At 37.6% G+C, this 144,179-nt stretch overlaps 1 protein-coding gene across 12 annotated transcripts; it reads right to left on the bottom strand.

The window, feature by feature from the left end:
* Positions 1-34,981: 34,981 nt before the first annotated feature.
* On the bottom strand, positions 34,982-127,598 carry znf516.S (zinc finger protein 516 S homeolog). 12 transcript variants are annotated; one of them, XM_041567193.1, is made up of 8 exons: positions 127,308-127,598; positions 125,927-126,020; positions 121,015-121,146; positions 90,467-90,576; positions 72,457-74,384; positions 51,431-52,891; positions 49,283-49,387; positions 34,985-38,332 (listed from the first exon to the last, which is right to left on the bottom strand). In XM_041567193.1, the coding sequence occupies exons 5-8, from the start codon at positions 74,231-74,233 to the stop codon at positions 38,112-38,114; spliced, it is 3,564 nt and encodes a 1,187-aa protein (XP_041423127.1). In that variant the 5' UTR covers positions 74,234-74,384; positions 90,467-90,576; positions 121,015-121,146; positions 125,927-126,020; positions 127,308-127,598; the 3' UTR covers positions 34,985-38,111.
* Between the last annotated feature and the right edge of the window lie 16,581 nt (positions 127,599-144,179).

Genomic DNA, 144,179 nt, shown 5'->3' with positions numbered 1-144,179 from the left:
CTTTTATTAGATTCTACCAAAATGTTTGCAGCGGCAAGACAAGGGATTCTTGGGAATATCAAATCCAATAAGGGTCACTGTACAACCTCAAATGAAATCGGGAAGAAAAAACAGAAAAAAATATATAGTGTAGCGTTCTAATTCAAACAATAGAGTTGAACAATCACTCTAAACAGTGCTAAAAAAAAAACGTTTACCTTTTATATTACTTAAAAAGTTTCAGTGAAAAGTGAAATTACACTCAAATATATAGTGAATGGGTGCAAAAAAAAAAGAGAGAAATAGGGTATGGTTTTGGTAGTAGGTTATACTCACAAACTCATAGAGGTCCTCAAAATAATTCAAAGGGTTAGCAGTAACTTCCAATGTTCCTTTTCCCTTTGTGGACAATAAAGAGTGATATGTGCAGAAGTGTTTTCAATGCTTTAATAAATAGATAAAATTGCACTCAATCAATAAAAGTCCCTGCAGATATATCGCAAGTTCCCTGGCATCTTTGAGATTCCACTGCGCATGTCTTTGCTTTGTATCAGCACACTTGCGCAACTCCTCGTCACTGCTGATGCATTTCTCATACAAGGCTTCCTCCAAGAGTGAAGGTAGAAGAGAGCCCAACAGGTTGCTGGACTGGGTTTGGGATTCATTTTTGTAATTTATATTTAAGGAATCCTTAGGGCCATGAAACCATTCCCACTTAGTAAAATCATTTAATGAGGAAAGGCTAATACTGTAGGCAATAGGAAATTGTTATTGAAAACATGGAGCACACTTTAAACTAGCAAGTAGAAGTGGGAATTCTCAGGCACACTTAAAAGGTTCAAATTTTTGCAAAATGATAAATGATCATTTTAAAACGTTAGTACAGGTATAGGATCCCTTATCCGGAAACCCAATATCCAGAAAGCTCCGAATTACGGAATGGCTGTCTCCCATAGACTCCATTTTATCCAAATAATCCACATTTTTAAAAATTATTTCCTTTTTCTCTGTAATAATAAAACAGTAGCTTGTACTTGATCCAAACTAAGATATACCGTATATACTCGAGTATAAGCCGAGTTTTTCAGCCCCCAAAATATGATAAAAAACGCTACCTCGGCTTATACTCGGGTCAAGCGCAAAAACGGTCGCCGGCGTCTAAGAATAGTCGCCGGCGCCTAAGAATAGTCGCGGCGTCCAAGAATATTCGCCAGCGTCCAAGAATAGTCTCCAAGAATATTCGCCAGCGTCCAAGAATGGTCGCCGGCATGCAAAAACTAGACGCCGGCACCTCCAATGGGAGCAGAAACCCTCAATTTTTTGATTGAAACTTACCAGAAGCTGCTGCATTTCTCACCCTCGGCTTATACTCGAGTCAATAAGCTTTCCCAGTTTTTGTAGGTAAAATTAGGTACCTCGGCTTATACTAGGGACGGCTTATACTCGAGTATATACGGTAATTAATCTTTATTGGAAGCAAAACCGGCCTATTGAGTTTATTTAATGTTTAAATGAATTTCTAGTAGACTTAAGGTATTAAGACCAAATTACGGAAAGATCTGTTATCCGGAAAACCCCAGGTCCCGAGCATTCTGGATAACAGGTCCCATACCTGTACTAGTTTAAAATCTGCTGTCCTTTTCCTCATTAGGGCACAACTGAGGCACTCTAGGGCCACAGGTAAGCATTTTGTGGGACACATACATCACAGGCCACTTGGTACCTAAGTGAAAGTTTTTCCATACAACATTTTAAAACTATTATATTAGCATGAGCACCAAATTTTGAAAAACAGATCAAGTTAGAAATATATTTCCATTTCCAGATTTTCTCAAGGGAACGTGTCAGCAGTTTGCTCCCATAGTTAAATTGGTTTAAGTGATGGGTTCATTTAAAAATCAAACCATATTCATTCCCAGTTACGGTAACATAGGTGCAATTTCTTGTACTGCAAGAAAAATGATACAACATGAAAGATATTTTGCATGAAATGCCTTTATTTTAAAAGCTTTGAAGGTCCATGAAGTCACCAAGGATCTTAACTAAGCACCTTACACATTTTCTCTTACAGTATATCCTAAATGTTAGCAATCGAGGTAACCTAATTACAGGAAGAGCAATTAAAGGCAAGCAGCGTGGATTACAGTCATAGTATCGTATATCAAGTTGATAATGCACCAAAGAGAAATGGCAGAAATACCCCATAACTGCATCTACCATGGAAATCTTTCATAAAGCACTGTTGGAAGGTAGAATTAACACATTTTCCTGACAGCGCATTATACTTTTTTTTTTTCATTAAAAGCTTAAGATAATCTGTTACTTTTGGAGAAAAGGTGGACAAAATGGATTTTCCTACTTTAAAGTGTGAGACGGGGGAAAAGGGCAATTTATATATGGTTATTGCTCATTTTTAAGGGAGGCTAAGTAGGTTTTAATGGCAACCAAAGGGAAACCTAAGAATATGTTATTGTAGACTAAACACCTGTAGCAATTATTTAAACTAGAGATGCACCGAATCCACTATTTTGGATTCGGCCGAACCCCCGAATCCTTCGCGAAAGATTCAGCTGAATACTGAGCCGAATCCTGATTTGCATATGCAAATTAGGGGTGGAAAGGGGGAAACATTTTTTACTTCCATGCTTTGTGACAAAAAATCCCGCAATTTCCCTCCCCACCCCTAATTTGCATATGCAAATTAGGATTCAAACTTCCTGCTGAAAAAGGCTGAATCCTAAACTGAATCCTGGATTCGTTGCATCCCTAATTTAAACAGAATTAAATATATACATATAGGAAGTTCTAAAATGCATGGAATTGAGGGGTTCCATTAGTTGCTTGGCTTAATACAGCAACAGTTAAATGTTTCAAAATTAGACTTAAATTAGACTAATCTGAAACCAGCATGAAAATTGTGTCCAGAGGGAGATGGGGACCCAGCCTGCACCTGGGCTCCGGGATGCCTTGTTACATTATTGCCCTCTAGAGAAGAGCGACCCTCTACAATCTACACAAATACAGTTTTGTAATTATTTTGAACTAATATGTTTCTGTTTAGGCACCCAAGTGTCCCAACCCTTACCCCCACTTTCATTTTTATGGGGTCACTAATGAAGGTCCATGTGTAAGAGGAACACAGAAGGCAGGTTGGAGGAGCAGATATAGGTGCCATTTTATGGAGAAACTTACATTATTTGCCATTTATGCCCAATCCCGAACATATTTAAAATCTAGCACATATACCACTAATTGCAAACCATCCATCAATTTTCCAGTGTTTTCAAATAGTCAATTGCAACTCAAAGGAATACTCAAAGTTGTTTTGCAACACATTAAATGCTACAGGTTCAAACTAATATTTTGCTATAGTTGTCTAGTAAAATGGAATACTTGAATACTTGAACTTAGAATATTAAAAACCTTGAAATATCTTACAATAAGAACTTTCCCTTAGATGACCTACTTATATTTCTGACCCACAAACATTAGAAACATTAACAAGCAACATACATAGGATAATGATTCCTAGGGTATGTTTAAGCATTCTAGGAAATATCAGCACATTAGTCAGTCCTGTTATACAGTGTTTCCTGTTATACACTACAATGCCAAACATTCATTTAAAGACTTAGGGGCAGATTTATCAAAGGTCGCAAATTCGAATTTCAAGCTGTTTTTTGTGTACTTCGACTAGGGAATAGTCCAAATTCGATTGGAATTTGGAAAAAAATTAGAAAATTAGAATATCGAAATTTATCATGTACTGTCTCTTTAAAAATTTGACTTCGACTATTCGCCGTCTAAAACCTTCTGAAATGCTGTTGTACCCTATGGGGGACCTCCTAGAACCTATTTGGAGTCAATTGGTGGACTTTGAAAAATGTACGTTTTTTGGGGGGAAATTTGAATCGAATTCGATCAAATGCGCTATTCCTTTGATTCGTAGGATTTGAATTCGATCAAAAACTGACTTATTCACCCCAAAAAAAACTTAGACTTAGGGGCAGATTTATCAAGGGTCGAAGTGAGTTTTCGAAGTTAAAAACTTCGAATTTCGAGCTATTTTTTGTGTACTTCAACTAGGGAATAGTCCAACTTCGAAATTCGAATATCGAAATTAAGTACTGTCTCTCTAAAACTTCGAATTTGACCATTCGCCATCTAAAACCTGTTTTAGCCTATGGGGGACCTCCTAGAACCTATTTGGAGTCAATTGGTGGACTGGGGGAAACCTTCGAATTGAATTTGATCGAATGCGTTATTCCTTCGATTGTACGATTAGAATTCGGCATAATACGGACCTCTTCGACTTCGATTTCACTTCAGTTGGTCTTTCTGAAATCGAATTTCAAAGTTTTTTCAATTCGAAATTCGATCCTTAATAAATCTGCCCCTTAGGGGCATTTACACATAATGGGCAGACCCAAGTGCGGGAAGGCAAAAATGAGCACAACATTACATTCTTACGTCTGGCATTTTACTACATCTTATCTAAAAAATTGTGAACTACTTATAACTATAGCACAAAATTAATTTACGGCACCCCCCCCCCCCCCCATTACATTACAATGCAAAATATGGAGGCGTTTTAGCAACTGCAGAGCCACAGGTTGTTTTACTTTTAAAAGCAATAAAATGTGTTTCAATTATTTGCATTCACCTGTGTTTCAGTTTAATGGAAACCTTTGAAGGCTTTAAATAATACCGTTGCTCAGTGTGTAAATCTGTAGCTTATAGAATATATTTTGGTCCAAAAAATGTAACATTTGAAATTATTTATGATGAAGGGGGATTATTTCCTGGAATTAGCTGAATTAAATGAGGGGATCATGGCTCCAATTGAATATAGAAAAACTGCATGCTGTAAAAGAACTTCTGTCCAGCTTTTCATTAGTCTTTTTCTGAACTTCCCACCTTAAATTATGCCAGAGAACCTCTGAGACCCATTAAAAGCTTTAGCGCTTTTTATCATGCAGCTTTAATTAAGCTACCCATATTTTTTTAATTTTTACCACCCATCTAGAGAATAAAGTTATCACATTGTACTTCATATATTAATTGGACTTTAGAAATAACAGCCCGATTTAAATACCCACAAATTGAACTATTAAAACCAATATTTTTAACATATTTTAATTTATTCATATAGCTTTATTTAAAATGTTCCAGTCATGGATAATTAACTTCCCCAAACCAAACAGTGGCAGTGAGTAAAATGTAACATCCAAAGCCTTCTTTCAAAAATATAAATGCAATTATTTTTGCCTCAAATATACCAGTGGTGCTTGAAAGTTTGTGAACCCTTGAAAATGTTCTATATTTTTATTTGAATGTGACCTAAAACATCTTCTGATTGTCATCCCACTGACACCAGACTGCGATTTAACCTTCAAATTATATGATAATCATAAGAATTCACTTACTTTTGCCACACCCAGATATGTTATTGGATCATATTTTGCTCATGGCCAAATATAATATTTTTTGTTTCATTTGTTTAACTAGGTTTTCTTCATTTACTTTTAGGACTTGTTTTAAATCAGAAAATATTTTAGGTCCCATTCATTCATATATTCACTAGGAAGACAATAGTATTTTACTTGTCAATTAAATGTTAAAGGGCAGATTTATCAAAGGTCGAAAGTTTTTTTAAATTCGAATGACCTCAAAATATATAAATATCTAAAACTCGAACAAATATTACCGACCCGAAAACTCAAATCAAATTCGACTAAACTCAAATCGAGTTTTTTCTCTGAAAAAAACTTGAATGTCAGGAAGGCTATTCACATCTTCAAATGGGTCACTGGACCTCTCCCATTGACTTCTACATGAACTCGGCAGGTTTTAGGTGGCGGATGGTCAATTTAGTAATTCAATTGTTCCCATGGTCCAGGTATGATAAATCTCGAATTTGAATTCAAGTTTTGATTATTTACAACTCAAATTTGTGAGTTTTGACCAAAAAATCAAATCGAAAATTCGAATTTCCAATTCAAACCTTAATAAATCTGCCCCTAAATGTAAGGAAATACAAATTTATCAGTCTGTAGGCTCCATGTCCTCTTGGTTCAGGATCAAGTTTAGGATAAAGATCAGGTCAGGATTTATGGGAAGGGGCTAAAGCCAAGATAGCCAGAGCCAGACACAAAGGGGCCCATTTATTAAGGGTCGAATTGAAAAAACTTTGAAATTCGAATTAAGTTGAAGGTTTTTTGGGTCAAATAGGTCCGTATTCGGCTGAAGTCGAATCATTCGAATCAAAGGAATAGCGCTTTTGATTCAATTCGATTCAAAGTTTTTCCCAAAAGTAAACGTTGATTTTTCAAAGTCCACCAATTGACTCCAAATAGGTTCTAGGAGGTCCCCCATAGGCTAAACAGCAATTCGGCAGGTTTTAGATGGTGAATGGTTAAAGTTGAATTTTTAAAAACAGTACATGATAAATTTCGATATTCAGATTTTCAAATTTTTTTGCAAATTCGAATCAAATTTGGATTATTCCCTAGTCGAAGTACACAAAAAATAGCTCGAAATTTTTTTCATTCGAAAATTCACCTTGACCTTTGATAAATCTGCCCCAAAGTGCTCAGGTCAGTGTTTATCCAAGAGGTGGGAAGAAAGGGAAGAGTTAATACAGCCAGATATTAACTGTGATTTGTTGATGATAATCCTCCATTAAGGCTGATGGAATTCAACACACAATAGGAAGGGAAGTGGAATGACATATTGTCAGAAATCTCTTGACTAGCATTAAACCCCAGTTATTTTACCCTTTACATTAATACAATAACTTTACATAATACAATAACTATTGGAATCTGAAATTTAACTCTTAGGTGCCAATTCATTAACTTCGAGTGAAGGATTCGAAGTAAAAAAGCTTCGAATTTCGAAGTGTTTTTTTGGCTACTTCGACCATCGAATGGGCTACTTCGACCTCGACTTCGAATCGAATGATTATGATTATTCCTTCGATCGTTCCATCGCAGTATTTGCGCAAAATCCTTCGACTTCGATATTCGAAGTCAAAGGATTTACATTCCCAGTTGAATATCGAGGGTAAATTAACCCTCGATATTCGACCCTTGTTGAATTTGCCCCTTAATCGTTGACTTAATAATAATTAGATTACAGTTATGAAATATTCATATACTGTATGAGCTTTTTATATCATGTTTATTCATATTGTATGTGTGCTATGTATTAAAATTAACCGAATTACATTTAAAAAAAAACGAATTAAATAAAATCCCATATTACAGTGTAGTAATGTTTAGTAGACTGTTTATTACATTGCTTAGAGGTGACCTAATTTTTTCAGTACACAGTAACTACTTTTTGTGTTAGACATGTGATTACATACATGCTGCAAAAACCCCAGAGGTCTCCACACTCCCAGGCGTTAGGTTAAAAGCAAAAAATCTTTATTCCAAAATACGAAAAAGTGTACAGCAATATCATCACCTGGCATCTTATGATTAAGGGTGTTTACACCCAAAACATTTTTATACGAAAATTCACCTCAACCTTTGATAAATCTGCCCCCAATTGTTCGCTAAACATAAAAGCAAATGCAATAGTTCATACTATTTACAATAACAGTGTTTATTGCATTCCCCATAATAATACTTGTTGTGCTGGTGTCCCTTCACTTAGTGGCAGATTTATCAAGGCTCGAATTTCGAGTTTATGGGAGTTTCTAAAAACGCGAAATTCAGGGGGAAAAAACACCCCAAATTTTTTTTATTCAAATTTTTTTAATGCGGGTGAATAGGATCAACCTGCAAACTCAAATCGAATTTGATTCAAGTTATTCACACAAAAAATGTAAAAATTATAATTTTCAAAAGTCCACCAAACGACTCCAAATTGATTGTAGGAGGTCCCCCATAGCCTAAAACACCAATTCGGCAGGTTTTAGATGGCGACTAGTTGAACTTGAATTCTTACAGGGACAGTACATGATAAAATTTGAATCTAGAATTTTTTTCTAATGCAAATAGAATTTGGACTATTCCCTAGGCGAATTACACCAAAATAAAGTCAAAATTCGAATTTAAAAATTTCAATCTGCCCCTAAGTATTTCTTATTGCACTGTTAGTAGCAATCAGCACTGTGTTTAGAGGTTGCACCACATAAATAAAATAATCATACAGTCTAATCAATGAAGAATGTGCTAAAAAAAAGGTTTTAATGTTTCCTGCTTTTCTTATTGACACATTTCCATATGCTAAACGATTAGAAATAACACATTTTGGTATAGAGTGGTAAAAGAAATGGCTGACAAAACTCTACAATTATTATAACAAAGTATTTATTTTATATTTAAATCTATGCCATTTCTATGCACGAGGCATACTTAACAAAGGCTATGTTCCATACAGTACAAGGTAATTCCATATTCTCAAATAATCTCTTGTTTAGATGTAAATAACCCTCACTGTGGATAAAGCTGCTCATTTTACATTCATTAGTGTCACATATATGAGTAGATAAAAACATAGGTCATTTACAGGAGGTTATTTCTCATGCAAAATACCCGGTGGTAACTGTCATTCAGAGAGGTTTTGTGTACGCCTTCAGTCATCTATTAACAGGGCTTCAGGTCATAACCTTTTGTGGCATTTGAAATCCTGAAACCTCTTATTATCTCTATATTTACATATCTTTTTTTTTTCTACGGAAAAAAAAAATGTTCTTTGGTATAAATGCAGGATATGTTGTACATGTCCCATGGCCTTTTGACTGCAAAGCATAATTATAAATTCGGTGGCTGCGCTGAAGGAAGAGAAAATTAAAATATATTTGTTCGAGAAATTCTTGCCTAATGTGATGGTACTTAACCCACTGAAAGAAAATCTGTCCAACCGAACAAGGATGTCATTTGAGATCACACAAATGGCCATGGAAGTTTTTAGCCTTTTATTTATAAGTGCCAGTTACAAGGTCTACCTTTTAGAACCTTGAACTATTTTTATGTATTTTTTACCTTATCAGGGGAAAAATTGAACTCTATGCTAGACTTGATTTAATGGTCTCGGCAGGGTTCTAAATGGTGGAAATTTACTGGAAGTTGTAAGAACATTATTGAATTATTGCATCAGCACATGCTAGGAAGGTATCACCAATCATACACTTTCTCATTCCCAATAACACGGAAACATCCTTCACCCGTATTGCAGAATAAATAATGGTATTTTATTTTATTTTTTGGTCCAGATTTGGAAATGAAGTCACATCACAGCATCCCGCAAGCATAAACTGGATTATATCAGACATAATAGACTGATCTGTTGATTTATTTTGTTTTCTTTCCTTCAAGTGTGACAATATTAAGATGGTTTCTCGGCGGCATACATGTCAATTAGTGATGTGCGGGTCGAGTTTTTAAAGGGGTAAAACTTGAATTTTTAGAAGAAAACAGAATCAGATTTTTCAAGATTTATTATGCTCTGAAGCTGCTAAAAACGGAATCCGAAAATTAGGGATGCACCGAATCCACTATTTGGGATTCAGCAAATCCCCGAATCCTTGGTAAAAGATTCATCCAAATACCGAACCAAATATGAATCCTAATTTGCATATTCAAATTAGTGGCAGGAAAGGAAAAAGAGGAGAAACTTCTTCTTTTGTGATGAAAAGTCATGTGATTTCCTTACCCACCCCTAATTTACATATGCAAATTAGTATTCGGATTCAGTTCGGCCAGGCACAAGGATTCTGCCGAATCCGAATCCTGATGAAATAGGCCGAATCCTGGATTCGGTGCATTCCTACCGAAAATACTCCGGCTAAAACCTGTTAAAATCATGTAAAAGTCAATGGCAGGTCCCTTAAAGATGTTTTTTAGATTCTCAATAGTTTTGGACTGTTACCGTTCAATAATACGATACATACAAGTTTTTGGGGTGACAATTCGAAAAAGTTGCTTGATTGATGCTCGATTTTCGCACCAATTTTTCAAGAAATTTTATTGGTAAATTAAAGGGATTCAGGTTTGGGAGTTTTGTCAATTTTTTTTTTTTAAAAAAAAAAGAGTGAGAAAAGGTTAGGTTTTAGTAAATAGGCCTCCCCATAAAACCAATAGTATTGTTTTGCCACCAATATGTATTAATAATATCTTAAGAGGTACTTTTCATTATTACAGCGCCTAAGTAAAACATTTTAAAAAAATTTAATTATTTCATTAAAAAAGGCCTCTATGGGGAGATCGCCTTCTGCTTTCTGGATAATGGGTTTCCAGTAACAGAGTCACTACCTGTATATAAATCACTGTTTTGGGCTACCTAAAAATTACCATATGTCTTCCTGCGTGTTGATTTATAATAGAGTTTCAAAATATTAACTAAACTCAACAAAAAAATTACAGACTAGGATTTTTATTACCTATACTGATAGATGGGAAAATGCATTTTATATCCTCTGGCACAAATGGGTCTCTAAATGAATTTCTGTTTTAATGCAAATTACATAACCACTAATATACCCCAAGTAAAAATTCTCTACATTGTGAGTATTTCTATGCTAATTACTTTTATTTTTTTTAATGTTAGTTAGCAACACTATACACCAATAATGACAAAAAGATGGTAGGCATTTAAATACTTTATACTTTATACAGAATAGCAGAGAGGAATTCAATCAATTATAGGTGAATCAAGCACTTTGTACAGGCAAACCAGCCCAAAATCAAACCTTACTATTCATCGGTTTTATAAGTTATATCCATAATTTTTCCACCAACAAGTAATTTGTTCTGTTTAAATGTATAATGGCATCTGAATTGTGTACTCACATCTAACATGAAAGCAAATGTATTTATATTACGGCTTTTACTGAGGAACAGACATATAAGTTTAAGTGCAGGAAAGAACCTTCTCCAGTCAGAGAAAATCATGCGGTTATATAAAAGCACATAGAAGCAACTTTATTCAGCAGACATAACCATAAACTGTATCCATTAGGATTTCTAGTTTTTCTGCTTTTGATTTCAGTTCAGTGAACTGGACATGGGGTTTTTTTTTTTAGAAACATACTTCTCTCAAGCATATAATTTAATGGAAAAAGACATTACATGTGCATGTTGGTGGATATCCAGTGAACAGTGAGACAAATCTACAAAGCTGGTTATAATAAGGGCTCTCTTCTTTAAAATGTATTTTATGGCTGAATTATTTCACTTTCACAAACTAAACTGTATTTAAGCCAGGTAGCAAGTATAGGTATGGGATCTGTTATCTGGAAACCCATTATCCAGAAAGCTCTGAATTATGGAAAGGCTGTTTCCCATAGACTGCATTTTATCTAAATAACGCAAATTTTGAAAAATTATTTCCTTTTTCTCTGTAATAATAAAGTAGTACCTTGTACTTGAACCAAACTAAGATATAATTAATCCATAGGGGTTAATGTTTACATGATTTTCTAGTAGACTTAAGCTATGAAGATCCAAATTACAGAAAGATCCGTTATCCAGAAATCCCAGGTCCCATACCTGTATATATCAGTTAATGCCTCTGGAAATGATAGCTGTATGTCCCCTGAAATGTAGCTGAACGGATACCAGAATAAATCTGGCTTTCTGGTCATCTGGTTTTCCTAGATTACTATCACATTTCGATTCATTGTCCAAAATGAAGGATTTATCATAAAAAATGAATAACAAAGACCAGTTGAAGCGTTGTTTAAAATTGGCCATTCTATGCTATACTAACAGTAAAATGGTAAAGGTAAACCACCCATTTAAAGGTACTTGTGTCTAAAGCCACTCTGTGCACTTCTGTATAGTGTTGCTGGGTGTTTGTCTGTCATACCCCTTACAAAAAAGCCACACAAAGGCAATTCTGTTTTAGCCTACATCTACGGTAAGCTTAGTTTTTTTTTCTTTTTTGGGCTGACTGATTAACCAGTAGTTATCGAAGTCCGAAGATGCAGAAATGTTTGGTGGGAAATTAACCTAATGTTGTGAAAAAGTGCCTACACCAGTATTCACGTATAATTGGATATAATTCTTTGACATGTCAAAGCAATGGAGACGATTTCCTTTTAACAACTATGAAACTAAATGAAATCACTTACTAGAGCACCTGACCTTGTGTTTGAGTACATCACATGCGTTAACTCCAGTGCCAGGCAATAAACATCTATCCATTTGCTCAGAGCAACTGCCTTTTTGCAGATGCTAAGAATTACTTCTTCAAATGAAGCAGATACTGATCTTGCTAAATGTAGAAACTGGTTGGAAAAGTTTGACATGCTGAATTAGATGATACTACATAATGCATCACTAAGTAATTGATACATACATTATATGCAAAGAGATCCAGGTTAACTCAACTGTAAATGTTGCACATCATTGTCTAACTTAGCCTTTACTTCATTGCCAATTGATCCCATTCTTGAAGGAGCTTTCCCGGTTTATTAGCTGAATAAAAGCTCGGCTTGTTATAGCTTGGTGATTTTAGGAAACAAGGAAATGTACAAGCACTTTATGAGCCTCTGTAAATCATTTGGAGGAAAATATTTTTTGAGTTTTACTTTTATTCAAATTTGTTTTATGAGAGGCAATTGCTCATGCTTAAATACATTAAAACAATTGTAATAAGAAGGCCTGTGGCTTTTAAAGCACTTTTCCCAGTACTAATTTAGTAAGGATGTTTGCATGCGACTGTAATTTAAACGTGGATGTCACATTATCGGAGATAGTCACCATTTGTCTGAATGTCAGTCCTGGTGGGAATATAATTTTATCACAGAGTCTACAATTATTCTGTACATCAATCAAAATAATTGTAAATACTTGGGAGGGATGGGTACTGGGAGAAGTGGCTTACAACTACAGTTCCCAATATCCTCTCACATTCTCTGAAACTGGAAACTGACTTAAGTGACAGCTGACATGCTGAAAATGCACTGGATTAATAGAATAACAATGTTATTTTTAATTTTTTTTAAACACGGTTTTAGCTCCCACTGAAATGTTGCCTTTTTTTAAACATTTATGAGCTTCCTTTAGATGTAATATTGCATACAAAATGCCATTTTGAATTTTGATGTATACAGCACATACTACATCATAGACAATATGACAATGGTATCATAGGGAGGTAATTAAAGAAGAATTGGTTGCATTTTTCACTCCACATCCCACTTTTTTAATGTTTTCTACATAGTAAAGTGGGATCATAACCATTGTTTTTGTTCTAGAGAACTTGGTAAGCAATGGGTACTCATGAGTTGTAAATGAATGCACAGAAAAGAAATAAAGTTAAAGGTTTCCCCCTTTAGTTTTCAGTCCTTGTTGTTGGTAAGCACCTCTGTTTTGCACCATAGCAAGAGGAGAGACGTGTGCAAATCTTTAGTGCAAGTGAATAGATTCTCCAGTCCTATGAAGTGGCTCTTCATGATCACAGATCAGGTTGCCCACAAACCAAACTCACATCTATTGTTATAAATATATAGATATAATTCATCAGTAATAGAATTGGGAACCAATGTTCCTAAATGTTTCATCTGCTCTTTATGTTTGTGTACAATGTCACTATGACAAATATGTTTTAGAACTGTAAAGAAAAAAAATGTACACAGATCCAGAGTGGAGCCTTTAAAATGATCTGGGGGAAAACCTCCTGTCTTGCAATCATGTGAATCCCCACAGTGAGTGGAAGTGAAGAGTGGGATTCTGACTCCTCCCCAAAGGCTAAGGCTTATGCAATGGAAAGGACACTCAAGTTTTCCAGTGAAAGGAAAGAACTGTAGGATAAAAGGATCGAAGACAGCAGTTATCATTATCACTAACCTATGGTCATTAATATAAATCATTGGTCATGTATTGGCTGACCAGCTATAAGCAAGCAAAAATGTGCTAATATCTGCCTGTTCCAATGGGCACTTGAAGCTCAATGTTCAGGCACAACCATCAGATAATCTGATAATCTGCTGGAACATTAGAACATTCTGTCTGGGGATGGAAAAAGACCTGCAGGAGATGGATAATTACAAAAAGACCATAAATATTGTTAAGGATCTTGTCACATTGTTTATGAGTATCAAAAGTATCTATGAAACCAAGTTTGCCTTTCTTCTGAAAAGAAAGAATCTGAAGGGCCATGGCAGCATGGAGTTGCCTTTGTGGTACATGGTGTCAGTGGACCCTCCACCAAGTGGCTTATGCATCCTAGAAATCCACCTGGCATACATAAACGTTATTGAGTGTGGAATGTTGCCCTGTTGTAGCCCCTACTTTTGTGATCTTGTACAAGGGAGATCACAGTGGCTGCAATAATTAATGCTCTGGTTCTTTTTGGTCTGACTACAGACATTGGTGCCATGCCAATATATTATCTTACTGCCTGAGACATCTATCACTGACCATAAAATTATGTTAAATTTAAATCTTGAAAATAATTTTTTTTAAAATGCACTAAGCACTGAAAAACATATTTTACTGTAATGAAAATGGATAAACAATAAAATAAAAACAAGTTTTTGAATCATAGGAAAAGATACACACATTACCAGTTAGGATCTACTGAGAGCAGGTATACTGACTAGGAGTAGGGTGTCCCATTATTACTTTTGCTGCATCTGGGCTCATGCATTTGAGCAAACTTTAAGAAATGCTGAAATCTGATCGGACAGATAAGAAGGGGAACTCTCGCTTAAAAATTTTGCTGAATTCCGTTTCCATGTAAATAATGGGTGATAACATGAACGGTCATTGAAGGCGTGAGACGAATACACAAGGCCATTGCACAAAGGGCTCCATTTTTTTTTTAACCAAGAATAGGGCGTTGACTTCTTGTAGGATGATGGATGGTACCTGAAAAGTGTGTTTGCATAACCACGATCATACAGTGGTGTTCATTTATAATCATTGCACAAAATGATTCACAAAGTGAACACAGTACATATTTGCCCTGCAAGTGTTTATATTTTTAAAGTTGGACAAGATTTGTGTATTCAATGTGCAAACATAAATGACTTTTTATTCCCATTGCAATTATCCTCAAGAGCTTTTTAAATACGACATAGTCACAGTGCCCTACTATCATTCTCATAAAATCATAAGGTTATGGAAACCTAGAGAACCGGAGACTGCAACCACCAGAAAACTGATCTCAGTAAGCAGTGGCCTAACTAGAGTTTGTGGGGCCGCCCTGCAAAAAAAATTTCAGAAGGGCCTGCCACACTCGGATCCCCATTCTCCCAACCCACGTCCCACCTCCGCCTACTGCCCGCCATGTGCTGACTTGCAACCCCCTTCCCTGCCGCAGGTAAGAGAGAGGCTGGGGGAGGGGGGTTCTTGTTTGTTATAGAGGGGTCACCAGGGTCTTCTATATTTATGCCACAAATAACCCAAATACAAATAAAATGATCATGTGAATTGTAAACTGCTGCAGGGTAATAGACTTTCTTACTTTATACTGTATGAGTTTTGGTCAAATCCTACTTAATTCCAAACACTCTACCCAAAAATTCAAAGGTTCAAATGTAAACCCTAAAAATAAAGTAAATGATTGTACGCATGCTAGAAAAATGCTGCAGATGCAATGAAGATAACCAAAAGAACAAGACAACCCTTGCCATTTATCCGCTTTTGAAAAAAGTTTGTTCTGTTAAAATATAGGGTAGTAAATATATGGGGTATCTGTTTTTATAGGGATCTATATTGTTTCTATTTTCCAAATAATCTGCTTGTACTGCAGGAATTGCTAAATATATGCCCTAGTTTAAGTTTGTGTGCTTCACATTGCATTCGTGTGTCTTTGTGTGCTCCTATTCTGGAATGGATATATATGAACCTTGAAAAGAATGTATGCATTTTTGGTTCACTTATCTTTTCTTTTTTTAAATTGCTTATTTGAATAAGATGACATTTGGCTTAACTGCATCTCTAAACTATTTTCAGTCTGATTATTTACAGAAATAAGTACGTGAGTACTTACAGCTGAAATCAAACCTAGCAGTTTTCACATATCAGTGAATTTCTGCAGATTGGGGCAATTTGATTTCTTCCAAAGAATGCACCACTAATGACATACTATGCACAGGAATTATTTAATGCAATATTTATGATGTGATATATAAGAATTGGTATGTATCATGTGCCTTCTTATGGAAATGACCTATATTACTTCAGCACAAATCATTATTTATAGGGCTAGTTACTTACCACTGTATGTATCTACTTCAAAATTTAATTCACAGCCTATTGTTTTGTAGTCAAAACACATTTACTGGAGGTGGGCAAAATAAGGATAGGGTAATCAGTTATCTGGATTGCTACAACCGAACAGTTTGCATGGCAAACTGTTTTTGTTAAAGGGATACTGTCATGGGAAAGAATTTTTTTCAAAACACATCAGTTAATAGTGCTGCTCCAGCATAATTCAGCACTGAAATCCATTTCTCAAAAGAGCAAACAGATTTTTTATATTTAATTTTGAAATCTGACATGGAGCTAGACATATTGTCAGTTTCCCAGCTGCCCACAGTCATGTGACTTGTGCTCTGATAAACTTCAGTCACTCTTTACTGCTGTACTGCAAGTTGGAGTGATATCACCCCCCCCTCCAGAAGCCTGACAATAAAACAATGGGAAGGTAAACAGACAGCAGCTCCCTAACACAAGATAACAGCTGCCTGGAAGATCTAAGAAAAGCACTCAATAGCAAAAACCACGTCCCACTGCAACACATTGTTACATTGAGAAGGAGAAACCACATGACCAGACAAAATAACTTTGGTAGAAATAACATCAATGTGAGTTATTCACTAAATGACAGTGTGTTGGGAGCATCCTTAATAATTGAGAAGGATCTTGAAAATGTTGTAGCTAACAAGCAGTGTAATTCTAGGCAATTTCACACAGAGGTTGTAATAAATAGGTTGAAGTAAATAAAGTACTGGAAAAAGGGCATTAACTCAAGGGATGAAAACATAATTTTGCCAATTTATAGGTCCCTGGTAAGGCCTCATCTGGAGTCAGGGCTGGTCCTATCACATGTGGGGCCCAATTGGGACCATGTTGGCGGGGCCCCTAGACAAAGTGTTGCTGGCTACTGACACACCAAGTATTTAGGAAAATAAGGGCATACAGGCACAAAATAGAAAGGAAAGGGGCAGACAAGGTAACATAATAGGAGCACACAGGGTAAGAGAGAGAGGGAGGAAATAGGAGAGTGGACTGGGCCAATTAGTTTGGGGCTGGGCCGATTCAGCTTGGGAGCAGGCTTGGTTGGATTGGGGGCAGGCAGGGCCTAGCAAGGTTGGAGGAAAGCTGGGCCTATGAGAGTTGGGGGCAGGCTAGACCTATGGATTTGGGGATGGGCTGGACTCTCAAAGTTGGGGGCAGGCCAGGCAGCATCATGTGCTGAGGGAAATATTATCTGTGCTGCCCTGTGGTGCGGGGCCCCCCAGAGGTGCGGGGCCCAATTGGGCCCAATTGGTCCAATTGGCCTAAGGCCGGCCCTGTCTGGAGTATGCAGTGCAGTTTTGGACTCCAGTCCTTAAGAGGGATATAAATGAGCTGGAGAGAGTGCAGAGACGTGCAACTAAACTGGTTAAGTGTGGAAGATTTAAATTATGATGAGGGTAGACTGTCAATGTTGGGGTTGTTTTCACATATAACATTACACAACATTATAAACCAGTAGCGGGAGATCTTTTTTCATTTAGAAAAGATCAACAAATAAGGAGCCATCACATTAGACTTGGGAAATGAACTTTTATTTAAAGCAGCATAAGTTTTTCTTCACAGCGAGGGGAGTGAGGTTGCTGAACACTCTGCCGGGTGATTTTCTGATGGCACCTTCACCTCAGCATATGACGTTTTTATATATGTGCGTCTTTAAAAAAAATCTGTTTCTGTATGTGATACATGTGCAATGGGGTTTATTTGGAGGGGTTGAACTTGATGGACTTTTAACTATGTGTCAATTTTTCATTATACATGGTAGATGTTAAGAGCAAAATAGCTGAATAATTTTCATAATATTGCCATTTCCTTTGTGTCTTATCTTATTTGGGGGAAAATGCAATAAAAAGCATTAATGAGTAAAGATATGTATAAATATTTGTGTGCCTTATTGTTAAGCATACAAAGTAGAAACAGATGGAACGTAAGTGCAAAAACATTCACCAACTTTTTGTTCACTTTTTATTTGATTTATAATGTTCATTAATACATTTACCCTATGCTTTCTAATACAATGTCTGTTCTTGACATTTTTTAAAGGTAGAAACCTGGTATAGGCAAAATATTAGCCTTTATTTCAGATCACAAGCTATCTTCACAAATCTCTGTCCCAGAAAGACCCGCAGGAGGCAATACACAGACTGAAAGATAGTGTTTTGTATATAACAAAAAGTGCTACTTACAAAGAGCCTTTGAGTCTGTAACTTTTTAGATTATTTTCCATGGATATATACATACATTTGCAGGCAAGTCTATGCAGATTTTCAAATTTTAAGTACCATTGGGGAGAAGAGATTTACTCTACAACTTGAAAAAATAAGTGCAGGAACCTCGAAATAGGATTCCCTCTGGCAGAGTTTCTAATGCTTACAATTCTTAAAATGACTAGGTCTGTGCTCAAAATGTACTTAATTAATACTTAATTCTTTAGAACATGGTCATATGTCCTAAAAATGCACATTTTGGTGCACACTTTGTGCTTTGCAAGATTACTTTTATTCTATATATATATTAGTGCCCAGTTTGTGAAATAACAAACATAGTAACTATGGTCTATGCTCAGCAAAATCACTACAGGATCATACATGAGTAAGCAGCATATGTTTACAATTTTTTAACAATAAAAACATTCACAAAAGACGGCTAATTCACCTTTCTCTTTATACCAAACATCAACTGTTTGCTGTGAATGCACCCATGCTGCTATTACTGAGATTAAAGTGTTCAACTGTTTTACATATTTACAAGAACTTGATCCTACTGAGTTTCATCTATTCCCACATTGGAAAGATTAACCTCTTGGTACAAAACGTTAAACCAGCTACGAAGTCATGTGTGTGTGTGTGTAGCCGTTTTTATTTTCTGGCGTGGATGAAAACATTGCACTGTTTCATTAAATCTATGAGCTAAATGCATACTGTATATATATCTCCCTAATTCACATGAGTCAGTTATAGTCAGGAATCAGACTTATTAATGACTAGTTTTACATTACAATGGAACCCTGGTTTTTATCAGGATGATATGCCCTTTAATGTGCAGATATGTGTGTTTTGATTAAAAGCAACATCAGAACTGATGTCATTTTGTGGTTTGGCCCAATAACAGAATTGAGAAAGAAACTTTGCAGTTCTGCCCCTTATTAAAACTACAAAAAAATGAAATCGTTCAACATTCCAAGAAAAACTTTTTAAATATGAACATCTGTATTTAACACTAGCCACAGTTACATAAGGGGGTTGGAGAGAATCTGGAAGACTAGTTTCACAAATCTCAGAAACATAAACACCTTCATTTGGTCTCTCTGGAAGAAATCATTACATAGAATAGCAGGAATACTGTGATTCTAGATTCCCAAAAGAGCCCAATACACTAAGCAAGGCACAGATATTGTAGGCAAGGTTTATGGGGCTGATGTCAACTGGCTTCTAGATTTATTTCTTTGGCCAATCAAAAGCCCCATACAGGCACAACTGAAGCATTTCTCTCTGTTATTTATTTTCGTCCTCACTCAGATTTGTTTTTTTTTTTTTTTGACAGACAGTGAGTTTAATCACACCATTATCTAACCTGAAATCTTCTGCAGAAGAGCTGATTTATGAAAATATATTCTCAATGTGAGATCTTTCATTCAAATGTGCAGCAAGCTGGCACCAATTAGAAAGCAACCTTTTTTAAACACACTACACCGCTGAGCTAATTGAAGGGGCCATATTACATTATGACATCTCAGCGGCACAATCCAGAAGAGGCACTCGCAGATGTCAAAACAAACAAATTCTTTTGGCAAAATCACATTTAAAAATAAGCGAAACAAATTGCTGGTTACAAACTTCAATCTAGTAAACTACAGGCATTCAATACCTTCACACAAATGGAATGAGTTAAATCACTGTTAACGAAAGCTAACAGGAATTAAGCCCAGCAGGATCCACTTTAAAGACACGCTGTCGAGAAAAATATATTTGTACCTGTAAACATTGTGTACCATTGGGTAAAGAAGCTATAATATAAGCCACAGCACACCCAAAGGCCTAACAATAAAAATATATTATTGGTAAAAATAATCACACAACACAAGTGGGAAAAGTGTTATTAAATATATGCTACATCTTTTTTATTTTCATTAAATAAATCAACTGCACTTATAAAAGGTCTAAGGATGTCATAAATATTTCTATATACAGTATATATACTGTATATATATATAGAGAGAGAGAGAGAGAGAGAGAGAGAGTCCTAAGCAAAATATCAAGGTGCACTAGACTGCAGTACTCACCTATGAGAATGAAGAGAATTCTCAAATAAGAAGCCTGTCTATTAGAAGTCAGCCATCTTGCTCCTACCTTACCTTTCTCTTACGGTGCAGCTTGCTAATAGTACACTATAATAAATAGAATAAATAATTCTACATTGTAATAAACCAGCAAAAAAGTACCGTTGCCTACGGTAGGAGGCAGTTTCCTTGTGTTTCTTAGGAAAATGAATGGGTTTGTCGCAATAAAACGATACACCATGAAAGGTCCATTAGTAAGATTGATAAGGTCCACCTCTAATTCTATTATCGCATTACATCTCTATGGTAGCATGTTTTAAAAGGTGATGAAAACATAACTTTATTAGCACTTTAAAAAGTCAAACTGAGAATTTTGTATATTAAAAAATCACCCAGACCACAGACTCTTTAAAACCAAATGTATCATCTTTACAGATGAGCAACAATCACTCCGATTTTTGAGAGTGTCCCTATGCTCTTGGATAAAATTGACTTGTATTATCAATAATAGTGATACGTATAGGGTGTTCTTCCCCTGGTGTGTACTGTTTGTTCTGTACTAAGTGTATGTCTTATGTTTGTTAAAGGATCCCTTATCCAGAAACCCTCTATCCAGAAAGTTCAGAATTAAAGGAAGGCCATATCCCATAAAGTCCATTATAAGCAAACAATGCGAATTCTTAAATAATTATTTCCATTTTCTTTGTAATAATAAAACAGTGTCTTGTAATAATCCTAAATTGAATAAATCCATATTGGTCGTAAAACAATCCTATTGGGTTTACTTAAAGGACAGTAAGGACGAAAAAAACGAAAAAAAAAACACAGTCCATTGTGCGGCGATCGATTTCTCCTCCCTGCTTTCTATAGGATAGAGCCAGGGAGGAGAAATCGAGCGCCGCACAATGGATCGTCGCCCTGTCACCATTTCAGAACATGCAGAGAATCGGTAAGTCATTTCTTTGTAAAAGCTTTGTAAATTCAAAGTTTAAACTGTGTTGTTGTTTTTTTTTCGTTAAAAAAACACAGTATGCACTTGTAAATAATGGTATACTGGCTTCTATGAACAATTATCCTGGAGTAATTGAATATATATTACAGTATGTGATCCCTTTGTGGCCACCCCCCTGTGCTAAATATTATACATCACATATGTCTTACCCTTTACAGGTCCTGAGTCCCCTTTGCTAAGTGAAAGGGTATTGGGATTACCACTTATGGCAGTGCCTCCACCTAATTGGATCTGGGAATACACCCGTGGGTGGCTCCATACACAACAACAAACAATAAGCAAACACACCAAGTGCTGTTTAACAAATATAAACATTATATAAAAGCAGGAAAAAAAAATAAAGTAAATATGTATTCACATATTAATGACCCACTACCCTGGGGATATTTGCAGTCCTATCCTGGTATCTCCCTGCCAGGCAAAGTCCCACACTCCACTCTTGGTGGACAAAGAGTCTCAGTCCCTTTCCCCCAAAGAGCTTCTAACTTTCCCCAGTTAGCACTACCTGCCCAAATACCTCTCTGGCTGGACAGAGGTAATTTGCTCCCAAATGTACAGGGGCACATGCTGGATGCTTTCTTTCTCTACCCTCCCTTGGGCACAACCCACCCGGGGATTCACTTAGATGGGTAGGCTCCTCCAGAGCTGGAATGGGCATCCACAGCGATGAAATCCATTCAGCGAAGCACACAGCTTGCTTAATCCTCATGGCATTGTCTGCTGGTTTGACCCTGCTTGTTCCACGACTACACTGCCTGCTCTCCTGTCCCTTCCTCACACATTCGGTTTCTGTGTTAACCCAGACCTCTCTCCCTGGTTCTCTCACGTTAAGACCTTGCACCATCTGAGTCGCGGTTGTTATAGGCAGAAGAGTGAGCTGAGACTGGAACCTTAGAGTTAGTTCTGGGTTTGGGATACCCTACGTTACAATTGGACAGATAACTAAGAAGAAGCGTGGGACTGTACAGTGATGGACAGATTTGGTGCATCAGAAATTAAGTAATTTCTGGGACCTCATGGACAAGTTGATAATCATCAGTACTAAAATGTAAAATTTGTCTTTATGTCTCAAGTCAGTTGGGAATAGTTATCTTTAGTAAGCACTATCAGGTTATACTTTGGCAAGGAAATCAACAGAAATATAACATAGTTTGTTAACACATAGTACAAAATAGCAGGGTTGGACTGATGGATGCAGGCCCTACCGGGCTGCCATCCCAGGGACCCCCACACCCCCCCTACAGGGGCATTGTATCTGTGTGGGCCCCATGGCGGAGCAGTCACAACCCCCAAGAAAAATGAAATCATATTTTGGATTATTTAAACAACATGGAGTCTACAAGAGATGGCATTTCTGGAATATGGCGCTTTCTGGATAAGGGGTTTCCAGATAATGGATCCCATACTTGTACCTATTTTTGATTGATGTTATGGAGTGGCCAGCCCAATCCCCAGACCTTAATCCAATAGAAAACTTGTGGGTACGACATCAAAATGTGGTTTCTGAGGCAAAACCAAGAAATGCAGAAGAATTGTGGAATGTAACAGGTGCCAGAAGTTGGTGAGCCCATGCAACACAAATGTGCAGCAATTTTCAGAAACAGTGGTTATACAACAGAGATACAGAGTTTCTCTGATCCCCTACATCAGAAAATAATAAGTGACACAGAATAAAGGGCAACTATAAATAAAACTATAAGTATAAATTTAGGATTTAGAAGGCTTCATAGGGAATTACTGTTACACTTTGCAATCAACCACTTTCTCTAAAGCTAAAGAATAACGGTGATACTGGTACCCAAATCATAACCAAAGAAATGGATGTGGGGACGCAGGCTTTGAGTGATAAGTGGAGTGTTGGAGTAGGATAAGAACATTTTACATGTTTGAACCATTTTTAAAAAAAATAGTTTGTTTCATATTGTAATAAATAAGAAAACAAGTAGTCAAAAAATTACCATTCTAAATGGCCTTGGTCAATTAAAAGAAAAAGCAGTTTTGCTTTAAAAAAACAACTTTGTATCAAGTATGAAAGGAATAAGATTTCCTTCAGAAGCCAGATGTACTCTGTGCTATCTTCTGATGAGAGTACATAGTAATTAAACATGAAAAACTAGACATATTTAAAAAGGGAGGAAAAAAACCTTACAAATTACAATAGAAGGCAAGCTGTGAGGTGCACCTGTGTTACAGACAATTTTTCATATAATTACAATTACATTTTTATAACAGGAAAAGAAGAGGAATCAGAATCAAAAAGATCTTCACGCAGAAAGCTACACCATTTGTTTTTAGCGTTTCACATTTAAAACACAAAATCAACAAACTATGAAGGCATTTGTGTATTGTATTTAAAAAAAAAGGCAAAATCCGTTTTAGTTTTAATTAATGCTTTTCCAGGGCTACAATGGGCACAAATTTGTCATCAACAAACATGGCTACGTTGTACAGTATTCAGTTGGAAAGCTGAAGACTGACCCTCGAGACCACGTGAGGGTCAATGGTACATAATCTAAGGGATTTGTGGGAGGGCAAATGTCTGGAAAAAAGATGAAATGATTCTGTTATGCAATATTCAACCATGAATAAACCAGGAGATTAATGCACAAGAGTCATATGCAAATGGGAACTTTGACCTCAAGTGGCCATGTTTTTTTTACCTATACTACCGCATCCTTTCCCACAGTTCCAGCTTGATTGTAGCCATGTGTTCTCTACAATTGGGTCCAATATACTGTATGTCAAAATGAACACAAGTTGCATGAGAGTTTTTTTCATGAATTGAGTGCAAATTGCAGCATAAGTTAATACCATGAATACATATTAAAGGTCATCTGTCAACCACTTAAAATGTCCCCAGAGAAGCACAGCCCTTGCACTGGTTATGTAAAATTATTACTGGAATAGGCTACATTAAAAGCTCTTTCCAGTGTTCTGTATAAGAAATTGCTTTCAGTCTTTGACTATCCGTGTGCGTCAATCTGCCTTCTTGCATGTAAATTGGTGAACAAAGTATGCAAATATCTACTGAATACCCGATTTACCTTAAAAGGATTCTGTCATGGGAAAAAAAAATATTTTCAAAATGAATCAGTTAATAGTGCGGGTCCAGCAGAATTCTGCACTGAAATCCATTTCTCAAAAGAGCAAACAGATTTTTTTATATTCAATTTTGAAATCTGACATGGGGCTAGACATATTGTCAATTTCCCAGCTGCCACCAGTCATGTGACATGTCCTCTGATAAACTTCAATCACTCTTTACTGCTGTACTGCAAGTTGGAGTGATATCACCCCTCCCTTCCAGATAACAACTCCTCAACACAAGATAACAGCTGCCTGGCAGATCTAAGAACAACACTCAATAGTAAAAACCCATGTCTCACTGAGACACATTCAGTTACATTGAGAAGGAAAAACAGCAGCCTACCAGAAAGCATTTCTCTCCTAAAGTGCAGGCACAAGTCACATGACCAGGGGCAGCTGGGAAATTGACAAAATGTCTAGCCCCATGTCAGATTTCAAAATTGAATATAAAAAAATCTGTTTGCTCTTTTGAGAAATGGATTTCAGTGCAGAATTCTGCTGGAGTAGCACTATTAACTGATGCGTTTTGAAAAAAACATGTTTTACGATGACAGGATCCCTTTAAAGGAATAGTAACACCAAAAGATAAAAGTTTTTTAAAAGTTATAAATATATAATACACAAAAGCCATGAATATCCTGTAAATGATATCCTTATAAACAGTGAGTAGTGATGTCATTTGTCACATGACTCACTAAAACTTGTGTATTATAATAAATAAAGTCCCCCTTGTTGGAAAATATGAGGATATTAGAAGTAACCTCGGAGGCCTTCAGCCTTGTGCTTTTATATGGTCATGGAACTCCTCGGTGACTTATAATATCCTTATATTTTACAATAGGGGGTACTTTATTCACTATATAATTTATTGTTACCCTGCACTATTAAAAATGACCGATTTTCTTTGGTAATTCTACTATAGTTTATATAAACACACTGCTGTATAGCTACTGGGACTGCCATTCAAGCTGGAAAAAAAACGAGAAAACGCACAGATTACATAACAGATAACCCATAAATCCTGTAGAATACAAGGGTGTTTTATTTATCTGCCCTGAAACATAAACACAGAGACTGCATGCCCATGAACTACCTTATTCACCATGTGGTGTCATATGGATGGCTCCAGGGCACCCATAAGGAAGGGGCAATTCTGGAAGCCATGGCACCTTATGAACTGTGTTAAGAACGTTTTGTGGTTTTCCAGGAACTGCCTCATTTTAAGGAGGGAGAGGACAAGCATAAAGACTGCCGCAGACTGACTCACGGTCTGCTCCGTGACTGCAACATTCGCAACAGCCTTGAGGACTGAAGATACCCTCTCCTTCACATTGTGTGTTTTAAGTGGAAAATAAAGCTTTGGGATGGTCAACTCCACTATCCCTACCCCATTTGCATTATATTTATATAATAAAGTATATTTTTTTTCAATAAAAATCTGTTAGTTGCTATGTAACCTGTGCCGTTTCTCCATTATTCCAGCTTGAATGGTTGCCCTGTGGCTACACGGCAGCTTGTTTATATAAACTATAGTAGTCTTTCTGAGGCAAACACACAACTTGTGGGTATTCACTACATTATATTTTAATTACTTTGATACAACTTCAGTTTTTGGTGTTACTGTTTCTTTAAGCATTGTCCTACAGGTTCAAGGATAAAAAAACTGCAGCACAATAGAGAGAATTTACTGCTTTCAGTGAAGCAAATTATATTATGACACCCTCTTCTGCAACAATGGACGAAGTAACCGTGCAGAACTGCTGGCTTATTTTCATTGAGCTCTCTTTTTTTTTTTTACTGAAATAATTTTTGTTGAGATAAGTTTAACAAAATGAAAAGTGTATTGTTGCTCTTCGAAAATGGGAAAAAAAGGCTGCAGGTCATACCTCATTGAGCTGTTAATTTTCTTGGTTAAGAAGCACAATGACGTTAATCAAAACATCACATCTATTTCAATAGTAAATTAACCACATCTTTATTAAATTTAGACAAAGACAAGCTTCACTGAGCATTAGATAGCAAATGTTATACACTAAGTTTAATAAAAGCCCTAGGGCAATATGGTTACTGAACAATATAATCCACATGATAACAGTCAAAATGTGCCTTTAAAGGAAAGATGTATTTGAGCAAAGCTGCCTTTGCTCCACATTAATAAAGGAGTTCAAAGAAAATGGACCTACATTACTAAAGTAGGCCACGTCTGCCCTGATTTGTTTTGGCAGTTGGGCTTTGACGATGTATGGAATCATAAAGGGGCCATTTTAATGGACCATGCTACAATTCTTGTTTTATTTCAAACTAAAACGTAATCTCCAATGCTCCTTTTCAGAGTATAAGAAAGGCATCAGCAGATGTAGATGTTAGAGAAGCTGCAGGACCTCCTTACTTCTGCTCAGATCCCCTCATTTTAGCAATGAACACAAATAAAAACAACTCTGTTTGGCAACATGTGGATCAACAAAGTACAAAATATCTGACCGTACAGCTCAAAATGCAAGGTTGCAAAATATTGGGTACTTGTCAATATCAGCATGTATGGCATTGTCCATGCAAGCTTTTCTACATTCATTTTCTTCTATGATCCAAGTCAGTTCCACTTGGAAAACCCATACAAATCTAGGGGCACAGTGATAATGCACTGGCTGTGGTGTATCTCTGGTAGTGAAGTATGTGGGTAACAAATGCACTTGTCCACAAGCTTTATTCATACGCGTAATTTATTAACAATCAAAATTATTTTTTCCATGAATTTTGAAAAATTTGTGCTTTCCTAATTTTTTTTTTTTAAAAAAAAGCTCTAGAAATTTGAGATTCATCAAGTGATAAAACCACGAAAGCCATTCGTGCCAAACTTCACCAGGTAAAAGTTGTCGATGTGCTGTAGAAGTCAATGGGAGGAGCATTGATCCTATTGGACCTTTTTTTTATTTTTTTTTTAAAACCAATGAATTTTTTTTTTCAGATTTTTTTTTACTATTGTCCAAAAAACGAAAAATTTTTGAGAGGTTTTCGTGATATTTGAGGGGGGGGTTCCGCTCATTCAGTGCTTTTTTTCATTTGTACTATTTGTCAGAGCGTTTAATTAATTAGAGTTTGACGGTTTAGTCATGGTTTTAAAAACCTGTAAAACCACTAAAATCTAACATTTAGGGGCATATTTATCAAGGGTCGAATTTCAAATTGAAAAAAACTTCAAAATTCTAATTCAAAAAGACCAACGGAAAATTAAGTCAAAGTTTTTTTGGTCGAATAGGTCCGTATTCGGCCGAATTCGAATCTTACGACTCGAAGGAATAGCGCATTCGATCCAATTTGATTCAAAGTTTTTCCAAAAACAAACTTCGATTCTTCAAAATAGGTCATAGGAGGTCCCCCACAGGCTTTGACCACCCGCCATCTAAAACCTGGCAAATTCTTGTTTCCATTATAAACTATGAGATCAGAAATAACCAGATTTTAATTATTCAGAATGATCCTATAAGCAATCAAGCAAATCTACAGTGCGGCCCGATTAAGAGTGACAGGAGGAATCTGAGCTAGAAACAACTTTTAAGAGTAGGACTACACGGGGGATTTTCGGTGCACGTCCATCTGTTCCGACACAACGCAAGGAAGCGCAGGAGTCACGTCAGAAGCGCAGAATCTAATGTAAGTAATACAAATGTTGCACATAGAAGCTGATTTCGTCCGACACAACTGTCGGATGAAGACCCAACATGCAGCGTTCGCATTCGACAGTCATGTTGAATGAAATCAGCTTCTACGTGCGACATTTGTATTACTTACATTAGATTCTGCGCATCTGACGTGACGCCTGCGATTAGTGATGGGCGAATTTGCGAAATTCGCGAGACGCCGTTTTTGGCGCCGGCGCCCGTTTTTTCGTAAAAAATTTTTTTTGACGCCGGTGAATTTTCGCCGCCGATTTGCGAATTTATTCGCTGGCGAATTCGCGCCTGGCGAATAAATTCGCCCATCACTACCTGCGATTCCTCGTGTTGGAACGGATGGACGTGCACTGTAAAATGCCCGTGTAGTATTACCCAAAGAAGCTCTAGAAAGCCCTGCAACAGAAATATCACTGAGCATTTGTCTCTTAAACTTTCCATTAGACAAAGGGAAAATTAAAATGCCTTTAATGTTAGCAAAGTTTTACTAATGCACGGAACAAGACCATTACACTGAAAATGTTATACTGCATGGGATAAAACAGTTATATTGCCAAGTTTCTAATATATTTACAGATCAGTATGCAGCCAGCATGAATACCTAAACTACCTAGTTAGAAGTAATTAAGCAAACAACTCAAACCAGTAATGTCCTTGTCACTTGCGCTGGTCCCCAAACTTCTTTTTTGGCGACTGCTTTCTCTTACATTAATTGCTTTATGCAAATGATATCCCTAGCTAACACAAACTCAATAAAATATTTTACTTATGTTTGAGATATCCAACTCTATAAGCAGTGTGTCACGTATACCATTTTACAACAATGCTGTAGTTCAGTTATTCATAAACATCTTATACAACTTTCAGCATAATATTCAATTCTTGCAGTTAAACGAAAAAGAACACATTTTATTAAAGGAGAATTGCTAAAAGGGTCATGTTGTCTCAACATTGTGCTCTGTTTTTTGGACCAAGCTTAGAAATAGTCTCCCTTAGAAAGAGTTGCATAACCTACTGTAAAAAACTGAACAACTAAATCAGTCTATCACTTTTTAAAAAAAAAAAAAAAAAAAAAAAAAAGCTTAAGAAATGTACTTAACATACATATCTATCTTTTTTCAGGGGCTTTCTGACCCCAGTTATACATCTGTACAATTTAGTCTATATAGTAAATTTTACAATAAAACTGTAGCTTGTGCCTTTATGTAAAGATTAATTAATATCAAAGTGTCAGTTATCATCAATCTGTTTCATTGGTCCATTAAATAGATGCTTACATTTGTGGATATGGGTTATTAGTAAATCTTCAAGGAAAAACAAGCTGCAACCCATATACTCAGAAACCTATTTGTAAGTATATATATATATATATATATATATATATATATATATATATATATATATATATATATTTTTTTTTTTATATAGCACCACTTGCACATGCAGCGCTGTACATTTAATAGTACATGGTGGTAATGGTAATCACATTCTTTACAAAAAGGAAGCCATGTGGGTCCTGATTAGACAACTGGGCACAATTATGGGTTCACCAACTCTTTAAGTGCCACAGAATGTAGAGTCTGCATTGGGTCATGGGTTACTGCCCAGATGCAAATTTGCCCAGGGCTTATAAATAACCCTCACTGTGTTCTTATAAAAAAAATTATAAGTTCTTCAGCACATCTTTTTTTTCAACAATGGGACTTAAGGGGGGCTTCTTGCTGTCAGCTTGGCTCCACATAGGCGTCTTCTAATTGTAATAGTACTCACAGGTAACTTTACACCTTCTTTGATCTTCCTGGAGTCTATCATTGGCAGTCTTTGCCATTTTGGTTATTCTTCTATCCATTTAAATAGCAGTGTTCCGTTTTCTTCTACGTCTTTCAGATTTTAGCTGCCAATTTAAAGATCAAAAATTTGAGATCAGTTTAGCTGAGCAGCCTATCATTTTCTGTATTTCTTTATATTTTTCCCCCCTCCAATTTAATTTTTAATTAAAGTTTTTCTGAACAATGTCTGCATAACATTTGTTGCCTTCGTTCCTTAAGTAAGGGCCGTAATTGACACCTGTTTTTTCACAGAATGAATGACCTCACTAATTGAACTCAACATTGCTATTATTTGGAACAAGCTATTAGTATTTTGAACATTGTTATTATTTGGAACAAGCTATTAGTATTTTGAACATTGTTATTATTTGGAACAAACCTCAATTAATGATTCAATTACAAAGAATCAGCAGCATGCATGTCATGACTGTTGAGTCTGTTGGTTTTCTATTACTCTACTACACCTACTAGTAAATTATTTGCCATGTAGAAATATAATTTTAACCAAAAACAGTTGGCATAAAAAAAAAAACAATATCCATCTCAATTCACACTGCAGTAAAAGTCTGTGTTGATCATCCCCATGTCAAGGGGGTGGAATAAGATCTATCACCATGAAGGGTAGGCAAAGGATGAGTTAGTTTGGCAAAATGTCTTGCCACTGATTGCTCCTAGGTATGTTTTTTATTATCCTTCAAGGGTAGTGTTTTGATCCTTGTGAGCGATAGCCTTGTTAATTGCAGTCCTATGATTGCCGAGTCTGTCACACAGTGAGGTGAAGTTATGGTCTCGCCAACATACATAAGTCCACAGGGACATGTGAGAATATAAATTCAGAAGTACAGTACATGCTAATCTGTGAATCATCTTGATCCTTTTCCCAGTTTGGGGATGCACAAAACTCTCACCATTAAGAAGACAATTACAAAGTACACAATTGTTACGTTTAAAGCAACCATTTTTTTGCTTTAGGTAGCCAATTCTTAAGAGTTGGTGTCAGTAGATACAAAGTCAGTAGTGACCAATAAATCTCTTAAACTAGGGCCTCTTCAACCAATAATTGGTGTTTTAGTATTTTTAAAGCCACAATTTAACGGCTTTCTGAAGACAATAACTAGTTGTGTCATAATAAGGTGTATTGTATAATTTAAATTCTGGTCAGATCAGGTTTGAGATTTCGATTTAGGGGATTGGTTATTTTGTTGAGCATGCTTTATTTCTTGTTGTAGAAACCCCAAATTGTAGCCTCTAGAGTTACATCTGTTTGCCATCTCCTTGCATTGGGTAAGTTATTGTTATTTCTAAAAACTCTCAAAAACTGAAAATGTGGAATGTAGTGTAATTCACCAGATACCGGGGGGGGGGGGGGAGAACTAGATGCACATACAATTAACCAATGCCATGCTATAACTGAGTGACAGATTGGCATGTGGTTGTGATATATTAATAGTCTCAACAAATTCCACCAACAATTTCTCATTACCCTGCCAAATAAGAAACAGGTTGTCATAATATTTGTAGAATATTATGCTCGTCTTTGGAAAAAAACTCTCGCTCAAAGGCTTTCATAAACAAATTGGCATAGGATGGTGCCATGGAAGCACCCATAGTGGTCCCAGACTGATGTAGTCCGTGACGGCTTCTGTTGAACTATTAGGCATGGAGTGCCAAGACATTATCATGACAAAGCAGGTCTGCTTAGTGCAGAGTGTGACAGTAGATGGGTGTGTGTCCCCTGGTGCTGGTGTGTACATGTTCTATGATTGGCAAGAGTCCTCTGTACATTTATATAACAAGGGCCTCTGCAACTATAATATAACTTTTAACCATGCATGCACGTCTATTTGTTACTGTATCGGTGGGTTGGTTACTTTGTGGCAACACAATTTATTCAATTTATGTACATTCTATACATCTTTTTTTGCATCTCTAGCTTCTATGCATAACAGTTTGGCGCCAGAACCTACACTAGGGTATTTATTGTGGGGGTCTAATACTGTGTAGTATCTTGATAAGATAGTCTGTCAATCACACTGAAATGTTGATCATTTCCAATAAACATTTTTGCACTTTTGTGAAGACTTGCGAGTGCTGGGCTATCATTTTCTCATGTTGTTGCTGAATTACCATGTGGCACACAGGCAATATTATATTTTTTGGTGAGTGCCATACTATACTATGATATCGGGCAGGTGCAGGTCACTTCCTGCCTGAGACTCACATGGGAAGTTCTGCTGCTCTGTTCCTAACACCACCCCCCCTCTTGCTCTCCCTGATGCTGCCTTGACAGGAAACTCTTCGACCAGAGGCAGAGCTGCCAGAGAGCCAAGGGGGGTAGGGCAGGGCCTGCCAAAAGCAATGAAAATTGGTGCCACCTGTGACATCACATGCAGCGTGCCGCCAGAGGAGCGTGCCTGGTTGTGGGCCCCATTGGGGGTGCAGGGGCCTGGTGCTGCCACTGCTTTCCCTCACGTCCCTACAGGCAGCACTTACACATGAGAGTTCAAAAGCAGTACAAGAAGTGCTGGATATGTAGAGCATTAAGCATCAAAGACAGATTAAACAAAGGCTGCTTCTTGAAATACTGAAACATCCAATTAGTAGTGTTTCGCAAATGTGGACATTTTTGACCATGAAGCAGCTCTGCAAATTTGGTTCACCAAATCCCCTGCATACTCTGCCCAAGATATTGCCACTGAAATGGCGTTCAAATGAGCTCCCCAACCTCTTTTGCTGGCATCTGTTGTCAGGACTAAAGGTTGGCTGTGCATAAGAGGTGCACCACCAAAGAAGGGATTCTCTTACTATTGGAGGGCGACAAGATGTTTTGTCTAATGACCTTTCTTGTTTTTTTGTAATGGTTTCACATGACACTGCCCAAGGGACAGCCTCTATGGCAGCTGAAAATAGACCTAAGACTACTAGAATTTGTCTGAATGAAGGTCTTTTCGTTATATAAAGTCCTCTTACCTTTTGGCAAATTTTTTGATAAGTCAAAAATTTCAACATTTTGCCCAAATATATAAATATTTGGGCAAAATATTTTTTTTCCTGTATTTGTATCGAAGATGAATTCTAGAAATTTTCAAGATAGTCACCTGAATATCCCTCTGGATATGATCCACGGAACTTTAGAAGACAATCGTCCAAATAAGGAAGAATGGACACTCACAGAGACCTTAGGTGTTCTGCCACAACTAGAAAAAATTTTTGTGAACACCCTTGGAGCACCTGCCAAAGGAAAGGGCTGTAAACTGTATCACATTGCCTCTTCGAATGGCAATGCTCAGATACTTCTGATGAGAGTTTCTTGTGGGTACATGTAAATAAACATTTTTGAGATCTCGTGTGACCATATCATCTCCTGGAAGAAGAGTATTCATTGCTGATCGTATGGTCTCCATTTTTAACCTTTTATTGCTGATAAATCTGTAAAGGAATCTTAAATCTATAATAGTTCTGACCTTTCCATCTGACTTTTGGGACAAGGAAAATATGGGAATAACCCCCTTGAAATCCCTGAGCTTTTTGGCAAGGAGTACAACTCCTTGAATTTTGAATTCTTGGATAGCAGAAAAAGATTTTTTTTGCTTTCTGTTTGAAAAGGCATTTTTGTGACAATGAAACATGGATGCGATTTTAAGAGGAACTCTATTGTATACCCAGTTTTGTATGTGTATTTTGTCTGTAGTACCCATCGATCTGTGTTAATTAATTCCCAAGCAGAGTAGAAGCTTCTCAACCTGCCTCCCACGAAGTTGGCGTAATGCAGAAAAGAATTTGCTCCCAAAGGAAGGGCGCTCCCTACCTTTTGTTTGTTTATCTCTTTGAAGTGGCCTTTCTCTCTGGCCTTTGTTACATCTCCAATCCTGCCCCGCTTTAGGGATGAAGCTCTGTATAAACGAAAAAAATACTTCTTAGAATTACGCCTATTCTGAAAATGTAAAAGTTTGGTGATACCTTTTATTGGCTGAATAAGTAACAATTGCAAGCTTTAGGAGCACACAGGCCCCTTCTGCACATCATATATACTGTAAGATCATTGAAAAAGGGTTTATGGGCAATAAATTAGAAAGTTACAGATAGACAGAGATAACTTGTAGAGATAATAAAAGTAATTAGGGTGGGTTGTAAATAGTCCAGGGGTCTGGATTCAGTCAGGTCACATAGTTTGAACTAGACCAAGACAGAATAGGGTAAGGTTAACACAACTTGCAAATTAGGAATTGGACAAGATAGAGGTACATATAAATAGACTACAAATTGGAATTGTGACCTATAAAGATAATACAATATTTCAGCCCCGATATTAATAAGCCCCCTAGGGTAAGCACTTTAGCTTTAGTCAAGGAAGCAGACACTAGTACAGTCAGCACCTTGTTGTAAAGTGAGCCCAAGTTTAAGTTGTCGATTGTCCTTTGGGCACACCTTTCTTAATTCCTTTTTGAAGTTGAGCCAGCCACATTCTTAATGACCTTGCTACCGATGCAGCTACAATAGCCGGTTTATATCCCACTGATCACCTACTAAAGGTCTACTGGTAGATCCTAATCTACGATTTGGACACACCTGTTCTAGGCACTATTCATGTTAAACTACCTCCACTTTAAATACTGCTTCCACATAGTCTATAATAGATATTAAAGCAGTATATTAGAGCAGTGCTGTCCTACTGAAGGTCCATGGGCTGGATGTGGCTCCCAGTCAGCTCATCGGCTCCATAGCCTTTTATTATACGACTCATTTTAATCCAATCCAGCCCTTCAACATACAATGTGACATATAATTGGCCCACAACATGTAATAAGTTGGACAGCACTGAATAATTAGAGCATCTTTGCTCTAATTAGCTTTGCTAGATTTTCCCCCCTTGTTTATTAAAGCTAAAATGCCAAAGAGCAAAAATGAGACTTGTGCACCTGCAGTGTAAACAATCAAACCCTTTATTGTGTAAATTACATTAGCACGCTGTAAAAAATAACCTGTTAAAGAGTGAGAAACAGTAGATTGGTAGAGGTAGTAGGAAAAAATGATGTAACAGTCCATAGATGGTTAACAGGAGTGTGTCAGGCTAAAAGTCATTTATTTAAAAGCTGATCAAAAACAGGTCGACTAAATAAATAACAAACAAAAATCATTTTAAATACTAGCCTAGCTGATTTCTACATTAACAAATCAACACAATACTGATGATAAAAAATATCAAAGGAACATAGAGCTACACACTAAAAAAAAAAATGGGTGATAGAAAAAAAATGTTAGGATCCATGGAGATTTACTTTTTATGCTTGTTCAATTAAGTGAATATCTCATTTTTGAACTGTATACAGCATATAATTATCTGCAATAATTTCCCCCTACCGTTGTTCTCTATAAAGAGGCATCCGCATTGTGAATTTCTCTGATTAATACCCACGTACCCTCACTGACAGCCTTGCTTCCTGTCATTTGTCAGATGTTTTCAAAGACTATGCCAAATAAAATTAGGAGACCATTCATGATGGTTGTATTCTCGGCTTTAATAAAATGTGGTGAAGCAATGTCTGGAAGGGTCTGAAACAGGTTTCAGTAGACCACTGAGCTGCTGTGCTTGTTTTCACTGCGATCATTTTTTAAAAAAACAACAAAAAAAACAAAAGGACAATATGGTGGCTATTACAAAATATTCTTCATCTCAAAATACTTTAATTTATAAATATATCAGAGGGTGTCCGGCCTTTAGCTGTTGCCATACAGAATCTCTCAGAATCTCCTTGGGGTAGGGCTGGGATTTGCTCATTATCAGCAGGCTGTACAGCTTCAATATTTAAAATGAAACATTTAAGAGTAAAATTCTTCTCAAAATAAAGATAGTCTTTATCTTCATCCAGTGCTGCAGATGATGTATACCTAAAACCTGAAGAATGCAGAAATCGTCTGGCCAGCCATTTAGGTTTTTGGAGCTAATGCTCAAGTGCATGAGAGATGGTTATTTGTGATACTAGAAGTGGCTAAGGACATAGAATCTTAATTTGTCCCTTGTACTTCAATCTATAGTATGGCAATGAACAATGAAAATGATTAGTTTAAAATTAAGTAGATCCTCTAAGCTCCATGTTGAAAAGAGATTTGCAATTGCTTATATTTGGCTTGTCCAGATTGTGCTCCTCCAGCAGTTACTCCTAAAAAAAAGTCATATGGCTGCGGTGTATGAACTAGAATTTGGCTCTTCTGTTTTCTTGTTAGAATTTATTTAAGCCTGGTTGCTTTTCCTTTAAAAATAATGGAAGGCCACACAGATATATTTACTTTATATGTGGGTATAACTCAAAGACGATAAATCATTTTTCTATCATAAACCCAGAAAAGATTTCCAAAAGCTGTTCCAAGATCCCCGGCAAGCATCCTAGTTTCCAGGCCAGCACCATGAATCTTAATGCCTAACATAAAATGCTTTATATAGATGAAAGTACTAAGCTTAGTCTCTGGTATAATTAATAAAATCTAAATTTAATAGTAGGATCCAAAAAAAAAAAAAAAAAATATTAATAACTAAGTTAAAAATAAAAAATGTTAAAAACAAAATCCCCCACCCCCATCTTCTTTTAAACAAGTCTGTATCAGAAGCCCGTATAATACAAAACCCAAGCAGATTTTTTTTGTATAATACAAAGTAAACTGTCGCTCTCACCAGTATTAAAGGTTAGATTCATATCTGTACATGTAAAATTATTGCTTTTTTTGTTTTTAAAAATATATTTAGCATGCTAGGATTTATATAATCATTTCCTGCCTTTACAAAAGGTTACAATTAAAAAAAAACACTAGTAAAGCTTTTTTGCAATTTTTTTTTTCACAGAACATTTTTTCTTTCAAGGCAGCAGTAACTTGGGTTGATAATGCATAAAATCATATGTGCAAAATCTGAGACTCTCAGAGGCATTGCTGTTCCACACAGTGTCACCGCAATAAAGAAATATTTATATCTATGGAATACATGTGTATCCCCCCTGTCTGTGCAGCGCAGGTCAAGCCTACCCGCTACAGTGTATGGGGTTATAATGGAGTACACTGTGAGTACACTGCTTGATTTCTCATTTTATTACTCACCACCACCTTAGCATAAAAATATCCTGCAGAAGAGGTATATATTTAATTTTATAATATATATAGATTTATATATATATATATAGATTTTTAAAAATCTTTTTCCCCCCTCTCTCCCACAACCTGAATGCCACCAAAATATAAGAGATGAAGTAGTTCAGAAATTCTGTAACCATGCCATAACGTGGAAAATAAAAATATTAAGACCTCTCTCAAGGTACCGGCATTGAGAAGGGTGGTTCTGTAGCAGGGCAGGAAGATTCAGGGGTACCTGCTCCGTCATGCACAGCAACTACTTTGCGTCTGGTACAGTACGTCAAACCGGCAGCTGATGTGTGGTTAGGTTATTACAAAGGAAAACAAAATTGCATAATTTCTGTAAGCAGGTTTAAGAAAGTAGCCCTATTACAAAAAAGGTCCTGAGAGTAAAAAGGAGAAGCATTTTTAGATTTTTTTTGTTTTTTTTTTAGTGTTCCTGTAGCATAATGTAAGCAGTTTCATTGATTTTATCTCTCCCCGCAGCAATGTGTGAAGCATCATTTGATCATTAAAGAGACCGTTTCAAGCATGGAGCGGTCCCAAGAGCTGACCAATCCATATTACTATGTAACGTCACTGAGCAGTCTGACTTTAGGCAATCAGTGGCAGATTCATCCAGAGAGATCCGTAGGTTTCCTTAGTCTACTTTCTACTGCTACAGTTCATAGCGTAGATTCAATACCAGTGCTTTCACTTGTAAGCTTTTAACATTTATTATGCTTCAGTGTGTGTGTTGTTGTGTGTGATATAAGTATCTGCTTCACTATTGACCGTCTTTTGCCATAGTTCATTATCTGGCAACCACCGAACCATTGGGGAAGACCAGATGCATTTCCACTCACATCTTGTCCAATAAGAAAACGTTAAAAAGGTTAAGATCGACCACTGCTGAGGGGGAAGTTGATTGTGAATTTTATTTCTCCTTCGTCACTTTAACGCCACAGCTCCAGGGACCTGGTGATTTGAAGGCAAATTTTCCAGCTGATGGTCCATGTAACTGTTATCATCACTTTGAGGTTGAAGGAGTTGTTTGTCCGGGTACTCGCTATTGTCAAATGGTACCCGATGTACACACTGTACGTGTGTTTTTAGGTTCCCTTTTTGAGAGGCACTGTATGGACAATATCTGCACTGGAATGGTCTCTCCCCTAGGAAAATAGAGAACACATACAAATGAATAACTTGGATTTGGATGTGTGATTTAGTCTTACATTTGTAGCCTTAAATTTATGTTCTAAAGTTTGTATCAAATGCACGCATTAAGATTAAGGATCTATACCCTATGTTCATATAGGCCCAGTAAACAGGTAGCAAGAAAAAAAAAAACAACTTTCAGATTGTGAGCTCTATTCAGTTATTGCTGCCCCTGTTCTCCCACTTCCCATGTGTTTTTCCCATAAAGAGAGAGAATATGTAAGCCTAAGCAAGTTTCTAATAAACATTCATTATAAATCTGTTTAATTTAATTTGTATTTATGGTTATACTCTATGCATGGACTGGTAGTTATGACTCTTCAACCGTGGAACAGAAGGGAATTAGTATTGGCTGGAGGAGAGCTGGCTACTGCTTTCAATTGCAATAAAAACCAATGTATATTTCTAATGCATGTATATTTGTATATCAGAAAGCTGCATAGAATTACATTTTCTTTCATTATGCCAAAAAAATAAAAAAAAACTTGGGCAATGTACCCCAGCAAGATGACCTGTAAGAACTCAGACTTTATCCTTGTATGTTTAAAATGGTCATGGAACTCCACAGTGATTTATAACATTCCTATATTTTACAATAGGGGACATTATTCACTATATAACAATATACAGACACACATGAGAGAGGAAATATGCTTTCAACCCAGCCTGCTGAAAAACAGCAAACATAACTTCATAAATTAGACATTAGACATCTAAACATTAGAGTTCTTGCATCATTAAAGGACCACTAACATCAAATCATGCAAGTGTTTTAAAGTAATAAAAATATAACGCAGTGTTGCCCTGCACTGGTAAAACTGGTGTGTTTGCTTAATAAACACTGCTATTGTTTATACAAATAAGATGTTGTGTAACAATGGGGGCAGCCATTCAAAGGAGAAAAGGCTCAAGTTGTACAGCAGATAACAGATAAGCTCTGTAGTTCATAATGTTATCTGTTATCCACTATTTAGCCTGTGCCATATAGCCTTTTTTCAATTTCCACCATTGCTACACAGCAGCTTGTTTATTTGAACTATAGTAGTGTTTCTGAAGCAAACAGATCAGTTTTACCAGTGCAGGGCAACACTACATGATATTTTCATTACTTTAAAACACTTTCATTTTTTGATGTTACTGTTCCTTTAATTCTATTGTGAGTGTTGTGGAATATGCTGGTGCTTTATAAGCAATAGTTAATAACAATGTACATATTTCATGTTATCCCTTAAAAAGAGCTATTTGGCAAATGTGAAAATGATTAGCTAGAAAGGAAAGGTAAGTATGTTAAGAAATTGCTAGTGGGGAAAAGAAAAAGAGCAGCGGTAATTGTAGGGAAACGTGAGAGTAAAAGGAAGGAGCTCTAGTCCCCAAACACAGGGCACAAACTGCTCTACAGGTACATCTAGAGTAGTCACAGTGAGGCGTGTAGCAATGCCTATGAATAAACACAGTCATGAAGAAATGAAACAAAGAATTATACAAGAGTAAAGGGACTTGTAAGAATAAACGTGAGCCTGAAGCTTTCTTTGTATGTTCCATAATGACATTGTGAATGGCACAGTGCACTGCTGGTCAGACTACATAGCCTGATTTTATCATTTATTAATCTTAAGATTAGATACACAGAATCCAATATATCAATTCAATGAAGAAAGCAAACTAGTGTTGGGATGTGGTGCAGTTTCACTGATTCACAAATTCCAATTATACCAGTAAAGTTGGTTGTAAGAAATATGGCCACAAATGAGTATGCAAAATTTGTAATTCTATAACCAAATAGTCAGGATTCCAAAGAATGAGTTGTATATATACACATTATATTAATTTGCTCATCTCTGCTTAACTGCCCCTCAGTACCCTCTTTACTTTGGATGCCTCCTCGGAACTGGATATTTACGAACTCCACGCTGAAGCCATACCAATTACAAACATGACCGTTAAGGTCAGAAAGCTGTACAAGCACCTAACAAAGCAGGAGCCAGCCAACGTTTACAGAAAAATAAACATGCAAGCATGGTAGGAGCATTCTATTGAAGATATTTTAGTAAAATTTGATGGGTTATATTGTGATCTCGAATTTCACGAAGGAGATAAATTAGGCTGCCATTTATTTGTTTTGAGTGGATTATTTTGATTAATGAGAAGGCACATCCAGCAAAAAGGTTTGGAAATAACAATTAGAATTACAAGATAGACAATGTTCCATTAATCATAAAATGAGTTGAGAGACTGACATTCCTGCAAAAGAAAAAGTGCAGAGTGCTGTGGGCAAGATGGTTGAGTCGCTATAAATGTTAAAGGTTTACTATAAACGTTTTTCTGGTGCTTTAAAACAGTGTATAACATTGGAAGATACTCTAGTTCAGAGGTTAAGAAATATTTGGGCTTTATTTCAAAAATGGAGATGGTTGGATTTTAGCTTGTGTGGGGGTATGAATTTCATGGTACTTGTGACTCTGTCTGACACATAGAAAGACTTGAGAATCAGAGAGTATTACAAGGCATTAGACCCTTTACAAATACACATGTATAACATCTGAACCTCTTTCAATTATAAAATAGAAAGAGAGATTAAAGGGCAACATAAAAATGAGGGAAGCACCTCTCTTATAGCAAATACAGTTGCTAACCTTGGACCCTGGGCTGGAGTATATTCCGGTGAGCACTGCACCATCATATAATGGAAAACCTTGCATCAGTATTTTTTTTAGAATGATATGTATTCCCTAATTATTGCATCGCTGGGGTTCTAGGTTTAATTCCGACTATGGCACAATCTCTGGAGTATGTTTATTTTCTCTGTGAATGCATGGGTTTCATCACACACAGGCAGGTTCATTGGCACTGGATAAAACTGACCATAGTGTGTATGTATATTTATGACTTTGATTATAAGCTTAATTAGGGCAGGGACTGATGTATAATCTCTAAAGAGTCAAGGTACAGAGCAGTGCTATATACATTAAAGCAGAATACCACAATACAAGTTTTATTAATGCTGCAAGGCATTAGAAGGATTGTTGTGATATAAAAAGTTGTGATCCTGGATTTTGGAAGTGGGACACTGTGGGGTAGATTTATTATTTACAACTTCTCTTGTCGGAAATTCACCATTTATTTAATACAGCCGTTTATGCTGTTTTTCCAGAGACTTTAATTTTACTCAGCATAATAAATAGGGCCCTGTGTTTATAAGCGACTGCATGCCTCCACTACTGTACAATTATATGAAAGATGTTTAGTATAAAAATATGTCTATTGTGATATTTGGCTGGTTTAAGCACTTGGTTGTATTTGAGTTTTCTACGGAATACGGACAAGCTCAGCTAGTGTGCAAGTCTATGAAAAGGTCATACACCAGCATCTCTCCAGCTGTATACAGCCCGTAGTCATTTTAATTCAGGAACAGGGATGATGGGGAGATACATTGTTGATTATTCATTGATTGATCTGCCCTAGTTTTTGTTAAACAAGAAGCAAAAGTGGATTCAGAAAGTTGTTGGGAAAAGTGCAGTTGCCAATAACACCCAGCAAATAACTTGTAAGAGTCTACAAAAGTTAGAAAATGAAAGAAAATATCTGCCTGGTTGTTACGAGTAGCTGCACTGGAGCAATTTAGTGGTGTAAAAGACCACACTGGTTTGTAATGTGAAAATTAATAACAAAGAAAAGAGCCAAGTCATATTTTAAGTGAAAAATATCCAACACAGTTAATTTTAATGTTCCTTTTCCCTTGATCCTTTAAAAAAAGTTCTAAATCGTGTTGCTTAGAGCAGGACCATTACTGGACCATTGGGTTAGGGCACATCTGCTGTATATTGGAAACTGCACAGCCTTATGCTATACTGAGGGCAACACAATCTTGTGAAGCTTACATTTAGACTAAAAATAAATATTTTTTCTTTTGTTACTGATTTAACGAAATGCAAACAAAGTTGGAACATCTGCTAAAACATGAAAATATGCTTCCCCTCACAGATTTTGCACTGGATAGATATTTTGCAAAGGGGTTATTTTAAATGGGTTATTACTAGTAATCATCTAGTAATCTTTAGGAACAAGCATAGGAGAAGGGTGATTTTTGTGCTTGGGAAGGCTACTTAACCCATTCCTTGCCACAATATTTTGATTTTCCCTCTCTGATATGTCCTCTAAACAGAGGGCATGTCATAGAAGAAAGAGAAATTACTGTGCTGTACTGTGTTAAGTCTGTGATAGCTAACTCTCTAGAATTTAATATCTTTGGCATGTAGGGGAGTAAAAGAAGCTGGTCTGGTTTTTATAATAACCCTTTGTTTGTACCCCAGAAATAAATAAACACAATACCAAGACATTTCTTTATCTCTCACTAGTGGCAAGATGGGTGTGTGTGGTGCTTATTCCTACTGTATAATAGACTGCTGCTTTGAAAACAGTGAAAAAAGTAAAACTGGGAATTGAATTATCTACTGTGCAAGGACCAGGCACCAAGTAGCTTTAATTTCCTATTTTAACTATTTTATTCTCAGAAAACACCCACTTAATGCCTTTGCTTCTATAAGGATATTGAGAGGTGTAGTCTAACACCAGCTTGGGGCTGCAGGATGAACCCTGGATGTCAAAACAAACAAGAAAAAAGATCGCTGGCTACTAATCTCAGATGGACCAACTTGAAGATGGATCTATATGCAAGTTAACCCCAATCGCTTAAACCAATTTAAACAATTTAAGCAGATCAAACATAACGCTCTTTTAAAACGATTGAGGTAACTGGCAACCACACGGTAATCCTTACCGCATGGAACGGGATGGCCTGGGTGTCCAAACCCCAGGCCGTTCACTTGCAGTCAAACAGTTCTTATCCAAATCAAAAAGAACTCAGCTTTAGCTTGGCACTCACCGCGTCTATCTGATGGCCCGGGTGCTGTGCCCCGAACCCGTAGCTTGGGCGAATAAAATCTTCAGACAAGAGAATGCACGCACTCCTGCAGCAGTGATAGTTGAGGTAAAAGAGTAAATTTATTTCTTCATGTTAAAAGTAGCGTCCTTTTAACGGACGCTACTTTTAACATGAAGAAATAAATTTACTCTTTTACCTCAACTATCACGGCTGCAGGAGTGCGTGCATTCTCTTGTCTGAACCCTGGATGTAGCTGAATTGCAGCGTTTGGTTAGGATCTAGTGCTCTCCATTTTTTTAGGATGCACCCCCCCCCCCCCATTTCTGTGCTCTGACTGACTGCATGTTTCCATAGCCTTATATACATGCTCCAGAATTGTTTTTACGGTTTCCGGGCTGGTGGGGAAAGGGGCAAAAAATGAATTAAAACAAAGCCCAAGAGTAAAGAAAAGAAAAAACCTGGGTGCTGGCCCTGACACATATAACCCAGAAACAGTAACAGATAATCTTGGCAGCAGATAAGGACTATACTTCAGCTTTTTTTCCCTCAAAGTGCAAGCTCTGGTCCTGCTACTAGGGGATTGGCTTGGCTGCAGGAAGCTTCAAATTTCTTCCTCCAGCCTAACAAATCCTCTTGAGGCTGTACTTACATCTTGAGGGTGGACTTACATCTCAGGGAAGGCTTTGCCTTCCCCAGCCTTAATGAAAATCCACCCATGGGGACAAGAGGGACTTCCTTTAATGCAAAATGCAAGGACCACACATAAAGCATTTCCACTGCAGATAACCATGCCATGCAAGTGAACTATGACAGATGGGTAATTGATTGTGATATGTGATCGTTCATGAGGTTCAGAGAACCCCTTTTGATCAGGGGAGATGAGCAAATCAATTCAGATGAATAGCAAAGAAATCATAAAAATGAGTCTTTCTAAACGGGAAGGCACTGCCAAATATATGAATTTGTTCCAGCATAATTGTAGGAGAACTTGCATGAAAAATGTAAGGAAAGGCAGTCACTTATGTACCAGGAAATATACAGCCCCATCCAAGCACACACAGCCATATTACCGTATATACTCGAGTATAAGCCGTCCCGAGTATAAGCCGAGGTACCTAATTTTACCTCCAAAAACTGGGAAAGCTTATTGACTCGAGTATAAGCCGAGGGTGAGAAATGCAGCAGCTTCTGGTAAGTTTCAATTAAAAAATTGAGGGTTTCTGCTCCCATTGGAGGTGCCGGCGTCTCGTTTTTGGATGCCGGCGACCATTCTTGGACGCCGGCGAATATTCTTGGACGCCGGCGACCGTTTTTGCGCTTGACCCGAGTATAAGCCGAGGTAGAGTTTTTAAGCATATTTTGGGGGCTGAAAAACTCGGCTTATACTCGAGTATATACGGTACATATTTTTTTAATGGGTAAATGTAGAATGGTATCAAATAAATAAATGTGAATAGTATCACATAATGCAATAAGTGACCTGTCATGCAGATAATGTCATTTAATTAACAAGTGGGCTGATGGAGCATGCTCCAACAGTACATTGCTAAGTGAAAATTAGAGTTTTTTTTTTTCATTTATTAGTGATCATTAGTTCAAAATGACACTATTTTCTGTATAACAGAGACAGAATAAAAGTATATGGGAGGATGTATGTTACATAATGATCAACAAAAAATACATGTATATTTTAGTTAGGCAAAGGGCGAAGCCAGTCAGCGCAGGAGCTACAGGTTGTATTCTGATATCAGTGGCTTGTGTCAACTGAATGTGGGAAGGAGAATAACTACCAACCACATATAATGGCTATGAATTGGGAGTTCCTGAGCACCTTTTTTTATTGTAAACCAATTTATACTATCACCCTTGATAACCACCACGTTAAATGTATTGGCAAATTCAGCCACATAGATTCAGTTGTGCCTCTCTTTATAATTCATGCAGAAATTCTAGCTGTGACCAGGCAGGCAGTACCTTATATTTGTGTCATCTCCCAGCTCAAAAACATGGGGGTTCAATGCATTAGTAGGCAGCACCTCTGGCATACAGAGAGAGGTCTGGAGTGTTTCAAGTCGCACAAAATATGTACTTATCTTCTCACCCCCATGTGGAAGAATCTAATGGTTTAATTAAACTGAAATGTTATCTATTTACTTATTGCTCACTTCAAAAAAAGAAGTTCTTTTTCATTAAAAAGGAAAACATATGGGTTGAGAAGTCCTTATTAGTATTAGTGGAAAGGGCATTGGTAGAATTTCAGAAGGCCGGTTCATTCCAATATTTGTGTGCCATCACTATGGGTTTGGTGAAGACAACTAATTTGGGTATGCTAAGGTTCCTCTACGGTCTTGTGTAATTAATAAAATACATTTCCAGAAATTCATATTTTGAGGACAAGAAAATGCATGTAAGGTGCCTTCGAAGTAGCTGTGTCATCATTTCAAAACACAGCAGTATTAGTAAATAAAGAAGTGAAAATGATATTATGACCTTATTTTGATAAGGCTTCAGGTCAAATTTATTCAAAACTTTCCTCTTTTGTAGGTTAATAGGAAACAAAGAGATTGAAAGGGAGTTTGTTAATATAGTGAAGCTAGACATTAGAAACAGGAAAGCACACCACCACACAGAGTCCACAAGATCAGAATAAGGAGTTGCTAAAAGAAACACAGGACACATGTACTCTTCAGAAAAACACAGACAGGCTTGGTATACTCTCTGGCCTCAAAGGCAGCCAGCCAGCTCTAATAATGGTTTACATCAGAAATAGTAATACTTAAAGGGAAACTATCATGGATAAAATTACATGTGGTTACATTTTGCATCAAAAATAGATTTTATTCATTGAGGCCGTCTGAATTATTTTCAATGAGGAGGTACTTCTAGGAAGTTTACTTACCTTCTTGCTAAGTTGCTAATGAACGTTACATGTGTGGCCTTGCTAAATGAAAGGGCATCTAAAGGCGAGAAGATAGTGTTTACTATGGAATGATCATTTATTTTTCCCCTTACATAAACAGTTAAGCAAGATGATAACATATTTAAAGGATATTTGCATTTTAAAAGTTGCTTTTTGAAAGACTGGGGTGATCACACACAAGACACACAAAAATTAAAACCCTCACCTCCACAGTACTTAAAGGGAGATGCCCATTTCTTTTGTATAAAGCAGAGGTGGTTGGGCACCACAAACAGCTGCTATAAAAGGGGTAATCTAAAAAAGGCTGATTGCACGCTGAATGCTTTCGCCCCCATGATTACCAACTGAGACAGAAACCATGCAAAAAGTTCTGTTTGCCACTACTCTAAAAGTCAGCCATCATAAGGTTAGTTTTTTTTTTTTGTAATCAAGCAAGCAACTAGCAAATGCAATTGGTTGCTATGGTATACTAGATCCAATGCAAACTTTTATTAAATGAATTCCAAGTTTGCACGTCAAGCCTTTCAGTCTGACGGATATGCTGTACAGGTATGGGATCCGTTATCCAGAAACCTATTATCCAGAAAGCTTTGAATTACAAGGAAGGCCCTTTCTTAAACTCTATTAGAAGCAAATCATTCTTAAACTTTATAAAATTATTTCCTTGTATTGTGTATAAATAAAATGGTAATTTGTGCTGGATCCAAAATAAAATATAAATAATCCTTATTGGAGGCCAAATTATCCTATTAGGTTTAATGTCTAAATTATTTTTTAGGAGACAAAGTATGGAGATCCAAATTACTGAAAGATCCCTTATCCAGAAAACGCTCAGGTCCCATACCTGTATATCAAAAAATATTATTTCTACTGTAGAATAGTTTTATTGGAAGCGCTCAGTACCATTAACGCTGTAACAACAACACAGTTTGTGGTTAGACAGTTCAATAAAGACCAAAAACCTTGCAGGTCCATGATCTGGGCCCTTTTACTAAAAGAATGCATATAGGAAACCTTTCTAATAAATACACACTGCATACTGTACAGACACACACATGATTTGTGAGTTCTTGCTTTCCTGGAGGCTTTCTACTTTAACCCAATAGAACCCTTACTTTTCAGCCTTGCTGCTATTGAGAAGGTCTCAGATGAGGCGTGAAACATGGCACCACCCTCCCATGGAAAAAAATGCAAATATAAAAAGAGAAGGACTTTGTAGACATAGGTTGCATCATCTTAACTTTACTGTCAATTTAAGGGAAAATAAAATGACATTTTTAAAAGTGATGTTTGATTAGTACTCCGTAGCAGCAATCCAAAGGCAGTGACTGGAATATAAGATTGGATTTGCAGCCCAAATTTGCACAGATGTCTTTTTAGGAGAAAAATGCAGCTCAAAGGCTTATTAGTAGAGACAATGAAAAGCATGATGAGCCATAGGCCTTAAAATATACTCAAAGCACTGGGTGATAGAATAAGTCTAATATAAAAAAGGAAATCAAGCAAGAATATAATCATAAGAATAGTGAGCCTTATTTTGACTCAGACTTCTAAAATCTAAATGACAGTTATGTGTTGGCAAGTGTAGCGTGCATAATGACATTTTTCTCTACCGTCTTTCAGTACAAAAAGGGTCTGTTCTCCCCCCTATTTTATGGCAAATAGGATTACATAATGCAAAGTTAAATAAAAATGATAGCTTCCCTTTAAAAGGATTCACATAGGATTATTTTCAGAGTTTACTACAATAAACTAAACATACATAAGCGTATGTTGATCATCAGAAGCGTGGATCTAATATTCATTTAGGATAAAATTGTCAGTGTTTCACGGAGGAGTAATGCTGTGCAACTTCTCTCCCCAGAAACCAGAAGAAAACCCAAACACTCAGATCATTGATAACATACTTGTTTTGGGGCATCTGCGGAGGTGGTGTGAACTTCAGTACCTCGGAGTCCATTAGACTCAAATACCACTGTGGGAACAAGGGGTCTTGTTAAACAGAGGAGCATTCAAGCTTTTGTTCGTTAGTGTGTGTACAATACTGAGTCCATTACAGTTTAAATACATTAAAAAAGAAGAAAAAAAGGGAGCCACCAGCCAGTAGCCGGTGGCCAGAACACACCAATTTACTGTAACACGTACAGTGAGAGTGTGTGCTAATGGCAGCCTAGGGCTATTGGCCTTTTTAATTCAGATTTCAGTGCTGAAGAAAGCAATCACTGACAACATTAATTACCAGTCTGTGTGTAAAGGGACCCTCTTCTTGCATTACTTACCATTTGGCCTCTGTCAGTTCATATCAGACTGGCTTATGTATGCTTCATTCACACTTCTCAAGAGCAGACCCACAGGTCTAAAACTGCCATATAAATGCGCATATGACATTTGCTCATTAAATGGTTCACAATGCAATTTGTGCAACTAGAAAATGGTGTCATATTTAAGAGGCATAAAAATATATTATTTATATTACTACCTATAATAACCATTTTCCTTAACCAAAAAAAAAAGCATGGAATGGGTATGTATAAATAGAGTAAAATGGTATGCAGACATGCTAAACTTAATTATAGGGCAAACGGGTATACTATGTAGTGATATAGGATGAAGTCATTTGGAATCTCAGCCAGAAATACACACAAAAGTTTTTAAGAAAGCAACTTTCAAATGGTATTTCAAACAACAAACTACACAAGAAAACATTGCATATGTTGCCCAAAATAAACATTTTTATTCTATTAATTAAAAAATATTTATTCTAGGGCCTATATAGCATCAAAATTTAACCTTAAAGCCCAAGGGATCATGCACTAACATTGTACGATTGTAAATGCCAATTATAAATTAAGCAAGACTGAATGGCAATGAAGAGACTGATCAGTTCTACCCCAGCTGATATTTGGATCATGACTGTCTTTATTCATACTTAGTATTTATTCAGGCTGGGCCTTACTAAACTAGTGGATAGTCAACACTAATCTTATTCAAGCAGCTGAGAGGTTAAATTATGTTGCTGTGAACTGTTTTGCAATGCAAAGACATTCTGCAAATCTGATCAGAATATAAACAAAAATTGCTTCAAAACAGGAAAAAATATACCTGTATGGGACCTCATATGGGTTCTTAAGTGGCTTGGTTGGCTGAAACATTTTCCGCATTCACTGCAAACATAGTCGCCTTGTCGTGCTTGTGTCCTAAGCATTCCTGTGGTTGAGGGGGGGGGGAGACAGAAAAAGGGAGAAGTTGAGAGGAAAACATTATGCTAGAAGAAAATATCATTAGTATGTCTAATGTGTCATTATGTGAGGCTACCTTCAGGCCCTAGATGACAACTGTCAGCCTTCATCAAGGCTCGGGATGACAGGCTAGGCACACACAGGACTGCAAGAATGCATAAATTACATTGAATTAAAAATGTTCCCCGTGATGTGCCCGCACCAGGACTGGCATGTCAGGTGTGTGCTTTTCAGAGCAGCTGGATCCACTTTTCAGCCATCACCCAGCTTTGTCAAGCAGTGTATCAAGCAAATCAAAGTGACTTCAGGGTGCCAGAGACAAGTCAGATGGATAATGGAAAATGAGTAGTACCAGAGCCAGCCTGTCCCCCCAGGGGGGACGTACCTTGGAGACAAATTCAGAGTGAATGGAGCCATCACAGACTGATCAAACCTTTAGCCCCTACCTGCCTGCTGGTGCTGCTTTGACCTGGGAACTTGCAGGCACAGACGGGAGACATCCGAGCATGAGTTTGTCATTCGGGACATTTTGAGACAGTAGGAGCATAACAGCCCTCTTCCTGCCTTTAATAAACATGTTTTCCGTTCCATTAGCATTTGCAGAAAACTAATCAACCCTCACTTTTTTTTTTTTTAAAAGGTCAGTTTACAACATCTGACTTAAAGGGCTAGCTGTCTCTGCTACTGATCAAGAAAGACACAACTGGCTTTTAGTTTTGAATGTTTGTTTTGAATATCATTTGCTCTTTTCTGCAGAATCTTTCTAGAACAGTGATCCCCAACCAGTAGCTCGTGAGCAACATGTTGCTCCCCAACCCCTGGAATGTTGCTCCCAGTGGCCTCAAAGCAGGTTCTTATTTTTGAATTCCAAACTTGGAGGCAAGTTTTAGTTAGGTGCACTACAAAACAGAAGCTTCTGTAGGCTGCCAGTCCACATAGGGGCTACCAATAGTCAATCACAACCCTTACTTGGCACTAACCAGGACATTTTTAATGCTTATGTTGCTCCCTATCTCTTTTTACATCTGAATGTTGCTCACAGGTGGAAAAAGTTTGGGTACCCCTGTTCTAGAATGACATTTCTGATGCTAGTGTTTTTTCCGCCTTTTTCCAAAAGTAGTTTTAGATTTTTATCTTTTGTGCATCTTTATGCAGTTCACTGATTTTCAGTTTTACAAATGTTGCCATTTTGGGGTGTACATGGTATGGTGCATGCTGCCCAAGTAAAAAATGCACAAACAACGAGCTCACGTGAGAAACATGAGTTGCTATGTATTTCCAGATTCCAGAAATATCAGTTTCTGAGCCAGTAAGGAAGGAGGTTAGCTCTATATTTTAAATGCTTTTGTCTCTCAAACACAATATTCAAGCTGTGGCTCAATGGCTGATGCTAAGGGTGGTGGCACATGTGGCTACTGGGGGATATTAGTCTCTTCTTTGATCTCCCCTAAATGCCTTCCCGCCGGCTAGAATGTAAATCGATCAGAATGCCATCCCACCGGTGACTTACATTATAGAAAAGCAGAAAGGCATTAATGGGGAGATTAGTCGCCAAAGAAGAGGCGATTTGTCGCTGGGCGACTAATCTCCTCCAGTAACCACGTGTGCCACCACCCTTAGAGAGTGACAAAGTGCCATATTATATATATTAGGATTACAGTTATCACTTGCAGAAGATGCAACTGTGCTTCAGGGAACATTACCTCTATAGCATACAGTAGTGTGTGTGTGTATGTATATATACACACACACACACACTCCCACCCACCCACCCACCCACCCACAACCTAAACTTGCCTCCGAGCCTGGAATTCAAAAATAAGCACCTGCTTTGAGGCCACTGGGAGCAACATTCAAGGGGTTGATGAGCAACATGTTGCTCATGAGCCATTGGTTGTGGATCACAAAAACAAAACCTTATTAATATACAAACATTTAACAATTCTCAGGTAATGGAACACAATGGTTGTTTATAGCCATCTAGAATGTAAGTTTAGGAAAATTATATTACCTGCATCATCCAAAGTATTAGCGTTGGCGCCCCAGCTTTGGTAGAGAGTAGCAAGATCCTTTGGAATGTAGGTCTTAAAGATATTTAAAATGTCTAGTCGTTTTTCATGGCCTTCAAATACTGGTTCTTGCTTGACTGATTGAAAAGATTGGGGATCAGCTGCTGTACTTGGTTGTGTATGAAACAAAGGGCTTGTCTTTGTGCCCGTGCTACAGTTGGACACTGTTCCTAGTTCATTGACAATCTTGCCCTGAGATTCCCGTTGAGGCACTAAAGGACTCTCCTGTTTAACTTGTGGCTCCACTTTGTGAAATGGGTACTGTGGCTGCTGAAGAGGAAATTTGGTTTTAATTGTGTCAGATACAGATAGTTTATTTGGAGATGCAAAAGTACTAGGTCCACCTTGAGCCATCCCATATTTTTCTACTTGTTTGCTACTAGAAGGCTGAAGTATTTGCCTGGATACCGATGCTTGAGCAGTTGTAAGGTTTCTACTGAAACTTGCAGCTTGCATCAATTTAGGACTGGTTTCATATTTCGATTTTAACAGTGGCTGCTGTACTGCTGCACTATATTGGTCCCCTACCTTTTGGTGCTTCTGGACTTCAAAGTTTGCAGTTTTCGGCCCACTGAATCCATGAGAGCTGTCACGAACCTGAGAAACACATGTTGCCTTGGAAACACTGCCTAAATTGGAAGGGTTTCCTTTGGATGCTGCAGGCCGAATTGGCATCTGAGTGTGTGAAAACCTAGCTATTGGTAAAGGCTGGCATTCTTTACCACCAAGTGCTGGAGGTGGACCAGTACGCCCATTCCTAGTTAGGAAAAGCAAATTATTTTTCAAATTTTTTAAACCATTTTGCTGAATCCATTGAGGAGCCATTGAGTTACAACTAACTTTATGCCAAATTCTTTTGTGCATCCACAACACCTCAGGATAGTATGTATTGTGACTGCAATATGGACACTGATGAACAACCAAGGCTGCTTGCAAAGCAGAAATAGCACTTTTACTACAAAGTTCGTGTCTGGTGGATTTTTCACTAAGATCCAATGGAAGGTTCTGTTTTCCACCACTTGTTTTCTCCAAGCCACTGTGTTCTTTCAGAATATCAAGTGCAATTCCATTTGGGTGACCTTTCTCTGCTGATAACAGCTTTTTCGCATCCACAATTACTTCTGAACTATGTGCCACAGAAAATGATGAACTACTATTTGGGGTATGCTTTCCAGAAGCACTGGGATCTTGGTTGTACTTGAATGCTGGTATTTTCAAATCAGGGATAAAAGGAAAATCAGTATGCTTATTAGACATGAAGGCTGGAGGGGTCTGCACCTCTGGATTACATTTACTCCCTTCATATTTGCTGGTTTCATCGGAGCTGAAGTTTTGCTGATGATTTCCTATTGACATCTTCATGGGAATAGCCTCAGAAAATGAATGATGGTATGGCTTAACGCCTAAAAACCAAAAAAAACACACATTAGATTTCATCATTTAAAGTTAAGACTTATCATGCAATATTTCCAAACGTGTACAGTAAGACACATGATTTTAAGCGTTTCTAAATTTTGCATTAGACTCATAAAAAAATCCACCTTTTTATACTTCCTTTCAGGAAAGTGAAATGCATCTCCTCCATTTAGTAGTAACTACTGAAAAGAAACATTCATCCTTACACCTGCCAACCCAACCTCTGTTTCTGTGTTACATGTAAAGACATCTCATGTGCCTCAGACAGGAAATCAGTATTCTGTCTGTTTTGTCTATCTACACCTCTCACCTTGTGGTTCATGAATACATAAGTAATTAAACAAAGGATGATAAATGCCTTAATTAATCACTTGTTGATGGGTACCCACTGTCTAGGAATTGGCTCCTGCAAATTTCCCATCTTAATGGTATCTGCCGTGATTCATAACATTGGACACAGAGATGTCACAGGTGTTGTCACAGCAACCTATAAATGTCACCCGTTTGTAAGCATTTTACTTTCAAACACTATTTCTAGTGTTTGATATGATACTTTTAAAAATGAAAAAAATCTTTTTAAAACACACACAAGGATGTAGTCCTCAAGACCACATAAAGGTTGTCTATGATGTTAGATTTTTTCCTAACTGGCCATCCAAATTATTATTACCATCATCATGCAATTATAAAGTGTCAATACTTTCTGTTGTGCTGAAAAAGATGGTTTTCCTTTTAAAAGTATATCAAACACTAGAAATAATGTTTGAATGTAAACTATTTGACACCATGATTTATTCATATATGCAAAGAAATTAAATTTTTCTCTGTAATAATAAAAAAGTACATTGTATTTGGTCCAAACTGAGATATAATTAATCCTTATTGGAAGCAAAACCAGCCCAAGCATTCTGGATGGCAGGTCCCATACCTGTACCGGTTCATGTGCATTTATTGCACATATTTGATATCCATTTTTCTATTTTATTTGATAGCATAGTGATAACATGGTAACTAGACACTAATAAAACGAGACATCAGTTTGCTGGGACAACTTGTATGTTTTTAGTCCTTAATTTGGAGAGGTCCACTTAGTTGCACAGCACTGATAATAATTTGTCTGCAGCCACCATGCAGATACACAGCTTTAAACATATCTCAAATCAGAAAAATTGATGCCCTGGACAAAACATAAGCATTAAAATGCTATGCTTAGATCTTGGACAATACGTCAAGTCTAACTAGATACTAGCTACATTATATGCTAGCCTGTGCAGTAGTGCAATGGAAGCAACTAATATTGTTATTTTGTCCAGCAAGCTTGCCTCTACTCATAGTGCCAATGCATATGTAATGTCAAATGGCCTCTCTCTATACAATGCGTGGCACCTAACACAAAGCAAAGGCAAGCAATGTGGAGCTAAGCAAACCTGAATATATCGGTGACCCTGTTTTAAAAGCTCCAAACCTCTATCATCATTGTATTAAAAGTATATATATCACCAGTTGTAGCTTTGTTAATTGTAATTAATACAAAGGTTGCTACATTTGAAATTATAGACATTTATCCAGTACAAAATGGACAAATTTTGAAGAAATATTCAACAGGAGTCATGTTCATATAAAAAAAAGGCTGCAAAATAAAGGCTTCTATAATGCGATAATAATATCATCCCTGCTGTGCAACCATTACTGCTGCAGTTGTTTAAAGCATGAAGAAAAATAAACAAAACTACAGCAGATTTTGTTTTTTAAGACATTATTTAAACCAAATTAAAAAAGTTTCTTGGTTAACTTGAAAAAAAAAAAAAAATCTTCTTGATAAATATGTATATAATCAAATGCAAAGAATTGCTGCCTTCTAATTTGTCTTTTTAATATGGTCATCAATAAGCCATATTGAAATTTCCATTTTTGCCTTCTCAGATTCATCACTGCTTCAAGGACAAGAGATCACAGGCCTGGTATGTTGGTTGAGCTATAAATCATTTAATCTTTATTGTTGGAGACATTTGCAGACTAAAGATTACAGATCTTGTGTAGAGACTAGCTTTAAGTACCAGAAAAAGTTTTTTTAATGGAAAACGAAAATGTTATGCAATTTCATTTCATTTCAGCAGTTGTGTAACCACTCTTAGGTTGAGACGGCATCAGATTTATCTCCACAATTAATGATAAAATAATTATTAAAAGAAGTCATTATCAATGATGTCTTATTTACAACACGTGTTGCCTTAAACAGAACTTGGTTGCGCCCCATTCAGATGTTAATAAAAGCTACATGAAAAAAGAAGAGCTTAAGCTATAAAGGTTAAAGGAAAACTATACCCCCGAACAATGTAGGTCTCTATAAAAATATATCTCATAATACAGTTCATATTTAAAACCCTGCTTCATGTTAATAACCCATTTTCACAGTAATATACTTTTTAGTAGTATGTGCCATTGGGTAAACCTAAATAGAAAATTGCCATTTTAAAAAATAAGGGCTGCCGCCTGGGATCCTAAGATTCACGGTGCACACAAACAAACAAAACAAATCATACATGCTAAGTCACATGAGCCAATTAATAGAGTTCTGTCTTTTGCTTCCACCAGCTGCAATATTTCTAGTCAGGTGATCTCTGAGGCAGCACAGAGACCATCACAAAATGGTGGTTCAAGGCAAGAGATGTAAAAGGGCAATATTTACTTAAATGTGTGTGTGTGTATACACCAGTTTGGTAAGATTCTTTAATTATTTTGGGGGTATAGTTTTCCTTTAACAGATCCCTAGGAAATAAAGGGAATGTGTAATAAATGCATGTTACAGGCTGCACCAATGGCATATTTAAAGGGCAGCCCTTCTAACTGGATATTCTAGAAGTGTCCCATATTATTCACATGATCTGGAAACCTTAAGATACTTGCTCTATCATCATGTATGTTGATATGGCTAAACGCACATCACTGTGAAACCCCCCCCCCCCCCCCCCCGACTGAAAAAAAGTAAAAAGGCAAATTCCTACCAGTGTGAGCAGTGGTGTAACTAGATATTACGGGGCCCCACAACAAATTATTTTTCAGGCTCCCAAAAGGTCTAGAGGTTGACCTCTTTTACCAATATTTTTTGAAATTATATGTAAATTAGGACCTCATGGGGCTCCTGGGCCCCTCTGCAGCCGCAGGTTCTGCGTCCTCTATAGTTATGCCCCTGAGTGTGAGCTTTCAAATGAGAAAATATTTACTTGGTGTATTCAAGCCAGGGTAGTAAAAAAGGCAGTGTGAGGGAGTTTTGAGAAGTTTTCACAGCCTATGGTATATACAAGGGCTTTAGTATATTGGGATTTGTGGGAGATGCTATTTTTTTTTATCAATATCAGCTTCATCTGGAAGAGACAGGTAAATGGACTGAATCTGCACAGGACCTATACCAACCATGCTGGGATGTCAGATTCCGCTTTATCAATTTCAGGCTCAGTGCCTGAAATGTGCTGTGTGCCATCAATAGAGCAGCAACAGAGTTGACCTTGGCAGCTGTGTGGAAATAAAGACTGCGGCTGTAACCTACTTATCACAGTCATCTTCTCTGCTTTTATACACAGAATAACTGTCCATAGTGAGCAACGGTCACAGTGTCGCTTTGTGAGCAGCCTTGTTCCTCACCAGAAATTTCTTGCACATGTTGCCTATTTGACTGATGCTGCATTTTATAAATATGATTGTACTTGGAAAGAGACCACAGCCATGCAGAAAGCCTTCTGCTCTTAACCAGGGATGCACGGAATCCAGGATTTGGTCCGGGATTCAATCCAAGCCTTTTTCAGCAGGATTCTACCGAATCCAAGTTCCTGGCTGAATGGAATCCTAAAAATCATGTGACCTTTCGTCACAAAAACAAGGAAGGCAAACATTTTTTAGCCGCATGCTGTGTGCATGGTTTTCTTTCCATGTCGTTTCCATAATTTACAAATTAGGGCTCGGATACAGTTTGTTATTCAGTAGAATCTTTCACAAAGAATTTGGAATTCTTTCAATTCCTAAAATAGTGGATTAGGTGTATTCCTACTCTTAATTGTGCTTTCTAAATCTAAACCCACCACAATCTTACCTCCTTTAACATATGATGCCTCAATGTATTATGCCATACATAAGGGTATCTAAGTGTCATCCATAAACAAGAGAGATGACAGATAGTAAGCAACATTAAAGAAGAGTCCAACACTAATAGTCAGTGGCCTGAGTGCTCCAAAATTATTCTATTTTTTTTTTTTTTAACAGATTTTAACTTAACTTCATATATTAAAAAAACCCTGCAAATTGTGTTATTCTAAACTTTCAGATTGTATTATTCAGATCAGGGATGTTCAACATACAACCATCCAGTTGTGCCGGAGCTACAACTCTGCAAGGTTGCTGGAGGGTCATAGACTGGATACCCTCGCTATGAAGAAGGTTAGTCAGTATACAAAGTGCTATATATATGTGCCTGAAGGTGCAGGACATAAGAACAACATTGGAGTGGGGTAGTACAAGAGATAGTATGTTCTATATGCATGGTGCAGATCAATAGCAGGCTATTACATAATGTAATGCCCAAACACTGACTAGAGGAACAATATACAATTCCAATGAGCCACTATTTATCTAATAAAGGGGAGGGGTGTAATTTAAGAACCTTTTGGTGCTCAATCAAGTCAAGGTCTCTAAGTGGTTACACTTTCATGTGGAAGACCAGAATTTCAGGTATAGGGTATGTGCACAAAAAGACATGTTTTTTTTAGCCAGTTTGGTTTAATCTGTGTTTAACTAAATTTCTTCCTACAGCTCATTACAAGGACATTTTAGTTAGTTACAAGAGTTCCAGGCTTAGGATTTATGAGTTGTAGAAAAAAGCTGGCAATCCCTGCTGTTCATCTTCAGAAAAAAATTTCTTGTCCATTGGCGACCACAAAATAGACTGTCTACTGAGATAACATCATATTTACATGGGGGTGACCTTGTGCAGAAAATAGCTCTCCCTGTATGTCAGTTCCATATTTCATTAAAATAATTGATAAAAAGTAATCGTGACAGATTGAAAAATTAACAGCAAAACAATGGATGGGGGGAAGGTGGTTAAAAAAACCAAAACAAAAGCATCTAACTGTAAATATGTATTTTCCCTTCCCGTACTCTTGTTTTCATCTAGAAATGTAAATGGATTCCATGAAGCTAATTTGGTGCTATGCCCGAAATGTTCCTGTCTTTATTGTGTGGCAGAGAAGCAGAATTCAGGTGTGAAATTGGCTTCTTTCATCATTAGTTCAATTACTGCAACAGATTTAAGCATCCAGCTATTCTGCAAATGAAGCAGAAATGAGGAAAGAGTGGAATTAGACTGCCACTAGCTGGCTCACAGTACAAATTGCACCGGGCATTCAAGGTTTTAGCTGCAAGATAAAGAAATCAGCATCAGGATAACAGCAGCAATTCTACCTAAAATTCTAAAAGTATAGAAGAGACAGAGAACCCGTTAACTGAAGGACTGCATGCTAACCAATGAAATGTTAAAAAAAAAAAGTTTCTTCATTTATTATGATTGGTCTAGCCTGTTGCACTGTTTACCTTCATGTATTTCAGATCTCTGTAAAGCGACACTGTTACTTTATACATAAAGCTATGTCACTGCATAGACTGATATTTAGCACTTATAATGTTAATTTAATTTGAAGTATGTGTCCTAGACTTAAAACTACTGTTCTGCCTTCAATGTCGGATAAAAACAAAAAAAAGTCCTGCATGATCTGATGTTGTCAAACATCAGATCATGCAACATATAAAAACAACATATAAAAATAGTGAACTGTTCTCAAAGTAACACAGTCACTTTGGTCTTAGCCCGATAAAGCAAGGCATATTAAACTGTAAGGTGCCTTCAGGGTGATCTAACTTCTTCAATCTTATCAGACCTAGGTGACAGCAACTGAAAAGATTGGATCAATCAATTCCATCTGCAGTAAAGGAACATACTCAGTACTCAATAGAAACAGACTGTGTCAATAACTGTGCTCCAAATTTAACTCAAAGCAACACTGGTCACAATCAGAATTACTACTGGTCCCATCTATACGTAATTCTGACCCTTGAAATTTTACTGGGGCCCAGAATATAAGGAGAGGCAATGGAGAAAAGTGTATTGTGCATTCTGGTTGTTTGTGTTAGGCGGTAAATAAAAACTCATCTTGCTGCACCAGTGTGACCCAAATTAAGTGATCCATTAGAGTAATCTGTTACGGCTCTTATGGTTTTTATGGATCTTCATGGCTAGCAGACAGCTGCAGATGCTACTGACTGTTGGACTGAAACATTGAGCACTAATTTTTTTTTTTGTTTGCTCGACTCCTGTGAATGTCACCTTTTGGGGTGATGGCATTAAATAGTAGTGTATATATAGCTGGAAGTTGATTAATGTGTATGCTACTCTAATGACAATATCGGTTTTATATAGGGCTGATATATTCCACAGCACAGAGACACATCATGCACATCATTCCCTGCTCCTAGTGAAATTTGCCATCTAAGATCCTTATCACATTCACACAGAGGTGGGTCAATTTTTATCAGGAGCCAATTAACCTGCCTGTATGATCTTGTATGATCTTGGAATCTAAGGGTAGTGGCACGCGTGAAGAGTCACCCAGCGACAAACCTTCTCTACTGCTGCGACTAATCTCTAATACCTTTGCGCCGGCAAGAATGCAAATCGCAGGCAGGATGGCATACGTATCGTTTTGGAATTCTGAAGTCGTCTGAAGTTTCCTCGAGAGGCAACTTCGGAAAGCAACGTGATATGTATGCCATCCTGCCGGCGATTTGCATTCTTGCCGACGGGAAGGCATTTGGGGAGATTAATCACCCCCAGTAGAGAAGATTTGTCACTGGGCGACTCTTCCCATGTGCCACCACCCTTAGGGTTGGGGCAGACGGGCAGATTCCTTTAATTTCCATAAGGAATCCTTGTCCCAGCTCCAGAGCAATCACACTAGCTGATTATGGGGAAGAAACGCAAAACTTTGCATTTTCTCACCAAAATCAGCTGTGTTTGCACCAGAGTCAACATAACGGTTCCTTGTGCAAACGGAAAAGGATGCTGCCCATGTAGGGGTTGATTTTTACCCAGTGTATTTCAGCAGCCCAAATTCAGCCCTGTGTTTCACTAGCCTTAGAGGAAACCAGAGTATCCAGAGCAACCTAAGCAGACATGGGCTGAACATACAAGCTCCTTGCAGATAGTGCCCAATCTATTTTCAAACTCAGGACTCCAGCGCCACCAAACTCAGGACTCCAAGACAAAAGTGCTTCCCACTGATCCATGAGCTGCCCGATATCAGAGGGAAGAAGTTACAAATATGTTATTGCACTGTACGTTGCAATGAAAAATTATTAACTTGTCTTTATTAAATAATGAAATTGTCAGTTTTAGGGTGAAGACACAGAGAGCTACTAGTCATGGCTACAAAATTCACAATAGTGATAACTGGCTTTTCTAAGACACTTTGGGGGTTATGTAATAAAAGCACTATGTTTGCCTGGAGCAGTAACCAATAGCAACAAATTGGCAAAAAGCATTTACTTACCTTTTTAAAAGCAATTATCTTATTGGTTGCTATGGGTTACTGCTCCTGGGCAAACTTAATGACTTATTAATATGGGGGTATGTCTGTTTTAGGAGAAGCAATTCTTAGTATCGTCTATGAAAGGTTATTTTGTAGCCACAAAAAGAAGCTGCTACTAGTAGCTCTGTGGGTCTTTACCCTTACAGTGATTATGTCTAACAGTCCTGGGATCATTGAAGTTATTTTGAAGTTTATAACATAAACTAAGTTAGTAATAATGCATAGTTAAACCTCCAATTACTGGGTACTGCACAGAAAGCCTTACTTAACATGTTTGCATTATGGGTGTAAAAGCAGCAAGCAACTGCTCAAATGAAATATACATAGAACTAGGGCTATTAGTAGAGATGCACCGAATCCACTATTTTGGATTCGGACGCACCCCCGAATCCTTTGCGAAAGATTAGGCCGAATACCGAACCGAATACTAATTTGCATATGCAAATTAGTGGTGGGAAGTGAAAAACATTTTTTACTTCCTTGTTTTGTGACAAAAAGTCATGCGATTTTCCTACCTTCCTACCCGCCACTAATTTGCATATGCAAATTAGGATTCGGATTGGCCAGGCAGAAGGATTCAGCCGAATCTGAATTCTCCTGAAAAAGGCAGAATCCTGGCCGAATCCCGAACCGAATCCTGGATTCGGTGCATCCCTAGCTATTAGTAACCAACTTTTGGAAAGACTTGTTGATTTATCAACCTATTCGCAAACCACCCATTAGAGGATTTATTTGCTGGATATTTCTCTTTCTAAACAAAACCTTGAAACAAAAGACTTGTTTTGCTTCCTTTTCTTCAGTGGCCAGATTGTCTATTCACAGCTACAGGAAACAAAACTATAGGACCATAAAACATAATCATATAGTTCTTTAGTATACCTCAGTGCTTCCTCAAGCCTTTCACCAAAAGAAAAATAATATGTTCGACCCAAAGTAGCAGGTAATGTTTAGATACAAGTTTGCTGTCCCCCACTGTCACATTAAAGCACAAGGCATAGAGTATTACATACACCCATGTAGCTTCAGTAAATGAGAAAAGTATTCCATAATACTTCCCATGCTCTGAATACAATGATTAGAACTCTGCTCACTCTAAAGGTGGCCATACAGAAGCCAATATAAGCTTCAAAGACACTAAAATCAGCACCTAATTGGGCAGTGTATGAGGCCCTTCGATAGGCTTCCCTGCTCATTACCTGGCCAAAAATCGATTGGCCCTAGTGTGGGCATATCAGCGAGAGGTCGTCAAACAGATCTCTGCAAGTATGTCCACCTTAAGGTTTTGGTTCCCCAACTGTAGGGCAGCTTCCTTCTATGGGGAACAAACACTGACTCGCTGTCATATATATTCTTTGGTGTATGGCTGATACAACACTTTCATGTCTGTAAACTGGTTATCAGCTAAGGGGGCTTCTAACAACATTTTAATCCCTATAAGAGGGTTTAAATGGAAAATGTTATATGGCCTAGAGGAGTAGTGTTATTCTGTCTTTAATATCCCATATTAAATGCAGCATTCTGCCCTAAAATATAATAATCTCCTTTTAGTTTTCAGGAAACTTCGCAATACAAGTACAGTTAGGTCCATAAATCTTTGGACAGAGACAACTTTCATTCTAATTTTGGTTCTGTACATTACCACAATGAATTTTAAATGAAACAACTCAGATGCAGTTGAACTGCAGACTTTCAGCTTTCATTCAGTGGGCTGAACAAAAAGATTGCATAAAAATGTGAGGAACTAAAGCCTTTTTTAACACAATCACTTCATTTCAGGGGCTCAAAAGTAATTGGACAAATTAAAAAACTTAAAATAAAATGTTCATTTCTTATAATAAAGTTGAAAACCCTTTGCTGGCAATGACAGGCAGAAGTCTTGAACTCATGGACATCACCAGATTCTGGGTTTCCTCCTTTTTAATGCTCTGCCAGGCCCTACTGCAGCGGCTTTCAGATGCCGTTTGTTTGTGGGCCTTTCTGTCCGAAGTTTAGTCTTCAACAAGTGAAATGCATGCTCAATTGGGTTCAGATCAGGTGAATGGCTTGGCCATTCAAGAATATTCCACTTCTTTGCTTTAATAAACTCCTGGGTTGCTTTGGATGTATGTTTTGGGTCATTGTCTATCTGTATTATGAAACATCTCCCAATCAATTTGACTGCATTTAGCTGGATTTGAGCAGACAGTGTCTCTAACACCTCAGAATTCATACCATGATGTGGTACAGCCAAATATGTGGACTTGTGAATCCATGGTCTAATTTGTAGCTGAAAATAATGTGTGTATAATATAGGAACTGTTCATGAGTACAGTATTGTTTTCATAGTTTAAAATGCTAATCTTTGAGAGAGCTTTGTAAATAACTACACTCTGATTTGCCACTAGATGGAGACAACCTACATTATATAACAGATTTTTCCCTAACATTGTTTTACCACAGCATTCAATAATGAACTGTACAAAGGTGTATTGCAGAACATGCCTACATTCTACTAGTAGCCTCATTTACTGACAAATACTGTTGTATCCCATAATGTTTCATGAGAGAGCTTGATACACACACACAAATCTCTCACCCAGAAATCTGATAGTAAGACAGCTCTCAATTACATCCATTGCCCAGAGTTTCCATTTTTAACAAACGATGATGAAACGGATGGTAACTAAGCAGAATTAAGTCCTATTGGTGGCAGAACAAGCCTATTGGGTTTACGTAATGTTTTTAGTAGCTTTATGATAAAGCAATTTAAATTACACTAATCTACACACACACAAATACACTATTAGTAAACTGAATAGTGGTAAATGCATTGATATCTGATACTACTGACTTGCAGCTGAATAACAAGTCTGGAAGTACTTGGCCAATAGTTGTCTACTCTGTAAAATTGTACAGCACTGTGTATTTATTTAGCTCTTTAGAACTAGTGAGGAAAATTCACAAAACAGCAAAATGCATTGAAATCTATGGGCAGCAAATTTTTTTTTTGACATGCAACAATTTTTTTCATCCATTAGCGGCAAAACCTGGTGAAAAATTTTGTTCATCATTATTTATAACTCAAGTTATACATACAATAGCGGAATAAAGATGTAAAGACTAAAAGATGTTTTAAAGCAGGAATTAGAGCGAGAGGGAAAGTATTCACCAGGGACACTAAAGACGCAAAGATTTGATTGTACGAATCTTTGATTTGTATGATTTTTAGGCTGTGTGTGGAGTGTCCCGACATTTTTCGTGCCATCGCGATCGGTCGTTCAGACAGTTTAGAAAATTTCTGTCGGCTACAGATCATTTCTCTGCATGTATTGCCGATCTGACGATATCAGTGGGAGACTGTCACCAGCTTGTCACTATCTTTCGTATGATTGCTGTCAGGGGCAGAACATCGTCTTATCCAGGGGCGTAACTATAGAGGAAGCAGACCCTGCGGCTGCAGGGGGGCCCAGGAGGTATAGGGGCCCCACGAGGCCCTAATTCATATATAATTTCAATAAATATTGGAGAAACAAGTCAACCTCTAAACATTTTGGGGGCCTGAAAAATAATTTGCTGTGGGGCCCAGTAATATCTAGTTACGCCACTGGTCTTATCTGTTCTTTTACTACTTTATTTGATCTGAATGGTTAGCGGCAAGTCAGGAGATGGCACCGATCGTTCGTCCGATGTGAAGGTAAATCTGCAGGTCTATGGCCACTTTATGGGATAGATTAAAATGTAAAGGTGACCATACATGGGCAGATTACAGCCGGCGATATTGGTCCTTTAGGGCTTTAGCACACGGGCAGATTCTGGGAGATTTAGTTGCCTGGCGACTAATCCCCTCTTCTTTGGGTCGACAATCTCCCGAACTGCCTTCCCCCGCCTACTAAAATGAAAAATCGCCTGCGGCAATGCACTTGCGGCGCTTCGATTTCCGAAGTCGCCCGAAGTTGCCTCATGAGGCAAAGCCCTTAGACAGATTCGGCAGCTTATCTGCCCATGTATGGGGGCTTCCAAGGGGTCTCCCTGATCGATATCAGGCCAAAAATCAGCCTATCGATCAAGCAGGTTTGATTTTTCCGGCGAGGACCACATCAGATAGTTGATGCGATCCTACGACCTGATGGCGTCCATTTCCTTAGTTTTAATCCGATTGTTTGGCCCTAGGGCCGAATGATCGGATATTGCCCTGCCTTTGGTGGGCATATCAGGTTAAGATCCACTTGTTTGGCAAACGAGCGGATCTAATCGTGTATGGCGATTAAAGTTTACCACAGAAAAACTCACCCAGATTCTGTTCATTGCTATGGGAGTTTTAGAAGCGTAGTTAAGAAACAGTGAACTCTTAAAACTTTCACCCATTGATAAATAGGATTCTAAATCTCCCACAGAAATTAATAGAACGTGGGTGAGTTTTTAATAAATCTCAAATTTTGATAAATCTGCCCCTAAATGAGATTTAAATAAAAAAAACCTTTACACAGAGCATTTAGCTGGTTTCATACCATGTTCCTCAACCCTATTTAATCCACGTCTTACATGCTAAACACAGGGTTGAGCATGGTTATTAGAGCAGTTTATAGTAGGACTATATTCTAAAAATGTTAGGTCTACTGTTCCTTTAATTAATTCAACGTTTTTTGGATATTCTCGATCTTTACAATGGGGCAAAACTTCAATGAATTTTTGATTGATACTAGTACTTGACAGATGATGGTTCACGTCAGGTCAGTGTACAGTTGCAAGTTGTGCCTAAGCCTTTCCCCCAGCAAAGTTTCCCCTCGGTGTAGCCATTAACTAGAGGGGTAGGCAACCCACGGCTCCGGAGCCTCATGCGGCTCTTCATCTCGCTTGCTGCGGCTCAGTCTTGTGGCTTTGCCTGTCACGTCGTCTATACAGCCCTCGCACCTGAGGTGACCAGGGGCAGCAAGATGATTCATCATGGTCCTTACCGCGGTCGCACATTCAAGACACGAGAGAAGCCTCCAGAGTCCAACTGCAGCAGGTGAGAGGGCTATAGACGTGGATGTGACGCATATTTTAATGACTCTACAGCCCTTACCTTTAAACAGATGAGAACACTAGCATTTAATAGGGCTATTCAGTGTTTCATTTATTTCAAAGTAGGCCTGCACATTGCACTTTTGTTGTTGTAACAGTTAAAATTAAAAAAAAGGTTAAAACTTTTAAAAGTTTATAAGCGGCGTTATGTTTTGCGGTTCCAGACTATTTTTCCTTAGTGGAAAGGGGGGTGGGGGCAAAATGGCTCTTTTGATAGTAAAGGTTGCTGACCCCTGAACTAGACTATAACTGCAGTAAGGACACAAAGCTGTACTATTTTCGTTAAAGGGGGGTAGTGTTAGTGGAATATTGTCACTTGTTGGATTTGTTACTGTGCATTTGAATATGATTCCTCCATTCTACCATAATAATTCCTTTGTTACAAACAGCTGAGTAGTAACCGCTTTGGCCGTTAAACATTTATCTTTTCAGCATGACCCAAAGCACATTTTACACCAGTGCAGCTGCATGGCTCAAGCAGGAAAATTCTTAGATCTTAGAATCTTCACACAACTAATTACACTAAACTCTAAATTATTCCCATGATTAATATAAATGGAAATTTAGCTAGGGGCTAATGCATGATTATGCATTTTAGTGCCTAAAAACCTAACAATAGTAAGCAATCTAGCATTTTTTTTTTAAATAAAAAGAAAAAACCTTGTATTTTCATAATAGACACTGAGAGTGTATGTAATAGTTTTGCCCAGACTCAGTGTCGAGTTTATACAGTCTTTTGAAAGAAAAAAAAAAAAAAAAAGGTCAGCTGTGAGCAAGACATCCCTTTCTGGAACCCATCTCTATCCTTGGATGATTTAAAGGGAAAACTGCTATTTTTTTAGCTAAAGTATCTGTTTAAAGGAATCTTGGGGTTAACATTTAAAGGGGCAGTATAACGCGTGGTTTAGCATTAGTGGAATGAATAGGGATTGTGCTGAACATACTTTTTGTGAAATGTTTTAATCAGAAAAAAAATCGATGGTTTTTATTTATTGGGCTACACAGGGAAACGGATGCTACTCCATATTAGTTTATTGTAACGTAGATAATTAGATTACCAGTGCACAGATAACAGAAGTCCATTATACACTGAGATTATCTGTGAACTGCTAATGAAATAATTTACCTGATAATGACCAAAAATGCAGTAGCTCCTGTCTCTGTTTGCCATGCTTAGCTCAAGAAATAATGAACTATGAATGTTAATGTGATTAAAACATTAGGCCAAATGTACTGTATGTTCCGCACAAGCCCTTCATTTAACTTAGGACTTACAGTGCCCCCGTAAAGATAGGTATTTAAAATAAAGAGAAGGTAACACAGAGATACAATTAATTGTTGATATGCCTTTAAGTCAAAGACAGACATATATTCGTCTCAGCATCCTACAGGGAAATCATTCTGGAAGCTGTAACTCAGCAACCCCTTCACAACCACATGTAAGCTATAGCTGATACAAGAGCATTGTGGTTATATTAATACTTTTTGTGGCTTACTGCAGAATTCAAAATGATGGAGGACCAATGAGAAATGATCTGAACTTTCTTGTAAAACAAGCTGGCTGAACCCTCCACAAAATGCTAAAATGTTATCTGTAATATTCAACCAGAAAAAGCTATAATGGTGTACACTACACCCCAAGCAAAGGAAGGTTGTTCACCTTCCAATACTTTTTTTAGTTTGCCAGTTTTCCGACAGTTCACCAGTAAGAATGACTTTTCCCCCCAATTACTTTCTATTTATAATATTTTTTTCTAATATTGACGTGTAAAGTTTCATTTTTCACCTTCTTAGAGCTTTCTAAAGCAGCTGGGGAGGGGGTCACAGACACTGTAACTGTTCTAAATTGATACATTTAGTCGATACATGTCATGTCTTTGGCCCTGCTGAGCAGAATCCCTGAGTTTCATTAGTTGTTAGAATTGATACAATAGCAAATAACTGTAGAAAATTGTATCAGTTAGAAATCTAGGATTACTGAGCTACCAATCAAACTCCGGAACATTACACTTTAAACTTCAATTTAAATAAAAGATGAAAAGCAATTGAAATAAAAAGTCTTATTTCTGGTGAATAATCTGAAAACTCAAAAAAAGTAGAAGGTGAACAACCCAGCAGAAAAAAATATATATATATATATCAGAATAAGAAAATAGCAACAACTTTTTTTTTACTGCAATATCCAATAGTTATAATTAAACATGGGGCCCCATACTACAAATACTCTCCCTCCCAGCCCCCCCCCTCACAAATATTAGCCCATTGGTTACCTGGGTCCCTTTGATGGTGGATCCTTCCAACAAAAAATTAAAAACTAAATACACCCTAGTATACACACACACTATCCTAAACTATGCCAAAACTCCACCCATAACTACCCAAACCCACCCATGCACAATCTCTGTTCCTTTCACAATCCGCAAATTATGTTCTGCTATCTCAATGGCCCCTCTTTGACAGGGCCACTGACTGTAGTACCTTAACAGTAACTCTACCCTTTTTTTTTTATTTAGCGTTACTCCTTTATTTTTATTGGATCTGTCTTTTGTGTACATCAATGAATGAATACATTCTACCTGGCCTTTCAAAATGAATACATTCTACCTGACATTCAAAAGTTATTGCAGATGGAATGACTGATGGTGGACCTGGGTGAATGTCCCTTTATAAAAGTGACCCTATGTGCAGGACCCAATGTAGTCACAGACCGCTCTGTTTATAGGCTTCAGACTATTTGAGAAGCAAAGGAAATCTACTTCCCATACATTTGCTAAAGCTGCTTATACAGTATCTTAAACGGAAAAAAATTAAAAGCCATTTTTACTTTCTTTAATGAAAAATAAATCTGTCTCCAATATACTTTAATTAAAAAATGAGTACCGTTTTTATAAGAAACCTGACTGTATGCAGTGAAACTCCCCCTTCGTTTTACTTGCTCTGACTGCTGCGGATAGGAAACTTCAGACGGTCCCAACTGCTCTGCAGGGAAATGATCTTACTTTCAAGTGGCAGGGAGGAGGCCCCCCCCCCACCTAACTTACCAGAACTCGTGCAGCTTTGCTTGTTTCCCTCTAGAGCAGCAGGTGAGCGTGTAGAGATTCGTATCCGCAGACCCAGTGTAGTCTGTATATTCGGATTATTAATCAGTCTTGCTGTATCAGCTGCTATAGCAGAAATTATTTGACTTGTGCAGTTTTGATAATTTATGACGATCCCTAAGCTTAACCTCCCAACAGCAGCCCAAACCACACTGAGAATGTGCATGGTCTTGCAAAGATGTTTAACAGAGTTACAAGATGATGACCCCCTGCTGCCAAATTCTGGTGCAGTAAGTTCATGTTTAGATTTAGTATACAAAATACAGCATTTCTAGCATTATTCTATTTTAGACTTTAGTTCCCCTTTTTAGATTTTAGTATCTGGGCCACAGAAAACCATTTCGCAAACAAAAATGGTTTCAATTATGATACATATATAATATATTCTGCAGCATATATTCTACTGAAGAACGAAAGCTGAATTGAAAACAACATTGTCTGACACTGGGCTTCCTCTAGGGAAGAAGTTGCACAGTTTGCTTGAAAAAGAAATGATTATAACAAGTAAAGTTTAATGTTAAAGTGCTCACCTTCCGACCACTTTTTTCATTTTCGTTGTTTTCAGATTGTTCACCAGAAATAAAATCTTTTTTCAATTGTTTTCCGTTTTTTATTTTATTTAGTGTTTAAAATGTTCATGTCTCTGGTGTCTCAGTCTGGCAGCTCAGTGATCCAGCTGCAGATTCTGAACTGTTACAATTGGATACATTTAGTGGCTACGTGAATTGATACATTTCTCAGCAGTACCTTTGAAATATTAGCAACTATTGTATCAATTCTAACAGCTGCCTTTAATAAAACTCAGGGATTCTGCTCAGCAGGGACAAAGATAAATGTATCAACTAAATGTATCAATTTAGAACAGTTAGATAGTCGGCGACCCATCCCCCCCTCCCCCGCAGAGCTGCTTTAGAAGGTGAAAAATGTAACCTTTCACTTCAATATTACAAAAAGGATAACAAATAGAAGATAACTGCAAAAAATCTTTATTTTTGGTGAAAAGGTGTTTAAAGGGGTTGTTCACCTTCAGTGCTGTGATACACAGAGCCAATAGCATCTGCTTTATGTTATAAAGGATTTTTTGTTCCACTTACTAAACTAATGTATTCCTTATAGAAACATATAGAGCTTCTCGTTTACAGATACTTTTGCAATTAATCATCATAAACAGATGTAGTGATTTGTTCCAATTACACTAATTCTTTCTTGACATCCACAGGGCAGAAAGCTGAACATTGGCCTGATTTTTCATGCCATCAAGTAGCCGGTTAATTATTTTAGGAACATCCCCTTAGCATAAAGCAATAACACAGACAGCAGCTGTCTATAATGCAATTGCCATGTTGATACAAAAGAGGAGCTGAAATTCTGGTCTCATATGATCACAGATCTGTTGCACAGCAAGTAAAACGTTACCCCTCTGGGAGCCCCTGGCCATTATTTGACTGCATTGAATGGCTAACTCAAAGCTTGTACCAGAACTGCCTGACAAAATAAACTGCTGTGCTGTTATATTTAGCTAAGGAGTAGCGAGGATGGAACAATTAGGCTCATTTTCTATGTCCTCTAGACAGTCATGTGATGAGCAAATGTAGCTACATAGTACCTTCTTGTTTTGTTTAAGATTATAAAGACTTATTATTTTAGCACAGCTAGTATATTCACAGTGCAACATTTGAGTCAGAAGCACAAAATCAAGCTGTTGCACATTGTTCAGCAACATTTTAAAATTCCCAATAGGACAGCTGAATTAGGGCAATAGAACCACCATGTGGATGGTCACATTAAACTAATCCCACTGCAAGCCATCAGAAGCGTAGTCATCCGCTAATCTAATAATGGGCCATGCATCAGTTGCACCTGGGGCAAAAGTATTTGGTGCAAGTTGCAGATTACAGTACTGCTGGAGAGCCATACATAACTCCTACAGACTGTTGCTTTTCTGTACTTTGTTTGCCTTATACTTTTTGGCACCCAGTGTTCCCTACCTTGTGCTAGGCACTACACTTCAAGGAACAATACAAATTTGCTCTTTCCACATTGTAAGTGAGCCCTTAAAAGGACAAGGGAAGGCTGATTCACTATAAAGGTGTATGTGTGCATGGACAAAGCAAGGTTAATATTTGCTAGTTTGTTGTGTTACTTCAGCTCTGAATGTACAGTAGATTGAACAGATGTGTTTGTCTGACTATTTCTTGATATTGTAGGCATAACCTTTACTGTTATTTGAAGAACATCTGGCACCATTCAACATTTGTAGGGCTGGATTACTCTTATCCTGGGATTTTCATTCTTAAATTTAAACAAATGAATTGTGCAGAGGACAAAGGAATAAATATATTTCTACAAAAGTGACAAATTTAAATGTTGTAATATCCAGCTTATGTGTGCTGCACTATGTCATGCCTAGGGGCACATGGGATGGATGATCCACTTTCTCTGGCTGTGTTTTTTTAAGAGCAAATCTGTTCCCACATGCGTGTAGCTCCATAGACAGACAGCGCATCAGCCTGTGGTCTGGCATACCATAAATATAGGTATCGACCTATAATCTAAAATGCCAGGGACAAAAGTTTTTCCAGATGAATCACCTTAAAGTGGAGTATTCTATTGTATGGCTATAAAGAAATCGCCCTCAACATGGACTCCAGCTAGAAAGTGCACTACTGTATAGGTAATTTACTATGTGAAAGGCAGGGTGTAAAGTGTAAAAAACAGGAGTGATCTGCAATTATTTCATACCCTGACTCCCACTCTTGTGAATTGCTGCAGGTCTCTATTTAATGTATTATTGAAAGATGGGAAGGGGTGACATGTAGGTGCTCTTGCAGTTCTTTCTGGGGTCCTCACAAATGACCCATAGTGTCTTCTTACTACAGAGAAAAGATAAGTCAATAATACAAATGTCTCTTGGAGGAAATACAGAAAAAAATAATTCAATAATAAAAATGTCTCTTGGAGGAACAGGGATGATGGATATTTTACTCTGTAATATGGATCCTGCAATTGTCAGTTCTTATTATTAATCCAATGGGCAGATGTAGAAATGTGTCACTTGGAGTAAATAAAATAGATAAATATGGTAATTGTGCCTCTTTAATTTATGCAGGATGGGTTTGTATTTTCTACTTTTGATTTAACCCTGTAGTTTGCTTAAGTGCCTTGTTTATGGAGATTGTTCAAATGTAAACAATGAGAAAAATGCATAATTATAGTCTTAGTGTGGTGTTCTCCTTACATCCCAAGAGCTGCTTGTAACTCTGCACTCTGCTTTATTTGAAAAGTGTTTCCTTTGTATTCTGTACAAATCTAGATAGACAAACAGACACACAGAGAGATAGAGACAGAAAACCTATATCAAAATCAAAATTTGTGAATGCCCTTCCTTGTTTACTGGGACAGTCCGTTCTGCTTTTATCTATGCATGAGCTATACTTCAATACCTCCTGTTTGGACATAGTTTAAAAATGATATGGCACTTATGTGTTTATGCAAAGCAGTCAGCTGTCAGATAGAGTAGAGTTCAGCAAGACTACTTGCAGTGTAGCAGTCTCTCGGTGTATGTGCTCCAACACAAACTCATAACTCACTGTATTCCTAATCCTGCCCAGTGAACCACTCTTTCTACCATCATTCCACTGCCTATAAGAGCTCTGCAAATTCTTTTGACTTTAGAGATTCTTCGATACAATCTTAAATGATGACTTGTTACTGTTCTGTTACTCTATTGTTGATTTGTTTACAAAACAATTAATGTACTACATATGTAAGACGTACCTGGTAAAGGAGTTGGACCTTCTTCAAAACTGTCGTCATCAGCTGCATGCCTCTCTCCAGAGGCAAGAGAATCTTCTGGGGCAGATGCAGAGTCCGGACTACTGGGCCTGCTGGCAGAGTCAATGTCACTGTTTGACCCATATCGATCATTGTGAGAAACCGAGCCGCTTTCACTGAGGCTCCTGCGGTCTTTTCTATGCACCCTGGAATGAAGCACCATTTGATGGTAAGTGCGGAACACTTTTCCACATTCAAAGCATTCAGTGGATTTATTTTGAGAGGAACGTCGGCTCTGACGGGAAGGAGGCCTGAACTCCAATTCATTGGAACCATCTGCATTTTCTCCGGATTGTGTATTGCTACTTTTCTCAGATCGGCTAACACTTGAGGAGTTGCGTTTCTTTGAGTTGCTGGTACTTTGACTGTCTGGCTCTCGCTTTCGCTTCTCCTGATTAACAAGGATGTATTCTTCTTTTTCATTATCATAAGTTACATCAGCATCTGCCATGGTTTCATCCCATCCCAGATATTTAACATATTCAGAAGGCTCTGCAACTTTTCCTTTTGTAGTCAATTGCCATGCTTGGTAGCTGTTGACTGGGTCCAGCTCCGGAACTCTTTTTCCTTGTTGTGTATCAGACGGCGTATTAGCCTCTTTTAAAGGTTTTAAATGAAGATAGTCTAGGAAAAACTGCTTAGCCACCATTGCGCTTGGGGAGTCATCAGTAATGTTTTCTCTGTTTTGCTCTACTGAGTTTTCAAGAGAGCTTTCTTCAGTTTTACAGTGCACCAAGTTGTGTGCATTTAGGCTTTCAGTATTTGTAAAGAAATTACCACATTTTATGCAAACTTCATAAAGGTTTAAGCCAGTCATAATGGTCTCTTCCTGAACAACATCATTAATGGTGGCTACTGGCTCAGAATCAGATTTAGGTTTGTTTTTGTTCCCAGTTTTTGGAGCATGAGACTTCATATGGTTCTTGAGAAACCATGACTCTTTAAATCTTCTGCCACATATATGGCAGCCATGATCAAATGATCCTCTGTGCTTCTTCATATGGGCTTTAAGGAACCAGGCTTGGCCAAAAGCTTGACCACAAACTTCACAAGGGAACTCCCCTGAATTGATTTCCACCTTGCCATTCTCTGCCAGCCCATCTCTGTTCAATGGTACTGCTGTAGTGATATGGTCTTTTTCTATATGGTTTAACAGAGTCTCCTCTCTTAAGGTCATGTAGCTACAGAATCTACATTTATAGGGTTTGTGAACTTGTAAAAGATGTTGATCAAGTTCCTTCTTCCGGTCATATTTGTTTTTGCAGAATGGGCACTGGAAATTGCCAAGTTTATCCTCATCCATTACTTCAGCCTCTTCTGTTTGTAAGGTGCCATTAAGTATTTTGTTGCAAGCTGATGTGCTTTTAGTAGGGCTTGCGCATCCTCCCATGCCCTCAGAAGCACCCAGTTCTCCAACATGTGAATCTCCCATTTCCACATCAGTTACATGATTAATTGTGCCACTTCTATGGGTTCTTAGGTGTATTTTCAAGTTACCTTTCTGAGCAGCCCGGTGATCACAGTAAGGACATTTGTATGGCTTTTCACCGGTGTGCTTTCGCATGTGCTGTGAAAGGGAGCTCTGGAAAGGAAAGCTTTTACCACAGATGACACAGCTGAAACCTGGTCCTTTGTCTTCTTCTGTATCATTTTTGTCTGGCTTTGCAGAGGACTCGCGCAGCTCCATGTCAAATTGTTTCCTACGTTCCATAATCAGCATAACATTAGGCAGGTCAACTGGAAAATGACGAAACTCAATCCAGTAGGGGTTGGTAGGACAGTTGTGTTTTCAACGATAATCTATTATCCAGCATAACTCCTGAAGTGATGACCTTCACAGATCTATTCCAGTAAACATTGAAGGCGGATACCTTAAAAACAAAATAGAAAACTAGTTACTATGCTGAATCACACATGTCTGTAAAAGAGAACATTCATTTTAGACAAATTCAGTTCAGAAAAAGTATTTCTGCTCGCTAGGCTAAGGAAGCTTTAATGCATAAGATGCTGTGCTTTATTTAGTGTGTATTTTTGAGCTATAACATTTCATTATTCTACTTTATTAAGCCAGCTTTTCATTTTACAGTGAAGTCAAAAGATGCACAAGGGAAAAACAGTATGCTTTTTTTTATCTAATAATCAATCTCATGCACTCTTGGCCTAGGAAAAAAAAATAAAATGTATTGTAAATGTATTATTTCACAAAACAAACTCAATTAACTCATCTTACCTACCAAAAATAAAGAAATCTAACTGAAGCTAAAATCCAGGAACAAGACCAAAAAGAGAGAGGGGACAAAATGTGTGCTTAAATGCAAATATGCATCGCAATTCAGCATATGGCCTTAAATAAATATGTGTGGATTTACAAATGCATAAAAATCTTCAATAAAGATTAAGAAAATACACAATATTGCATCTATACTTTGGATAAATTACCACATAATCTGCATTGATAAACAAGATTGTAAGATTTAATCACATGCACATCAATAGGGATGATTCAACCTCAGGATTTGGCTCAGTATTAGGTTGAGTTCTTCTTACAAAATTAGGATTATTCATGTGGCTTTAAATCACCTAACAATTGAAGAGGCAACAATTTTTAACAAATAGTGACAGTTTGTTTTTCAATATGGGTCAAGTCACTTTTTCTTTTCATAATGCACAAATGACAATTGTCAAAGTAGGGTTTCCTTTCTCTGGAGAAGAGGCACTTGGGAGGTGGCATGGTAACTCTTTAGAGATAAATTAGAGGCTATTACCCAATGCTTCTCCATAAAAGTCCTTTTACAACAGAGTATCTAGTTGAATGTGACGCAGGTAGATTCATATTTATATCATTCATATACAATTGAAACTTAGTATAAACTGACATTTAGGAAGAACTGTTATTATATTAATCACCAGCGGTGGCTGCTCCAGTGGATCATCCAATCTAATTTCCCCACAACAGGTACACATATGCCCTAGGGTCTATTTCGCATGGAGCCAATTAATCTGCCTGTATAATCTGTGTGGGAGTACCTGAAAAACATCCAAGCACAGGAACGGCAATTTTCTGATTCTACAACAAGGGTGTGATTTATCAAGATTTGAATGACTTTTTGCCACAAGTCAAATGTTTTTGCACATAAACTCCTAAAATACGAATTATATTTTCAAAAACTTGAATGTATGGTATTTAGTAAGCAAAAAAAAAAAAATTGAAAACTTGAATGAAAAAAAAAAAAAAAAAAAAAATCGGCAAAGCTGGCGATTTTCGAGTTTGTAAACTCACAAATTGAAGTCTTTAAAGCTTATAAACTCAAAAAAGTCTAGGTAATCGAGTTTATTTTCACGATTGTATTCAATTGAGTTTTTTTACATTCAGATTTTTTCCTAAATAAATAATTCGATTTTTTTTAGATTGTGAGTTTATTCAAAGTAGAAAATACCTTACACAAGTTTGATTCTTTACAAATAACTCCACAAATCAGTTTACAATGGGCAGTAAACAAGCAATTAAGCCAGCTAAAAATCCATAAATTGTTGGGAGTAGGATGTTGATTGGTAAAAGTCTTACGTGCAAAATATCTGTGTCAAACCTGTGCTGCAAAAATCCTTTGGCAGTTGATCTAATAAAGTTTATTACTTTAAACTATGTTTGACAACGGCCTTCTGTGGTTATTAACTATATATCCCAATGTTTGGATGGATGAGAATGCTGGTAGTTCACAACAGCTACCAATCACATAAAAAATGAAAGTGTTTTAAAGTAATAAAAATATAGTACAGTGTTGCCCTGCACTGATACAACTGCCGAGTTTATATAAATAAGCTCCTGTGTAGCAATGGGGGTAGACATTCAAAGGAGAAAAGGCTCAGGTAACACACAGCAGATAAGCTCTGTAGAACATAATGGTGTTATCCGTTATCCACTATTTAACCTGTGTCTTATAGCCTATTTAAATTACAGCCATTGCTACACAGCATCTTATTTATATGAAATATTATAGTGTTTCTGAAGCAAACTGATCAGTTTTACCAGTACAGGGCAACATTGCATGATATGTTCATTACTTTAAGAACACTTTCATTTTTTTGGTGTTACTGTTCCTTTAAGGACTGTGGGATAGATATCACTGATTACCAAGGTAGAACCAAGCCTTCAATAGTTTGGGAGCCTTCAGAGAAAACGCTGGCAAACACAAACCCAGAATGCCTGTTTTGATCAGAGGGAAGTTGGCACAAGCTATAAAAGTATCCAACATGGAGGCAAGAGTGTAGCAATACTCAACACTTGAAATACCATAAATAATAAATTTAAAAAAAAAAAAAAAAAAAAAACATGCCCACACAGGAAATTCACAAATCAGAATGAAGCATGAGAAATCTTGGTACATGTCAACATCCGAATAAAATAAACATTCTATTAATAATGATACCTGCATTATTATAAATTCTAAGTGCGGCCTGATCAGCTCATGCTGTGCCACACACCAAGAATGGAAATGTCAGTCAGTAGCGTATTTTGAACAAATTGGCCCAGCAATTTCTACACGGATGGAATTTTCTCTTTTAAACAATGTATTTACTTGAGCCCGAGACTCACACGATAAGTAACCAAAATGATTTGAACCATATGAAGCGAATCTAACAGAAAAATTAAAAGCCATGTTTTGACTTAAAATAAAGATAATATGTTCCATATAACAAAGCAAAAACAATAATTAAACCCTCTTGTGAAAAGTGTTCTAAGGAAAAATATCTTTCGGATATATAAATGACTTTTATTGGCAGTAAGAAAAACAGAAATTTGTATTATTGATTATACTTTTTTCTAAATTAAAGGAGGACATTTTTCAATAATTTAAATTTTGTTTGGTATGGATCATCCCCTTTACCCAATGCTTATAAGTCCTATAATTAGACCTAGTTAGAGGGAATGGTGTGAAAAAAAGAGCACATATTAGTCATAAGGCTTCTGTATAGTAAATTCAGAGCATATTTTGACTAAATGTATAAGCTTGCACAAAGCAGTTTTTGCGCACTTTTTCATTAAGTTTTGTGAATACAGCTTTTAGACAACCCCTTTTATTTATTTTATTATAGCATGTTGTGATAAAATACATAAATATTATTTTAGTCCACTTTGCTTGAATTGCAGTGATATGTGCATGGTATGAAATTACATAACTTCATTGTAAGGTTAAATATGCCTTGGCATGTTGGTAAAAATGTGTGCAGTTATTAAGGTATGCGTGCAAATTATTTTTTTATACAATATTTTTTTCCCATGTTATATGGTCATTTGGCTGATCTGGCATTATCTAGTACGATCATGTGCTCTGGTTTTCATGCCATTCCCTAGGTCTTATTATAGGACTTGTAAGCATTGGGTAGAGGGGATGATCCATAGCAAACTAAAAATATGAATTGACAGGGGAAACTGTAGTGTAAAGCTTTCTGAAAACAGAAGGTATTTACATGTCTCGTGCCATATACATAGCACTGCATTAATGCCAAAAATGATAGTGACTCGCTGATCTTGTTAGATCTCATCAGTGCAAGATATTGGAACAACATGGATTCTGAAGGGGTAGAACTTGGGGAGTAGCAAATCCGTGATCTAACAATATCGAAACAGGTTTTCTGCAAGTTTGGTTATATAATAAATACCTTCTGTTTTCAGAAGGCTTTACGGTGCACGTTTTGCATGTGAAAGGTTTTTTTGGCTTCTTTTAGGCCATCTCACCCTAACCAGGTTCAGTTCTCTGCTGGGAAACTGTAGAAATAATGAAATGCTAAGTCCAAGTTTACCAAAGGCAAGCCTGAACAGCAGGTATGCAGTAGCAGATTACTTAAAAAGAAATGCACGCAATGACATTAGCAGCCTATAAATTAGACATAGGCATGGCCAACTATTAAAAATTAGAGACCGATGATGAAAATGGTTTATGATTCTGGGAGTACATAGCAAAATACAGTGAAAAAAAACATACTAAACAGATCCCTCTCTAATCACTGCACACATTGTCCTTAAAGCGGGAATTGTACTTTTTCTTAGCATGTAAAGCTGCAAGCTAAGAACACATTTGAACACACAAAGGAGTGCAGTTGTACAACAGGAATTTGTACAGTGCTATTTCAAGTTACAAAGACAACCACAATACTTCCCTTAAAAAAATGTACTGCATTATAAAATTAAGCCATTTCTTATTGAAATAAAAGATATTCAACATAATTCTATATATAATTTTATAATCATTTTTTTCAAGTTTTGGACTGAATTAAATTTGTGTAAAAAACAATATATATTTAGCCAGTGGATAAACACAATAATAATTGCTGGTCATACAACCAATGGAGATTTTCTTCTTGCACACTAACTGGAACAAGACAGACAATTAAAGGCTTATGGGTCCAAAATAGCTGTATGAAGTGATGCATTCAGCATTCGAAGCGTAAGTACCATTGACGACAAGGCCTTGGGGCTTCTACTGTTCACAGGCCAATCAATAATCCATTATGAGCAAAATACATCAATATGCTAATATAAAGAAATACATAAAGACAGGCACTATGTGCATTCCTTAAAAACGATAATAAAATCATTGCTAATATTACAAGTAGTATATAACTGGCTGGTATGTAAAAAAGCACACACATAATCATGGCAGGCATTAAGGACAGATTTCCAATCTTTTATTACTGATATTTATTCTATGCTGAGGCTGTACTGAAGTAAATGTAAATAAAGTTCTTTGTATAAGCACCACATCAGTTTAAAGAGAATTCTAAAGGCTGGTGGCTTTCTAAGAAAGACTCATTCAGTCTCATATAGGAGACATCCCATAGTAGCACATATCACAAAGAATAAGACTATTATAAAATAAGGGACAGAATATTAAAAAAAAAAAAAAAAATTGGCATCTGCATAAAATATTTAAACCAATCAGGTCTGACAAGGAGTCATGTTGTATGTGAACACAATGTTAGTACATAAGTATACAAAGAATGTTTACTAAGAACATATGCACCATCATCTGGCATGAATAGGATGTGGTGTCTTTTTGCAAATCACACCTAAAAATATTAAGAGATAAATAAAGATAAGTCCCCAATATAACCTTGGGTGTATAGGGTGGCAGGTAGAAAAAATCTGATCATGTAGGTCGCAGAGAGGCCTGGGTGAAGAGAAAAAGACAAATTGTCCATATTGATCGACTTTACTAAAAGCCTAGTTTGTGGAAAAGTCGTCACTTTAATGGGGAATATAGCTGACAGACCAAATTACATTTCTAGTGAGATATTTGTCCAGATTGTTCATGGTGCATTGACTTACAGATGTGATTCATATACACACATTATTTCAACAAGATGCCCATGTGGAAATATTCAGTCCCAGCCACTGCTTTGTTTTAATTCTGCATAGTACTGTTGGCTTCCATATTCCATAATAAAAACAACTGAAGAACAATGAAAGCTACTATATTGATTCCTTTAAAATTTAATGTATGGTGAGTGGGAAAGTCTTCTGACATCAGAAAAGACATTGGAACTTGCACTAGGATATTTCAAAGGAGAAGGAATACCATTTTACACCTGGGGTATCAAAAGTTAGGCACCCCCAAGTGACTACTTTTACTTACCTGACACCACGGGTGGGTGCTCCTATCAGCAGAAAACCACACCAGCCCGGTTTCTTCCAGCGAGCACCACGGAGCGATCCTCTTCCTGCTTCTTCAGTTCAAATCTCACAGGGCAGACGCACGTGTGAAATAGCCGGCTTTGTCATTAAAGTTCGGCTTTTCGATTTACTGCACATGCGCAAGCGAGAAGACCTGAAGAAGCAGGAAGAGGATCGCTCCATGGTCACTAATAGACCCTGGGCCTGTAGGTTTTCTGCTGATAGGAGCACTGGCCCGGGGTGTCAGGTAAGTAAAAGTAATCACTTGGGGGTGCCTAACTTGTGGCACCCCCAATTGTAAAATGGTATTCCTTCTCCTTTAACACCAGGTGGACCATCCGCCAGCAAATAGCCTGAAACCGCCTGTGTCTCATTCAAAAGACTTTTAGCACAAGCATTTTTAATTTTAAAGGGACGGAAAGCTATAATCTTTTCTTAGGCTTTGGAAAATTATTATAATTATATTTGTAATTGCAATGCATTTTTATTTTTTAGCGGTTTTGATTCTTTAATAGCCATTACCTTGCAGCTCAATGCATTCCCCCACACATCCGCTCAGTTCACTTGCGCTGAAAACCTTTGTGGCCAGCGGCTGTCTCTTCAGCCTGATCCACCAATAAAAAAACAGTAGGCGGTTATGTTTACAGAGGCCAAGACAATGTGCGCACGCCTCACTACCAGTCCTATGACTATGAGTCCTAGCATTCCAGTGAGCGCAAGGAGATCACACTGAAGAAGTCTGATTCGGTAACAGTGTAGCTAGCTAAAGCGTTATTTTGTCATACCACACATTTATCTAAAAAATGGAATGGAATCCAACTTCTCAAGCACGATCTCCTTGCGCTCGCTGGAAAGCTGTAAAGAGTCAGAAGAGAAAGGAAAATAATTCAAAAAAATATAAAAAAAAAAAAAAAAAAAAAAAGGAAAAATGAAGGCCTATTGAAAAGTTGCTTAGAATTAACCATTCATAACATACTGAAAGTTAACTTAAAGTTAACTTACTGTGGGAAATAGCACGGTAAGTTTCCACCTAGTGTGTTATTAGCTTATATAAAATTATTATGAACATTAAGAATACGAAAGTAGAAAGTATTGCATGTTGTTTTGTTTAGTTTTTAAAATACAATTTATTCTAATAAAAGGATTATTTAAATATGGTGTCTGTTCATCCAACACCTATGAATAAAAGTCTTATTTAATAGAGAGAAAGATCTTCTTGACATTTGACCCATGAATATTTCTGTGTAATACCTAAAAACGTAGTATTCTATAAAACTTGTTTATTTTTGGCTATGGAAATATAAACATTGTAGGCCATCTAACATTGGAATTACCACAATGGCAACACAACTTATATTAACTGCAGTCATGCTTTAACAGCAAACACTTTTTAATGAGTGTGATACATCTAAATTAATAAAAAAAAAAAACACCTTTTTGGCATGATTTGTCCTTTTAATGGGCTGTATTGTACATCTGATTATAAAAAAAATGCCAATGGATCTAAGAAGTCCTCTCTGTAAACTTGGAAAATGCAAATGCATTAATTTACCAGCAAGCCAAAATTTAAGTCCTATGATTTTGAGAAGCACTCTCAACACGATCGGACTTGAGTACCAATAGAAGTGATTATCTCAAATCCCACACATGCTGCAATGCATTTTTGACTGACTGCAGTATTCATTAGTCACTTAAGCAATTGAGAGAGCCACTGTGCGCAACATATATTTATACTTTTCTCAGGTACATAATTACAGAAAAGATTCAGCACAGTTTAAAGAGCTTTAATATAAACCCTTTTGAGGGCAGATTATTGTACAAACATTTAGCTGCTGCAGCAAAAAGACACTGTGGGTTAGTGATTTCACGCAATCAGTGATAAAATAGAATTTCAGGGGTGGGTTGAATTCATTCACTTCCAACTATGAAAAAAAAAAAAAAAAAGGCCCAATTCAAGTAAATTGTTTTTAATTTGAATATACTCACTTTTCAACTGGGAGCTTAAGAAAAAATGTTCAAATCAATTTTTTGTCCGAAAAAACTAGAATGTCAGGAAGGCTATTAACATCTTCAAATGGCTCAATGGACATTGACTTGTACATGAATTCAGCAGGTTTTAGGTGGCGAATATTGGAATTAGGACGGTTTCCAAGGTCGAGCTGTGATCAAACTCACATTTGAATTTACATTCGAATAGGGGGATTCAAATTTGTGTGAATTTCGACACTCGAAAATTCGAATTTACTTTTCGACCCTTGATAAATGTGCCCCAAATGTGCCCCACAGTGTCAGAGCAGCACCACATATGGAAGCACAATCTGGTGCAATGAGCCATAAAAACACTGTTAAACATTACCAAATCTTAACCAAAAAAAAAATAAAAGGGTTTAGGAATAAAGGGCAGGAATAAATGGTAGGGTAGGAATATATGTTTCACAGGAAAGATGAAATGTGGATGGAAACAATATCATCATATAGGAATATCATCATGCAAGAATGGTGCAAAGATGCCTGCAGTATACAGTCTTTCCAGGTATTGTCAGAACTACAGCAGTTAATGTGACCTAGATATTAATGATGTGTCTATCTCAGCGGACTGCACAGTATATCAGCAGCTTAGGCAAGGAGAAATAGAGCAGTTTTACACAAAACAATTCTTGGCATGTAGGTTGTGTAACTTCATTTAAAACCTACCTTTCCTTTATTTGTCAACATGCCTACGGTTATGCTGGTTATGCTGCAGTAACGGCTTAGCTTAGGTAAAAGGCAATGCACTTCCTGGGGCTTTAAGGGTTGTACATTATTTAGAAGACGGAAGGAATCAAAACCTACTGAAGGACAAATCAGAAACGAACAAAAAAAAAAAAAACAATTTTCTTTTTCCTGTTTTTTTTTCTCACTACCTGACTGTTAATTAGAATTTGTGGCTGGGACAGATAAAACATATTCCTGCTAAAGGAGCTGTAATGATATTAAACTTGCTAAGAATAATGATGCTTTGCATGATTCAGAAGAGCAAACAGATAGTGTTAATAATGGTTTGCTGCTAATGCACAGACTCCCCACCACAAACAGAATCCCTGGTCTGTTGTGAACAGATCTGCAGTTCATTGCTAGGAGACAGATAAGAGATTCTAGATGGTTGAACACAGCGACAAAGCTATAGCAAGGAACAGTAAACAAAGCAAAGAAGGACCACTTCCTATTACAGCCTAGCTTTAATATTTACAAGCTGGTGTATTAATGTACCAACAAGATCACCATCTGGTTATCAACTCAATCCATCTTGAACTTCCTTAAGAATATGGGTTAAAATTCAAACAAATTGCAACTATATGCTTTATATGCAGGATCCCTTTCAAATAAAGTGCCAATTGAAAGGCAGTTACAAATGCATATTTATGGACCAACAGGCAGAATGTGACAAACCCAATTAAACACCATTTACACTTACAGCACCAAAAGTTGTTTCAATTTCTAGAGAAGAAATATATTTGCTTCAGTTTCTAAAATTCTACAAAAATAAAAGTTTTGAAGCAATATAGCTTTTTTAAGTTGGAACTTGTATTGCTTTACATTATTACAGTGGAACAAGGCAGCATTTTTAATTAAATAGTAATGTCTCATGAGGAAACTTCGAGCGACTTCGGAAAACAAAGAATTTTCATTCTAGCCGGTGGGAAGGCAGTTCGGGGAGATTAGTTGCCCTGGAGAAGAGGAGATTTGTCTCCGAATCTGACCATGTGTCTCTGCCCTAAGGGTTCATTCAAACTACTGGTGCAAAAATGGGTAAATAGACTGAATAAAAAAAGTTTCTAATATAGTTAGTTAGGCAAAAATAAAATATATAAAGGCTGGAGTGACTGGATGTAACTCAGAGTTATAGAGCTGCAAAGCAGGAAGTAGTGTTGTGGCTATTATGTTACACATCCAGTAACTCCGGCCTTTATACATTACATTTTTGCCTAACTAACTTTATTAGAAACATTTTTTATTTTCCACAGCCTATCCATTTAAACAGTTTTTATTTTCACACTGAACTGTTCCTTTAAATGCTCTTCTAAAGAGTTAACTGATTTAACTCTTCTGATCAGAAGAAGCTTACTTCCAGCCAATCGGTGGCTTCTGATTAATCCCAAACCTCAGGTTTGTTGTGTTAAATGGCTAAGCCCTGGCCTTGCAGGGGCAGCAATAGAGCCTGTGATTTTGCTATGAAGATCAGCTAAAAGTGATATACAGCATATACCTTAAAGGGATACTGTCATGGGAAAAAATTTTTTTTTCAAAATGAATCAGTTAATAGTGCTGCTCCAGCAGAATTCTGCACTGAAATCCATTTCTCAAAAGAGCAAACAGATTTTTTTATATTCAATTTTGAAATCTGACATGGGGCTAGACATTTTGTTAATTTCCCAGCTGCCCCATGTCATGTGACTTGTGCCTGCACTTCAGGAGAGAAATGCTTTCTGGCAGGCTGCTGTTTTTCCTTCTCAATGTAACTGAATGTGTCCCAGTGGGACATGGGTTTTTACTATTGAGTGTTGTTCTTAGATCTACCATGCAGCTGTTATCTTGTGTTAGGGAGCTGCTATCTGGTTACCTTCCCATTGTTCTGTTGTTAGGCTGCTGGGGGGGGGGAAAGGGAGGGGTGATATCACTCCAACTTGCAGTACAGCAGTAAAGAGTGATTGAAGTTTATCAGAGTACAAGTCACATGACATGGGGCAGCTGGGAAATTGACAAAATGTCTAGCCCCATGTCAGATTTCAAAATTGAATATAAAAAAACCTATTTGCTCTTTTGATAAATGGATTTCAGTGCAGAATTCTGCTGGAGCAGCACTATTAACTGATTCATTTTGAAAATTTTTTTTTTCCCATGACAGTATCCCTTTAACAATTCAGAAATTGCAAGGCAATTAAAAACAAATATTTCTAAAGAATATGTTTTACAAATCTGCATTGTTGGAGAAATTAGTAAATAATTGTTTTAACTGAAAAACAACAAGGAAGCTGGTACTTATTCCATGCTCAATTACACTCATAAATATACACTAGGAAAGTATGTGATCTTTTCAACACAAATAACATTTCTGAATTTACTAGATTGAATTGAACTAGATTGCCTTATAGAAGCAAACTGCTCAAGCAGAACCACCCTCTGCTATTATAAATGCCCGAATTCAAGCAAAGCACCTATTCTCTGTGACCTTGCTAAATTGCAGAATCTGAGATGATTATTAATCAGACTGCAGAAAGCAGAACAAGACAATCTAGGTCAGACATCTCACAGCTTACGGCTTACAACCACTGCTGAACAACAACTCCCAGCATCCCCTGAAAGGCTTTTCCATTTGGCCTCAGTCAACTGAAGGTTAATCAAAGATACAAGCACAGGTACAAATCTTTAGTACATTAATATTAGAAACTGTGAGCATGTGTTTTTTGCAGGGATAGAACATAAGAGTAAAGGACACCCACAAGGGTAAAGGTCCTCACTTATTTATAACAGTTTGCACATGATTTATACCAATACATCACTTACATGTTAAAGCAACAGTAACACCAAAAAAATGAAACTGGTTTAAGGAATGACAATATAATGTACTGTTGCCCTGCACTGGCAAAACTGGAGTATTTGCTTCAGAAAAACAACTATAGCTTCTATACAAGCTGATGTGTAGTGTAAGGGGACAGCCATTCAAGCACAGGATACATAGTAGATAACAGATATGCTTTGTAGAATCCCATTGTATGCTAAAGAGAGTTATCTGTTATCTGCTGTGTATCCTGTGACCCTTTTTCAGCTTTGAATGGCTGCCCCCATGGCTACAAAGCAGCTTGTTTATATCAATTATAGTTGTATTTCTGCAGCAAACAAACCAGATTTACCAGTGCAGCACAACACTACATTATATGTTCATTACTTTAGGACACTTTTTTTTTTTTGGTGTTACTGTTCCTTTAAAGGAGAACCAAACCCTTTATTTTAAAATCACCTACCTCCTACTTTACATAGACCCCCCCCCTCCCTGCTTCCCCCAGCCTAGGTGTTTGGCAAATGCCCCTAACTCTTTACTTAACCCTCGTTGCAGATTCAACGCGTCAAGAGTTCACGGGCACCATCTTCGGGTCTTCTTCTGTAATTTTCGTGACTTTAGGCACATGCACAGTTGTTACAAAAAACTGGTAGACTGCTCCAACTGCGCATGTGCCGATATGTCGCTTACTTGAAGATTACCAAAGAGAAGAAGACAGCGCCTGTGAACGCCTATGCGCTGAATCTGCAATGTGGGGTAAGTAAAGAGTTAGGGGCATTTACCGAGGGTAACACCTAGGCTGGGGGGGGGGGAGCAGGGAGGGGGTCTATGTAGGGAAAGGGGATTTTAGTATAAAGGGTTTGGTTCTCCTTTAAGCAGCCCATCCTGACCCTGTAGAGTGTAAGATCTAAGGCCACCTGATCACATTCAAACAACACACCAGGGTTAATATTCTCAGAAGTCAATGTGTTTTTTCCAATGTACTAAGAGGAAGCCCATACAGCCACCAAAAAAAGAGTATCCAAACTACCTGCAGATCTTATAATCACAGTACTGCAAGGCAGCAGTTCTAATAACTGAGCAAACATGCTACAAAGCAACTATGCTGGTAGAGAATGCCGTTTGCATAAACTACACTATACCTACTGCACTACACAAAATCGACTGGAAAATATATAAGGTTGTTGGAAGTTCTGTAACAAATATCAAGGCCATAACCAAGTTTATAACCATTTTCATCACGCAGTTTAGAAGGATATATTTGACTAATTATTCATGTCTCTCATGTATAATAAAAATAATTAGTCAGGGCTCTGCTGATTTGATCATGTTCTTCATAAGCTTGTTTGATAAAGTATACAAACTGAAAATAACAGTCCCATAAACCGCATAAAGCTGGTTGGCATAGCTGCTAAACCAGTATAATCCAAGTAATTAAAAGAGGAGCTAGATGCAGAAATTGCATTTCGCTTTTGCATTTTTCAAAGCATTAATGCGTTTAAAACCCCTCCATCACCAAAAGGTTTTAACAGAGGCTCTCCATTTATACAAGCAGTTTTTTTGTTTTTTTTACTATACCACAAAATCCTGTTACACAACAAATAAGCATGGATTACTGATTATACTGAATGACCCAGTGAGACCATGGAAGTTTCTTTGAAATTCTGACGCGCAGCCGGGTCCCGCCCCCCCTCCGTACACGACGGCTTTCACTGGTGAGCGAGCTGCCGGGGGGCCCTGAGGGGGTGCGGGCCCTGGTCCACTCGCACCCCCTGCTCCCCCGGTAGTTCCGCCACTGGCTGTGGCTGAAATACTATTCCCAGCAGGCTCTGGCAACCACACTGCTAGAATATACTGTATGCAATAAATGAACTCGTTGATAATTAAGCAACAAACTTTCGTTTTATTTTTTGAAATTTACTAGGTCAAGAACCACTGCTGTTTAGGGTAGATCTCCACTTTAATAAGTGTCATGCTTTCCTATAAAATAACATGAGTGATTCATTCCCAGCTTACGTTTTGGTCTCACAGCTGACCGAATTTGAGATGAGGTTAAGAAACCCTATATTCAGATATGCTGCACAAGGAATCTTATAAATCAGCATCATTTTATTTCATGTGTGGCAGGTATGTGCTTTTTTTCTGACAAGAAACTATGAAATCCCATGCACAGGCTAAAGAAACAGATAATTCCTGGAAAAGGCAATATTGCATAAATGCATAAATTCCAACATACAAATGGCATTTATATCATAGGAGAAGTCCAAATTGAGCAAGCAACATTCTGAGCATGCTATATTCCTACTGTGTGCACATTCTAAATGCAAAATTGTTCATATGAAATCCCACCCCAAATATAAAGTGCGCTATAATAATTATTGCAACAGAATTCATAATTTAGCATTATAACTTTCTTTAATGAGGCTAAGATCAGAAAAGTCCATCCTAATGTTTTTTGAAGGTTTTGTCTCACATCAGGATATAAGACTACCCCCCATTCAACAGATACTAAGACATGGAGTTCAGGGATCCTAAAGGGCAGAGATTTTGAGACTGCATATTTATCATCCCCCTCTACCTTCCATATCTCTTAAGGATCACATAAACATGGCAGCCTAAGAGTTCTGTAAAGTCATTATTTGTTTTAAAATTATTTTACTTCTTCCGAGTTATTCCAGCTTTCAAATGGGGGTCAATGACCTCATCTAAAAAAACAAATGCTCTGTAAGGCTACAAAATATATTGTTATTTATACTTAATTACTTATGTTTAAGGCCTCACCTATTCATATTCCAGTCTCTTATTCAAATTAGTGCAAGGTTGTTAGGGTAATTTGGACCCTTGCAACCAGATGGCTGAAATTGTAAACTGGAGAGCTGCTAAATAAAAAGCAAAATTACTCAAAAACCACAAATAATTAAAACCTACAGCTAATTGTCTCACTAAAAAGTTGACTCAAAGGTAAACACTCCCTTAAATCAAATGAAGTAGCTGAGTGAAAGATGTATGAAACATTAATAAAAGTAATAGCTCTTTATTAACAAAGTTGTATTGCAATTTTTTAAGTTTATCAAAAAGAATATGAAAATAAAATACATTAGTCTATCTAGTTACAGATCAGACAACTTACTTATAGCAAAATAGAAGCATTTTTTAAAGGAGTTGTTCATCTTCCAAACACTTTTTTCAGTTCAATTGTTTTCCCAGATAGTTCACCAGAAAGAAACAAGTGTCACTATCATACATTTCTAGGACACAGTCTCAGGAGGCAAGTATTCAAACACATAGCACTTCACTTGTTTACGCAGCTGCCAGTATTCCAATTGTTGCAAGTTATAGAGTGCAATAAATGAAGGTTCCATTTGGAATCAATGTTCTAAGGTAGGAGATAGGGTTGCCATCTGGCCGGTATTTTACCGGCCTGGCCGGTAAAAATGATGGCTGATCCCAAAAAAGCAGTTCCATTCTAAAGTACAGTCTCCTTCTCAAAGCTCAAAATCAGGCAGGCAGCGTAAAGATCGACAACCTTCACTCTTTAGCACGTGGAAATCTGAAAGATGAGCCTAGGTTTGGTCAATGCCAGAAAAATATACCCACTATGATGTTTGGTGAAGGAGAAATGATTTGGGGCTCTTTTTATGGTTTAGGGTCCATGGTCTACTTAAGGCAATTCAGCACAAAGCAAGTTCCATTCAGAATGGGTTTGTAGAAATGTCAGTGGAAAATCTGACTGGCCTGCATAAGGCCCACATGCAGGGGCTCTACCAATTATTATTATTTTATGTTCTTTAACAAACACTTATTTTTATCTCTGCTGCTGGGCCTGGGTTGGGTTGGGTTGGGTTGGCACAGGACCTACTGGGAAATTTTCAGGCAGCCAGAAAAGTCAAGGCGAGTCCCTGAGATTGCTAAAATGCAGCAGATTCAGCGACACCAGTGAAGTCACTGGTGCACATCAAACCAGACGCATCTAAGAGAGTTTGGATGCAAACTACGCACATGGACCCCAGACCCAGGCCCAGCAGTGAAGATAAATATAGAAGAGAATACACATCATAATTGAAAAAACAACATCATGGGTCCCTTGTGTCTCCAGATGCACCTGTGATCCTGATTAATTATTATATACTTCTAAACTGTTGGGAGTGGGAATAGTGAAATTGGGGCCAGTGGAAAGTGTAGCCTAGGGGTCTCACATGTTATTAATCTGTTACTGCCCATACGTAAATCCAACTAAACACTAGTAGGACTACCTTAAAGGAACAGTTCAGTGTGAAAATAAAAACTGTGTAAATAGATAGGCTGTGCAAAATGAAAAATGTTTCTAACTAACTACTTGTGTGGGTCTTAGGGATGAAACGCATGCGACGTGTCGGATGTCCTGAAGATACAGGAAGTGAAGGAGAAATTGCATGTAAGAATTACATTTATCTGACGGTTGGATGAAAATGCAGCATGCCTGGATGCCTGTTTGAAAGAAAGCCTCTCATTGGTCAGCATAAGTGAGGCAACATGGGTAAACGCTGGAAATTACTGCTGGGAGGGAATGGGATGTTTAAAAAACAGGTGTCATGAAACTAATAATATAATGTATTTAGCTAATTAGGAGATTTCAACAACAACAGCTGAAGGGCAGCAGAATTGACATACCTGCACATGCACTAAAGTATAATCATATACAGGCTGGCAGTTCATCAAATTATGGCATAGTGTTTAACAGGGATTAGAACAAACCAACTGACCTTAGGTCTGAGCAGACGTCATGATGATTTGTTTCTCCATTTCATTCACACTACCCCGGAAGCTTCAGCAGATCCAAAGCATGGATTAGCAAGGCTCCAAAGCTGGATTGCTGAAAAGACAAGAGTGGATAAAAGTTTAATAAAGAAACTCTGATTTTAAAACAAGAAGAAAGAATATATTTTGCTTTTGGCAATAAGAATCAATCCATATGGAATGCATTACTTTTCCCATAGTGATTACAAGCAAACCTCAAAAACACACTACGAATAATATATAAAACCCATCTGAAAAATAAATTTTCAGAAAATTACAAAAACACTATATTCTTTTCAATAATGTCATTTGCTTATTGTGTGAACCCATCAAATCCCTATATATGCTTGCAGGAGCAACTGCCAACCATGTGCAATTACTCAAATTGCCATTTCAAAAAAAGAGGTGGGACAAAAAACTGTCCCACCTCTTCTTGCACGCAACGAAAAATGTAAGAATGACCTCTGTACTTCTTCCCCACGCTGTGCTGCATGCACTCTCTAGTATCAGGGTTTATTCACACGGGACGATTTGTCGCCCGCGTTTTTAAAAAGAGAGTAGCGGCGACTAGTCGCTCATTTTGTCTTTACATAGAAAGTAAAGGAAAGCGTCAGGTACATGCACACAACGCTATTTAAAAGCGCCAGTAGCTTGAAAACACACATAGACCCTTTCGGAGCGATAATCGAAAAATAGCAGAGACATAGTGAAGTATACAAAAATGCCTGTACCAAACAGACGGGGAGACAAATAGCTGCGATAATATCCTTAGCGGCATGATGTCAGCGGAAATGCGTATGTAAGAATGCTAAACGTAGTTGTGAGCACATAGTTACGAGGGCGCGAATTTGGATTTGTTTGGTTGAGCGACCACGCACTGCATCGTCATTCATACGCTTTGTTTCGAAGAGGACACCACGCGACAATACTCCTGTAACAACAATTTCCAGAAAAATGCCTTTGGTAACGCAGCATTTTGATACAGATAGGCTGATTGATTTGGTGGAAGCTCAACCAGCTCTGTATATGACAGAGTTATCATATCACAATAAGCTGATAAGGAAACAACTGTGGGATGAGGTGGCAGTTTAACTTATTACAGGCTGGGAAGCTCTTTCAGATGCTGAAAAAATATGAAAGGTAAGTGCTTGCCACAATTTTTAATTTACAATCATATATGTGGGGTATATCATGTGTTGCAAGCATATGTAGGGGGTATGCATACAGCCTGTGGATGTGATGGGTTTTTTTTTACTGGGTAGGTGACAATCATTACAAGTATGGCTGGTTCAAAACATTACTTTAGTGTCATACTATGTGGCTCATCTGAAATTTAATACTCGTAACAATATTCATTTCTTCTGCATCCCCCCCTGAAGCCAAAGAAATTCAAAGCAGATGGAAGCACATTAGAGATTGCTTTCGTAGGGAAGTATCTGCCCAGAAGATAGATACACGCATTGGTGCATCTCCATCGAAAAGAAAGAAATATGTTTATGCTGACCAACTGAAATTTTTATTACCTGCTGTTGCTAAGAGACAGTGTGTGTATAAGTGTGAATAATCCTCCAAATTTTTTTGATTGTCTCTCAATCTGAGCCTCAACCTGCGCAGCAGGCTTTGTTTGTGAGCCCTTTTATTGGGCATCCACAATGAGAGGTTAACATAGTTTTCTGCCTGCTCGCAATCTCCCAGGCCTGCTGGTCACTCAGTGAATTAATGCCCACCATGCTCACAAAAGTTCTCTGGGACAATGACGCAGGCTGTAAAACGCAGGCCGTATGACGTTACGTTGCGCGGCATAAGTTGCGTTCAGCGATATGTCGCAGCGTCTATTGTACTTTGTCGATGCGGCTATTCCATGATACAATGTATCGAAATGGTGATTGACGCCTGCGGACTGTAGTGAGCATATTGGCTACATTTATATTCCTATATCTTTTGCATATTAATATATATTCCCATAACCATTGCATATAAAACTTCTTTATATTAAATACTTTCTACTTCCTGGGTGTCAGTGTATATATTTTGTACACGTGTAAACATATACAGTAGAACCCCCATTTTACGTTTTTCAGGGGACCAGAAGAAAATTATGTTAAATCTGGGAAAATGTAAAATCAGGGAAATGTGTTCTTCAAGTACTGAAAGGATATAAGGTACAGGAGTCAGTTTTACTTTGAGATACAATATTTACATAACAAGGGTTAAGTATTGCAGTATAAATGCTATGGGGGCATGTGCAAGGCCTTTCTGTCACATACACAAACTATATATATATATATATATATATGATATAGATATTGCCATTTAGTTCCATTTTATGAAAAACAACAGATGACACAATAGTTGTAATGTAAAATAATAAGCATTTTATTAATACAATACAATTAAACTGTATGCAGACTAAATGCGGTTCAACTGCCATGGTTTCGCTTCATCTGGAGACATGAAATAATTAGCAAACTGATCTCTGACTCTCATTCCTCCTGTAGGACCTCTCACAGGGGCCCACTTAATATTGGGATATCATCGGCCAGGGTGTCTTGATAGCTATACCGATCCCTAAGACGAACAAAATTGTGTAGGACACAAGCTTTTATTATAATATCCACAAAATCGGGTTCCAGTTGTATAGAGGTATTTGTTTGACAGAATGCCAAAAGTACACTCTACCATACAGCGTTTCTCTATGGCCCTTTGTGACCCAGGGTAAGGCCGCATTATGTTCTCTGTTAGACCAAAGGCCTCATCACCTACAAAAACATAAGGCATGGAAGGTGCAGCAGTCCCAGGCAATGGTTTAGGAAGAGGTAGACGAAGTGTCCCTTCGGATAATCCGCGTCCCATTGCTGAAATCCGGAAAGCGCTTGCATCACCAGTGCTTCCATAGGATCCCACATCAATTATAGTAAACTGAAAATATTTTTTGTAATTAAAGCACTTTGAGCCACTTTTGAAAGGCATTGTAACTCTAGTGTGTTATCCATACAAGGCACCCAAGCAATTAGAATTTTTTTTTATAGAAATCTTCTGCAATGTTAATTCATGTATTTTCATCTGGGGGTGGCATCACAATTCTTTGCAGCTCAGTCCAAATAAGTAGGCAAGTTTCTCTTACAAACTTGCCTATAGTGTTTCGACCGATTAGGAATTGGAAATACAAAGAAGCAAACGACAGTTGCTAAAAACCTGAAAGAAAAACAAAACATAAGCTTTACTTCTTTAATAAAAAATATTACTATGTTAGATAGGACCTGTATTATTGCTAAAAGCCCCCATATATAACTATGACATAGCTTTAAATGCCCATATACCTGATATATATATATATATATATATATATATATATATATATATATATATATATACATACACACACACACACACACACACACACACCAAATTGCCCATACCAGTCACCTAAATCCATATAGCAAGAATGCATACAAACCTTAGTGTTACTCACAGCCGTTACTCTGGTGAAATTGGAACCCTCGTCAATGTATGGGCACGACACAGGCCTGGCTTTAAAATGTTCAAAAGTTCATCAAAACTTGATATAGACATTCTGAAAATTTTTTTGAATTTTTCTGGATAGTTGCGAAGATCACTGTATAATAACTGAAATTGTCCATTCTTTAACCGCTGATCTGTGATGGGATGTACCCAATATTTTCTAGCAGCAGCTCTTTCATGTCTTTCTTTCTGTAGCAAATAATAATAGAAGTATACAAGAAAAATTAAAATAGGCAAGTCACTATTTTCCATTTTCAAAGAACCAGAGAAGATACGCCGAGAACAACACACCGAAAACAACACGCTGAGAATACACTCCGATAACAATACGCCGAGATAACACTTCCGCCTGCTATCCCATAATGCAATGCGGTGCATTCTATGGGCGGAGATAGTCCTGAAATGCATGGTGGGAAAGCGCTCGGGAGCCGAAATCGCTAGGAATATTCGCTGGTTAAAAAATGAGCGACTAGTCGACGCTTCTCTCTTTTTAAAAACATGAGCGACAAATCGCCCCGTATGAATCAACCCTAAAGAAGGTTTTTGTTATGGAGAGGTTAGGGAGTTATTTTTAAGTGATGCTCATAATATTAAAGATCCTTTAGTATCCAAACTGTCCACAAAAGATTTTTAACAAATGCACACATCCCAAAGCCCACAGAGGGGAAAAAAGTTCTCTTATTACATTTACTGTGCAAATGGAAGTACTGTATATAGGAAAGTATTTTTTCGCTCAGTTGTTTTCACCGGAAATATTGTCTTTTCTCAATTATTTTCTATTTGTGGCTGCTTTTCTGTTATAAAAATAAATGGCCCGACTATGCAAACTGTTCTAAATCAATAGATTAGTTGATTTTTGGTAAAAGTTACACTTGAAAAGCAGTTGAAAAAGGTCTTTATTTCGGATACCCACTTAAATGACAAAATAGTTTTAACCGCTTTAAAATAAAATCCAGTATACATTTTGTAGAATAATAAAATATCCAAAACATGTCAGCACCAAAAGCATTCACTTTAACCATTTTCCCCCCAAAAAAACACGCAGAACACACAAAACACCTTGTATTACAGAGCTTGCCTCTCATGCAAGGCAGTCTAAACAAATAATTAACAGAAAATGAATGCACAGGACTAAACAAAGAGCTCATTTTGAAATCTCTCCCATAACCTATAAAACAATCCTGAAAGGAGACCAAAAAATGTATCATTTTGCCTTACATAAGTGTACACAGAGTTATTCACCAGTTCATGTTCAGCATTGTTATTACACAGAGTAACACTGAAATGAACATTATGTTCTGGCAGTTATACTGAAGCATTCATAGGCCGACACCCTACATATATCATCCTTTGTGTGCCACTTTCAGAGTGGTCCTTGAACCTTATAAACCAGGATCTTTGCCAATTCAAACAAAATGGCCTATGATATCTTATATTTTATAGTAAATAAGAAACAGAACTTCCTAATACAGTTAGAATACTTTTAAGTTCTTAAGAGTCAGAGAGTCACCAGATTGACATCCCAGAATGAAATAAATGAATATTGCTTACCTTCTGTTTCTAGGGATGTGCTACATTCCAACACTGCCAAACAGGCCAGACTAGAAAAACAAGAGGCCCTTTTTTTTCTATAGGGGCTATGCCAACAACTATCATTTTTTTTTTTTTTTTATGATACAGAAACTATGAGTGATTATTTTTCATGGTATAATAAAGCAAGATTTAGTTTTCATCATAACGTGGTTAAAGGAACAGTAACACCAAAAAAAAAAAGAAATTGTTTTAAATAATTGTTCACGGTAAAAATAACAACTAAATAGATAGTCTGTGCAAAATAAAACGTTTCAAATAAAAATAATAATGTAATGTTTAAAGACTGGAGTCACTGGATGTCAAACATAACATAACAGAACACTACTTCCTGTTTTTCAGCTCTCTGAGTTAGTCAGTGACTTCAAGGGGGCCACGTGGGACATAACTGTTCAGTTAGTTTGCAATTGATCATCAGCATGCAACTTAGATTCAAAAGCAAACAGTTATGACCCATTTAAGGGGGGGGGGGGGGAGTCATTCATTAGTCATTGCCTGGAAACCAATCAGTGGAAACCAAGAGAGCTGAAAAGAAGGAAGTATTGTTCTGGTTATTATGTTAGACATCCAGTCCCTCCAGCCTTTATACATTACATTTTTGGCTAACTAACTATATTAGAAACATTTTTTATTTTGCACAGCCTATTTCCCAGTTTTTATTTGTACACTGATCTGTTCCTTTAAAGTAATGAAAATACAATGTACTGTTGCCCTGCACTGGTAAAACTGATCCGATTACTTCAGAAACACAACTATAATTCAATAAGCAAGCTGCTGGGTAGCAATGGCGGGAATTAAAAAAAGGCTATATGGTACAGGTTAAATAATGCATAACAGATAACACCATTATGTTCTACAGAGCTTATCTGCTATGTAACCTGAGCTTTTTCTCCTTTGAATGGCTGCCCCCATTGCTTCACAGCAGCATATTTATATAAACAATAGTAGTGTTTCTGAAGCACACCAGTTTTACCAGTACAGTGCAATACTGCATTATATTTTTATTACTTTAAAACACTTATTTTTTTATGTTATTTTTCCTTTAAACGTTCAGCTTTGCTGCTCAATAGCTTGGATACATAATCATTACAGTTTTCCCACTGCTCTTGCTTACTAGTAAATGAAATGCTAATATGATAATACACACTACAAAACTGTATGACAAACCGAGTATACATTATCTATTTGCAATGCTTAAACAACGGCAGCTTGCATGATTTATACATTCATATTTGAAACCTCTCAGCCTATGTCCAAAATAGTCTATTAAGGCCAAAGGCAAGCTGCTGCAAGAATCCTAGTACAATAAGCTGTCTTTCCAGAACATCAACCATTTGGAGAGAAAAAACCTCTAGATATATTATGCAAAAGAGATAGGCTGGAGCAGGAAACTCTAGCAATACAGATCACCTTACATTCCCTTTTATGGACTATACATACCAAATATATTTAAAGCATCAAGACATCTCATAGTGATATAAACAGAATAGATTTGGAGATATAAAATGCTCAGCATATCTTTAACAAGCTGCAGTTCAGTTCCTCTATGAATTCCTCCATGAGAGCATGATATTGCTCTCCATTTTGGGCATCTGTAACGAACACGGAATGAAATACTCCATGTTTTCCTATTCTGCATGTGTACAGTTAACAAAACAACATCCATACGTTTTTAGAATTGATTGGTTCAAATATAATTATTGCTCTTCACTAAGATAACCCCTGGAGGGGCAAACTGCAGCTGCCATGCACAAAGAACGTCTCTCCAATGCAGAGCAAGACAATTTACTGTATTACAATTAAACTTGATCTCTTTATAGCGAACAGATAATGTAGTACAAAATAATACTTTTTATATTTATAAAGTATAGAAACCGTAAGCAAAGTTAGATTTGGGCCTAGCAGTTAGATTTCTCATAAATAAATTGAATATTACAAAAAAATAAATAAATAAATAAAAATGGACAGGATTTACAAATGCATACTATAATACTACAAAATGACCAAGTGATTAAAAAAAGTGTGACAAATGGTCCTGATTTTGGGGTTATAATACCATTGGCAACTTGGTACAAATATAGACAAATTGCTCAACAGAACCTGCTCTTCATTTTTTGAATACTATTCTAATGTGTTCTGTACATTGGTTCAAAAAACCAGGTCTCACCGCAATTCAGATTTTAAGCAGGTTCACCCATTTGGTTACAAAGCAAGTAAGAAAAGCTTGGAGATATAATTAAGCCATAATAATTGTAATGGGTTGGGCCCTCTGTACCTCCTTATGTAATTTGCAAGCGTGATGTATACAACCATATATTGTATAGTAGGTGCAGCTCATGCCGGCACATTGTATTCACTTTTTCTTTTAACACAAAACTATTAAAATATTACATAGGCTTCATTTAAGGCTAAATCATTCTAGATGTAAAAGTTAATGCAACAAAGTAGAAAACATAAAACGGACCACAACCACATAAAGACTGATTTGAGGGGGAGGAAATAATTCCCGCCCTAGTAACAAAGACTACATTTGACTGCTGCATTACTAGTATCAACTAGTAATGCCACAATTAAAGGAGAAGGAAAGGCTTGCTGCACTTGGGGGTTATACGAGTAAGCACCACGGAGTGATCCTCTTCAGTCTTCTTCTTTCTTCGAATTTCCCGGGGCAAACGCATGCGCAGTTGAACGAAATAGCCGACTTTTTAGTTAGAGTTCAGCTTTTTGTTCTACTGGGCATGCGCAGCCGCGAGAAGAAAAAGGAAGACGGAAGATGATCACTCCGTGGTGCTCACTGGTATAACCCCTACTGATAGGAGCACCGGCCCGGTGTTTCAGGTAAGTCAATACAATCAATTGGGGGTGCCTAACATTTTTCACAACTACATTTTTTTTACTACTACATATTCTACTACTCTGTTTGAACTGGCCACACATCCAAAGATACCATAAAGTTTTGTATATGCAGATTGTAGGAATATAAGAGATCTATGGGTGGAGAAACAAAAAGTAACAGTAACCAAAAAGTATCAACTCTCGGTCCGCACCCTACCCTAACCTGCACTTCTATTTATAGGCCTGTGCCCGACCTACCTATCTGTGATGTCACTAATGGGGGCAAGATGGGCAGGTGTGCGCTTTAAAAAGACACAGCCGGAACAGGAAGGTCATGGGCAAGGAAAGCGGAAGGAAGAGCTCAACCACCACGTGGACTGAAAATTGGTGTAAAACTGGTGACTGTCTTCACCCACAAGCCCACACTTTAAAAGGAGGTTTATTTAAAAAGAAATGGACATAAAAAAAAAGGAAAATCTGGAGCCATCACCAATTGCCCATGTGGCCATAGAGATCTAAGTAAATGAGTAAAGCTGGCAGAGATATTGTATTAGAGATAAAAAATTCTGTATAATTGTGGACATGTGTACTCATCAGTTGGCACAGAAAAGCCATCTTTAGCCCACAGGTGATTGCCAATAGGTTTAGAATTGCTAGATGGGTGAAATAAAAAATCTGTTTAATGATAGAATAGAGGTGGTACAGGATAAGATTTCTGACTGGCGCCAAACGAAATCTTTAAAGGCATGGTGAGTATATTAATTTGATGGCGGTACTTGTACATGTGCAGTGTGGTGTGGGAGAAATAACAATAAAATATAAATGGAACGCTACTGCACAAAAAGAAAGTGTGCTGTAATACAACCTAGTAGACATTCACTACATTTTTATTTTGTTGCAGGACAAAATCATGTTTTTTCTTTAAAATCAGTTCACATACATTAGTGATAGTCCTAAACATTGGAGCCTGAAAATGTCTGCCTTTGCAAAAAGCTTGATCTATTCCAGTGTCTAAGTAAACCCATTATACCTTAAGTCTGCTGATATCAGACGGCCATATCATTACCTGGACACAGTAACTCTTTCAGCACTGGAGGAGTAGCGCGTATATTTACTTGTCAGCACTTCTATTACAAGGCCGAGGGGAGGTATCGAATGCCTGGCAAATTACATACACTTTTTAAATCATCATCTTGTGTAGAGCGTTAATTTACTGCACTTCCCGGAAGGATGGCTTTCAAGACAGTACTTTTAGATCATGGTTATTTAGGGAAGGGTAGCCATAATAACCTTAATAGAACATTTATAATGTAATGTTATTACTCATTTTGATTTGTGTAGTCAAAATACACCGGGCTTTATAAACAATTGATTAATGCACAGCCACATTCCAACCAGATATATATGAACAAGGACAATGCAGCATGAATATCTATAAAATTTTAAAGGCAGAGAGAGAGAGAGAGTGTGTTTTTCAGGCAAAACAGTTTGTGTAATTACAATAGAATGAAGCCTGCACATTATCCTTTGACTGTTTGTGCTTGTTCAAGCCCAACAGGATATCCTTAGAAGGAAAATCTCTCTGTTGAGCAAAACATAAACAATAATGCTTAATAAACACCAGTTTCATATAAAGGTAGAGGAAGTCACAAGCAGAACTGAAAGGTTTGTGAAATTATTTCCTTTTAGACACATACTCAGAGGACCTCTCTTGTATTTGTCTGTATGTATTCTGTGCTCACCGCCTCATTGCACCCCCGATTAATGGTTTTAAACAATATCTGTTTTGTTTAAAGGGTAAGGCATTTTTTAGTAGCTTTAGGCACAAAATGTATCAATACCCTAAATCGTGCAAAGGACCTCTTGTATTTGTCTGTGTGAATTTTGTGGTCACAGCTTCATTGCACCTCTGCTTGTTGGATTTAAAAATAAGTGGTGAGCACAACTTTCCCTTGTTTGTTAAATGATTTCCTTTTCAAAACAATATTGATACAACAGATCATTACTCTGGCTTGGTTAAATCAATGCCTGGATGTAAATACCTTCCATGTGATGGAAACATTAAATATAACTGTATATTTCAGCAAAAGAGGTGAAATATTTCACTCATCCCTATATAAAGTCAAACACACTGACATGCAATAAACCTATATTTTGCTTAATAAGGCACCCTGAACAGTCACACCACATACTTACTTTGAATAGTTAATTTACATGCATTTCTCAATGTTTTAAATGTTTGTCCCAAGAACAGCCAGTTCATTGCTTTGAAACTCCAAAACACATGGACAAGTCTAGACAAAGCTGTCAGTGGGAATCAGGTTAAAGTCAGCCCACAATATCCCATTTTAACATCGCCATTTTTACACAACACATTCCAAAAAAAAACTGTAAAAAAGGCTTTTTATTGAGAATATTAAACTAGGTAAATGGAATGAGAAATCGTCATTTTGTCTCTAGCAAAAACAGTATTGGAGAATGGCTTATTTAAACATATACAATTAAAATATAAAATGTATATAAAATGCAATATATATATATATATATATATATATATATATATATATATATATATATATATTATATTATGTACGCACACATATGCATACAGGTATATAGGTGCACTCAACTGAGTCTGTTACCTGGGTGCCAAGTGATAAATATGTAAAGCAAAAGGTAAAAACGTGCACACTCGGGGTTTGTATATTATTCAAAAACAGGTACAGGATCCCTTATCCGAAAACCCGATATCAAGAAAGCTCCGAATTACGGAATGGCTATCTCCCATAGACCCCATTTTATACAAATAATCCAAATTTGTAAAAATGATTTCCTTATTCTCTGTAATAATAAAACAGTAGCTTGTACTTGATCCCAACTAAGATATAATTAATCCTTATTGGAAGCAAAACCAGCTTATTGGGTTTATTTAATGTTTACAAAACATATATAGCCGACAGTTTAGGGGCAGATTGTGCCACCCCAGCAGCTCCAGGCTTCCCCTGCATCAATGAACACACTTACGCAACATGAATAGACTGGGAAGGCACATTGGCACAAATATGGATGGTGTAAATAGAAGCAGTGATTGAGTCCATTTTGCACCACCGCACTTATGGTTGTGTTCTTAAATGGGGCCTACATGTCTTCTAACCAGACTTTAGCTACAACCATTTCCATTTTATTAATGCAATCAGAGCAAATCATTAGGCAAATGGGCACATACATAATTTAATAAGGGATTGTGTAAAACTTCAAAAAAAACAATTGTTGTTTGTTTGCTATTGGCTACTGCAATAGCAAAATTGACAAGTAAACAAGACTTTCACTAACTCTTCACAGCAACACTTAAGTATGATCTGGCCAGCCCTGCCTGCCGAGTGTGCAACATTACTAGATAGGTGACAGATATAGAAGGACTTATGTTCACTTATTACTTTGAGAAGTCAAATTCTGTTCCAAGTCCAGTGGTTGAGATGCAATTTTTAAAGCAAACTAACTTGCCAACCAGTATAAAATCATGCAACCTAACCTTAAAATCACAAAAAAACATTAAGGGACAGATTTATTAAGGTTAAATGGTAAATTTGAATTTTCGAGTTAGATTTTTAGTCAAAACTCACAAATTCGAGTTGGGAATAATCCAAACTCAAATTCGAAAATGATCATACCTCGACCCTGGGAAGAACTCGAATTCGATTGAATGCCAACTAAAACCTACAGAGTTCATGTACAAATCAATGGCAGAGTTTCAGTGATCCATTTGAAGAGCCTTCCTGACAGTTGGAGAAAAAAACAATACAAATTCAGTCAAATTCGAGTTTTCGGGTCGGTAATATTTTATCTATGAATAACAGCAGGTTTTAGGCAGACATCAATGTTAAATAAAATTGAAACTGAAATGCATGAAATATTATTAGGTTATATTCACAAATAATGTGTTAAAGTTTTTAAAAGTAATCAAAAGGATTATATTTTTGAGTGGGATTGAGCTGTATTACAGCTAACACCGGCCTCAGAACATTGCTTTGTGTTTCACAGGCTAAGAAGGCAACTTCCTGTTCTCAATAGCTGATAAATTTGCTAAAGGAATTTGCTTCCCTTTATCTTTTTTACTGCAAAGAGTAAATTAATTTCATACCATGCTATGTAGTGATCATATGAGGAGAATGTAAAACTCAAGCACAAAGGGAAACATATTGGTATATGCTACAGGTATCTTGATTAGCACAACAATCAAATGCACTGACCTCCAGAAGAATCCCAGAGGGTTGCATTGTCCAATGGACATTCTGATATGCAGATAGTTCTTTTTGCTGTTATCCCTTTTAACTTTTAGAGATTCAGCCCTCCAAGGTATTTTTACAGCACTAGAGGCTACTTGAAACCTTAGAAACTACTGTATGAATTGCATTATTGATTTCATATAAAACAAATATTGTGTTAGTGAGAGAGACTGGTCACAACTATGTTTATTAAGAAATAAAATAATTCAAAAGCCCAAGTCAAAGCTGATGGCCTCATAAATGTGTAAGTCAGATTACTGGCCAGACCAGTCTTAAATTCCAGTTAGTTTGGTGTGTTCACACCTAGGTATATCTTTGATCACTGAGGTGGAGGGAATGGAAACAGATATCATACTTTTTTCAAAACATATTTTTTTACAGATCATCGTCCTTTCAGCATATAGTTATTATATTCCCACTTCAAGCACCACCTCTACAATGTAAACCATTTCAACTTAAAGGGATGCTATCATGGGAATACATGTTATTTTCAACGCATCCGTTAATAGAGCTGTTTCAGCAGAATTCTGCACTGAAATCCATTTTTCATAAGAGCAAACAGATTTTTTTATATTTAATTTTGAAATCTGACATGGGGCTAGACATATTGTCAGTTTCCCAGCTGGCCCCAGTCATGTGACATGAGCTCTGCTAAACTTCAATCACTCTTTACTGCTGTACTGCCCGAAGTTGCCTCACTGAGGCAACTTTGGGTGACTATTGAAAACGCATCGCCATGTGTGCATTAGCACAGGCGACTTTTCATTGCAGCCTATGGGGAAATACGCTGAGGCAGTTCGGGGAAATAGTCGCTCAAAAGACGAGGTGATTAGTCGCCAGGCAACAAAATCTCCTTGTGTGGCCTTACCCTAAAGTGCAGACACAAGTCACATGACCAGGGGCAGCTGGGAAATTGACAAAATGTCTAGCCCCATGTCAGATTTCAAAATTGAATATAAAAAAATCTGTTTGCTCTTTTGAGAAATGGATTTCAGTGCAGAATTCTGCTGGAGTAGCATGATTAACTGATGCATTTTGAAAAAAAAAAAAAAAAAACATGTTTTCCGATGACAGGATCCCTTTAGGTGGGAGAAATAACAGCCTGCCAGAAAGTAGTTCCATCCTTAAGTACAGGCACAAGTCACATGACTGGAGCAGCTGGGAAACTGACAATATGTCTAGTCCCATGTCAGATTTCAAAATTGAATATAAAAAAAAATCTGTTTGCTCTTTTGAAAAATGGATTTCAGTGCAGAATTCTCCTGGAACAGCACTATTAACTGATGCATTTTGAAAAAAACATGTTTTCCCATGACAATATCCCTTTAATCACTCCCTTAAAATAACTTCCCTTTAACCTCATTCCTTTTGTTACATAGCTCAGAGCGCTCTCCAGTTTCATAATATTCATTCAATGCTCTAGATGGAGCCTTGAAAAAGCTTTGTAAAGGTGGCTAAGTATGCCATAATTCCACAAATCACTGAACTTAACTATATTTACTTGCTATTAGTCCTAGTCCTATGTACTACTATGTATTAAATACATAGTACCCCTAGTTCCTAGTTTATTCTGCATTCAGGATTACTGTGCTTAGTCTCCTTAATGGAAACAAACAAAAAGTGCTACATACATGCTATCATCAGTCAAAACCATTGACAGGAGTATCACGGCTTGCTGAACACAATGCTTCCATTTGTAGTCAGTGGGAAGAGAATCAGTTTTATGAAAGCTGCTACTAATTAGTGGCAATCAAAATAGCCATAGCCCTTGGGTATATTCAGCATGTATATTTATAAATCCCAGATGTAAGGTCTTGCTTTCTTGTACTTTAGATTCCCAAATCTCCAATTTGACCCACTCCTCAAAAATAAAATGCATACATTCAGGAAAAAAAAAACAATTCTGCAAACAATTGGCATTATCTCAGATGAGAGATTTTTTTTTTAAAAAAAAAAATAGGATTCTAGCTAAGATATTGCTCAGAGCAATATCCAAATAGTCCTGGAGTTCAGTTCAAATGAATGTACCATAACTTCTGTCAAGCAGGCAAATTTGTTGAGTCAACTATTACAAAGCAAACACTATGGGTTAAGCTCCCCATCGACACAAATTTTTTTCTTGCGGAACGACCGATTTTAGCGAAGTCCGACCAATCTTTTAAATTATTGTGCGGTTAGTGGGATTCGAGCGATCGTAAATCTTACGATTTTTCGGCCAACATCTGTCAGAAAATTGATCGGCCAGGTTAAAAAATCTGTCCCAGCGCAATCTATGTTTGCAGGGCCAAGCAGGCAGCTACCCTTCAGTTTTGCTGGCAATATTGCCTGAAATGGTCTTTTTAGTCACATCGTATATTTAAACGATTGTTTCAAAATATTCGTGGTCTCACGATAATGATTGGATCTTTTAAAAATCTTTACATCTATGGCCAGTAACTTGTAACCTGTAACCAGAGATGCTACTTTAGGCTAGGGCCACACGGGGGGGGGGGATTTAAGATAAATACAACTTTCAGTACTTTAAAATAAGTGAAAATTTGTAACTGACAAATTTTGGTTTGAATTTTTTTTTTCATTATGCTAAATTTATCTTTTTCATTACTTGAGCTCTGGTTCCCTTTAAAATCACTTGTGCAATGGCAGTGTTTTATAATTTTGTTTTTTCATAGCAAATGATTAACAGATTGCACTTAGATTAAGATGCAGGTATACAGCTATTGCCAGGTAAGGTTGAATGCTGCAACCATAGTTTCCATTGTCTATTACTAGAAGCAATTTGACAATTTTTTTAATTATTTTTTTATCATGCTATTTGTTACTATATCCTGAAATATTCATAATTACAGTGTTAATTAGGGTTGGTCCAAGGCCAATCCTTCATTCTATCTTAAAGTATAATTTACCTACATTTAATGAAAAAAAATTCCAAAACACAATTTTGCTTATTGTTTTGTTACTTGATAGGTGGATTGTCTCTCACTCAAATGGGACATTACCCCACCCAAACCAGGTGAAGTTTCACCTGCACAGCCCCATACTTATTTCAAAAAGGGGGTATTTTTTTAAACATGCACAAAGGCATGTTGACAAATATGTTTTCGCCAGTTTACTAACCTGCGGTAAAAGTATTTTTCTCCCCAGAAAATTCTCAAGGGGCAGGAAATATCCCAGAATACTTTTTTTTACCCATCATTCTTAGCTGACATTCTTTGGCTTCTGCTTCAATCGCTGCAAGAGCAGCAGTTTCAGCTCAGAGGCAGCGGACATCACGGTCCAAGGATCCGTCAGCCTCTACGCTTTTTTGGTTTCACTATGATTGGCTACATTAAACTGTGCATTCATATGAAGCAAAGAGATTGACTGGTATGATTTCTTGTTCATATGATTCTATTGGCAGAAGGGTTTATATGATGCATACATGTTTGATTGGTGTTACTCTGGTAATGTTGTTGGATGGTATAATCAGTCAAAGTTTAAGAAGTTTTGAAGATGCATTTCTGGTCATGAATGTCACAGTAAAAATTGCCATAATAACCGCCATAAAACAAGACTTTTATAGCATAAATATTCGCAAAACAATCTGTCGCCAGAAAATACGCAACTCGCTTAAATTACCGTTAACGTAAGCTGGTTCGTCAACGTAGTTACCGCCAGTGATCACAATGACTTCGGAGCGCATCGCTGTTTAGTAAACTTAGTCGCTGCGAATATTCTGGCGGAGAAATATTCTCATCAATAACATGCTGAAACAGATTTACCGCACTTTAGTAAACGGACCCCAAAGAGTTTTTACAATGAGAACTGTGAGGTTATGGAATTATCTCCCTGAATCATTTTTACTGGCAGATACATTAGAAAGCATTGAAGTGATACGGACACCAAAAAACAACTTTTCAAAATATTAATGTACACAAAAAATTACCTATGGGTCATGCTGACAATTTTTCGCTAATTGGTTTGCTTTTGTAACCATTTCTTTCTTGAAGTTCCAAAACAAACTGTTTTGCCAACCTGACTGTCCCTTCTCAACCTGTCACAGTTTCAAATATGGCAGCCCTCTCAAAGAGAATCCTGGGGGGGATCAGCTAGGTAGCTTAAGACCATCAGTAAATACTTTTATGGCAAATATATAAATAGCATGCAAAGACTTATTATAGATGTAAAATTTCAGGTGTCACTATCTCTCTAAGAATGGGTGTGATGGTTTTTAGCAAGTAAAAAAATACTGGGTTATTGAAATTAGCTCTTACTACCAAACCACCCCACTCCTGTAAGGCAAATTGGAGAGCTACATAAGGATTTTTTTGTTTGCCTTCCTTAGGATCCAATAGAAGTTATTTAAGTTTTATATAGACATAAAAGGTTGAACATATTGGACAGATGCCTTTTTTCCAACCCAAGTTATTATCTTAAATAACTTTAATGTACATTTTCTTTCATTAAGCAAAAAAAAAAAAAAAAGAGCCCCTTCATCAATGATTGAGAAAAATAGCCTCTACTTCACTTATGCAAATGCTGTACCAGTATGGGAGACCGGTTAGGGTTGTGGCACACGTTAAGAGTCAGGGGAGATTAGTTGCCCAGCGGGGAGGCATTTCGGGGAGATTAGTTGCCCGAAGTAGGGGAGATTTGTCGCTGGGAAATAATCTCCCCCGAATCTTCACATGTGCCACAACCCTAAATCGGAATGCTTGGCACCTGGGGTTTTCCAGATAAGGGGTCTTTCCGTAATATCCATACCTTAAACCAAAGTAAAAATAACATGTATTATAAAATACATTTTCTGAACTTACTAAACTTGTTCCATAACAGAACACAAAGTGCAAGATAATGAATATTTAATGGAATAATATTATTTAAAATTTTAATAAGTGCTAATAATTTTTAGATGACCAAAAATTTAACCGGTTTAATAGGTCAGACTCGGAGTACGGATTCAGCTAAAAAAAACTTCTGTGCTCTCAGCCAGATATACTAGACAGCTGTAAGTTTAAGAATATACAAGCAAGAAGTGAGCATAGTAGTCACAGAAATGCATTAAAGGAACAGTAACACCAAAAAATGTAAGCGTTTTAAATGAATGAAAATATCATGAACTGTTGCTCTGCACAGGTAAAACTGATCTGTTTGCTTCAGAAACACTACTATAGTTCATATAAACAAGCTGCTGTGGAGCAATGGTGGAAATTGAAAAACGGCTATAGGTTAACTAATGGATAACAGATAACACCATTAGACAGACAGAGCTTATCTGCTGTGTAACTTGAGCTTTTTCTCCTTTGAATGGCTGCCCCCATTGCTACACAGCAGCTTATTTAAACAATATATAAACAATAGTATTGTTTCTGAAGCAAACACTGCAGTTTTATCAGTGCAGGGCAACACTGCATTATATTTTCATAACTTTAAAACACTTATTTTTTGACTTTACTGTTCCTTTAAACTGTGCTGAAAGAGTTCAGAGAAGTTGATTCAGTTGCAGAATTGTGCTGATTTGGTCTGCTCCAGGCAATCACATCTATACTCCCTGTGCTATTGAAGCAATGTCCACATAACACCTAACATTGCATTTCTACAGATATTCTATTCTTTAGATTTCATTGTTTCTGAAACTAGATCCAAATAAATTGAGACAAATTACTTACAAGTAGACTACAAAGAGACACCAAACTTGCTTTTTACCTGTAAAGCATAAAATGCATTTAAGTCCCTACACAAATATTATCTGAAGGAAAGGCAATAAACCAAGTCCTTCCAAAATGCTGCCCCTATACATCTCTGCTCTCCCTTTCCTCTCTAGGCTAATTATTGTTTTCATAAGCGTGTGTATGAGTGTATGTATAAGAAATAGTGTATGACTGGCTATACAAAGGAATAAATACCTGTTTCTTGCCTTGCAATTAGCTATTAGTAAAAATGTCCATTGACTAGATGTGAATCATGTATTATCACATAACTAACGGCATAAATAGAAATTATGACTCAGCTGGCCACACATACACACACACATAGAAGTTAAAGGATGAAATATTTTATGAATATCCCCCATGGGCAGATTCATCCAATTACGTGGCAGAAGCATTGTTTGTAAATATACAGGTCACACAATTATCCATTAAAGTGGTCGGTTTTACATTTTAGCCACAGTTCTGGCCAAATGAAGATTAAACTGTGTGAAATATCGGTGAATGTGGCTGTGGCTTTCATTTTCTATTCATATTTCTTAACATTTATATTTTGCACTTGCGTTATTAATATGCTTAATAGGTTTATTTTTATACTGTTCCTTTTTCTAATATTTATGTGCCCCACAGCAAGCCTGGAAAAAAGCTTTTATAATAATACAGTCTCTGAATATGTTGGTTTATAACATGATGTGCTCATACTATATAATGTATCACTGTCGGTTACATATATTTTTAATATCATACAGACTGCAGTAAAGTAATGTTATGTGTCAAGAGGCCACTTAGGAAACACTGCTTGCAGCGGGCCCCAAAGTTTGTCTCATCCATCTGGTTGCAATTCGAATACAAAGGAAACACTGCAAGACAATTCAACATATTTACACAGTTTCACAAGTGCTGCTTGAGAATTTGCCTCCTAAGCCTAGGCTTGGGGCAATGGGCACCCAGATTGGGTAACTGTTATAATAGCGCAGCCAATAAGACACTGAGGGGCAGATTTATCAAAGGTCGAAGTACATTTTTGAAGTAAAAAAAACTTCGAATTTCAAATAATTTTTGGGTACTTCGACCATCGAATAGTCCAACTTAGATTTGAATGTGAAAAAACGCCGAAATTCGAAGATCTAATTTTTTTTAAATACTGTCTCTTTAAAACTTTGACCATTCGCCACCTAAAAGTTGCCGAAGTGCAGTTTTAGCCTATGGTGGTCCTCCTAGAACCAGTATGAAGGCAATTAGGGGAGTTTGGGAGATCATAGGTAAGTTTAAAAAAATCGGAGTACGATTGAAGTACGATCGTATGATTCAAAGTAGGCCGAATTCGGCCAACTTCGACCTCCATTCGGTTGGTCTTTTTGAATTCGAAGTTTGAAGTTTTTGTTTAACTTCGACCTTTGATAAATCTGCCCCTGAATGACTGAAATCCTGCAGAGTACAGTAGGAGTACTATTACACATTATACATTCTCTCTACATCTCTCTCTAAGAAAGGTGGAACTACATTGCTATTAGTCAAGAGATCATTCATTTTTGTTTCATAAAACAAGATGTTTTGGGTTCTCAAAGCTATAGTGCTTCTGCTGCTGAACTACAACTCCCAATGTGCCGGTGTAGAAATAATGGAGGATAATAGGAACCTTTTTATGCTTTCCAGCAATAAAGGTTGACTGATTCAAACAAATATTGCACAACACATTTGCATTTTTTTCCCCGATTTCAAGCCATATAGAAACTAAAGCTTGCATAATGGATAAAGTGTTGCAATCACTAAAATGTGAACTGGTATACTATTTTTTTTATAGCATCTAACTACCCTCTCGCCTTCATATCTATAATCTGCCTATTCACTGTGCTAGTTTAAAGGAAGACAATTCCATCGGAGTTACATTGTACAGATATGTTTTAAAATGCACTGCTCTTGGTCCGGTAACCCTATATGATAAATACAATGGCCTGTCTGTATGGAACATAACAGGAAGCAGAAACTCTCTACAACAGGTGTTCAATAGACTTAATTTTCTAGCAAATCTATTCAGGGATACATCCTGCCATATCCATTAAATATTTACATACATTTTAATTATCCACTATAAGGGATGAGGTAACTGCAGGGTTGATTCTGTTTTCCTTCACATACATAAGCTGCTAGTTCCCCATATTGCAAAACTGGCAGAAAGCCAGTAAAACTATTAAAAATTGCATCTCCCTTTATAATACCTTATATGAGAGAGTGCAAATTGGACCTAGTATTTTATCCTAGGAGCCTCTATCTACCCTTGAGAATACATAATAGCTGCCACACCTGAGCACATCACATTATCTGCTCATTTTTTGCCTCACTGAAAAGCGTTATGACAGAAACAGCTGTCACCTGCCATGGATACCCTCTGCTGCATTTTGTGTGGATTTCACATGGTGGACTAGGCTAAACACCATATGTATGGCTGTAATGTCACAGTTCAGTGACTGGGTAAATAGATAGGCTGTGCAAAATAAAAAAAAAAAGTTTCTAATACAGTAAGTTACTCAACAATTTAATCTTTAAAGGCTGGAGTGATTGGATGTCTACCATAACAGAACAGAACCCAATTTCCTACTTTTCATCTCTCTAACTGAGTTAGTCAGCGACTTTAAAGGAGAACTAAAGCCTAAATAAAGAAGTAGGCTAGAGATATTGTACATTATGATTTGGGCTTATGTACCAGCCCAATGCACCCACAATCCTTTAGCAGTAAAGATCTGTGCCTCCAAAGATGCCCCTGTAGCTCCAGATCTTTTCTACCGTTTCTCTGCACATGCTCTGTGCTGCTGTCACTTACTGAGTTTAGGGGCCCACTCACAATATACAGTACACATAGAATAGAAATGTCACAATATATGCAGATTAGTAATTAATACAGATAATTACAACTTGGCAGCACAGAATTCAGTGCAACTATCATCAGATTTAATAACCAGCCTTGCAGCATCAGCTTATATTATAGGCCAACCTGATTTTCTGCTGGATAATTTGTGACGACCCCTAAGCTTAGCTTCTCAACAGCTGCCCACTGAGCATGTGAGTGTCACAGACACTTTCTAAGATGGTGACCCCCCCTGAGACAAATTTAAAGTCCTGGACCATTGCCGATATTGAGAAGCTCTGACTTTAGGCTGGTACAATAAATTCAGTATATAAAACATTGCATTTTTAACCCTATTAATTTTTAGGGTTTATAATTGAGTTTACAATTGGTCCTCAGCATGCGACTCAGATTCAAACTCAAACAGTTATGACCCATGTGCCCGTCCTCTTAAGTTTCTGATTGGTTACTGCCTGGTAACCATTCAGTGGATACCAAGAGAGCTGCAAAGCAGGAAGTAGTGACCTGTTCTGTTACACATCCAGCCACTCCAGCTTTTATACATTACATTTTTAGCTAACTATATAAGAAACATTTTTTATTTTGCACAGCCTATTTACCCAGTTTTTATTAACAATTTCTTTAAGAAGAAGAAGTACATACACACTATTCTTCTCCAAGTCTATACCGGTTTCATTTGCCAACAGACCATAAGGCACTAATACTTCTAAAATACATATTAGAGATATCAAACATCTTAAGCTGGCCATAGATGTTGAGATTTTTAAAAGATCCGACCCTCATCGTGAGACCATGATTATCTCGGAATGATCGTATGATCTTACAAATTGTCCATCAACTAAAAAGACCAATTTGCCAGGAAAACATAGGGTAGCTGCCTGCTTGGCCCTGCAAACATAGATAGATTGCACTAGGACCGACAAAGACTTTTAAACCTGGCTGATCAGATATCGGCCGAAAAATCTTTAGATGTTCGATCGTTCGAGTCCCACTAACCGCACGATAATTTCGAAGGATTGGTAGGACTTCGCCAAAATTGGTCGTTCGGCAAGAAAAATGTTTGCATCTATGGGGAGCTTAACCTGTAGTGTTTGCTTTGTAACAGTTGACACAACAAATTTGCCTGCTTGACAGAAGTTATGGTACATTAATTTGAACAGAACTCCAGGACTATTTGGATATTGCTCCTTTAATATAACAAGGAGATTAAAATAATCATAAATAATATTAAGACCACACATCAGAGTGTGCTTAATTTGCTTTTGCCAATTTATCGTCTTAATCCCTGTAATATGAATAAAAATTTAAAAAAAGAAGTTAGTCGGATTAAGCACAATTTTTCTCCCTTTCTTCTACAATCTGTTACATAACAAAATGGCTTCATTATAGACAGATGTAAGGCAGACATGCTGCATATATTTCTGCTGTATTTCTAAGCACTGACATCTTGTGTATTACAAGAAGGGTGAGTTTATTCTAAAAATGTTTCTATGAAGGACAACAAAATCTAAGTATATTCTATCAAAAAATCTAAGTATGTTCTGCCATTAAAAGAGATACTGTTGGCATAACAAAAAGGTACAAATTTAATCTTTTAGCATTCACAATAAAGCCTTGCTTGTCTCAGGCAGCTAAGCAAATTGCACACAGCACATATACACATGTATATACAAAGCTCAATCTGATTAAAACATGGTTTAACAAATATTTCAGATTAGCAGATGTATTTAAGAAACAGTCACAGAACCATAGCGTGATCAGAGTGTACAAAGAAAAAGAGGTTCCTTGTTTTAAGTTAAAATCTACAGCAAGTGATTTTTATTTGCAACTGTGAAAATACTCAGCCCTATTTTTGCCAAGACCCAGCACACAAACTGAATTATATTGAAGGTTCACTTTCAAGGAGAAACAAAACGCTGACAATTTGCATTATCTGGGATTCTGTGGCTTTAATTTGAGGAATGCAGAAGTAACTGATAGCTGGAAAAGCAATAATTGTCGTAGACATATGCTTGTAGCCAAGGACAAAAGGGTAACCATAACACCAACAGTAAAATGGTTCAATTAGCCACCAAGATATCACCAAAAAAAAAAAAGCTCATCAAGCACATTGTCACATTAGCTTTTGTTTGTGCATTGCAAAGGTCTCTGAATAAAGTTAATGCCACAAAAACGACATCAATAAATCTTGGGTTTTTTTGGAAGCATGCAAGTCATACTTGTCTAGCTGAACATAGATAACAGATGATACGAATGAGTGACTTATTGGTAAGGGAGTAACTTTGGGAATGAGTAGTCCTTTGACCTGAACAATCAATCTGCAATCATCAACGGATTAGTTTAGGATTTACCAATCTGGCACTTCTGGGGTAAAACTATACTTCCCAGAATGCTCAGGGAGGGGAGAGGATGGAGAGTGTTTTGTTTTAATAAAGGGGGGATGCTGGGAGTTTAAAATAAACAACTTCTGACCAAAGGTTTTTTTTGCCATGAACTAGCTGTTCTTTTGCTATCAGAAATGTAGTCATAAGAGTATATCTTGTAAAAACTGGAATTTCAAATAAATAGATTATGTTAAAACTAGTTTTATTTAAAAAAAAAAAAAAAAAGGAAGCTCCTGCAGTAGAAAGTGGAAATGTGCCTTTTCTTTTCAGGCAAATATAATTAAATGAAAACACACCTCACTTATAAACAGGGATCATCTACCATTTACTGTTCCTAATATAGAATGAAATGCATAGTTTAGCTTAATCTCTGAACAGAATACTCCTTTCTCTGCATTTACACATCAGAGGGAGTAACAAAATTGCTTTCTGCTGGTGCAGACATTCACAACAAGCAGCAATGACAAGTACATAGTTTATTGTTCATTTAAGAGCATCAATTAAAAATAAATAGACAATAGTTATAAATAAAGATCCTCGTACAGAGGCCGAAATAAGCTGCCGAAAGATTAAATTGGTATTTTATTGGGCATTGTGTGAAGCCCTCCAACAGGCTTCCCAAACGATATCTGCCCGGAAGTCGACCGTCCGTATTCAGTTAGTTTGTGATCAGATCATTGGACCCTAGAATCGGCCCTATATTGCCCACCTCAAGGTCGCCAAACAAAAAGATCTCTGTATGTATGGTCACCTTAAGATACAATTCCCCTGTAAATGTTACAGCAACTATTGAGTCGCAAACTATGGCTGCAAGGGATTGTTGCTCTATAGATTCCACAAGTAGGAAATCTACACAAACTGCAACTTCAAAACTCATTTGTAAGAAAGGCAAGCAACCAGTAGTAAACAGGAAGTATTACAAAGGATAAATCACATATGGCAGATATATTTTTAAAATATGTATTTCAGTACCAAGTCCCTCAAGCACAATACAGTTAGGATATATTTGCTATAAAATAGATGATACATATAGATGACAATTTACATTGCATACATTACTTGTACAATCATCCCACTAGACTCTCCCCACAAATCAGAAACGTGGTTCCAATGAAATATTATTCTGCGTCTCAGCAGAAAGCAGCTGTTCTCAAACCATTATTCTTCCCAGTCAAATTATAGACTTGGTATAACAATACACCCATTCGCAAATAGGGAAACAGTGTTTGATCACTAGGTACTTTAACATAGGAAGCAATGGTTCTGTTTAAACGGCTTTAAGTAAAATCCTTACACATCAATAACATTGCTTTCAGAAGCATGACTTTTTAGTGGGTAACAAGATTGTTTTTTTAAAGCCTAGAGAGCAAATGCATTAACCTTTCAAATTATTATATAACTGCACAATCTAGTGATATCTTTCAGTAAGAATTGTACAGACTTATTGCAGTCATAGGATCAGAACTGGTATATTTTTATTTTGGCACAGTACTGTCCAGTCCTTTTCCATATAGTGGGGGAGTTATACAATATACACTCACTACAGCATATTTTGATTTATTGCTATGAGCAGGAAGTGCCTAAAATTCTACTTCTGAGCAATCATCTCATTGGCCCTTAACCACCAGTGAACAGGAAAGGAATGTCTACTAATCTTTACCAAAAGATCTCTGACTTTTGAATACTTGTTTAACACAGCAGGCTACACAAAATGTGTGTTGTTTTATTAATTTAATATTAATTTAGTAAGCATGTCTGTCTAAAGTAGACACCCCCAACTCTCGCACACACACCTGATCATTCAAGTCCTCAGAACAAACATTTGTCCACACACATTGCTGACCAAACTGATCTGTTTTAATTATATGAGCTCCGGATAAGATTGTGAGGGACTGCAATAAAGTGCAATTTTAGGTCCTCAAATGAACCTAGAAGTGCCAATGTTAGTTCCTACACTTGCCAGATATTCTTTTCTAACCACACACTGAATACAATAATACTGATTTTTAAACAAAGCATTTCTGATTTTATCAAAGCCAGAGTTAAACGAGTGATATTCATAGATAAGTCACAACAAGCTAAAATTAGTTAAAAGTACTGCACCTTTAAAATTCAGCAAAGCCAAATCAAAGAAATAAAATGTGCAATCCCTTAAAAATAAAAAGCAATAAATCTGTTCTTACAAATTGATATGAATATCACATGGGCAAAATCACCTGAACTACAATATTTTATAAAAGCTTTTCATTCAGTATCCAATGCATACCTGTGAATAAAGGAATAGACACTATTTATATATTGCAAACACACACCTAAGAACTGGAAAAACAAACCTAAGAACTCTAGTCGGGTAACAAGTAGCTTAATACATTGTTTATACTTCAGTTTGCAGAATGCACAGAGAAACTCTAACACAGTTATATACACAAGCAAGAAAAAGCAACAGGTTTGTTCTGTATATTCACTTTGATCAAAAACAACATGGCAAAATGATCATTTCGGCTGCATAATAATCCTCTTTTGCTAATCATTTTATCTGTAATCAGAAGAAAGCAGATCTGTGCACTTGCTGAAAAACGACTACTTTGATCCTCTATATTTCAAATAAAATTAAACTACATTTAATGCAAGGCTCTTTTTTTACCCTCCCCCCCCCCCCAAGAGGTGGCTGGAAGGACAAAGACGCGACAGTTCCCCTGTGGTAAAACACAAAAAAAAAAAACACACACAAGCTAACAAACTTGCCATAACCCCTTGGTATAAACCCTTTTCTATATTAATATACAGGGATATCCCACTTGCCAAGATGGATACATGAACCAACATTTGAGTGGATATTCTAATCCTCGGTTCTAGCCCTGCCCACTTTTAAAGTTGCAGACATAGAAACAAAAGAGGGATTACAATAGGCAATCACACTCCAGTGAAAGCCCCCGAAACTGAATGCATGCATTAAGATAAAAAAAAAAAAAAAGCTTATTTGTGTAAATTCGGGCATTATATTCAATCATGTAGTTATGAATTTTAAAGAACACACTCCATAAAACTCAGTTGCCCAACATATGTGACTGAAGTACTACCAATATCCAAATGTGGAGCTTTTTACTTTACATTCCTTTTAATCAAGTGTTTCCCTAACAATTTTCTGTCCCTTGAACAGACTTTTCAAGCCTTTAAAAGTCTTTGATGTGCTGCCAGGTTGTGTATGTACTAAGGGATGAAGAAATCAGGATGAATGCATTCCTACCATAACCCCCAATACCAAATGCATAGCCAATTCTAAATATACATTAACAGGATAAGGTTTATCACAGCAGATTTTAATTTTTAGAATGCTGTATGGGATCCATTATCAGGAAACCCGTTATCCAGAAAGCTGGTTTCCTTTTTCTCAATAATAATAATAAGAATAATAATAATAATAATAATAATAAAACAGTATCTTGTACTTGACCCCAAACGAAGATATAATTAATCCTTATTGGAAGCAAAACTAGCCTATTGGGTTAGTGATGATTTTCTAGTAGAAGGTATGAAGATCCAAATTACAGAAAGATCCGTTATCCGGAAAACCCCAGGTCCCGAGCATTCTGGATAACAGGTCCCATACCTGTAATATGAGAAAAATGTGTAGGGGATGCTTTAGGAGAAAAGGAAACAATGTATTAATACATTGTAAATAGCAGGGCTGCTTGTTGTTACTAAACTATTTAAAAATATACATTGTATCTTTATTATAGAAAAGCATAATAGCAACAGTAAATGTGTTTTGAACAGATGGATTATGCTTCAAGCAGAATAGAAAAGCCAATCACCTTTGAAGTAGAGGGTTGTCCAGCAGTAATACTAAGAGAGCTCTAACGTGCATTCCATAGGGCCTTTAGGAGCTCAGCCCCACAGTCAGAATGGCAGAAAGAGAAATTGGAATGCAGCTTATTAAATACATCACTGAGTACCAAAATACACAATAAGGATAATGTGTACCCTGATGGGATTTTGTGGGGGAAATGCACATTTTGCTCACTCGATTCACTTTCTTAAATCAGTTAATTGGGCCCAGTCTTTAGTCATGATCAATATTTACACCACCACCCATGGCTATTATTATTCAAGGTGACAATATGTTCTGCAGCAGTGCACACAATGGTGCATATAAAGTGACAAATACAGTTAGCAGGCCCAGCTCATAAGAGATTACAGCAAAAAATAAGGTAAGACGGTGCTGTAGAGTCTCACACTCATCCTTCTACAGAAATTGCACTGCAGAGATCCTTAGGTTGCAAGTTACATGGTTTAAAAAAATTGCTTTAAAAAGGAAAAATTAAGGCACATGCATAGCCCATGCATAGAAAGCAAAAAAGGGATTTCACTCACCGAAATGTTTGACGTTTTCTAAATGTACATCAGATTTGGTTAATTAAAGTTTGCCACTATTTTAAGCCATACACTTTAAAAAAACAGCATGTTTGGCAAAAGTTCTTAGCCCAAATTATCCACCCGAACGCTAAGTCAATTCAGGTTGACCCCATTGTTGCCCACCATGCTCTGGGCCTATGGAGACATGCTAGGCAAGAACTACATCAGTGTTCCAATATGGTCCTCATCCAATATGACAGATAGATATTGTTCATTTTTAATTGGTTGGGCAGTCCATCCCCCACGCATGGGCCGAGTGGGTAGCTATTATCAGCCTTTAAGGAACTGGCTTTGGGATATGCGTGACAAAAAAACATAAAATATCGGGTATATCTAGTCAATAATGTAATCTGGCTCTAAGGCAGGGCAAAGCAAACTTTGTTTGGCAAATGTTGCTGCACTACAGCTTCCAGAATCCACCTCAACTGAAGGGATACACTGTCTGAATAATATTTTTATGTTTTAAGAAATATTAAAGCTAATGTACCCCACTGGACTTAAATTTCTTTCACTCACTGTTAAATACCCATTTAAAACAATTTACTATACAATCCGGATATAGGGCGCAAAACTACATACACAAGTTTCTACCTAAGAACATATCGGGGATTCATAAAGAACATTTTACACTCTAACCTCCTGTAGCTGATGTGTGCAACAAGCAAGGACTGCCCCTGACCAGGAAGTGAGACATACTAAGACAGACATGCACCATGTTACTTAAATTGAACATAAGGTATTTTATGTCTGGGCATGGGATATACACAAAGGGGCAGATTTTATCAAGGGTCGAATTTCGAAGTGGAAAATACTTTGAAATTCGACCATTGAATAGAATCCTACGACATTCGAATTTGAAGTCGGAGGATTTTATTCATCGTATTCCCTAGTTTATCGTATGATCGTACGATTTTCCTTCGAATATAAAAAAAAACTAAGACATTGCTCTGGAAGGTCCCCATAGGTTAACATAGCACTTTGGCAGGTTTAAGTTGGCGAAGTATTGAAGTCGAAGTTTTTTTAAAGAGACAGTACTTCAATTATTGAATGGTCGAATGATTTTTTACTTCGAATCAAAGTCGAAGTAAATTCGAAGTCATAGTATTCAATGGTCGAAGTATTCAAAAAATTACTTCGAAATTCTAACTTTTTGTATTTCGAAAATTCACTCGAACCTTAGTAAATCTGCCCCAAAGCATGTATTTTTCATATTCCCTTTTGACATCTGTAAGTGTACTACACACTCACAGTCTATCAGGTCAACAAGCTGAACAGGGCTTAATGCCAAACCTATAAAAGAAATGTTCACAAAATACTATTACAACCATGCTGTTTATGGAAAATGATACATTTCTGCAGCACTTAATAGATCTATAGCATCAAACTTTAAATGCACTGCTTTTGAAAGCAGCCTGAAAATGTGATTAATCTCTAGTGTTTGCCAGTGTCGTGGTTAGGTGAAAGATGAAAGGTCAGCTCATAACAAAAGCAACATTAATATGATGTCAAACGATTCAGTCACTCAGTGGCTGCACAGCACAGTTCCATATCTCTGATCTTTGTACACAAATCCCTACTACTATGCATTTTTGCAGAGGTCATTATGACCCAAGTTCCCTGGTAGAGAAAGGAAAATGGCACACACACACACACACACAGTAAACAATACTGTATCAGGGACTCGTTTAGAAACAATAACTTAAGCTACCGGCTAAAACCCAAGAGATCTGTAACTCTTGAATTGCTGGCATTCCGCTACGATCAATTCATAAATTTGCTTCTGCTCAATTATAGTATTAAGTACTTAATTGGCAAAGTGGGCCCAGCAGAAACAAACATGGTCTAATAACAAAGATCATTCGAGATGGCTAGAGCCACTACCCTTGGGAAGCTAAAGCCGTCTCCTTGAATTGCTGAACTGCACCGCTAATTACACCGCCGGGGCCACAACTCCAAGAACAAGAGCAAATACTAAAAATAGCTGAATTTCCTCTGCAAAATTGACTGCATGAAACACGATCATAACAATACAGAATGAGGCCTGTTGTGGGGATTATTATGCAATACTAAAGTATGCAAAACAAACGTTCTGGTGAAAGTTTCACTATGCACAACATGTACTTGTGTCATTTCCCCCTGCGAAACCTTTATTACAAGCAATGCCCTGCTGAAGATATTAGTGTGTGTTTGAGCTTGAGGAAATACACCGAGGGCGGCAGTATCCATGTCACTTGAAGAAACACAAGCAGGCGGCTGGATGGCTGCACCAAATATTTGGGCTATTGTAAACAACTTCAACCTGTGGCTTTCCAGCTGCTGCTGCTGCTGTTGTTGAACTACAACCATTCCTCCCCACCCCCATATCAATGGGCTGTAGTTTAGCAACAGCTGGAGAGCCACAGGTTGAACATGGACGATTTTCTCGGGAAGAAATGAATTATTAATGAGCCAGTGGCTCTTTCAGTTAGCGAGCATTGCAAAGATTAAGGCTTCTTTTCACAAACAAGGGGAGGAGGAGGAATGATCAAGTTGCACCACTAAATAGGTGACCCAGCAGGAGAAACCCCCCTCGAGCGCTTATGAGAGACGCTAAACACAGAGGAGTGTTTTATTTCTTTCAGTTAGGGGACATGAAAAAAAAAAAAGGAGCTATGTGCCAGCCTTCCCCATTGTTGTATCAACTTGATATTGTTTCTGTGACATGCGCCCTGCCGTGGAAAGGCTACAGCCAACAAAGTTTGAAGGGCAGCTTATTTTCATTTGGAGAGGAGGGGGGCACAAGGTCCATTTTGGAGCAATACAGTGGCCCTTTATAAAAAGTACACTGGTGAGTGTGCCCTCCTCCCACGTACTTGACTGGAGCCCCAAGACTGCCACGCCTTGCACGCACCCCCGTACAGAACAAAACATAAACTCGCCCAAGCCTGTTACCTTGTTTTCCCCAAATCACTGCGCTTTGGCAAACACCAGTCCAATGGCACGACTTGTTTCAGCTCCAACGCCACCCACGGCTTTAATCTCTCGACTGCCCAAAGATCCTTCGATATTGGGTCCAATATAGATCTGCCAAAAATAGATCTGAATTTAGCTATTGTTTCTCTGCAGGGAAGACAGTCCCGGTGGAGTAATGGGCAATGCCCTGGCGTATGAATTCCTGAGTGAATTCGGCTTTGTTGGGGGCTCCAAGTTGGGCTCCGCTTGTTTGCCTTACTCTTGCTTGTGCTGTTACAGTACACTGGCTGACGTCCTCACAGCACACGGCGGGGGGAAGCTGCTCGCAAGCCCGAACCCGGCTGCTTGGGAACGCCCTCCCCTGCCTGAAGCCCCGCCTCCTCTCATAGACTCACTGCAAAGCTAGCTGCACAGCAACAGCTACCGGGCTCCCTCTAGCAAACCCGGTACTTCTCACACTCCATGTAACCTCTATTACCAATATGTACGTCAACTACGTATCATCGTAAAGTACACCATTCATAAGGTCAAAATCTGGCCAGCACTTACTGAGCTACAAGACATAGTAATAAACTTTCCGGAAGCTGTAGTAGTTGGGAATCTTTAAGCAGTATTTAGAATACTTTTCCCTCCAATTTGTGTTATTTTTTACTTTGTGGAATTTATATATTAATTATACACACACAGCCTTTATTTTAAAATGAGTTCAGGGTGATGTTTTTCCTTTGTATATTGTAAATGTTCCTGTGGAGCAATATGAAATGTCCCCCCCCCCCATAGAGTGAGCTCGTCCTACAACGTAACAACATACATAGAAAGTCTTATGAAAAGTACAGAAAGGGGCGGGGCGAGCGCAAGAGAGACTGGGGGAGAAGCACAGGCGGATGGGGGGGGGGGAATAATGGAGGCTCTCTCCTCGCCTACCCGTTTCCCAACACAATAAGCTTCTCATTCAGAGACACACCATTAGGGGGTGGGCACACAGATAATCCAGCCAACCAGGAGATAGGTTCAAGCTGAGCTTGGGGAAAGTATTAGGGAGTTGTGGCCACTTGTAATGACTCTGTTATTAGTCATGAATGCAGTCGGGGAACAGGTATTGCTGAATAGAAAAAGGGTTGTGTGGCAAAATAAGAAGTAGTCTGATTTTTCACAGCTGCTTAGTGTTCTTCATTTTTTTTTTGTAGCAAGCTTCAAACAGCTACTGAACTACAACTCCCAGAATCCTTCCACGGCCTGACAATGCATGGCATTTGTACTAAACCCTCTGTCACTCTCAGTCCGGCAGAATGGACAAATTGAATGGCTGCCCCCAAGAACTAAATTAAAAGTGATTCAGCTATTGCTGACTGTACTTAATATCAATATAATACACAAAAGCCATGAATATCCTGTAAATTATATCCTTATAAATGGTGAGTTCTGATGTCATCAGTTATAAACGGTGAGTTCTTATGTCATTTCTGTCACATGACTCACCGAAACTTGTGTATTATAATAAATAAAGTACCCCCAGTTGTAAAATATGAGGATATTAGAAGTTACCTCGGAGTTTCCTGACCTGTATAAAAACACTCGGCCTTCGGCCTCATGTTTTTATATGGTCATGAAACTCCTCGGTAACTTATAATATCCTTATATTTTACAAAAGGGGGTACTTTATTCACTGCGCAATAAGCTACTTACACTGCGGTTAAAAATAATCACTGGGTCCCATTGACCTTATAAGCCAGGCCAAGGAAAGAAGTTACAAAAGTGGCATTAAGTATGAATTTTCATAGAAATTGGAGTAACATTAATTTACACCAGGAAATCATTGAACAACAAATTCAGAATCATAAAAATGTATTACTTTTGGAACCACATTACAGTGGAATGTTTATCAGACACATTACCAGTAACAGAGTTTAACTTTACCTTTCTGAATTTGAGGTTAGTACTGCCTGCAGAATCATGTCATTAATAACAAAGTTTACTCCAGTTTAAAATTGTCAAATTATTCTGACAAATTTACTGCCACAGTTTACAAGATTGCACACAAAGCAGAGTAAGACTTGAGAATTTGACAATTTTAATTACAATATAAAGTCAAAATAATTCTTCTCCAGTTTACTCTGCCCCCACCCCAAATGATTGCGTAGTTTTAGCTCTATAGATAATTTGTAGCATGAACAAGATTGAATTGGTGTATCCTGCCAGGATCTTACAGCCTTGCTCTAAATACCCCTCCCCACCTATAATTAGGGCAGCCGCAAGTGTCAATCTGGAGAAGGAAAGGCACAAACAGTGGAAATATTTTTTTCCCCTCTTTTCGAAAGCATCAATACACTTGGTTAGGTTATTTACAATAAAGTAAACCATTATGAAAGAGTTACATATTTCAAGCAACGTTGGGGGCTGGGGGGATACGTCTTGCATAAAACACAGTGTGTACTCATGACACAACATTCCATTGCCTCAATGTGCTTTTTTTGTGCATTTCACTAATGATCATGGAGGCACTTCCATTCCGTCAGATTTGTGCTTTTCAGGTTAAAACAACATGCAGTTGGAAAACACATGACCATCCCACCATATTAGAACCAGTGGTGTAACTAGATATTCCTGGTCCCCACAGAAAATTGTTTTTCAGCCCTCAAAAGGTCTAGAAGTTGACTTGTTTTACCAATATGTATTGAAATTGTATATGAATTAGGGTCTTATGGGGACCTTATACCTCACCCCTGCAGCCACAGGGTCTGCTTCTTCTGTAGTTACACCTTTGATAAGAACATTAATTTGAACCCCCTTTATGTTGCCTTTGTTCACGTTATATATGGAATTGTATACACTATAGTGAAAAACATAAGGATATTAGAAATCTCTGAGGTTTTCCCCATGATCATTAAAATTCCTTCTAAACATCTTTATAGTCTACAACAAGGGGTATACTATTTTTTATTTATTTTTTTTATAATGCACAAGTTTCAGTGAGTCATGTGACAAATTACATACCTCATAACAGATGACTGATCACCATGAATAATATTTTCATAGATTTTGTATGGTATATTGCATATTAATTATCAGAGAAGATTGGACATGGGCGTAATTAAAGAGGTAGCAGATCCTGCGGCTACAGGAAGATCAGGAGGTATAGGGGGGCCCCCCATAAAGCTGGCCATAGACGCAAAAATCTCGGACCGTGTGTGGAAAGTCCCAACATTTCTTGTCCCATGGAGATTGGTCGTTTGGTAGATCGGCCAGGTTAAAGGAGACGGAAAGGTATTTTTAAATTAACAACTGTTGCTTGCATGCCCCCCTCCTGAAACACCGTACTTTAATTACTAATTTCGCTATGGTTTACTTGCATCCACACATTGAATTAAATCACTGCAGCAGACTTTGCGGCCGCCATCTAGATGAAGTGCGCGTCATATCCTCTGTCTCCCGGTCCTAAAGCACGCATGCGCAGTTCTCCCTCCTGACCCCTTCGCGTCACAAGGACCAACAATTGCATTTTTTTTACAGCAACAAGACGCAATCATTGCTGTTGGCACTTCACAATGAAGGAGGGAGGAGGAGATCAGCGATGACGTTCGCTTTTAACATGTTATCACAATGTCATCACTGGCCTGGGGAAAGTAGAGTGATCATTTGCTCATGCGCAGGGCTTGGAAGATTTATTCTGCGCATGTGCAAGCCCTGATTGAGCAGTATTCTATCAGCAGAGAGATGTCATCAATATTTTATGCACTATTTTTAACATCAATCTCTACATGCAGCTAAAGGGCAACTTGTATAGACGCAGCATTATTGTAAGTAGTTCTTCACCTAAGGGGCAATACATAGAGCATTATTTGTTTTTTTAACTTTCCTTCTCCTTTAAAAGATTTCTCTGCATGTATTGCCGATCGGAAGATTTTCAGTGGGAGTCTTGTCACTTGCTTTTGTCAGACATAACTTTCATACGATTGCTATAAGGGCAGAACATCGGCTTATCTGTTCTTTTACTACTTTATTTTATCCAAAAGGTTAGTGGCAGGTCTGGAGATGGGGGGGAAGTCTGATTGTTCAAGGATTCAAACGATCAGATCTTTGCATCTATGGCCAGTTTAAGGCCAAAATAAAGAGCAATTTCAACATATATTAGTAAAACAGGACAACCTCTGTATGTGTTAGGGGCCCTAAAATTAATTTGCTGTGGGGCCCTGTAACTTCTAGTTATGGCACTGATTGAACAGCTTTACCAGGTAGGGCCACTCAAAAAAAAAAAAAAGTGAAGTAGTCAATTTAATGGCAACTCCCTGGGAATGTTTATTCATACCCCACTGCATATTTCAGTTAAGTTTCTGTGTGCCCTGCCTGCTTCTTTTTGTGTGTAATGGAGGAGAGGGTGCCAGTACAATGAGCTTTCTATGATACAGGCAGAAGTACAAGTAAATACAAATGAGCTATTGCTTCACAGGTTGGGAGTCTAGGGAAAAACACAGTGTGAAGTAACAATAAACGGCCAGGGATTGGTGTGATACCTTGTCCCTCTTCCCAAGAGGAGGGGATAAGCAAATCACAGCTACTTTGCATTGCTGTGTAATTCTTTTATACACTCATAGCTATAAAAATCCATTTGAACTTCTATAAGTTTGCCCCTTACACCCACAACAAGCTGGTGCCCCAGCAGCCCTGGCAACATCAAACACAAACATGAATTTGATAGATTCTTTTGTCTCTCCTGTGGCTGCAGGAAATAGTCGATTGCAGCAATGAGAGTGGGGGGATGGGACATGGAAAGGAGTTGTGCCTCTGTCTAAAAAGGGACTTTGACCTTATATTGATCCCAAAAGATGTCTGCATTAAGCAATTGGGGGGAAAAAAAAAGGACAACAGTTTTCACACGTCAATCCATAACTACCTGGCAGTGACTTGTATGGACGTGATGTCATTTCAATATTTTACCAAGCGATCCGCAATCGTGTTTCCTTAAGAAAGGACTGACCTATTTTTGGCTGGAGATAAACGACCATGTTAACAGATGTTAATCTTGTAATCTGGTTTGCCTGTAAGCACTTGACATACACCCCCATTCAGACATTAAAATTATATAGCCATACATGCGGGAGCCTGACGTCATCACTCATCACTATTGACATTCACACTAAAAAAAAAAATTAATAAAACGGATTATTCCCTTTCCACCCCACTTTATAAATGCTGATTTGTTCTGCCTGAACTCCCACTGGCTTTCATTTGCATTTCAAATTCCACAGGTTATGGCAAACCCCTATTCCGAGGAAAAAAAAGATGGAAGGCAGCAAAGCAGCCGTGAATACATATTTCAGTGCAAAGAGTTCAGCTTCTATACAGATTATGCAAGGGGTGAAGCTTGAGCGGCTTAGGACTTCCAAATAAATAATTGAACCGTAAACAATAGGTAAATATAGCCGCTTAAATGGCAGTCCTATTGGTAATAGGTGCTAGGGACAGAAGGACACTTTCTTGCTAAAATAAAGGCTCCTCTTTAAATACTCCATTGGTGGATTTGCAGCAAACAAGGGCTGATTGTCATTCTACACAGACCCACAGCCCATTTCTATACCCCACCCTTTTAGCTGCTCACAAAGTTATTACCAGGGCAAACTTTCCCCAACTTTTCCAAACCGACTTTAGGGTATGAAATCAACGTCATGTTATACATAGCAATGACGTTATCCAACATAATATCATATATAGGCGCACACACAGATACAAGAACTGAAGGCAAGCCTTAAATGGCCATTGTTTTATCAGATCCTGCCATGTGTTCCAAAGCAATATAGCTGCTCTGTAGCAATAACAACAGATTCAATAAGCTGCTACAACAACTTCCTTAGCTAAAATAAGACACTTGGCTGGGGTTGTGGCTGCGTGACGTCAGCAAAACGATACTTTAATGGAGCTGATATAATAAAAGGAAGAAAGAGAAGCAAAATCGCAGCGCGCCCCGTAATCAATACAATCAGCAAAGCCCCTTAATAATTTAAGTAGCTCTAGCATCTCTCAGAGCCACAGCCATGAGCCGACCCCATTCTCTCAAACACTTTAACCCAATGAGTAAAGACAACAAGGGATCCGACCCCCTCACTGCGGTAAATCTGCCTCTCCTTTTGTAAGAGACAAGACAGGAGAATGAGAGAGAGGAGGGGGTGAAAAAAAGAAAGTAGCAAACTTAACATGTATAAGTCCACTAAATTTGGGAGAAGGGAGTTGCCACAGCCCCTATCAAACAGAAGATGAGATCACCCACGGGCACTTACCTTGCAGCAGGTATATCTCATGTATTTATTTATTGAGGACACAGACAAACAAGGAATCTGAAGGTGAAACCATGCGCTGAATGCAATAAGGAAAGAAGTGCACATGATTGACTGCGCCCCTACCACTTTCTCAGAAGGGGACACGGCTTTCAGTCTGGCATAGTTCTCCAATCATATCGCTTTCTCTAGAGACACCATTACAAGGAATGCTAATTAATTCACTTCTGTATATGTGGAACCTTGGCTTCATTTAGTGGGCGATACCGTTTTTTGTTTTCCTCCGTGTATATGTTACCGCGTTCCCCCCCGCTGGCTGACAAGTGGTATGTCCTGTATTAAATGCACACACACTCTATCTACTATTGTCTCATCAGCACAAAGTTCTGCTACAACGCGGGGAAAGTCTGCAGCCCCTGAACCAATTCAGATTCACTCTCAGGGAAGCTTCAGTGCATAAAGCAAAATAGGGGGGTTGTGGGTGCACTCCAAGGCTAAGTACTTAAAATGTGTTTAAATACAATGGAAGTGCTACTGATTTGGCCAATGAATCAATGCTTATTGATTCTAGTGATTTATAGTGAATAAAACAAACTGCATCACATCAGCAATGGCTTCCCATTAGAGTTGCCAACTTTTCTGGAAAAAGAATATCGGCCTTGCTATATATTTATATATATATATATATATATATATATATATAAATATATTCATAAGAATTAGGAAATCACACAAAATTTGCTTTATACATATGTTTATAAATAGCCAAGTGTGTGTGTGTGTGTGTGTGTATATATATATATATATATATATATATATATACTTATGAAGATCCTTCCCCATTTTCCACTGCAGCTAGCAGATGTTGTCCCACTTGTTACACATATGTGCAGCCAGCGACCCCCTCCCCATAGGGAGAGAGGAAAAAAAATATTGAAGTGCTTCCAGAACCAAAAAAAAAAAAAAGAGTGCTCAAAGTCCTCAGAGATTGCCCAAGATACTATCACAAAGGGGCAAATTACTAAAGCGCGAAGAGGCTAGCGCAAATTCGCCAGTGTGACGTAATTTCGTTACTTCGCCAATTTACTAATGGGTGCTGCCGTAAACACCCTTACGCCAGGCGGAGTTGCGCTATGGTAGAAGGGACGTAACTACGCTACTTCACTAACTTGCGCATTTTACTGAATGTTACCTCTTGCGCCAAGTTGGCTTCGCCACCTCAGACCAGGCGAAGTGCAATAGAGTAGATAGGGTTTGCTTCAAAAAATTGTTGAAATTTTTTCTAAATCCCAAAAAACTTTGGCGTCTTTTACTTTTTTAAGGGTGATAGGCTGAAAAAGATCATACATTTTTTTGGGGGTACCCTCCTTCCCCCCTACATTTCCTAACATATGGCACCTAAACTATACAGTGGGCACATGTATAGGGCAAAATAACAACTCTATTTTATTTTATTAAGCTTTCCCAGGCTTGTGTAGTGTAATGTATTTGCTGCTACATATACGTCCATTGTACTTTAACTTGGCGCCGTATGCAAATTAGGCATCGCTAGCGTAACTTCGCTTTGCTTGACGAATTAACGCTAGCGCAAATTCGCTACTTTTCGCCTCCCTGAGCGCAACTTTGGATTTTAGTGAATTAGCAGCGCCCTGGCGAAGTGCGGCGAAGCCAACGCTGGCGCAACTTTGATTTAAATTTGCCCCAAAGTGTGCTGAAATGCCCCAAACCTATACATATTCTAATTTATGCCAGGGGGACCTTGTATTTAATAATACTATTTTAATCTCCTTGCACAAAGCTCAACATGCTTTCCCAAATTTACTTTGCTCATATTCAGTGCCAGAGAGGTAATGGAATCCCACATCCCCCTCCGTAACGTAAACGGTGGTGCAAGTTTTCATTGTGAAATAATGAAGTGGTAGAAGTGTACATACAAATGTGTTTTGTCTATAGCTTGTACAGAGCCTGCCTCACTGCTCTCTGTTTGTTTTGCCATTTGCTTTCTATATTTAGTGCTAAAAGTGTGTACAGTGAATTTGTGGAGCTAACCCACTCTTCTCCTGTCCTCCCCCTCCCAATGGCGTTGATTCAAGACAATCTGCTTTGCAGTGGGAAGTTACTTAGTGCTGGGGGGGGGTGTTCAGCTTCTGCAGCTCAACAATTCTCTTGCAATCTGTAAATACATGGAAAGGGCTTGGGCTCCTTTCATCAAGCCATACATTTCTCTTTAGCTTTTTCTAAATAAAATCTTTTGAATTACTGTCTATAATTTAATATAAATATTTTCTAAATAAAATATTTTGAATTACTGACTATAGTTTAATATAAATTCATAGTCATAATATTGTCTAAAGTCAGGCTTAGCAATTCATGAACAAAGGGGACTGAAAGTCATCAAAAGTAAACATGGTGATTAATGAACAACACTTATTTGAATAGCTAACATGCTAAAGGTCAGTGACCAGTGGTACTCCCCCTTGCTTGTATGGCTCACTGTTCTATAGGCTGAGATTTTACATGTATTTCACAATAAAGAAAACTTTCTACATATTTGCTCATGAATCCATATTGTTTCTTTTCCAATGCAAAAGAATTACACATTTAGGGGCAGATTTAGTAAAGGTTGAGGTGAATTTTCGAATGGAAAAAAATTCAAATTGTGTACTTCGACTAGGGAGTAAAAAATAAATAAAAAAATGTGAATATTGAAATTTATCATGTACTGTCTCTTTAAAAATTCGACTTCGACCATTCCCCATCTAAAACCTGCTGAATTGTTGTTTTAGCCTATGTTGTTTTAGACCTCTTAGAACCTATTTGGAGTCAATTGGTGGACTTTGAAAAATCGAGGTTTTTTTGGGAAAAACTTTGAATCGATATTCCTTCAATTCGTACAATTCAAATTTGCCCGAATACGGACCTATTCAATCAAAAATGGACCTATTCGACCAGAAAAAAAAAGTTTGACTTAATTTCAGTTGGTCTTTTTGAATTCAAATTTTGAAGTTTTTCCAATTCGAAATTTGACCTTTGATAAATATGCCCCTTGGTGGTTCTAAAGTTACATTGTATGCTCGGCAAGTCCCAAAGGGTTCCCTAGATAAAAGTGAGCAATTGCTTGCTTTTACTAGCTATCCAACTCTCCAAATATATATTCAAATAGAATGAAGTTTACAGCTGTAAGATCGAGTTTAGTGGTTCTCAGGGAAAGTTATACTGTGGCTACATAGCAGATTTCCATTAGCTAACATGACCTATAGCATAACAAAGCTCTGGTGGCCTTGTGTTCTATTTAACTACACACGGGTTATTTATAAAAGGTAGAATTTTGAAGTTATGTGAATTTTTTTCAACTCTAATAAATTCGAACTAACTCACATCTCGAATGGAAGATAATTTATGAAATAATTCAAATGCCTAACATTCGATCAAACAGGAACAACCTGAACATTTTAATAGAATTTGAATCAAGTTTTACTGTGAAAAAACTTGAATGTCAGGAAGGCTATAAACATCTTCAAATGGTTTAATGAAGCTCTGCCATTAACTTCTACATGAACTCGGCAGGTTTTAGGTGGCGAAGTATCTAATTAGAACTGTTTCCAGGGTCGAGGTGTGATAAATCTCACATTCAAATTTGAGTGAATTCAAATTGTGAGTTTTGGCCAAAATAAAAATTGAAAATTTGAATTCAAATTTACCATTCGAACCTTAGTAAATCTGCCCCAAAGTGTACCGTGGAGGGTTCTCTAAAAGCTGAGGCTGCAGGTTGAAAGATTTAAAGCAGAATCAATAACATTACAGAAAAATGCAGAAAAATGACCGTGGTTATTCTAATGGATCAGGAGGACAATGTAGCCATGGGTGACAATAAGTGATAGTCGAAGGCATGGATTTGTGACGAATTTCCATATTTCACCAGCAGCGAATAAAAAAAATCCGCCGTGTCTTAAGTCAGAATAGTCACGCGCATAAAAATCGACGCTCGTCAAAATGATTCAGATGCCCATTGACCTTAATGCATTTGGACAAAATAGTCGCGCATATAAAAATTGTCGCTTGCATCGAAAATCATTTTGACATTGATTGACTTCAATGCGTTAGCATATTTTTTGCTGTTTCGCGAATTTTTTGGTAAAGCCAAATGCCACAGATTTGCCCATCACTAGTGACAATGCACCCCAATATGTCTTTGCACTTAAAGGGATTGTTCACTTTCCAAAACTTTATCTGGCTCAGTGCTTTTCAGACTGCTCACCAACAACAAAGACTGTTTTCAATTACTTTCTATTTGTGACTGTTTTTCTAATATTGAAGTTGAAAGTTTCATTTTTCACCTTGCTCTTAAAGTGATACTGACACTACAAAAACTACTGTTTAAAATATGAATGTACATTAAAGGGATACTGTCATGGGAAAAAAACATTTTTTAAAATGAATCAGTTAATAGTGCTGCTCCAGCAGAATTCTGCACTGAAATTCATTTCTCAAAAGAGCAAAATGATTTTTTTTTATTTAATTTTGAAATCTGACATGGGGCTAGACATATTGTCAATTTCCCAGCTGCCCCAAGTCATGTGACTTGTGCTCTGATAAACTTCAATCACTCTTTACTGCTGTACTGCAAGTTGGAGTGATATCACCCCCTCCCTTTTCCCCCCCAGCAGCCAAACAAAAGAACAATGGGAAGGTAACCAGATAACAGCTCCCTAACACAAGATAACAGCTGCCTGGTAGATCTAAGAACAACACTCAATAGTAAAAACCCATGTCTCACTGAGACACATTCAGTTACATTGAGAAGGAAAAACAGCAGCCTGCCAGAAAGCATTTCTCTCCTAAAGTGCAGGCACAAGTCACATGACTGGGGGCAGCTGGGAAATTTACAAAATGTCTAGCCCCATGTCAGATTTCAAAATTGAATATAAAAAAATCTGTTTGCTCTTTTAAAAAATGGATTTCAGTGCAGAATTCTGCTGGAGTAGCACTGTTAACTGATGCGTTATGAAAAAAACATGTTTTCCGATGACAAGATCCCTTTAAGGTGCATATTTATCAATGGTCGAATTTCGAATTGAAAAAACGTAAAAATTAGAATTCAAAAAGACCAACCAAATGTAAGTCGAAGTTTTTTTTGGTCGAATAGGTCAGTTTTCGGCCGAATCCGAATTGTGTGAATCGAAGGAATATCGAATTCGATTGAATTCGATTCAAAGTTTTTCCCAAAAAAAACTTTGATTTTTTCAAAGTCCACCAATTGACTGCAGGAGGAGTTGTAGCGCTATATAAATAAATGATGATGATGATGATGATGATTTATCAAAGGTCAAATTTCGAATTGGAAAAACTTCAAAATTTGAATTCAAAAAGACCAACTGAAATTAAGTCAAACTTTTTTTTTCTGGTCGAATAGGTCCATTTTTGATTGAATAGGTCCGTATTCGGGCAAATTTGAATTGTACGAATTGAAGGAATATCGATTCAAAGTTTTTCCCAAAAAAACCTCGATTTTTCAAAGTCCACCAATTGACTCCAAATAGGTTCTAAGAGGTCTAAAACAACATAGGCTAAAACAGCAATTTGGCAGGTTTTAGATGGCGAATGGTTGAAGTCGATTCTTTAAAGAGACAGTACATGATAAATTCCGATATTCCCGAGTCAAAGTATACAAAAAAATAGCTCGACAGTCAAATTTTTTTCATTCGAAAATTCCCCTTGACCGTCAATAAGTCTGCCTCTAAAAGTTACCTATAGGTCATAGTGATTGTTTTTTTGCTGAGAGGTTTGTTTTTGTAAGTTGAAGTTCCTAAACCTGACTATTTTTCCAACCTGATTGTCCCATCTCAGCCTGTCAATTAAAGTTTCTAATGCTAACGGACTCCTGCTGCACAAATATGGCAGCCCCCTCATAGGCGATCACAGGGAGTCAGATAGGTAATGTAAAAGCATCTGGCTAATACTTTTTGGCAAAAAAAAATAATAAGTAGCATGCAAAGCCAATATTATGATAGATGTAAAAAAGGTATAATTCATGGTGTCAGTATCTCTTTAAGCATTTGGGGGAGTCACTAAGTCAAAATGATACATTAATTGATACCTTACTTTTCTTTGGCCCTGCTGAGCAGAAACATTGCGTCTCATTACAGGCAGCGGTTAGAATTGATACAATAGTTGCTAATACTCCACAGATACTGCTGAGAAATGTATTAACTAATGTAGCAAATTGTGACAGTTCAAAATAAGGATTACTGTGACTGAAACACCAGAGACAGTAACATTTCACTTTAAACTTCAGTTTAAAAAGTTCAAAATAAAACCCTGGAAAGCAATTGAAGAAAGTCTTTCTTTCTGGTGAACAATCTGAAAATAACTGAACTGGGAAAAATACGTTTGGACGGTAAACAACCCCTTTAAATGCCTCTGCCCATATTGTCTAATCCATGATAAATAATATATGTTCTCTCTTGTCTGAAATATCAGAAGGATGTGGATGTTTGACATTTAGCCAATCACAGCTTTACACTTAGGGGCATATTTATCAATTTCAAATTGAAATAACTTCGAAATTTGAATTCAAAAAGACCAACCGAAATTAAGTCAAAGTTTTTTTTTGGTCGAATAGGTCAGTTTTTGATCAAATAGGTCCATATTAGGCCGAATTCACATCGTACGAATCAAAGGAATAGCGTATTTGTTTTGAAGTTTTTCCCCAAAAAAACTTTGATTTTTCAAAGTCCATCAATTAACTCCAGATAGGTTCTAGGAGGTCCCCCATAGGCTAAAACAGCAGTTCGGCCGGTTTTAGATGGTGAATGGTTGAAGTCGAATTTTTAAAGAGAAAGTACATGATAAATTTCGATATTCGAATTTTTTAATTTTTTTTCAAATTCAAATCAAATTTGGACTATTTCCTAGTCGAAGAACACACAAAATAGCTTAAAATTCAAATTCACCTCAACCTTTAATAAATCTGCCCCTAGGGGCATTCCCCTTCGATTTGTACGATTACAATTCGCCCGAATATGGGCCTATTCAATCGAAAATGGACCTATTTGACCAAAAAAACTTCAACTTAATTTCGGTTGGTCCTTTTGAATTTGGCTTTCGAAGTTTTTTCAATTCAAAATTCGACCCTTGATAAATATGGCCCTAAGTATCGGTTTAAGCCCCCTTACAAGATCACTTTAAAATTCAGGGACACAGCTAGAAAATCCAGCTAGAAGGGCTGCACTGATTGCATTTCAATTTAAATACAATCAGTTTGTAAATATGCAATTAAATCTCACCTTAACTGGTCTTCAGACTGGAATTTATAACCACAGCTTTAAGTTCCTATAGCAAATATCAATATGAGCATGCCAAATTTCCTTTTTTTTTGTAAAACTGCAGCAAAAAATTTGCTGTGACAAAAAGTTGCCTGGACAAAAAAGTTGCTGAGACAAAAAAGTCACCATAAGAAGAAACACCCATTGACTTGGCATTTGGAGCGAGAAAAAATTGTTGCGCGCATAATTGTCGTTCGTAAAAAAATTTTGTCTTCAATGCGTTTCACAATTTTTTCACCATTTTGCAATTTTTTTTTGAGAAGCAAAACAGTACAGATTGGCTCATTACTAATCAGAACAGATGCACAGTATGCTACAATATTATTATTATTATTATTATTGCACTATATTGTCAACAAGTGTAAAAAACAGACAAACCAAGACTACCAGGAATTCTGCTTCAAAGATAATATTGTTACACGCTCTGTAAAGAAATAGCTGGTGTACATTACAGATCTTTTACATTCTGAAAAAAAAACCCATCAGATTTCATTTTTTAATAGTATAGGGTGTGTGTTTCCTGCTATTCATTTGTCTGTGACTATTTTCTTTCTTTACATTTTGTCTGTGACAAAAGAGGAGGTGTGTCGCAGTTCCAGTGTAATCTGTCACAGGAGTCACAAATCTTCAGATTGTTTCCAATGCTACAGTTATAGTTTAGATCATTTAGGTGAATTCCTTAGTGATAAAGTTCTCTATAAAAAAAAAAGCAAGTGCACATATTATATTGCACTGAAAATATCAAATATAGTAATGATGCAATAATAGTATCCCTTCAATATAAACATTTGCTAAGCCTGCAGTGAGCACAGGTTGCTTACACTTTGTTGCTATTAAAGGATACAATAATAACATAATGATCCATAGGGAGAGTTCATAATGAGGGCACAACAGGGGTTTAATTATGATACCTCACCATAATGAATGATACATGATGAAAATACCTGATGTTTACTATTCCTCCTTGTACAATCTAAAACAAGATAAAACCACCCCACAACCCACCGAAGAGGCGATACGTAAATTCCTCACAGCAGCAAACTTACCCCGAATACAGTCACATCAACTCGACCAGATGAATGTTGTCATTACAACAGAGGAAGTAAAGGAAGCTATACGGACTGCCCCCGTAGGGAAAGCCCCTGGCCCGGATGGTTTCACAGCCGCATATTACAAAACCTTTCGAGACATACTAGTACCGCATCTCACAAATCTTTTTAACCATGTTTTTCAAGGAGGCGCCTTCCCGGAGGAAATGTTAGCAGCAACCATAACGGCAATCCACAAGTTAGGGAAAGACCCGACAGCATGTGGAAACTACAGACCCATATCCTTGCTCAATACAGACCTGAAACTATACGCCAAAGTCATTGCCAATAGAGTAGCAAAAATACTGCCCTCCTTACTTCACTTGGACCAAACCGGATTTACCAAGGGCAGGCAGGGCCCAGACAACACAAGGAAAATGTTGGCACTTATTGAAGGAACAGAGAGAAGGAAGGACCCGACTATACTGTTTAGCTTGGATGCCGAAAAGGCCTTCGACAGAGTAGAATGGACTTATTTGGACTCTGCTTTACAATCTTATGGCCTGCTAGGTCCGATTAAACATGCCATACTATCACTATACACCAAACCCTCAGCGAAAGTAAATAACATGGGATTCCTATCTAAGTCATTTCACATAACTAACGGAACGAGGCAAGGCTGCCCATTATCACCTCTCATCTTTAACCTAACGTTGGAACCCCTTGCCAGAACAATCAGAGACTCAATGTCTGTAAAGGGCATACAGGTGGCAAATACACAGTACAAACTCGCAATGTTTGCAGATGACATCATTCTGACACTAACAGATCCAGAGCCTTCCCTAGAAGCTGTTACACAAATTCTCAGAACTTTCAGCTCTGTTTCCTACTATAAACTTAATGAGTCAAAATCAAATATTCTGCCGATAGGTATGACAAAAGAGAGCATATGCAAGTTGCAAGCCAGATACCCTTACCAATGGCAATCCCACTCTATTAATTATCTGGGAGTTGAGCTCGCCAGTAACGCGACCAAAACTTATGAAGCGAACTATCCCAAGCTATTAACAGAAATACAGGAACAAATACAGAAATGGTCCCCTCTATACACATCATGGTTGGGTAGAATCGCAACTATCAAGATGATGATATTGCCTAAATTCATTTATCTATACAGGACTTTACCAATTGCAGTTCCTCGAACATATTTTCGCAAAGCGCAAAGAACCATTCAAGACTTTATCTGGGCTAAACGGAAACCCAGGATTAAACAGAAATTTATGCAACGAGGAATACATGATGGAGGCTTCGGAGTTCCCTGTCTTGAAAAATATTACCAAGCCACAGTACTGGACCAAATGAGAGCCAGAACCTTGCAGTTAAAGATCTACATTGGCTCCAACTGGAACAAGACTCCATATCTCCTCTCAAGCTTAAAGGGCTTCTATGGACTAAGAACATGAATGAAGTAGTAGGACAACACACTGCAAACCATACCACTCGAACAGCAATGAATATCTGGGCTAAGATCTCTAAAAAGGACCCACTCTTAAATTACCCAGCACACCAGGCGGGAGTGGAGATGTTAGAAACAAACATCCCAAACCTCAACTTGCAGAATTGGAGGAATGCAAACTTAACTACGATAGGCCAACTATACGATGGCACCCTCATCAAAACCTATGAACAGCTAACCAAGGAATATAACCTGCCAGCACGTGATTTCTACAAATACCTCCAGATAAAGCACCTATTGGGAACCACCAGAACGCCAGGCAGTGCCACACGCACGCCATTTGAACCACTACTCACTCACAACCCACGTAGCCCCAAGGGCATAGCACGAATCTACAAACTGCTCACAGAAGACGACATGGAAGCCAAACCGAAGCATTTTGAGAAATGGGAGCAGGATCTACAAATCACAATTCCCACGCCACACTGGATAAAAATGCTTAACACAGCGTACAAACTTTCAAAATGCACAAATCATATTGAAAATTCGAGGAAACTATTTTATAGATGGTACAGAACTCCAACCACTCTCAATCAATACTATCCGAATGTCCCTAAAACTTGCTGGAGAGACTGCAAGAGAGACGGCGATTTACTACATATATGGTGGCAGTGCCCAAGAATCACAGATCTGTGGTTATCCACAGAGCAAATCCTGGAACAAGCAACACACTTGCGAATTAAGCTGACCCCATCGCTGGCGATGCTAAATTATAAACTCAATGAGTTTCCGAAACAATTACAGCACCTGATCTTTCACATATTGACGGCAACCAGACTCCTGATACCCAGATACTGGAAAACTACAGAAGTTCCAAGCAAAAGGGAACTAGTGATACTAATAGACTCAAACCTTACACATGAACAAATGGCGCTCGGGTCCGGTAGACTTCTCCAACTTAGCTCAATCTCTCTGCAGATGTGGAAGATGTGGAAAGATGCATATTTCTTCCATGACCAGACGTGAGACTACTCCCCCCGATTCAACTAAACTATATATTGATGGACATAGGCCTATACCCTGAAAAGAAAGAAGGCAGATTTGACGCCCAACTGACCTCATCTCTGTAAGATGGCCCGAATCTGACTCTACTTGCCCCCTCCCCCTTTTCCCCTCCCCAACCTTCCTCCTTGTTTTTCTTTTCCCCCTTCTTCTTCTCTCAATTGTCTTCTACTCTTTGTTCTTCTCTCTTAACAGCCTCTGATTGGACGTTGGTTCAGTAACAAGCCAATCCTACTAACTATTTCCTCCTTTATACCAATGCTTGACTGATGTCTACTGTGAGGTTGTTCTGAAAATGTTAAAATAATAAAAACCTTTGAATTTGAAAATACCTGATGTTCTATTACTCTAGCCTTGTAATAGTTCTAATGCCGTTATTGGCTGTAAATAAAACTACTAGTGACGCGCGTCTGAAAAGTTGCTCGCGTCACCTCAACATTATTCGGACACCCAGTGACTTTAATGCCGGCGTCTGAATTGATGTGAGTGTCGAAATTGATATTTCACATATTTCACAGGAAATTCACACATTTTTAGGCAAATCGGGACAATCACTAATAACTACACACGATGTGCACACTGATGGATATTCAGAAAATGGTCTTTGCAATAGGTGTGCCTGCTGTATTGGAATGATCCTGTTGGGTACCTAGGATTTATTTTCCAGTCAATCACATTTTTATAGTGACTTTCAGAGACAGGCAAAATCTCTGCTTTATCTGTTTAAGAAAAGCTGGGAACTGAGTTGTTCACACAAAGGAGCAGATTCACTAGGGTAAAGAGGCCATCGATAGCGAAAATTCGCCAGAAATCCCATCCGCAGGGACAACGCCAATTTACTGATTTAACAGGTGTAGAGGATAGTTCTCTAGTGAAAGAGACCATCTCTACTGCAGTTTCCTGCCCTATCGACCAGAAGAGTTTTAGCTCAGGCGAATGATCGTTACTCCAAATTCACTTACAAATTCACTAAAGAGAAAATTTTACAGAACGTTACCTCTTTTACCAGAGTTTCCTTCGCCCGAATATGGTTGGAGTTTTTTACAGAAAGTATTGAGATAAATTCAGACTTTGATAAATAACCCCCCTATGTGTTCTTGAACTTCACCAAGGTCACCCTGGCCTTGTGTTTGGGATAACTGTCCTGCTGAAAGAGAAACATAAAACTAATTTTGAGTTTCAGATATATCACAGCCATTGCAATTTTAATTTTATATTGTTTATTCTGTACGATCTGGTCAGAATTCCATGCAAAGCCCAGTATTTTCAAAAAAAAGTAGGAGCATAGTGGAGGTGACCATTGCTAGACTGAGTGCTGACACAAGAAAGAAGCACAACCTATAGCAGTGCTGTATTGATAGATGTGCTATCCATGGTGCTGGAAACCACCTGGAATTTGAAGGCCTCATTTTAATTTGTCTTAATAAAATGGTGCTATTTGTTACTCTCTGTTTGTTTATATTTAGTGGAAGTAGTATTGACTCAGCTTCCAGTTTCAGACACATATAAGATGCCATTGTTCAGATATAAGATGCCATCTATCTACAGCCTTTTGCTTTTGGATTATGTTCTGTAGCCACAGGGTGTGTGGACTGGAAAAAACAGCTGGTAGTAGACATAGCTGCAGCAGGAACATTCCAACATTTATAGTCCTTTAATAAAACACAGTTATGAGAAATAAGGGATTGTGGCAGTTTGTGGGCAGTTGTTGCACATATTAACAATATTCATTAAATTCATTAAAGGTACTTATGTCCAAACAACGCTCCTTGCATTTACATATTTGTGCCATGGGCCACCGCATCCACCCTGTCTCTTCTATTGAGTTGTGTGCAAATGCACCTATTGACACAAGGGAACCCTAGAGCTAACACCACCCTGAATTTGGCAGTTAATTCTCCCGTTCGCAAAGCAGGTTGCATCAATAGGGGTAACAGGTATTACAAGCAGACCTCTTTTTGACAAGGAAGTGCCGGAAATGACGTAACACAATATCCCACTCAATTTTGACTGCATCGTAAATGAGCACATGCACCTGCATTCAGTTTGATGCATTGGGCACAATTGTGGTGGAAGCAAAGCCAAATGCAGCCGCAGTTATGCTGATGTGGGGAAAACATGGCATGTTGTATATAAAATTGCACTTTGCACACTCAGGACACTTTGGACTCTTTTGTACTGTGTGGTGCTTTAACAACTGGTACTGATAACACTAACGGACAGCATGTAGTGTAAAAGAGTGGACATATTATTTGGTAAATGTTCATATTTGTACCACTAATCAAGGAAGTTTTTAAAGGCTGGTTTGAGGAAATTATAGGAAAAGTTTGAAATAAAGAAATCATCTGCGGCATTCTCAGAAGGATCGTGAGACAGTGGCGGAACTACCGGGCCAGGGCCCGCACCCCCTTAGGGCCCCCCGGCAACTTGCGCACTGCCGATTTCCGGCCGCAGTGGCCGATTTTGGGACAGATAATCTGGTATGGAGGGGGGCAAGGGCCCGGCTGCACATCCCGCACCAGGGCCCGCCCCCTCAGTTACGTTACTGTCGTGAGGTTAGTGGGAATCGAACGATCGTGCACCTACTGATTTTTCGGCCATCTGTCAGAAAAATGATCGGCCAGGTTAAAAAAATGTTATCGGTCCCAGTGCAATCTATCTATGTTTGCAGGGCAAAGCAGGCAGCTACCCTTCAGTTTTCCTGGCAATATCGCTTGAAATGTTCTTTTTAGTTGATGGACAAATCGTACATTTAAACGATCATTTCTAGATAATCCTGGTCTCACGATAACGAAAAGATCTTTTAAAAATCTTGGCCAGCTTTAGAACTGCATGGTAAATCCTATACCTATGCATGGGTAAGGTAGGGGAAAAAAAGCAAATAGAGGTGTTTTTATTTACAGCCAGGAGGAAATAGAAGTGGCAGGTAGAAGTATACAATAGTATATAAGCAGTGGCATAACTAGATATTAATGGGCCCCATAGCAAATTATTTTTCATGCCCCCAAAATGTCTAGAGGTTGATCTGTTATACCAATATATACTGAATTTATATATGAATTAGGGCCTCATGGGCCCCCTATACCTCCTGGGCCCCCTATACCTCCTGGGCCCCCCTGCATTTGCAGGGCCTGCTTCCTTTGTTTAGCCCCAAGTATATAAGATATGCAGTATGTACCGTATATACTTGAGTATAAGCCGACCCGAGTATAAGCCGAGGTACCTAATTTTACCTACGAAAACTGGGAAAACTTATTGACTCTAGTATAAGCCTAGACACAACTACAGCCCTGTCTCCCAGCAGCGCACATTCTGCCAAAGCGACCCCCCCAGCGATCAACCAGACTTCTTTGCAAAGTTGATGGTGACAGAGAATTGCCAAACGGATTACTGTGTGCATTGTCCCACTGTCCCACTACCATGTGCAGAGGGTGCTGTGTGATATTGCCATCACTGTTAATCTTTCGTATAACCAACAGAGGGCGCTGTGTGATATTGCAGTCACTGTTATTCTTTCATATAACCAACAGAGGGTGCTGTGTGATATTGCAGTCACTGTTATTCTTTCATATAACCAACAGATGGCGCTGTGTGATATTGCAGTCACTGTTATTCTTTAATATAACCAACAGAGGGCGCTGTGTGATATTGCAGTCACTCTTATTCTTTCATATAACCAACAGAGGGTGCACTGTTATTCTTTCATATAACCAACAGAGGGCGCTGTGTGATATTGCAGTCACTGTTATTCTTTCATATAACCAACAGAGGGCACTGTGTGATATTGCAGTCACTGTTATTCTTTCATATAACCAACAGATGGCGCTGTGTGATATTGCAGTCACTGTTATTCTTTAATATAACCAACAGAGGGCGCTGTGTGATATTGCAGTCACTGTTATTCTTTCATATGACTAACAGAGGGCGCACTGTTATTCTTTCATATAACCAACAGAGGGCATTGTGGGATATTGCAGTCTCTCCCCAAGTGAACTGTTGGTATAGGAATGATTAAAAGTGACTGCAATCTCAGCTACTGCCCGCTGACCCGAGTATAAGCCGAGGTAAACTTTTTCAGCACATTTTGGATGCTGAAAAACTCGGCACATGATATGAATCAGTGGTGTAACTAGAGTGTGCGGGACCCCCTGCAAAAAAATCTTCAGTGGGGCCCAGTGTACTCCGATCCCCATCTTCCCACCCACTCTCCACCCAGACTTCTCCCACTCTCCATCTGGATGACACCCACTCCTGCCAAACTCTACCCACCCTCCGCCCAGTGCCAACTTGCACTCTGCTTCCCCCGCCTCAGGTAAGAGACAGCTGGGCAAAGGGGGAGTTTCTTGTTAGCTATAGAGGAAGCAGGCTGTGCTTTTCCCCAGGCCCCCCTGCAACTGTGGGGTCTGCTTCCTCTATAGTTATGCCACTGATGTGAATTATGTACAGCATAATCTCTGTAAAGTACTATGCAATATATACAGTGTCGGACTGGCCCACCGGGGTATCAGGAAAAGTCCCAGTGGGCCCAGGTGTCAGTGGGCCCTCATGCTGCTAAACTTATGGCCTATTTCATGGCCATTCCCTATTACTATGAGAACAAAGTGGCTAAATACTGTAAGTGGAATTATAGATTATAGTATGTAAAGAAAAGAGACTAGGAGAATAGAGGTTGAGTGAGGAGAGGAAGAATAATAATACTGAGAGTGGGCCCCTGGTCTAAGGTTTTTTGGTGGGCCCCTGGCAGGCCCGGACTGGCAATCTGTGGGTTCTGGCAAATGCCAGAGGTGCTGCTATAAGGTCCCATAAAAAAGTCAGTATTTAGTTGGCTGGTAGGGGCCATTTGGGCCTGTGTGTACCTGAAATGCCAGGGCCTATTTTAATTCTCAGTCCAGACCTGGCCCCTGGTGTCACAGTCGACACTGAATATATAGTTACTATGTAAATAATTATAACAATGTGTATTTACAATGTGCTACAGGCAGGGTATGAAGGTTTTAGCTGGTGTACATCAATTCACAAATCTATAACAGAAGAACAGCATCATGTTAGTTACACAAGTGAACTAAACAGAGGGCTGTGCAACAAATCCAAATCTAATGTAGGCTAAGAACCAATAAAGGGTTAACAGGCCAAGATAAAACAAAAGGACTGCAACAGCAGGAATTTAAGTGGATTATACAAATTAGGCACAGTTGGTCCTAGAGTTTTAAATGAAACCAATGAACCCTCCACCTGTTGTACTTGTCAAGTTAATTATAAAATATGGTGCAAGCTATGCTAGAGGTTTGAAGGATACCTAGGAGTTTTGTAGGTTTATGAAACAAGTTTTAAAAAGTTGACCGATTACATTTTGGTTTAACATTGCAGAGGGTATGTGATGTACATATATAATTTCCTTAAAACTATAAACAAAAGATTGGTGTCGATAAAGTGCTCAGTTGTCTGTAAAACAGCTGTTGGTTAGAGAATTGGTATATGTGCTCTAGAATCAATGTAATTTTTTTGAGATGGGGCACTAGTTGTGTCTGCTGTAAAAGTCTTTTTTTGTTTTGGTCATATCTTCAAATGCCCTTGGTGTTAATTTATTGGGGGGATCTATCTTCTATGTATCTGCACTGGATTTACTTTTAATGATGAGTTAAGGTGGCCATACACGGGCCGATAAAAGCTTATTGGCCCATGTATAGGGGCCCCCGACGGGCTTCCCCGATCGAGATCTGGCCGAAAGTCGGCCAGATCTCGATCGCATGGGATTAAAAATCCCATCGGATCGCGGGCGCATCTGTTCGTTGATGCGGTCCCGCGATCCGACCGCCCGTTTGCGAATGCTAGGATCCGATCGTTGGGCCCTAGGGCCCACGTTCGGATCTGCCCGATATTGCCCACCTCAAGGTGGGCATATCGGAGGGAGATCCGCTCGTTTGGCAACATCGCCAAACGAGCGGATCTATCCATATATGGCCACCTTTACTCTTTGTGAAAAAACGGCATTTGAATTTCGCCA

The sequence above is a fragment of the Xenopus laevis genome, chromosome 6S (assembly GCF_017654675.1).
Source record: "Xenopus laevis strain J_2021 chromosome 6S, Xenopus_laevis_v10.1, whole genome shotgun sequence".
Taxonomy (NCBI): domain Eukaryota; kingdom Metazoa; phylum Chordata; class Amphibia; order Anura; family Pipidae; genus Xenopus; species Xenopus laevis.
The sequence above is the reverse complement of the archived record's forward strand: the minus strand, read 5'-3'. Positions and strand labels throughout refer to the sequence as shown.

What these genes read in the sequence shown, in the direction of transcription:
- znf516.S (XM_041567193.1), bottom strand. Translation starts at nt 74,233, where the DNA reads ATGCTGATTATGGAACGTAGGAAACAATTTGACATGGAGCTGCGCGAG. An exon ending in AGGTCCAACTCCTTTACCAG is followed by an intron (nt 52,892 to 72,456) that starts GTACGTCTTACA and finishes TTTGGTTTTTAG; the next exon opens with GCGTTAAGCCATACCATCAT. An exon ending in TAATACTTTGGATGATGCAG is followed by an intron (nt 49,388 to 51,430) that starts GTAATATAATTT and finishes CCTCAACCACAG; the next exon opens with GAATGCTTAGGACACAAGCA.